Source organism: Meleagris gallopavo, chromosome 1, assembly GCF_905368555.1.
Source record: "Meleagris gallopavo chromosome 1, MGAL_WU_HG_1.1, whole genome shotgun sequence".
In the NCBI taxonomy this organism is placed as follows: Eukaryota; Metazoa; Chordata; class Aves; order Galliformes; family Phasianidae; genus Meleagris; species Meleagris gallopavo.
In genome coordinates this window covers 71,914,388-72,043,938 of record NC_139404.1, presented here as the reverse complement: position 1 = coordinate 72,043,938, position 129,551 = coordinate 71,914,388, and the positions used below count along the sequence as shown (strand labels likewise).

The 129,551-nt window shown below is 37.5% G+C and overlaps 3 protein-coding genes and 1 long non-coding RNA gene across 6 annotated transcripts; 1 reads left to right on the top strand and 3 right to left on the bottom strand.

The window, feature by feature from the left end:
• Nucleotides 1–43,126: 43,126 nt before the first annotated feature.
• Nucleotides 43,127–55,718, bottom strand: KLHL42 (kelch like family member 42). Its single transcript, XM_085233643.1, has 3 exons — nucleotides 54,752–55,718; nucleotides 47,397–47,590; nucleotides 43,127–45,537 (listed from the first exon to the last, which is right to left on the bottom strand). The coding sequence occupies exons 1-3, from the start codon at nucleotides 55,612–55,614 to the stop codon at nucleotides 45,095–45,097; spliced, it is 1,500 nt and encodes a 499-aa protein (XP_085089769.1). The 5' UTR covers nucleotides 55,615–55,718; the 3' UTR covers nucleotides 43,127–45,094.
• On the bottom strand, nucleotides 52,562–54,745 carry LOC146545406 (uncharacterized). Its single transcript, XR_014885800.1, has 2 exons — nucleotides 54,453–54,745; nucleotides 52,562–53,320 (listed from the first exon to the last, which is right to left on the bottom strand). It is a non-coding gene; the product is annotated as an uncharacterized LOC146545406 (long non-coding RNA).
• Nucleotides 55,719–55,838: 120 nt separating the features above from the next.
• On the top strand, nucleotides 55,839–77,087 carry MANSC4 (MANSC domain containing 4). 2 transcript variants are annotated; one of them, XM_085233662.1, is made up of 7 exons: nucleotides 55,839–56,234; nucleotides 56,521–56,567; nucleotides 57,645–57,750; nucleotides 63,368–63,506; nucleotides 68,534–68,872; nucleotides 74,184–74,318; nucleotides 75,165–77,087. In XM_085233662.1, the coding sequence occupies exons 5-7, from the start codon at nucleotides 68,644–68,646 to the stop codon at nucleotides 75,827–75,829; spliced, it is 1,029 nt and encodes a 342-aa protein (XP_085089788.1). In that variant the 5' UTR covers nucleotides 55,839–56,234; nucleotides 56,521–56,567; nucleotides 57,645–57,750; nucleotides 63,368–63,506; nucleotides 68,534–68,643; the 3' UTR covers nucleotides 75,830–77,087. The 2 variants fall into 2 exon arrangements, with proteins under 2 accessions (XP_085089788.1, XP_010714536.2); XM_010716234.4 differs by lacking the exons at nucleotides 55,839–56,234; nucleotides 56,521–56,567; nucleotides 57,645–57,750 and having other exon boundaries at nucleotides 63,183–63,506.
• A 4,982-nt stretch (nucleotides 77,088–82,069) lies between these two features.
• Nucleotides 82,070–99,318, bottom strand: MRPS35 (mitochondrial ribosomal protein S35). 2 transcript variants are annotated; one of them, XM_010716246.4, is made up of 8 exons: nucleotides 99,132–99,318; nucleotides 98,401–98,444; nucleotides 97,132–97,299; nucleotides 96,648–96,708; nucleotides 94,576–94,715; nucleotides 91,805–91,914; nucleotides 89,307–89,376; nucleotides 82,070–82,585 (listed from the first exon to the last, which is right to left on the bottom strand). In XM_010716246.4, exons 1-8 carry the CDS (start codon nucleotides 99,262–99,264, stop codon nucleotides 82,307–82,309), a joined length of 1,005 nt encoding a protein of 334 aa, XP_010714548.2. In that variant the 5' UTR covers nucleotides 99,265–99,318; the 3' UTR covers nucleotides 82,070–82,306. The 2 variants fall into 2 exon arrangements, with proteins under 2 accessions (XP_010714548.2, XP_085089799.1); XM_085233673.1 differs by lacking the exon at nucleotides 82,070–82,585 and adding an exon at nucleotides 85,184–88,847.
• Between the last annotated feature and the right edge of the window lie 30,233 nt (nucleotides 99,319–129,551).

Here is a 129,551-nt window from a genome sequence, read left to right as displayed (position 1 = left end):
GATCTAGCTGTAGATGCCCCTGTTCATTGAAGGGGACTTGGACAAGATGACCTTAAAGGTCCCTTTCAATTCAAATGATTCTATGATTCTATGATTCTGAAAGAAGCACAGTGCTGTGATGCAGCTGTTAGAATTAAACAGATTTGTTCATCCTTGCTGATACTGGATTGGAAAACACTTTCAGAAACTTGATGATGATGCTTACTTACAGGTAAAAAGACGTCATCACAAGGTAGATAACGAGAGAAATAAGACTGAATATTTGGGATATCGGTCTTTTTATAACAGCTGTGCCTACTTAGACAAATTCGCTTATACATGTATAGTATCTTCCACAACAAAGTGTCATCAATGCTGTGGGAAATCAGTAAAGTATCTTGAAGTAAAATAAGTGCCATGGTCTCTTACACATGCAGGTTTTTCTAAATGTTAATAAAGTTTTTATTGCATTGTGAGTAAAGAGAAATAAAAAAAACCAGTGTATTTAAAATTCTGCCTTAAAATCCAGGCAGATTCCAGCAGGAACCACAAATCTGTGTTAGCACTACAAGCGACAGGAGACAGGGGGTTGCGCTGAAAAAATTTGTTCTATCATACCATGTAATAAACAGCTCTTCAAAAAACCTCCTCTGGTTACTGGCAGTGTAGGTAGGAGAGCTAACCTCCCACCTACTGGAACTCTCTCAAGTCCATGGAAAGAATATCAGAGATTTTACTTTGGAACTGGCTTTTAAAGTGTGTACATTTTACATAAAACAAAATAAGTTGCTTTTCTATGAAACAAAATTATATGTATTGTCAAACTGTTCTGTCTTATTTTTCACTGAAATCATGCCCATGAAATATCTGAAGACATTTGTTCCCATGATGGACTTTATTATTCCTAGAATCCACTGTTAGCTCCCAATACAAATTGTTTTATTTCCTATAAATTCTCAAAAGTAAATATATTTTTTGCCTAAAACAGTGACAATGTTATCACAGTTCACTGTGCTCTGCAGTTTTCAAAGGAATCATTGGGATTCTGTATGGAAAAGTACAATGAATTATGCATGGAAACATGCTTGCAGTATGTACTGGGCTTGGAAACTTCCATAATTTGGAAACTTTGTGACACTGAAGGATTTATTCTATCATCAACAGAAATATTAGATCCTTCTGAGAATCTTTCTTCAGTCTAAGCCCTGAAATAAGCATTGATGTAGGCTTCTTGGATCTATAAAGGGAGTGAATTTTCAGCTGAAACAAGTGCCCAGCATTAAAATCTTCATCTTGAAAAGACAGTGAGTTCTAATAGGCATTTCAGTGCCAAGACATGTCAGTCAAATTATTATTGGCTCTAGCTGCACTCTCAAAAGCTGTTACATTCTTTACCTGCAGCAGAGAGACACTCAAAAAGGTGTAAAATTCTTTTTTGCTTTTGAAAACACCAATGAAAGTTAAAACATAACAAAACCAAACAAAACCTTCCAATCTAATTCATGCAACTGAAAACCTCTAAACTATATTCAAGGTCAGACATACAAACTTTAGTTGGAACTGAGTCCACAATAAGTCCACAAAGCCAAAATGTTTAATAATTAATGTGATAACCCTTAAAAATATGAGTCTTAACACAATCTGCATGAATTTTAGCTTTATTAATCCTATTACTACACATGCATGTGTGTGCATATATGTACATTAACAACACTACACAAGCCACATGAGTCTCAGCCTTGCTCTTATCCTTGTTCCCAATTTTTTAAACCACAACTGTGTCTTGTAAATAAAATTAATCTCATGAAGTATTACATAATTCATATATTCCTAAGATGCAAATTTCCTTTAAAGGAAATTAATTGCACTGGAAGTAGGGGAACAGGAGAGAGAGAGAGGAAAAGGGAAATCAGAATTGTTATTTTTAGATTACAATATTTTGAAATGTGATCCATCCCTTTGTTTAAGATTTCCCAGATGCCCTGTCATTTTTGTTTTTTCCTTTCTACTTTTTTTCTTTTGGGGGAGAAAAGGTTGAAGAGGGAGGAAAAATCATATATACACAAAATAGGTTTATCTAGAAGCCCCAAGAGTATTTTGTCTAGCAGAAAAGCAGTCCTATACAAATCTGGGGACTGAAAGCTAGGGCGTGCTTTGTAGGAATCACACTGCTATGTTTTTTCAGAACTTGTGTACCATAAACAAACTGCCTTATGATCAGCAGAGAAAAGGCTTGCTTACTTGTTTTACAGCCAAGAAAAGAGCAGGCTGTAAATAGAATGAAGAAAAAAGAGAAAAAAGTCCTGATGTTTGAGAGAAAATGTTCTTCTTTGCAAAAAGTTAGAGTTTTTCTTGTAAACTTTGTTAGGTGTGGTGTAAGCCTCTCTTTCTTTGGAATTCATAAATATGTGTCTGAGTTATTAGAGTTAACGTGATAAGATATTTTCTGTTGAGTTTTCAGACAATGCTTCGGATATGCCTCTAGCTGAATACAAAAAGAACTTAATTTCAAGATAACACTCAAATTCTATTTTAGGCAACATAAAAAGACAAAAGAAATTCCGCACATGAAGACCTGAAAAAATTCCTTGCCTATGTCTTCTTATCTAGATAAGAAAAATACAGCCTATAATAGCTACCTCATTCCCTATCTTCTAGAACTCTCACTGTGAGAGTCTCCAAGGGGTGATCTGTAACTGAGAACTCCCAGATATAACATCTGCTCACTACACTCCTGCTTCCTAACAACAAACTGGAGTCAGGCAGCAGGAACCACTTACATCCACGAGAGAAAACTCCTCAAGGCTTGCAGATTTCTCATCTGGCCCAATACAGCCAACCACCTACCCCTTCCTGTCAGGTAGCCAGAGCCTTGGCCAGGGTGCTTGGAAACAGCCACAGATCATTGGATGAAGGTATTTCCTTTCTATCATAAAACTCATCATTTATCATTATAGTCTTTCTCTCCATTGGGTATGGCTAGCAGTGGATATTCACTCCTCTCACCCTTCCTCTTCTTCCTCTCTTCTCCACCACTACCAGACATACTGAGCCCCAGCAGATTTTGCAGGAAGGAAGGAGAATGTTTTATACTGTCTAAGAATTGCTTATAAGCTGTCCTTCTTGCACAAAGCTAGAATTAGGACCTTGTTTAGCTACATGTCTGGACTAGAGGAATAGGCACAATGAAGTTAGATATCACTTGGTCGTTTATGATGAGTAAATTAGTTTATAGTACATCAAGCAGCACATCACCACAGCTGCAGTTCTCTCTCCTTCCTCTCTGAATTTTGATAATTCTAGGTTATCAATATATGTACTTTGGTTTATTCCACATTTCCAGTGTAACAAAACAGTCTCAGGAAACAGAGCTGCAGACTGAAGTACAGACAAGTCTACCCTGCATGGAATGAGGACCATCCAGGGATTCAAGTCATCTAGTAAGGATTGGAGGAGACAGAGCCAGAGGCAAGACTACCAACAGTGTATCTCAGGCTGGAGTCAGGATTGGAAACAGAACTACAACACAAGCCTGGTGATCATCCAGGAAATTCAGTCAACACCTCAGGACAGCAAGATACAGGCACATCTGCAGCATCACTCAGGTGCTCTGGAGCCAAGAATTGAGCTCAATGAAGCCTATGGGCCCACAGGCTGAGGCTGCATGGGTTGAGGCTTGGGTAAGGTTGATTAGGGCAACAAAGGGCTTTTGGTGCCCCCAAGGCTGTGACTTTTGTAACAGGACAAATAGAGCTTGAAATATGAGGGAATTACTATCCTGTAATAGTAGTCTGTCCAGTTGCTCAACTCATCTTAGCACACGGTGACTGAAAGAGAAGATCACTTGAGGGATTGGTAAAGTCTGTAGATCCATATTAAACTTTGAGGCAGTAGTTGCCATGAAGATAGTTAATGTCTGTGTCCAGCTATCTCCATTCATTAATCCAGTAGTGTACATTACAAAACCCAGCTACACGCACACTCAGCTCAATAGAAGAGATACATTTACAGCATTTCCAACAGCTTGCTCTGTTTAGAGCTGCAGATGGAGTAAGGAAATTTGCAAAAGTTTGAAAAGTTGAGAAGAATTTAAGTTGGTTCCTCAGCCCTTTATCCTGAGCTTTGAGAACAGGATATCTAACACCTCGACTGATTCCCTGAAGTCAACGGGAAGAAAAGCACTACTTTCTATTGTTAGAGTTCAGCTAGAGCTTTAGATAACACTCATGACTATATTAATCATTCAAAGCTGTCACAGCATTCTCCTTTTTTTTAAAGAACTCTATGAAGTAGCACCATCAACTGCTCCTGCAAGTCTATCTGAAGACACTAATTCTGCCTGAAGGAAGCCACTCAGTCTGTTTTTTGATGTAATGTCTTTACCGATAATATTGTCTCTCTGCTCTCCTGCAGCCTAAACACAGCTTTGAAATGTAAATGTAAATATCTGCTTAAGTACAATCAAATGCTTAAAGTTTTAGTCTTAGACTTCAAGTCTCCAAACAAACAAAAAACCTTATGTACCATTTTGAGCCAGAGCCACCCTTGCTACAATGTGTTCCATATTTAAATCCCAACCCTTGAGGGCAAACAGCTAACTATTAGAATAGTATTGTCAAATATTCTAGAGGTGAACAATCCCCTTAACACCTGCTGCTTTAGTTAATGCCTGGGCATTTACTTCTAGCCATAACACACATATGTATAATCTCTATCTGTGAAGAAACATCGTGGTTTTTTATTTGTTTGTTTTTAAAAAGCAGGAATGTCCAATCTAATTTTTTTTTTCTATATTTACCAGAAAGGTAAAAAAATAACATCGAGATAATCTCGATCTTAGAGTAAATAGTGATAGAATATTTCATTCACTTTACTATAGTCATGTGGCAGAAGACACATGCATAATCAGGGGGTTATATTTTGTATGGATAAGTGGCCATACACTGATAGAACAATAAATCACTTGTAGCCTTGACAATTTTCTGCAAAGAAGACTCAATATGAGGCAGCCCACTGGCTATGCTGTTTGCCTCCCACATGGGCTCTGGAATCCTTTAGAGCCATGGGAATGAAAATGATCTGGGCAGTGCCTGTCCAACAATAAAGTTGTTGGCCATCCGTTTCTCTATCCTCCCCCTCCAGCTTGCTTGAGTGTTTCACACCCTTTAAAAGCATCCCACAAACAGCTTGGAGCAAAAAGCAGGAGCAGAAACAAGATCTTTCACAAGCTGAGATGGCAGTTTATGCCCAGAAGCAAAAGAACTGACAAACCTCATAATACTTTAACCTCACAAGTTAACTGCGGGTATTATTCCTATTCAAGTGCTTAATTCACCTTGATTCTCAAGCTGTTTGCCTCCATGTCCCGCAGCAACAAATTCCACTGGTTGATTAGATGCCACTTTAAAGTCTATAGGCTTTCAAGAACTCTAAACACAATCTACATTTTATAATGTCCAGCATGTTAAGATAAAAATAAATTTCCTGTTAATTACAACCTAGACAGTTCTCATCCTACTGAAGGAAATCTGGCCTAATAACAAAGAACTCTACCAAGATGTTCTTCAGTTTATGACACTAGATCTGAAGCTACATAGAATAAGATTGCAGTTTCAACCATCTTAAATGGATGAGAGAAAGAACAAGAAATGTGAACTGGCCCACCCACCTCCCAGGGAAAAGGGAAAGTTAGTGGGAATACAGTGCTATACTGGAGGGCTCACCCCTTTAAACAAGATTTGACATCCAGAACTACCAGTGTATGTCAAAACCAAAACAGGATACTATCATAAATATACTTTTCTTTCAGAGGCTAACTAGCTCCCAGTACAGTCAATATAGCCAGATCTATTTGGTTGAGAAGGAGCATTTCTAGTTCTTCACTACAACTCTTGCTCCTTTTTTGCTCCTCTTGTATTTCTGCAGAAAAACAAAAACATTCATAAATCTTCTTTTTACCATACCGTTTAATGTAAAAAATACAATTTCCTTGAAAACAGAAATCTTAATGGGAACTTATTATTTTAAAATAAACTCATGCCAGGAAATCACTCCTAAATTTTGAATGGAATTTTGTGGAAAGTTTGGAAGCTAGGAGTAGTCAGAAACAGGTTAAAACTACACTGCTTGGAAGCTTCGTATAATTTTTTTTCTCTTTGTGGAAAAAAATTGAACATGGAAGTCCTTTAACTCAGTCAGTGTGTCAGATATTAGAGGGCTTGGAAAAAACAGGAAGACTAAGGACCGTGCTGATGTGAGACAGGAGAGAGACACACAAGAGGCTGACCAAATAAATTCAGTGTAGATGATAGCATAGTGATTGAGGCTGTCAGCTAGGATATTAAAAAGTACATTTAAACCTCCATTAAACCATTCTCTGACAACCCACAAGAATGCCCTAAGTAGACTTAACTGTCCCAAGTCGTCTTTGCACATGTGTGTGAAAATATTTTGCAAGGTCTTTCAGTTCTCCCTGGCCTCACCACTAAGAAAGTAAAGAATCTTTTGTGAACCTCAAGCACTTTCAATGGATGAAGCACTCATCTTTCCTCTGTTGAAAGTTGTGCCCTTTTAAAGCTCCAACTTCTAAAAATTTTGACACAAAGGAATGGCCTGCCTTAGTTCTGTAGAGGATTCTGCTATGCAAATAGAAACTGAAGTAACAAAATCATCAAAGCAGTGTTAGCTATTCAACAATGAGCTGCCATTTGTAGAAATACTATGTTGAATGAAATGCATTTAGAAAAACTTTACTGCAAAGAGAAAATATGGGTAATCAACCTAAAGCAATGAGCAATGGAAGCCTGTTTAATGCAATGTCTTCCAGACTGTCTCAAAACATTAGACATGTTGACAGAGATATCAGAGATGTTTTCTGTTATTTTTTATGTAGATGCTTTGAGTTGTAGATATATCATCACAGAATCACAGAATTGTAGGGGTTGGAAGGGACGTCTAGAGATCATTGAGACCAACCCCCCTGCCAAAGCAGGTTCCCTACACCAGGTCGCACAGGTAAGCATCCAGGCGAGACTTGAATATCTCCAGAGAAGGAGACTCCACAACCTCCCTGGGCAGCCTGTTCCAGTGCTCCGTCACCCTCACCATAAAGAAGTTCTTACGCACATTCGTGCGAAACTTCCTGTGCTGCAGCTTATGTCCGTTTCCCCTCGTCCTGTCTCCACGTACCACTGAAAAGAGACTGGCCTCACCGCTATGGTCGCCACTCCTCAGATATTTATAAAGCTGGATCAGGTCCCCTCTCAGTCATCTTTTCTCAAGGCTAAACAGACCCAGTTCACTTAGCCTTTCTTCATAGGGGAGATGCTCCAGGCCCTTCACCATCTTTGTGGCCCTCTGCTGGACTCTTTCCAAGAGATCCCTGTCTTTTTTGTACTGGGGAGCCCAGAACTGGACACAGTACTCCAGATGAGGCCTTACCAGGGCAGAGTAGAGGATCACCTCCCTCAACCTGCTGGACACGCTCTTCTTAATGCACCCCAGAATGCCATTGGCCTTTTTGGCCATGAGGGCACACTGCTGGCTCATGGCCTACCTGTCGTCCACCAGGACACCCAGGTCCCTCTCTGCAGAGCTTCTCTCCAGCAGCTCATCCCCCAGCCTGTACTGGTGCATGCAATTATTCCTCCCGAGGTGTAAGACCCTACACTTGCTTTTGTTGAACCTCATCCGGTTTCTTACTGCCCAGCTCTCCAGCCTGTCCAGGTCTCGCTGAATGGCAGCACAGCCTTCAGGCGTGTCAGCCAATCCTCCCAACTTTGTATCATCAGCAAACTTACTGAGGGTGGCCACTATCCCCTCATCAAGGTCATTGATGAAGATGTTGAACAAGACTGGACCCAGCACAGACCCCTTGGGGACACCACTGGTTACAGGTCTCCAGCCAGACTCTGCACCACCAACGACGTCTACCTGTTAAGTTAAGTTTTTGAATAGAAAAGACCAAAAGTCCAAATGTCAAAAGAGAACCTGAAGGAACATAATTCCAACCAATATATTCATGGTTATGAATTTTTTTAAATTGTTTTGTCCTTTTCTAGTTCTTCCACATGACTTACCCTTGCTTGAAGACAGAGCACCAAATCCCAATCCTTGAACAAAATAGTGTATGAAAAGAAGCTCTTATATGAAAAGAAAAAGAAAATAACACTTTAGAAGCATAAGCTGAGATCTCCAGAATGACCTCCAGTCTTGAAGTCTCATTTGATTAAATCCATAGGCTTGAAATGTAACAAAGCTTAACTGACTGATGATGAATCAAAAATTCAGTCCACATATAATCATCTTTCTGCACTGACTGCATAGAAGATTGCAGAGTAATCTTGTAATATGGGCTAGTACAAAAGTAACACTTTCTTCATCAGAATCAGTAAGACTGAACTCAAAAGGAACCTTGGTTCTTCAAAGCATACCTTTCTCCTTTAGGTTCTTCTGGAGTTAGACAACTTTGGTTCTGCTTAGGCTGAGAAAATTATCAAGAAATCAAATAAAAACACACTGTTGCCTCCTTAACCTCCTGGATGATTTTAATAACCTGAAAACAGCAAATTAGGAAAAAAATCACTTAAAAAATGAAATTAATAAATTATATATTAAGTATGGTAATACTGGCATTCCATATAAGAATACTAATGCAATTTTGGTCATCTGCATGAAATAAATAATAAGTATATTGGCAGTATATCTTCAGATAAAGATAAGCAATGGCTACAAAACCAAGAGTTTAGAAGACATGGAAGCTTGAATCTGTTGAATTTAACTTTTTTCAAGGGTATAGGATGAGCTATGAACTTAACAAAGTACACTTTCAGGTTTTTGGGGAGTCAAAGATAAATTAAAAGTGCATATTATCTTCCACCTGAGCTTGGAGCTTTCTTGATTGGCTGATATACAGAGCAGGAAGGTAGAAGAAAACAAATAAGATGTAAATCCCTTTGTATCTTATTTAGCTGTGAAAACATTAAACTGTAAAAACTGAATTACAGCAAATTGCTCTTTCCATTTGGCTTTTGTCTGTCTTGTTTCAAACCTTATTAGCTAATTTAGGTGACAATCTACTTTGTTGAAATTGTCAATTTTATGATGTTGTTACAGTGGACTGAAAGCACTCCATTCCTTTTTTCCTACGCAAAGTGAAGCCCAGCACAAAATTCATTTACGCCAAATGAAGAATTGTCTTCCAAGTGCCTCTGAATGGAGTAAAGCAGCTGAGGAAGAGAGATTATTCCATATTGTCATTACTCTCATGCATAATTAGTGCCTCATGGTCAGCCTCAGGCATTCAAGAACTATGAGTAAGCACTCTGCTGCCACACAAAGAAGGCAAGATTTAGTTTCTTTGAAAACAGAAAACAACAACACTGGCTTTTGTGCATGCTCAGTTTTTAACTCCCACTAGCTCACTTGTGACATTTAGTTTTGCCAACTCCGGCAAATTCATAGCAAGTGATCTCTGGTCCCAGGATCCCCACAGGAATTAACTACGCACTCCTTTGGCTTCATGATAATTCTCCTGCATTCAGAGAATTTTGTGTTTTGCCTCCACTACATTTCTGCTTCTTCTGTATCTGCAACAGATTTTCCCCTTCTGATAAAACCCAGGAATGACAGTTTCCAGATTTCTTTGCACCTTGCTCCCAATACCGAGGCAGAAGTAATAACTCAAGAGGTATTTTTATTCCTATTCCTATTCCTGTCCTGGGATGAAAGTTAAAGGAGGATACTGAGGAGAGAAGAGGGAACCAAAGAGCAAACTGATACTTTTTTTTTTTTTTTTTTGTACAGTAATGAAGCCAGTCCAGCTGTTCTAAAATGATGGCTAGTTTCTGTTTCACTTCCCTCCCAGGAAAACAACATCAGATGCTGTTTGTCCCTCAGGTTCTTTGGCAACCTGAGCAACATTAACAGAGGAAAGGAAGGCATAGCTTCCTACAGAAAGCCTCACTGCCTGTTCTTCCTCAAAAGAAGTCAGAAGTGGAAAACCAGCTGTAGGCTGCAGCTTGGCACAGCTACTTGTCTACTAGCAACAGGGGTCAAAAACATGATTAAGGTGAGAGGTTCACCAGCTAGCACTGCTGCTCAAATGAGCTCAGAGAGACCAGAGTGGCTTGAGATGGAAATGGTTTCTGATTGTATAATTCACTATACTCTCCAAATATCCAACTAGATTAGAAAGTAGATTTGGGCTTCTTCATACAACTCCAGCAACAGAAAATGGTAGGAGCTAACCCAGCAGTGTATTCTTAGCCTAAGGAACTTTTCTGAGTGGCCAACAGAAGGTATCATGACCCACAGCTCTCCTAACATTGGCATGACTGAGGAAGTAGCAAGTGTCTTGAGCTGAGGCAAACTAATTCAGCCTTGTGGCTGTTCCAGTTCATTCTTTGCCAAGACTGGGATCTGACTTAGCTGATAATATTAGTGTTTGGCATAAAGCCAGCTATGCCATCCCCTTCTGAAAGGTTCCAAAGCTGCAATTCAAATTTTATTTGGCCGAGTTGCTGTCCTCCTGCTTTGGTAGGCCAGACATCTTTTTTAGATATTAAATTTTACATGCATGTTTTAAATAAATAGCTTATATTTTAGGAGCACTTAGCCATAAGTATATAAACTGCTCTGAGGTTTACCCCATTGGAATTAGAATGAACCTAATTCATAATTCAGACATCAGGCTAGAAACAGTTCAGCTTCGCTCCATGGACCTATAACTTGATGTCTGAACTGCCCACGAGACGCCCTCTAATCCCAATAGCTGTAACCTAACCTCAGAGTGGTTTCTAAACTTACTAAATAAATACACTTTTTAAAGAGGAATGCACCATATTTATTAAGGTTTTTTCTCCATTCAGGCAGACTATCATTTTAGAACAGTTCTTGTGGGAGACTGTGGAGTGATGCTACACTCAAGAGAAATTAAACAGCAAGCTTTATTCTTTTTTTCTTTTTTAAGGAAAAATCCAGCCTACTTACCTAAACATAGAATATACCTGAAGATATAAATCCTTTCACTGCAGAGCATTACCTCCCATAGGCACTTATTCATTCAAAGCGTTCCTGTATGGGTAACCACAGTAAAATCAGTGTGATGTCCACTGAATAATGAGCCCAAGCTGCCTCCTCTTTATTCATTCTTCAGTTAACACTTTTTCTTATGATCACATGCAGTACTCAGGTAAGTAAAAAATTATCTTCCAAGTTAAAAAGGAATGGGTGCATTTCATTTTTCACTGAAGTGTGAATTCAACTTTCATTCCCACTTTGTATCAGAATATTGTTAATTACCAAGAACTATGTTATAAGCATCAGTGCAAGAGGACAGAAAAGCTGAATTTACAAAGTAGTGCTTTTGCAAGTGGAAGAATATAGTAATAGCATGAAAGCCTCGCTGTCTGAACAGATCACGGTTTTCAGATTTGATCTTCATTGATAATTTTTCAACTTCACTCTACACTTCATATACTGGAAAAGGGTTGTGCAGCAGAGACTTTTCTGAATGCCTTAATACCATAAACTGTATCTGGTCAGTCTGACTGCTCTCCATGTGTGCCTGGCTTCACAGCAAATAAATGCCAGAAACAGCATTTCAACAGGATTTCCAGTTCAGAAGCCACAAGAATGCTCTTTCTCATGGTATGGCACCATGCAATAAAATGGTGTCATCTGGAAAATTACAGTCTTGGAAACAAATGTTTTTCCTTCTTCACTGATTTAAACCATCTAAAAATAGATGGGTTGTCACATAGCTTATATATTTGTCAGGGGAGCCCCTCATTTCTTCCTGTGACTGTACAAGAAATATACTCCATAACAAGATAGACAGATCTTCCTAGGGAATCCCCTAAGAATATCTTTTTTTCTTCAGTTGTGCTAACTTCTCAGAGATATAACCTGAAAGCAATTCATCAAAGGTTGAGAATATGTCTATGGCCACTCCAAGCAGTAATTTCAGGGAGTATTTGTATAATACAAATTCAGTGGGAGAAGGAAGTGTCATGGACTAAAATTTTCTTTGGTTCATCTTTCTGTTTTCTTAAGACTTCCTAAAATTGAGTCTGTATAAACACAGACTGTCACATCAGTAAGACTGAGAGAAACATCCTCTAATCCATCTGCCTAATCCGCACATTTGAGATAGTCTTGACTTATATTTATCTCTTCAAAATCAGGAAAACTTCACAAGTGAGAAGTCATAGAAGTATTTCACTTAAGAAATCAAGGCTTTTCAATGTTCATCACAGCAAGAAAAAATCATTTGTTTTTTGACTAAGATAAAAGTTCAGAATTATTAGAATGGATTATTTATTCCTTATTATTTAAAGATAGTCACCAAAGCATCAAGCCTACCAGTATGTTCTTCTCTATCCATTATTTCTGACTTCTCCCCTCAATTCTCTCATAATAACAGTTTCTCAAAATTTTGCAATCATTTGAAGCCAGCATAAGCACAGATATTTTTGAAGGTCTTATCATCTGTTCTACCTAAACCAACTAGTCATAGACAAGAGGCAGTTTCCACCTACTTTGCAAATTATAGAATCTCAGAACAAAAGTATAATTCTCATTATAGTATTTTATTCCTTTTTTTTTTTTTTTTTTTTTTGCACACTCAGCAAAAGGCTTGAAACATGAACTATCCCATTACAAGTCTAGGTCATTATTGGCAGAATTCATGCTTTCACTAAACAGTTTGAGGGTTCAGGCCAAAATGATGATCAGAATATGCACAGACACAGAAGCTGTGGCAGTTACCTGAATAATACATTTGCAACTTTATATATGATCTAATTCACAATAAGCATCAGAGATTTCTGGTAAGCAAAATAAGCAATAAATTGCAGTGCCTGAATCCATCTTTGCAGATTACAGTGACTCACTTCTGAGAAACATTGTTGATGCAGAAAAGAACATGCTTACAGGTATGAAGTAGAACATCAATTATCATGACTGGCATGCTAAATTTCTTTTCATATAATGGAAGGGTATTATAACAATTAAAAATAGTGTACATGAATTAAGAACTGAATTGTTTTTCTTCTGGTGACAAACCTGCTATTATTTCTTTCTGCCCTACCTAGTAGATGTATGCACGCAAAACACCAGTACACTTTATAAAACCTCTTCTCTTAGAAAAACAAAATTTTCCTGCTGGCTTCCAGCTTTCTGATAGCAGTTTGATACAAATTTGTAATAATAAACCCCACAAATTGCCCTATACATTCTAGAACAAAAAGATATATTAAAAAGTAATTTTTCTAAGTAGAAAAACCTGCCCTTCCTCAAAGAAAAAATTCTTTGCCATGCTCCAGTAATTTGCATCTCCTGGGCTGAAAATACCCCTGTTAGGCACACATTTAAAAAAAAAAAAAAAATTGCATGCTAGCTCTCGTCTATATACTTTCGTTCACAAAATCAGCCAGGACAGCCATATGACATTCTCTCACATGAAATGCACATGTGAGCCATAAGCCTGCTAGAAATTCCCATAACCACACTTCACTTGTCATATTTCTTGGCTTCAGTCTTACACTGATGGAGTTTTATCTTTAGATCCTCACTAGGAAAAAAAGGCATCTTACATATTACATTCAGGCATTTGGTCTCTCACATTAACAGCAGCCATGTTTCAACCATATGTCTTTATTTTTCTTCATCTTTTCTTATATTTTCTGAAAGGTTATCTAGCAGTTTTGAGCAATTGATGTGTCCTTCTATTGTGGGTGACAGCATATCAACAGCTGACAACAATTACAACACAGGAAAAAGTACCTTAAATCTTGTATGGAAAGAAGAATCTGATGATCAGATTTATAAAAGTAATTAAGCACCTGAACAAGGAGGTAGAGATCTACTAGGGTTTTTAAATGACTAGATTTTTAATCTTCTAAAAACCTTTAGAAATCTAACCCCTTTCAATATATGTAAGATACAATTAAGCAAGTCTAAATGTTGTGTTACATTTTGTGAATATTCATTCTAAAATTCTTGGCAGTTTGCTTTTTAGCTGACTGTTCCTTCTCTGCAGGCCATCAGTAATTGTGCCTTGGGGGATACCCACTCATCTGGGAAAGACTGAGGACAACGATGGAATGAGTAAAAGCTGTGTTGCTATAAGCTTGTGAAGGTCAAATTTCTTTCACCATGACTTCCCACTCTCCCAAGCCAAAACTCAAGAGTGCTTGTGAGAGGATAACACTATTTGCAAAAGCAACAGACTGAGCTATTTTCATCGCAAGAAGGAAACATCTGCAGTGGAATAATTATATCAAGTTGTGTAAGTCAGAACCAAAGAAGTTGTGTGTCCAGGTGGACCTCAAAGTGAGTGGAATAACTTTGTGAGGGGTTCTTCCATGAACACTAAAACTTGGATTGAGTTGGGACTCAGAGTATGAAAATATGTCAAATGTAGATGAGTATATAGTGCCAGTCATAGAGCGATACTGTGCTAACTGGCATCTATGACTATTCCTTTGAGCAGCCACGCACACCACATTTCTCCCAGCTGTACAATGTTATGAAAGAAAGTTCATGGGGGAGGGGAGGGGTCCTGAGTTAAGGAAAGGGTATATAAGATTTGGTTTAGGATCAGGAAGGGAGTTCCTGGACACTTCTTAGATGGACACTTCTCCATCTAAGTGTCTAAGCACTAAATTATTCATATAAACCCGTGTCTCCGAAGTCCACATTAATCAGTGCAATTCCCAGAGAATGTATGAATCGTCACTTCATTTCCTAGTACAGGTTACATTAATAATCATAACCATACTGACCATGCTCAAACAGTGACCATTTCTTGAGAAAAACATATACCAAAAATGTATTTTAATTAGTTTTTGTTTTCTCCTTCCTCACAAGAATGACAATATTTTTATTTGGAATTTTATAGAAACCAAGTGTTCACAGCAAAAGTCTTGCTAACTCAAAAAATGCTGGACTCTTTGAAAGCAAGATGGAGTCTGTACAAGAAACTCAGAAACCATCAGAAATAACTATGGTTCGACATAATTTTGTTTTTAATGTAGGCATTGTTGTTCGATATGTCAGTGCTTGCTATCAAATTGAAGATTGAATATATATTCAGCCCATGTCCACACACGTCCTGCCAGTGTGGAAAACCATGTACTCTAGAAATAGCAGAAGGAAAGAGCATTAGGAAGCAGGAAGAATCCTGGACCAAAATAAATGTTTTGCTCATTAGGTTGCATTTTTGTCTCCATTACCAACAAATGGAAACAGCAAAATATACAGCTTGTTATAACAATTTTAAACTTTCTGCATAATGATATTACCTTGAAGAGAATTATGCTAGTGAAGACATGACTGATACTTTCAGAGCATTTTCAGAAATCTAGAAATATGTTTAACCAATTTATGTGAGTGACAGCAGTGAAGATTTTAATGTAATAGTTTAATATCAGTGAGAACATAAGTCCCTAAGGATCACATTCAGACAGTCTACAACCTACTTAAGTCCCTATTCTTACCTGGTGAAGAAAGCCAAGGATTTCTGAAGACCTCTAAAGTAAGTTCAAGAGGACTGAAGTAAGCTGAGGTTGGAGATATTGCAAACCAGCCAATGGAAAATGCCAGGCAGAGGCACTCATGGGATATTTAGTCTGTCTGATTGTGGCCTTAGTGTGTAAGCATACTGACCTTTAGCTTCTATGCATGTTTCTGTCATCTGTCAGTGCTAGACAGAAGTCTTATTTCAAGCAGCAGGGAGCTCTGTTTTAGAGATACAGTTCTAAAGTTCTAGCCCCATTCTTTCAGGTGTCTGGGATGTCAAGTTCTTTGTCACAGTTACTTTAATCATTTTTGAAATTTGCAAATCAATGTGCATTCACACATACAGCTTAATTAACCTCTTGTATGTTTTATGAATATTTTCAATAGGTGCTTTTAAAATTAAGCCTTCTTGTGCAAATATGACTTCAGAAGTAAAGCTTCCTATTTTATTATATTGGCCCATAGCATCCGAGGTGGATGTTGATGGACATACAGTAGAGATTGAATCTTCTCACCAATATTCTGCTACTTTTTTTGCCATGTGACAGATGGCAGCAGAGAGGCTGTTTGACAAAAAGCATGACATGGAAGTGCGTATGCAGCAAAGATAAGGAATTGAATTCCCCTAAATGGAAGAATTCATCAATGCTTGCTGAATGTTTGTGAAGACCAAGCCGTGGATGTCAGTACAGTGAGGCAGGAGTTGGTGTATTTCAGCAGTGGTGAAAGCAACAGTGGGCCAATTTCACTGATGCAGATTCTAACAAGCACATCATGCAAGCTCTTGTTCATCACTGGTAAACAACAGTTAATAGTGGAAACTATATTGAAAAAACTATATATTGAAACTATATTGAAAAGTAATGTTTTGCAGCTGGGAATTAGCTCTACCAAATAGCTTTATTGTGATCTTTGTGTTTATTGTGGTTTCCATGGAAATAAATTGGAGGCATTACTTTTGGAACAAAAGACTTCAATGCTTTCAATGCCCATCTGGATTAAGATCTTTGAGACAAAACAGACCAATCAGGAAGATTTTTAAAAGCAAAAAGCATAAAATGGAAACAAAATTTACACTGCTGGAAAACAAGACAATTCTCTTAAGAACTGCTGTGGAGACAATCATTGTTGGTCTCAGAACTCATCTGGCGAGTCTTCAAGACGCGAAAGAGATTCAAAATCTGGTAAAGTGACTCCTCATCCTGCATTCCCCAACAAAATGCCCCCCTGAATTCAGAGAACTTTTCCAAAGGAAGTAGCAAAGGAAAAGAATCTTTGCCAGAGGTTACACAGGGAATTTGCAGCAAAGCCAGGAACAGAATCTTGCTTGCTAAGGAGTTAGGCACAGGTCTTATCCATTAGACCACAGTAATCTCCGTATTTAGTTAGATCAAGAGCAAAAGTAGTCAAATAATATCCGTCTTCTAACTTTACTGAATGCCCTGAGATTTCCAGATGAAAAGTATGACATGTGCTCAAAACATTACTAGTCGTCATTTTCAGACATGAAATTATGCAGGTTTCTACCACAGCTGAAGCTTAAAAACACAGTACTCCATTGTTACTGCTACATTCTAATTTACGAAGTTTTATCCATAACTTCTCACAAAGTTTTAGTGTTAATTAGAACTCCTCTTTTCTTCAACTGCCACAGATATGTAATGGAAACCAGAAGCCATAATCTGACTACTTAAGGCCTTCCTTATTCTAATGATCTCTACTGGCTTATGTCAGTACATGTAATTTAGAGTTGACCAATAGTCAATATTAGACAGAGGGATTTAGTCGGGATTTAAGACTGTGTGAACATGATTTCAAGCAATGATCTGAAAGAAAATGTTAAAAAATATGTCTCCTGCTGTGGTGAAGATAGCTACTGAGCCCTGAAAAAATGACATCACTTTGAAACACAACTAAGACAGTGACAGCAATAAAAAGAGGTTAAAAAGAGTTAAGTTCTTCCAAACCTGTATGTAACTTTAAACCAAATATTAACAGAAAAAACCTGGCATTGAATTTGGCGCTTAGCTCTAGTTAATGAGGAGTTCAGATTTCCATTCTAACCCTCTTTTTCTATTGCTTGTAATTTTCTCAAATAAACTCCATTTTAGGCTGAAATTTTCCATGCTTGAGATTTTTTTTTTTAAAGTTTATATAAAATTGGTTAAGCAGTTTATTTATGTTAGCATTGAAAATAAAAAAAGCCACACACACACACAAAAATTCAGTGTATGTTCTCATCAGACATTTTCTGCTCAATGAATTCAAAATCAGCCACAGTAAAGAATTCCAAATTTTGTTTGTATATATCACTGATTTCAATGATTTTAGAAAAATAAACAAAACAAAATAAAAACCACAAGCCAAATATGGACATCAAAAAATTTAGTGTTATAAGTTTTAAATTTCACCTTCAGGATGCAACTTTAATACTTTATGTCTTTGAAGATGCAGTTTGAAAATTTATAAATATTTGGAATGGAATAATCAACGTTAGCATTATAGTATTCGTAGGATGCATTCATACAGCGCTAAAAAGCATTTTAAGTTGCATCTGTTGCCATAACATGCCTTATATCCTGCCTTTATGGCTATATCATGGATTGCACATTTTTTTCAACCAGTTTGCTTAAACTTATCTGAGAGTGCATCAATTAGCCTTGTTGACCTACACAACTGGATTTCCACTTGTAGGGGCTGTGCATCATTCTGTGAGCCATCTTCTAAGCCCATGAATCTACTTCCAATTATATTAAAGTCACTGATTTCAATGGAAAAAAAAGAAAAAAAGATATTGCTCATTAATGGAAATTCTCCATAGCTCTACTCACAGAAGCAGCAAGTCTTCCCATATGTCAATAATTTCTCCTTTGGTGACAAATTGTAAGCAAAGTTAATGTGCATACAGCTCAGTGTGGTCTTGCTGGGAGAAAAAAGATAAGTTATTATTTGATAACATATTCATCAAAGTACCTAAACATATGCATAATTATATATATATATGTGAGTATATATATATATGTACTTATACATAAGATATAAATATACTTGCAATATATGTAAGTAAAACGGCTAATGTAACCCATTTGAAGATGATTTTTCCTCACTGAAATGAGGAAAAGGATGCCAAAATGTAGTTTAGCAGAGATTTTTGTGCTGTAAACACAAGACAGTAGCTATGCAAAGCACTTCAAATATGTGTGACATTTCCTAATGTGAACAAACAACCAAAGCAAGATAAATCAATTTCCCCACTGGAAATGTGCAATATCCTTTGTTTTATTCACTACTAACAATTTTGTTATTAATGGCTGGGAATGTTCAGCATGCTTTTGAAGAATATATTTTAATCCCTCTGATGAACATTATACATGGACTAAATAGTTTATTTCCACCGAGAAATCTTGTTAGTTATGAAAAAAAAAAAAAAGAAAGAAACAAGAGGGGGGAAAAAAGAGGTCATTACTTACAACTTTGTGCAGTCAGGAAGAGTTCACTTCCTTTGTGTTGTACCTTTTTAATGCGAGCATTTCATTTCTGGGGAAAAAAATCACATTATTATCATAAATGAAAAAAATGTATTCAATTGTAGACTAGCCTAAATGAAGCCTTCCCTTTCATTCATTTGTGAAGTGATTAAAACCTCATTTTATCAGTGTGAATATTGAACCAAAACATAACACTGGACAGAATTGACAGAGTTACTGGGTCACAGTTGCAGAGTGAATCAATGAAAGTACTTTTGCTGTATAAAACACAACCTTGGTGCTAGTTCAGCAAAATAATTAAGCACGTATGTAGTATACACACAGACATTTTTGCTCAACTCTTCTAATCATTCTGTTGTTTTTAACTAGGAGTCTTATTACAGTACATCTTTGGGCAGTTTGGATGAAAGCTACAGGGGAATGGTACTTGCTGTCTTTTGGTAACCTGCTTTTACAGTACTAGTAAATAAGTGATGTTTGGCAAGATGTGATGTGAGGGAAATATATTAAAACATAAAAAGTTCCTGTAAAAAAAAAATCCATATCAACATATTTTGCTGCCTTTGGAGAAAAAAAAGGAAGCAAGAGCAGGCAGACAGTCTGAACCACAGACTCCCCTCAGTCTCTGAAGCCCACAGACGCACACTCAGTGCAAATATATGATCTTATATACAGACACACAGATACTCCTCTGCTTTTCCTTGCTGCCATACTTACTCAGAGAGGCTGTATGTAGGCTTTACATAGTAAATATGGGCACTATAACATTTCTTGGCACACACAATATTGAACATTGGCACAGAAAAAGATGAGGATGTGCAACATTATTCCTGAAGCAAGCAGTGAGTAATACATGAAGAAAAAGAAAGAAAGAAACAAACAAACAAAAAAAGCAACAAAACAACCATTATATTCTCTTTATGTTAATACTACTTGACACTTCCAATGGGTTCTTAAATCCAGGAAACCAAAACTTTCTCCAAACACAATGAAAACTTCAAGACACTCACATTTTCCCGATAAACACCATCCGTTCCTCTGCACAAACAGGAAATTTGAGGAGTATGGTAGAGTAATCAGTTTCCCTCTCAGTGCAAGCAAGCTAATGGCAGGGCTGGAAATAGGGTATAGGATATTTCATATTCAATCTCATGCCTAGATGGTCTCCAATGACTGCCTAAATGCAGGTTTGAATTATTGCAGTGCACAGCAGTTGCCTACTGACAGGCACAAGGTGCACCCAAGCAGCAGGTGATAAGTACACCATGGGCAGCAGCAGTAAGTGCAGTGAGTAGGAGGGTAGAGGAATTTTGCCAATAGATTGGCCAATTCCTGAACCACAAAGCTTCCTTTCCTCTCCAGTTCATCCTATCCTATGCCAGCCTCTAGCATGGGCTGAATGGTTGGAGGAAACACCTCTTAAGAGGCTGGAGGAAGCCCAAAGCAACAGGGAGAGAGATTGGGAAGGACAGCATCCCATATGCAGAGACAATTCTGTTCAACTCTGCCACACCTAAACTGCATTACTGGGTACATACTGGACAGTAAGCTGTAAAGAGCAGACTGTACTCTGTTCCCCCTCCACACACTCTAGAAACACCACCTTCTGTTCACCACTTTTCTTCTTGACCTTGGTATCAGGGAAGGTCATGGAGTAGATAATCTTGAATGTAATCATGTGGCATGTGTGGGACAGCAAGGGGATCAGACCAAGCCAGTATGGGTTCATGAAAGGCATGTTCTGCTTCATCAACCTCCTTCTATGACGAGGTAACCAAACTAGTGGATGAGGAAAAGGCTGTGGATTTAGTCTACCTAGGCTTTAGCAAAACCTTTGACTGTCTCCCACAGTATTCTCCTGGAGAAACTGGCAGCTCGTGGCTTCGACAGGTGTACTCTTCATGGATGGTTAGGTCCGGAGAGTGGTGGTAAATGGAGTTAAATCCAGCTGACAGTCCCCTAGTGGTGCTCCAGGGGTAAGTATATTAATATAAGGCTTTAACCTTCTAGTCATAGCATGGCATATAAGTATATATAGCCCTGTGCAATATCTTTATTTATGATCTGGATTAGGGGACTGAGTGCAACCTCAGTAAGTTTGCAGACGACACTAAGTTGTGAGGAAGTATCAATATGCTTGAGGATATGAAGGATCTACAGCGGGATCTGGATAGGCTAGATCAATGGGCTGAGGCCAGTTGTACGAGTTTCAACAGAACAAGAAATAGTGTAGCCAGCAGGACTAGGGAGGTGATAATTCTTTAGTTGACAGTGGTAAGACTGCACCCCAAGTACTGAGTTCAGTTTAGGTCCCCTCACTACAAGAAAGACATTAAGGCCCTGGAGCATGCCCAAAGAAGGGCAGTGATGCTGGTGAAGGGTCACTGCCACACAATTCCTGTGGTAGTTCCACAAGAACTAGGATTAATACCCACCCTTGGTCTGATATCTGTCCTACTTTAAAGGATTACGTTTATGTTTCAGGGTAAGGCAGGTCATAATTTAGGTATTGAGACAACAGTTCTCTTATACAATATATTTGATGTTATGAAGTGATTTTACACCTGTGGGCTTATATAGTACTTAAAAACTGAATAAATTAGATATCATCTAAAGATCTAAAAAAGATAAAAAAGAAGTACACGAATATCAGACTTTATAAATGGATAGTTTGTTAAAGTTAATATGTTTGTAGAGCTGTAGAGCTATAGGCTAAGTCTGCAGGGCCAGAACTAAGATACTGCATTCTGATCAAAGCTGAGGGGTCAGCATAGGCCACATCAGAGTGTTACCACCTGAGGTCCAAGAAAAATAAAGGCAAATTCTGCTATTTTGGGATCCCCACTGAAGTCAGTTCTCCAATGCAATCAGATGCAGATTAAGCTCATAGGAGCCCTGTCACTGGGATGGGACTATGACTACTCAGACTCACACACAAGAATGCCTATTTTAAGTTAATGTTGGTTTTAATTTGTTTAAGGATGGAAATCCATAGTGTCAAAGAGTGCTCCAGTGTCCCTTGGTGGAACAGGTGGTTAACTCCATATTACAAGAAGTCTGCTTGGGGACTTGAGGTCAAAAGGGCTCCTAAAAGGATTTTGAATTTTTCTCGTAAATGCTGAATGTTTAAATTATGATTAAGTCATGTTTACCCATTAATTGTGCAGTAAATAAAGCTGTGGCTTTAACCTTCTAGTCATAGCATGGCAGTGTTAATTAGGACTGAGGGACTGGCAGCCTGCCAAAGCTATGCTGTATGGGAGGTTGAGGGGTACAATTTTGTTATCAGTTAAGTTGACATGTGCTGAGCGTTATGTGGTCATACTGCATACTCAACAGATCTAGCACTAGCTCTCCCAGTTATGAAAGGGCTTCTGTTCAAAATATTTGGCTCTCAGTCAAAGTCTCCTAGTTTGAAGATCAAGAGTTTTTTGTTTTTTTTTTTCCCCCCTTCTCATTTCTATTAGTTTTTATAGATCCACTTTCCCCTTTGGGAGGAGGGAAGGGGGGTTGCACAGGGAGAAACAGAATGACTCATATAACAACAGTGCATGAACCAAGGCTGTGGGGAGAGGGAAAAGAAAGAGTACAAAGATTTGACTTGCAGTTCTGTATCTATTTGCCCTTTTCCCACTACTTCTAACCTCAGTCATTTAACAATATTTGCAGCTGAGTCCTAAGATGAGCCTTGAAACTTTCCCAGAAGTTGAACATACTTAGATTCAGAAATTTGTACATGAATCAATTACCCAAGCCATCTCCTTCTAGGGTCCCAAGATGTTCCTTGGATTTTGTTTGGAAATACATTATAGAGACACTGAAAGGGCAGATAATCAGGAAGTGTGGGGAGGACAAAGGTGAGAAAAACAAAGTTCATAGAATCATACCTGAAAAAATGCCTTCTAGACAGAAGAGAGAAATCTGAAGATTCTTGTGCAAACTCAGTTTACAGTTATATTTTAAATTTCTGTCACTCATGCTTGCAACTTTTCTTTACATCTCCTTTCACACAGCACAGCATTTTTCTTGTGAACTTACCAGCATACTAATGCATAACAATCCTGATATCTGTTAAGAGTATCAAGGCAGTTATCTTATTTTTGTTCTACAAATCAGATCACAAACTCCAAATTCAAGGAAATTCTGAAAGAAAAGGGAAAAAAAGGAATATAAATTAATATATGTATATATATATATAAATATAAATTAATATAAAATTTTTATTTATATAATAAAGTGTTTGAGGAAATATAATCTGGTGTTAAGAAGTGGCTTTATCTTGAAATAGTTAAATATTTCCTCGGTGATGCAATTTTTCTAGAAGCAGTAATACTCGAGATAGTACAGTCCTGCAAACACAGGTCTAGTCTCAGGAAATACAAATTCGGTTTTCTTTCCTGATTCATTTTGTGACTTTCTGCCTGTTGTCCTCATTCTCAATATTGTCACAGAATCACAGAATGTCAGGGATTGGAAAGGACCTGAAAAATCACCTAGTCCAAACCCCCTACCAGAGTGGGAACACCTGGATTAGGTCACACAGGAACGCCTCCAGGCAACTTTTGAGTGTCTCCAGAGAAGGAGACCCCACAACATTTCTGTGCAGTCTGTTCCAGTGTTCTGTTACCCTCACCACGAAGAAGTTTTTTCTCATATTTGTGCGGAAACCTCCTATGTTTCAGCTTGCACCCATTGCCCCTTGTCCTATCATTGGATGTCACTGAGAAAAGCCTGGCTCCATCCTCCTGACACTCACCCTTTACGTATTTATAAACATTAATGTGGCCATCTCTTAGCCTCCTCTTCTCCAAGCTAAAGACCCAGCTCCCTCAGCCTTCCCTCATAAGGGAGACGCTCCGCTCCCTTAATCATCTTTGTGGCTCTGTGCTGGAGTCTCTCAAGAAGTTCCCTGTCCTTCTTGAACTGAGGGGTCCAGAACTGGACACAATATTCCAAACATGGTCTCAACAGGGTAGAGTGGAAGGGGAGGAGAACCTCTCTCAGCCTACTAACCACCCCTCTTCCAGTACAACCTAGGATGCCATTGACCTTCTTGGTCAGGAGACTTACCTATTGGAGAGCAGCACAGGGGAAAGGGACTTGGGGGTACTGGTGGACAGCAGGATGACCGCAAACTAGCACTGTGCCCCTAACCTACTGTTACAAATATTGTAAAATATTTTTTACAATAACTATCAATATGACCTGTATTTATTGAAGCACAGATTATCTCTTCTTATCTAGTTCGTAGAATATGCAAGCTATGAAAACATTAAATCCAACTGTCTGTTTTTCCATAAATACATAATTTCTGTCAGAAAAAAAAAACAAAACAACAAAACTAATAGCTCATCTGTTCCGTACTTATGTGAAAGAGATTTTCTTTCTTGTTCCTCCAAAGGCAGATTACCACTATATCCATGCTGTTTGCAAAGTAATGAATGGGAGTCTATCTTGATGACCTTAAAGAAAGAAACAAAAAATGTGTATAACTTGTTGTAGAATAAAAACCGTCATGTTTCTTATAACAGGTTTCTATCCAAGCTGATTCTGCAAAAAAACCTACAGAATTCACATAAGAATGCTCATTGTGCCATTCAGATGAGAACATCTGCATTAGGGATGTGGTAATATCAACAGTAGAAAAACACGAACACCTTGTGAATTCATTCAAAGTTCAAATCAACAAAATGGGCATTAAACATCTTCCCTGGTCGAGCAACAAGGCTATTGACATAGGTTAAATCAGAACAGAATGTTCTCCAGTCTGTGTGTCTGTTCTTAATCCACTCAGTCCTGTTTGCCTGGAAACTGCAAACTGAATATTTTTTAATTTATTGCTTTTTTTAATCAGCCGTAATAGGGATATTTTGGTCTCTTTCAAGATAAAGCATGAAATCAGCAACAATCTGTCTTTTTATTGTTTATCTGTCAAGGATAACACTTTTGCAGGACAAATTCCATGGACTACTTCTCAAACTACCATAGGATCTATGCAAAGAATGAAAATCAATTTCTCATTCCCCAAATGCATCTCCATACATGACTTCATTAAATTAAAAGGCTTGAGGTGAAAGGCCTCTTTTACTTCATCTGAGTACAACTCTCATTACTTGAAAGAGATGTTCTGAAATATCTCATGTTTACATGCAATTACACATGAGAGCTGTAGACACTACTTTAATTGGCCCCAGGACCTTGCTTTGAAATGTTGACTCACAAAGAGTATTTTGTTGAGCCAACCGTGCCATAAAAATATTAAGTGTGGCTTAAAACAGTAAAGGTTTTATTATCCTGTTTCACTGTCATGAAACATTGCATTAAATTGTACTGTTAAGGGATTAATGCCTTATTTGCTTTATGCCATGCTGCATTTGTGGTTATGAAAATTATTAAATGCCGTGTTATCAACACCAGTTTTAATGAAGATATTGGAAAAGCAGTCAAACACAAATATATTTTAATCCATAGTATTAATCCAATTGCCTTTCCTCAGGAGGTTTTTTACTGTTCCTTGATGATCATGTAGCATCGTTATTTTGTGGGCACAGCCAAGAAAGTTAAATGTGAGAGAGTGAAAACAGGGAAGCAAAAAACTGAGCAGATCTGTTGCAAGCCTAAAACTCTCCCACTTCCCATACAGAAGAACAGAATATGTCCACATGAACATAGACAACAAATAGCATGATATGTCATTTGCACAGAAAAAAAATAAATTCTAAAACATGGAAAGCATTCCAGATTTTTGTTTTCCTTGTTTTAAACACACTACAAGATTGAAAACTATTCACAGTTCTGCAAAATAATGATGAATTCTTACTTACTTAATTCTTCTTAAAAGGATGTTGCTTTTAAGTAAAACTAAATTCAATTTCTTCGCTTTTAGGCAAACAGCTTATTCACAGAACAATGCAGTTCTGGCAAGGCTAAAACCAACTCATAAGCTTGTGTGAATTTCACTAATATTTTTGACTAAAAAAGATAAAAATCTTGGAAAGTTGAAATGACACTAAGTGAAACATTTCAAACTTTTATTTCAAAATAATGTTTTTTTATGTTTAGGCAGAATTTGGTAAAGAGAAGTTAAAAGTTAAACATCTCAGGCAGATCAGAAACTCGATTATTTTTCAGTATCACAATAAACTGAGAAATCCATTGCTTATATAGCTTATCACTTTTTATTTTTTACAATTTTTTAACACTATCTAGAATGCTTCATGCCAATGTGCAGATTCTCCACTTCTGAACAGATAGATGGATGAGACATCACTTAAAATCACTTCACGTTTAACATCATCAGAAGCTGCACAGTAGAGGAAAAGAGGACCAGGAGGATTAAAAAAAACAAAGAAAACGACGATCCCTCTGCCCCCTCCAAAAAGCAGGTTAAGTCCTGCCTTGTGATACAGGAGGATAAGTGATTTAGGCCCCGACTCCCTTTGTGTTTGTCTATTTTTTCCTCTGCACCCTGATCTTCTTTCCTGGAGAGGAGCTGTCACCAATGTGGGCTCTGAAGCTCAGTGATTTTCTTAAGCCCACATGGCTGCTCAGAGAGAGAAGGTATATGAGAAACCAGCTCAGGCACTTCCCAGTCTGGTCACTCATCAATGGACCTATTATCTACACAATGCAGTTTTTAACAACCTATATGAAAGACCCATACATATTAATACACATGGCACTCAATTTATTTACCTCAAAAAGGTGAAGAGATTCAAAAATTCTGACTAGTGAGTAATTTGTGCCAAAATAAGGAAACAAATGTGAGCTTTTCTTCCTTCTAGGTTATCTTGTTACTTTTACATACTATACAGCATGTATAGCTACTGACAATAAAATTTGAAAGCAACTTTGCAAAATATATTAAAAAAACTAGCTGAATTGTAAAAAGAGTCATCTCTAATAAAAAGTGTGTATTTAGTGGATCATTCCTTATGCATTGTAAAAGCACTGGAGTTGCAGAGCTGACAAGCTGCATCAAGTTTTCCATCACATTTCCTTTTGTCATGTGGAGAAAGCAAGCAAGGCCTGCTATGAATAACTAGGACAGGAGTGGGCAAGCACCCACAGTGGTAACCCCTGTTCTTCCCTTCAGGGCACCCAGATCATGGAGGTTCAAGGGTTTATATCTACCTCCAGGTTGGCTGATTTCATCACACAAGCAACCTGGCTATCCCAAGACCAGTGACAGCTGAGCTTGCAGAAACAGTAGGAAACGAAAGCCTCCGTTCCTCTCATATACTTCAGTCTTTTGCTGGAAGTTTCTATTACCTCTCATCAAAACTGACACCTCTAATTCAGAAGAGAATAATTATATGCAAACAGAGCTACACCCTCAATAATCTGTAATTTAGAAAGAGTGGTTCTGTCAGATGTGACATTTGCTAGCTGAATCTGTTACAGTGAGCCAGAGCTAGGCTTTTGTACTGCTGGCTGTATGTACAAGTTTGGCTGATTTTACTTCACAGGTAATGGGCATAGGCAACTTAAGGAAACCTGCAGAGGGTCAAAACTTTGTTTAATATTCCACTAGCACACACACACAAAAAAAAAAAAAGGAGTGAGGAGCATTTTCAAATCTGTTTCCAAGGTTAACAGCAGTGCAATTTAAAATCAGCTATGTGTGGCTTAAGAACTAGATTAATATCTGATGAGTATTTTAAGCAGTGGTATGTTAAGTGAATTAGCTCCTCAGGTTTGTACCTTCTTTTTATTTCTCCATTTATTTCTCTTGATTTTTTCCTTTTTTTTTCCTCTCTTTTTAAATACTTATTAGTTTGTTTCTTTTTTTGTCTTCTCTTGGTAATCATCTTTTATTCTTACCCTACTGCACAGTCATTGTGCCCTCTACCTTAGTTTATTCAGGCCAAGAAGTTCGTGATATACAAGTTCTTCATCAGGCAATCACATACTTAAGAAGCACAGACTACCAATGAAGAACAACTTCCAATAGACAGCACACTGAAAGCAGATGCTATCCCCGTTTCCAAAGCTTGGATGCAGACAATCCATCAAATGATACCAAATATTATTGATGATGTTGATACAGGTTGTCAGTAATTTGTCACAAACTCTGTATAATTTGAGTTGACTAAAAACAAATCTGAAAACTATTGGAAACAGAAACCCATATATACACTACAGATTTAAAACAAACTCAATAGTTTATGGGGGAATGTTCTGCATTGGGAAGCTTTCAGAGACGTTATTAGAGAAAGGCTTTTGTCTCAAATTTCTAGGGAGAACCTAGGGATGTATTTTTTTCATATGCTGTTTTCTATAAATTCTGTATCTTATAACCACTAAAAATCCAAAATGATAGTGAACTTCTAAAGTTTTCAGTCAACACGCAGGTTTGAAATAGAGACACAAAATACATGCCCACAGCCACAGAAGATCTTTGGGAAATGCATATAGAGCATAAGCCATAGCACTAAAAAATTCCAATGAGATCAGCTCATCTAGTGTCAATGAAACTAAAGCACATCAAGATTTATGATTTAATTACGAGCACTTAGGGAGCAAACATTTGTGTCTGATACTATATTTCTCAATTACTCTGATATGTTTAATATTTATAAAAATGAAATAATTCCACACATAGAAAGAACAGGGGTAAATACAAGCTAATGTAATACTTGACTGTTGTGAAGTAAGGCCACATACAGAGGTTGAAGTTTAAAAGGATTTTAAAATTAGAAGTAGAGTTTCTGAGTCTAGCACAGAAAAACCCTGACATTTGCAGTGCTGAGAGCAGGCTATGAGAGGGATTTCTATCCTGGTTTCCCACCCAGAAGAATATATTTACTGTTCAAACATTTTGAGGCAGGCACCCATGGAAATCAACGGGAATTCTGCCATTGGTTTTAATGGGAGCAGAATCTGTCCCTATGTGTAAATATACAGAAATACTTTTTTCCTCCGACTGTTACTAACCGCCATCACAACTGGATGGAACCCGGTTTAAACACTGACGTGGGGCGTCTTTACCTCAGGAGTCTCCAATGATGTGCAACCTTAACACCACACCAGCTGCCAGTTGAAGGCTCTGAAATGGTGATTTTAATCAAAATCTTTCCTTTCAAATCTAGCTTACAGTTTACTCACAGTGCAAAAGTGCTTCTCAGCACTGGAATTTTCAGGATGCGATGTTGAGCCAAATACTGCAGGCACAGCTTGCTCATAAGACAGCAATCTTGTGGCCCACCTTGGAGGCTGTAATAGGGCTACTGTACTCAGCCTCCCACCCTTGGTGAAGCCCACTAATAACATCTGTTTTATAGCATTCACTCCTGCAACCTGCTAGTTCCTTGGCTCTCCCGCTGTCATAGAGAGGATGTGCTTTACTATGCTGCAGGTCTGGTGGAAAGTTGTCAGACTTCAAGCCAAATGTAAAAGCAGCCAGTGCTGAATAAATGACTTGAAGTGCTTTCTCCAGGGACTCCTTCCAGGTCCCAGATAGGCAGATTTGGCCAGTGTTTGTAGACAGTCTTGCTCAGAGGCAAATTAAAAACCAAAATACAGACACTGTTTGAAAAACATCGAAAGCTAGACTCAAACATCCACCGTGTATTAAGACATTCTTATATAAAAATAACCACAAGGTTACAAATTCATATTTTCCTACTTGGTGAGACCAACTGCAACCAGGAATAAACCTGGATATGTGTGGGGCGGATTGCGGCACTGCCATAAGAGAAAGCATAAAACTGGAAGCTGAAAGCTGGAGGGATTAAAACAAGGCACAGTGAGACAGGCAATTGAAGGAGCAGTGGGTGGCATGGGGAGAGGCCCCACCTGCACCAGCCCCATGAGCTGCCCTGCTAAGGCAACAGAAGCCAAATGAATGCCTAGGCTTTAGCAGTTAAAGGCTAGTATGAGGGGATAGAGCAGCACAGAGTGAGTGCAGAAGAACTGTCAGTTGGGAAAAGTGGAAAGAAGAAAAACTTCAAGCCAGTTTTACTGTCAGATTTTATCCTGGAGAGCAGCAGCCTCAGATGAAATTGGCTAGCCACCTCCCAAATCCTCTAGTCATCTTTTTTTGTAAAAGATGTTCTGATCTTTACAGCATTGCAATGCAAGTCTGTGTCTTATCAGCACAACTGTGCAGGAAGTGTGCTGTGGCACAGAGGCTGGAATGTGCAGAAAAGTCACAAGCCAGAACATCCATCAAAATCTTGATACTGACAGACCTCAAGCTGTGACTCCGTGAATGATTTTGACAGCAACTCCATCTTCTCCAGACCACACTCTCAAGTGCTCAGTCATTCCCTAATAACATGCAGCTTGGTACTTCTCAAACCTGCACCAACTCATGCCAACATGAAAACAGTGGCAGCCAGGGATGGTTTCAAAGCAATCACACAATCCTCACCTTAAAGCATGTTTACAACTACCCCTTTCTGCAAGACAAAAATAAGTTCAGCAGATATCTTCATAAATTTCCTTTTCATCCTTCTATTCCCCTTCACTGCTCATCCTGACCTACATCAGGATCAGATAGCACAAGTCATTTCTCTTCTTGTGTACTATGTTATCACTTCAAATATTCATCAACTCAGAAATTAATAACTGTTTCTTCATGTTACCCCAGTTGCAACCTGGGACAAACATTGTACAAGAAAGCTAACTGCACTGGCGATATTCAGATGCAAACAATGTTGGCTTATAAAAAAAAGTGTCAGCAGAGCTAGACTATAACAACTGGAACAAAAATGGCAGAAACAACAAAATGAGAAACAGAAATATTGCACAAGCAGGGATATCTTTGGATAGCAGTGGACTTACTGCAAGATACTTTGGCAAAATTCACTGTCATGAGTTTTTGCTAATTTGGGAGCATGCAATTAAAATATGATTGTGATTACTACATTCACATCTGAACAAGTTTAAATACAAAACTTTCATCTGTGGAAAAAACTAAATGCTCTTTGACATGGATTTTACTTCTTCTATTCAAATCTGGCACTCAAAGCCCAGAAGCTTGTCTGCTTCTTCCAGCTACATTGAATAATAAAAGATATCCCCACTTATGAATTCTGTTTCACAGGGCTTTTTCTCTCACTTCTGTGAAATTGAACCCTTTCTTTCATTATTCTTTATAATCTTTACAGAATTAAATAGGTTCTACAGCATCCTCATGGAGAGTTTTCATTTTTACTTTCCTCTTCCATTCTCACCTTTGATACCGGTGCATTATTCACTCTTTTACCTTCAGAATTTTCAATTCATAGTAGTTAGTGCTCTTAATTACTGGCATAACAATCTGGCCCAAGAGCACTCTTCCGGAAAGGAAACACTTTAAAAGCCTGCTGAACTGGGAGTAGCATTCATGCTTGCATTGCATAATGATTACTCAAAGAAGACTGGTTTTGCCTTAAGTAGAACTGAGCACCTATACAGAGTTACCAGAGTAACAGAAGAAAATAGAATGTTGGTTCCCCAGTCTCTGAAGAAATAAATTCTCGAGTTTCCTTCACCAAATGGACAAGCAACTGCCAATACTGCCTGGAGAATAACTTGATTTTTAAAAAAGATTTAGAAAACTTAAATTCTGTGGATGTCCAACTACCTGTTGATGACATGGAGAACAGAAAACATTGTCAAAAATTCTAATTTAAAGTAATATTGAAGTACTAATGGGCTCACCTTTCTGAACATAACAAGAGACTGCAGACTTCAGACCAGTTTTCTTAAGAGATATACTATATACACAGGTTCTAGTCTTGATGCATTTCTTTGTACTTGAACTGATCTTGATTGTTGGATTATCTAGTTGAAAATGATTTGGTTGTTTCATACATACATTTCCTTACAGGATGATCAGCTGAGTACACTTCTCAGCACATATGACAGACCTGCTTACTCTCACCCTCTTGTTCTTCATTCTTGCTTCTACTTGCTTCTGGGACACATATTTTGCAAAATTTTCCATCTTCATCTAGCTTTCTTACTGCTGCTAGCATTACTTTTTGTTTATCATCTCATCTACAAGAGCCAAAATCATTCTGAAACTTAAGAGCTTCCCAAAGTTCTACTACTGCCTTGATGCTGACAGTGGTTTGCACATTAACTTCGGTTATCAGTTTATTCTTTTCTCCTATTTGATCCCAGCCATAGTGATCACATTCAGATCTAGCTGAATTACAGAAGTGCTAAGTTACAGAAGCACAAAGAGCCTCTCTAATGATATTTTGTGTCACTGCTGCCTTCTTAGCGTGGCATCTTCCAGTGTATATCCTAGAGCTATGTGTCTACTTGAGAATCTGTTATCATGGTAATGTTTGGAGTACTTTTCATTTTGTCTTCACTCTTCCTCACTATTTTCATCCATGCAGCAATCAATTTTGTATGTGTTACTGTCCCTATGACACTGAAATAGCAAAACAAAGAGGATTCCACACCTCCATGACTTAACAGAATCTCTCTAAAAGCACTTAACATCTCAAAGTTAAAATCTTAGATTTTTTTTTTAGGTTTTATAGAGTGTATTGCTTGTACAATTATAAATGCTTTCCCATTATCTGGATTTGGGAATCATTTGAAATGTGCCATAAATATTACTGGAAAAACCGGTATCCCCGAATTTGGTTTCCAAACAGATATTCAATATAATCTTCAGTCATCTTACATCTACCACCGAGACAATATTTGCCTACTCTAAAATGCTTGCTATCAAGTGGAAAGTTAAATTTTGACAAACACCATCACAGCTTCACTACAATGTTGTGCTTGCAGGAGAGGTTGTCCATGATAACAAATAATCTGTCAAAATGTGATACCTTTATCTTACTTAAAATGATTTTTTCAAATTATAAGAAAAAAAATAAATCAAAGATTCTCAAACTTTTAAAAAAGTCTGCAAGCAATTGAAGTTACAACAAGAAATTCTTCATATGCTTACTCAGGGACAAATTTCTTAAAAGGTTATAGATGAAAGTCCTTTCTTCAAGAAAGAGTCAGAGGTTATAGTCAGATCTGGGATACCTTTATTACTGAAAAGAGATGCCAAGGTTTATTATTCCATATCTAATTTGTTGTCACAAGCAGTTCAAAACTATGCAGTTCAGTTCACATTAAAGCAAGCCAATAAGGCAGTAAGAAAAAAACCAACAAGGATGTCAGAGCTCAGGGATATGCTCCTGGCTCACTGGGAGCACTTTCAAATTGCACAGCATCAGAGAGAACAAGTGCTGGAGGCAAAAGCATAAATGAGAATAAGCATAAAAGTTAAACAGAATATGATCACATATGTGTGCATTATTTTGTGTCTTAAAGGAACGCTGCTATTACAAGCCTATGATCACATCATGATAAAGTTGCAAGCAAACACATCATATTTTTGCCAGTGATCTGTGGTCTCTGGAATATTTTGACTATATGGGAAAATGAAAGTCAATCTCCCATTTTTGACAGCTAAGAAGAGCTATCCTTCTCTGAATTTTCTTTGAAGACTCTACAGTCCACAAATAAATACATTTCATGAAATTCCTGTATCTTTAGCTGAGGAAAATCAAATTCCTCATTTTAAGAGGTGCAATGGACATGTAGGACAGAGAAGATAGACCTACAGTTAAAAACAGGATACAGTTGCAAAATAGTGCCTTGAGAACATAGGATATGAAAGGCCAGGTTATACTCTGTTTAGCAAATCTGTACCTTGCAATTAGCAGCATACGTTAGTGCAGACTGCATCTCCTTGCACAGGGAATTATTACTTCTATTACAAAGCCTAAGAAAAGGTTTTTCCATCATGATCAAGAGCTGTGCAGATACGCAGTTGAAATAAGCTCACCATAGCTTTTTATTTCATAAATAACCAGAACAAAACCTTTTAACTAAGACAAACCCACATATTTATTCTAGATAACAGGCTATTTCAGCAATGATGCATCAGTACTGCAAAAGCAGTGGCAACGCCTCGCATCAACTTCCCCCCTACCCCTGGGGAAATCTACATCTGTGTTCGAATAAGTTAGATAACTAAATATTTACTGAAGGAAATGTATTATATGATAAATGTTTATAGAATGCATACTATGCTTTTTCAAAAGCAACACATTTAAACTGAGGAGTAGGTGCATAGGATTTATCCTAAGTGTATGAGTTTTATTTTTGGAAATGTTCCTAAACAACACAAAATATGACTTCTTATAACAACTGATAGATGAGAGTTTCTGTCAAAACTACATGTAGAGTTGAAAACTAATGTGGGACAGAGTATACAGACTGCTCCCAAAGTGATGTCTCCCATTTTATTATGTTGGTCCAGAGGCAGATGTTAATGGTAGGGCAGCAGATATTCCCATCGGAATTGTTACTTTTTTTTGTTATACTACACTGTGAGCACAGTGAGCTGGTGTGTGGTGTGTTTCAGCAGTGGTGACAGTGATGTGAAAGACAAGCCATGTTCCAGACAACCATGCAGGTTTTTATAAGTTTGGCACGCAGGCTCTTATTCATTGCTGGCAAAAATGCATACCTAAACATGGCGACCATGTTGAAAACAAATGTTATGTAGTTGAGAATTTGCTCTATCAAATAATGTTGTGCTCTTTGTATCTGTTGCAATTTCCATGGAAATTAAAAGGAGGTATTACTTTTGGAGTGACCTACATAAATACATCACTAAGAAATCATTAAACCCATCTTACCTAGGGTGTAGAGTCATATAAAATTTGATAATTTATCTTTTTGTTTTTCAAATGATAAGATTATTTTAGTTTCTCTGTATTTTTACATGCTGAAACCATTTACTTTGTAATTATGGAATCAAAATCAGATCAAGTCAGAGTGGCTTTTTGGAAAAGTGAGTTCCAGATCTCTTTTAGAATAAACTTCTCCTAAATTTAAAGGAAAAGCTTTGCAGAGATAACAGTGTAAGAAAGATTTTTGGAGTAACAGCCTGCTTCAATGCATGTAAAAGCTCATTTGTGTACACATATACAGATCAAATTAACCAGAAATGAACTACAACCTTCCTTCAGACCATCAGCAGCTAGACAGATGAAGATCTCAAAGATTCTGCCACAAATCGTAACTTGGCACCATGGCCAAGCAGAGCTGGCTGAAACTTGTGCAGAAAAGAGGAATTTCACTCTTAGCTTCGGTTTGCTGTTACCACTAATGAAGAATAATTCCTTTCTGAGCTTGAAGAGTAGCATTTATTTATTAAACAAACAAACAAACAAATAAATTATTCTACACTATCTATTTGACACAGCACAGATTAAGTTGTCTGCTACCCAGAACAAGCCCACTGTGACATATTCACAGGTTTGTAGGAATGGAAAACATCTCTGCCTCTGCAATCTAGCCACTTGAGGAATACCATGGCATAAAACAATAATTCACTTCTGCTGTGAAGTTCTTACTGCTTCTTTATTCATACCTCTGCACAACATGGAGAACTGTGATGGTAAAGCCTCTGAAATGACTTTTCCAAGAAAACCAAAAAACACTTCATATTATTCTTCAGCTGCCAACTCTTCTTAGCATAACATCAGCTAAATAAATTTTACAGTTGGCAATTCTGAGAATCCAAGAGTGTTATACCACGACATCAAAACTGATATTAGCTCTACAAATCTGATATACAAATGAATACATTTTTTCTTCCAACAGAAGGTTATATTTTAAATGCATGATGGTTAGAAGTGCAGTAAAGAAATTGGGTCCTAACTGTTTCTAGTTGCTGTTGTCAGAACATAATGGAGAGATGGAAGTGCAAGGCTGCCCCCTCTTCCAAAAATCATCTACAACATGCACAAAATTTCCCTGACACAGAAAACATTAGGGGACAGAAGAAGAAAGGAAAGGGTGAAAAAGGAAAAGACATCTGTTAAAATCTGATAAAGGAAATTCTAAATAAAGTAAAGAAACCAATCGAGAGAGGACCAGGCTCAGAGGACACAGCATTAAAAAAATCATTTGAATACTATAATAGCTGAAAAAGATTTAGAGAAAACCTACACACAAAAAAAGTGTGCATCTGAAAACAAAATCTTCTTTTTTTGTATTGTACAGATAATTTACAAAGAAACAGCCACTTCTGTTTCTCTGCCTGTCTCTTCAGCTGAATATGTACTCCCTTTATTGCTTAGCTGAAAGCTTAACTACATCAATACTGAGTTGTTTTCCTATGTCATACTATTCTTGTTTACTGATTGCTGCTCAGTAGCTCTTAATATGCACATACAATATATTTTACAATCTCTTATCTATATGTTTTGTTCAATACATTGAACAAAAACTATGGAGACTTGGGCTGGAAGAATTGCTCTTCCACACTGGAAGTCCCTCACTGCTTCAGTCCAGATAACGTGGGTTGAGGGAGACTACCCAACTGAATATTTTCCATTGAGCAAATAAGTGTTTTGCCACTAGGGTTTTCAGTGTTGTAGAGCATTAATGAGAGGATGGTACTGAGAAGTCCTTAGTAAAATTTACAAAACAAGCTCAGAATGCCCAGTTAGAAAAAAATCCAGGAAGGCACTAAGTGCTGAACTTACAAACATCACATTCCTTGCAGAAATGTCTGAAATGTAATGTCCTGATGCTTAGACATTGTAGGTCATACTTAAAGACCTCTACACCTTTTTCATAATTCTATGTAAATCTGTATCAGTTGAGCTGTACCTACACTGGGACACTAAAAATCACAGAATCACAGAATTGTAGGGGTTGGAAGGGACCTCTGGAGATCATCGAGACCAACCCCCCTGCCAAAGCAGGCTCCCTATACCAGGTCGCACAGGTAGGCGCCCAGGCGAGACTTGAATATCTCCAGAGAAGGAGACTCTGGCATACGCTATACTCCAGTTCACATTTTTTTGGCATCAAAACATGTCCTAGATCTCTGACTTCATTTGATGCTACAGCGTAAATGCATCTTAATTTGACAAAAAGACAGTTAAATTTTACTATTCCAGTGGGTGCACCACCCATGCTTGCTATAGAGTCTGGAAGTCAAATCCCAAACTTGCTCTCCCTGAAAAAAATCTTACAACTGCTCTTAAGACCTCCCACAGAAATCAGGAAAGAATTAACGGGCTGCTGAGTTCCTAATATGTCCCACCCTGTGGCACCTGAAGGAAGCAGTTGCTAGATCGACAGAGTACCTTAAGAGAGTGAGTATCCAGCTTTAGCTGAATGGCCTGAAGCCAAGAGAGACTGAACCCTATTAAAATCTCCCTGTGATGAAGGCCTGACAGAAAACAAGTGATTTTTCTGGCTGTCAGTGACTTAGGGTCCTTGCTCCCACAGGGGAGGAAAGTATTACTTTGTTTGTTTGTTTTTAACTTCTATTTACCATTGGAAGAGAATCAGCAGAGTGGGTGAAAGAATTAATGTTCTTCTAAGTTTACTTTAGAGATCAGAGGACATACAAGTGGAACTTCTCATGAAAAGCTGCTGGCAAACATGATTGTAGACTTGAAGGTGTTGGAGAGTAGATGGATCAGGTGAGAATCCACAAAGAAACAATTTCAGAGTTCCTACTGAATTACAAGGAGTGTCCCACAGGGTTCCATCTTGGGACCGGTACTCTTTACCATCTTTATCAGTGACAAAGATGATGGGATTGCAATTTTGTTAATTACAAACAAGTTTGTTGATTACACCAAGCTGAGTGGTGTAGCTGACACAGCAGAAGGAAGGAATACCATCCAGAGGGACCTAGATAAACTTGAAAGGTGGGCCCTTGTGAACTGTGGGGGTGGTGAAGTGCTGAAACAGCTTGCCCAGAGAGCTTGTGGATGCCCCATTCCTGAAGGTCTTTAAGGCCAAGTTCGATAGAGCCCTGGACAACCTGATCTAACACTTCACCCAGCAGCTGGAAATCCTGTCCTTGGCACGGGGTTGAGATTTGATGATCCTTGAGGTCCTATCCAACCCAAGCCATTCTATGATTATGCTACTTGGAAAAGGGACATTCTAGGGGCATTATGGGCACACTGATTAACAACAATCATTCCTTAACAGTGAAAATAGTCTCTATAACTAGTCTTGAATAGTAAGTTCCACACACTGACCCACTTTCCTTAATAAAATAACAGTGCCAGTAAAGCCCATGCCCAATTCCTCACCGATAGATACAAATACAGCAGGTTGTAGGACAGAGGGAAATACTCTTGTTTCATGAGCTGTTCGATAAACATAAAAGCATAGACCTGAAGTGGGTTGCTCTCAAACTGTTTATGCAGCTATTTCACATTGCATGGTTATCTGCCGAAGTTCCAATTCTTCTGTAAATAAATCTTTTGTATCCATACATTGACTATGTAAAACAAAAATGATAGGTCTCTGTTCCACTCAGCATCTTGTGGTGTATTGAAGTGTTGCAGCACTTGACAGATCCAACTATCTACACACAAGATTTTTTCCATTTATTTTATCAAAGAGACATTGCAGAAAGAAAAAAAAACAACAACTCATAGTATTGTAATCTAAAATAAAACATGTTCACCAGATATTCCCAGGGAAACATAATTCTCCTGAATATTTAGAACCAGTATATTTGAAAGACTTGTGTGAACAGTGATAAGACAACACACAATGCAGATGGGGCATATCAGAGATCACACTGTAAGAAAATTCTCCAAGTCTTTAGGTTATGCCTCTTCTCTTCTCAGCCAACTGTACAATTAGCATCTTTTCAGAGTCTTTCAGAGTTGATTAATTCACTAAAATACGTGCCAAATTCAAAGCTATTTCTGATTCACTATAATCAAAAGGCTTTAGATCCAGATCTATTAAAAATATTAAATAAATAAATAAATAAAGCCTTTCTTCAAGTCCATTGTGCATTCGCTCCTAGATATACAATAGGGCTTCTGTAATTCCTGCTGCATTTACCATTATTACGTGTGTTAAGAGATAGTATGTCATGAAAAGTCATAAATGCCACTCAAAGAGATATACTGAAGCTGAAAGTAGGTTCCTGGACCTGCTAAAGCAGCAGTTCTGATAAGAGATCATATTCCCATGAATAGTGTATTTTTACCTCATCACTAATATTTTCTTCCAAATGTACATATGCCTTACCAGAAATTATTGCGGTTGCAGGGGAAGAGAGGGGAAAAGGGAAAAGGGAGTTGTTATTTTAAAAGCATTTAAAACTTCTTCTACTTGCTTCCACATTTGAAAATTGCTTATGCCTGGAGGTTAGAGAATGGCTATTCCTACGCATCTGTTTTCTGACTTCATATTCATCCCCACCACCCCAAATCATGTTTTTATGGGCTTCAGAGCAGTTATGAGTTGCTAATTTATAACAGCAAAATACACATTTCAGATGACAAAGTTCTGGTCTTCACAATAAATCAAGGCCCTACCTGTTAAAGGGCAAAATTTCCCTTGCATTGCTAAAAAGACGATAGAATGCTATACCAGACATATGTTGTAAGCCCAGTAGAAAAAAGAGAACTGCAGTAAAAATTCCCAAAGATGAAAACAGAGTCCCTTTGATATCACTTCCAAATGGTTGACTGCTAATAGATTTTCTGATCTCAGTAAATAGTGTAAATAATGAAATTAGACCAAGTTCTAAAGGAGAATAAGTAACATCACTTTTTTACATTTCAAGCCACGGTGGCTGAAGTCTTCTTGTAGAACAACAGATAAGATTTTACTATCTTTACTCTGCTTAAATCGCTTGTACTATGAGCATTCACTAAGTACAATAACATATTCAGGATTCTAAATAATTGTGTTTCAAATTATGACAAATAAAAACTAACCGGAAAGTTTATAGGTTAAGTCATTTTGAAGATCTGAGAAGTTAAAGTTAGAAAGATTCCTGGAAGGAGGATATTAGGTTATACCAAAAGCTACATAGCATTTATGAGTAAAATGCAGAGGAACTTTTCATATTCACAGAAATCTTGAACAAGAAGGGCTAGAAATAATTCAGAAACAGACAGAAGCTTACAACATACAGAAAGTTGACAGTTTCATAAGAAATCTTATGTCAGCAGTGATTTGTGAACTGATAGTATCTCTTAATTCAAAATTGAGTATTCCAGTACAGCAGAAGCACTGAATTTAAGGCTTGCCCTGGTAAAGTATTTCTCCAGTCACAATGGCTGGGTAATATCTTCAGGCAAATATTGGTGGGGCAGAGTAAACTACTTAATTTTGGAAAATTATTTATAAAGATTATCTTATCATAAAGGCATACCCTTAGAAACATCTGGAAAATATCAGACAGTGGAAAATGAACAATAAATCAAATAATCACAAATTCCAAACAGAATTTGAAGTGAGGGAGTGAGGGATTAAGGATTCAGAGAGTTTGCGTTTATTGTTAAATCTTAAATAATGGTACAAGTACCATCAAACAGAGAATGCTCAAGAGCTGAACACCTTTCTCTCCTATCAAAGGTGTTGAAAATGTACAGAAGATAATTGGATACTCTAAAACTGGATGTTGTCTAATCTGCCTTCCACTAGAAAGAGGCAGTAATTGCAGTGATTCATTTTCTTTTTATAAAAAGGTGAACAGTCTGTATTTCAGTAATGAAAGGCTTCTAGTTAAAATAAAGGAACTGAAACTTACATTAAAAATACTGATATACTTAGGACATTACACGTTATTGATAATAGCAATTGGCTTCAGAAAAAAAAATCATAAAGAATACATAATTGGGATAACAAGTTAAAAATGTGGATGCATTACTCAAGTAGTTCACAAAATTCAGACTCCATCCTTCCTTTGGTGAAAAAAAGACATTATTACACTACAACAGACTCTAAGTTGATTAGAGAGAGAACATACTCTGAGAACATTAGTATTGTAGAGAAAAATGTTTAACCATTCTTCATCTCATCTTTTACTCATGTTCATAAGTAGGTATAGGGAGCCACCCTTTGGTCATTATCGTAAATGCAAAATCGATACAGCATACTATGGATGCTGACAGTTTCCGCCCTTAAAGGACTTTTGGTGACTCCTTTTAAGTTCACTGGTAACATTGACAAATATCCCAGGGATTGTCACTGGTTTAACATCGCTTACAGTATGTACCTTATCTTATAGGGGTGATTGTGATGATAAATCTCTGCTCTTGTAGGTCTTCGAGCACGTTGTACGCTGTCATCACTGCAGTCCGTGACTTTCACTCTCACATTATTGATATGGGTCAATTTCCACATATTCTGAATCTCTCTAGCATTTCTCACTAAAATGATGACTAAATGAAAAAAAAAAAAAAGAAAAAAGAAAAAAAGTAGCTTAGTAGACTTAACTTCTGAGAGCCAATAATTGAATAAATGAAAAAAAAATACCTGAGTTACAAATCACTTTTTCATCTCAGTGACTGACAGACACAGACCAGTGAAAATGAGACTAACAAAAAGAAAAGGCCAACAAAGTGTTATCACATGACTTCATCCAAACAGTCTGGACTCTGATGTAGGACAAAACTCTCAAAGAATGGAAAAAATATTCAGCAAAGTAAGTTCAGCTGACAGGGCAGAAAGAGAAGTCTATGGACATTGGCCAGGGAGATTAAACTTAAGCTCCACATAACTCTTATTTCACATTGAAAACCACAAACCATTCCTGGAAAGGAAGAAACTATTATGCTCTCTCTTATGCTTGATGTGAGCAACCTTTCTAAACACTTCTCTATTTTATGGGAAGGGACTAAAGTTCCCAGAGTTTTCCATTTACCTTTCCCTCAGGACTTAGAGGCTGTTGTTCTTCCTGTTATTCTTTCTTTCAACTTGGGATCATCCTTTACTATAGTCAGCTTTTACTGGCTAGTATCAAGCAGACTCAGTCCATGAAGATGAAAAGTGGATATGCAAGCACTGGATAACCAAGCCACGGCAGGAAAGTAGCAGTTCTAAATTTGGATACTTGAGGCAAACTGCAGGCTAGTAAGCGACAGAAACAAAAGAAACAGATAGGAAATAGCCATCAGTTCAAAATGAAGATAATTAGCAGAGACCAAAAGGAGGTTACTAGCTGTCTTCTATCTTGCCACTTTCTATCAAACAATTTTAACAACTAAGTAAATAATTACTGCAAGCAGGATATTTGTTCTTCTTCACACCTTCAAGAGATCTCACAAACACTGCCACACCACAAAAACCATGTGTCCCTGCATGATCAGCATTCTTACTCATGTGTTGTCTTAGGGAGTGAAGACACAAGCAGGTAGAACAATCTCTCCAAGGCCACATGGTAAGTTAGAATGTGGATATCAGGATAACACTGAAGAATTTTGTAGCTGGTGAGATCATCAAGACCATTGCTCTACACTTCAACTGTTGTTTTTCAGAAGAAGCTTTTCTGTCTGTAAGATAGGACTTTTTCCCCACCAAGAAAGCAAACACAGCACACAGAATCACTGAACATTTCCACTGGCTAAAAAGCAGCTTTTAAACTACTCGCTGCTAGTAACTCTAAACCATTTTTCCTTGCCCAGAAGGGCAGAAACTGTTCAGTAGTGTCTTATGTGGAATATTAAATGTTAGAAAGAAAGAAAATAAGGGCAAAGGACAGCCATTACAGGTAGGATTTTTTTCCTGATTTACGAGGAATATCCATTGCATATTTTTGTGTAATTAATTTTGTTTAAAAACTATATTTCAGCCTGTAGTTATACAGTCCACTTAGCTTAATTAGTTTCATACTACTCAATTCAACACCAGCTTTGATTTGCTACTGTAGCACAGTTAATTGTCATTATTGATAAATTTTCTCCACAGATTGATTGCACTGTCTGATTGCATTTACAGTCTGAGCTGTTTTCTATATTTGAGCAGGTTCTCCACATTTCTTCATGGTCACCTAATTATCAGAAGCTGAAACCAACACATATATAATTCCAGTTTCAGAAGGCCTCTCATGAAAAAGACCACATTAAAAGCACCATATCACAGCTTTTATAGTAATGCCTGCTCTACAGAATGGATGAGTTTGAAAGGATTAGACATACTAAACTGAAAATCTGGAAATGTGAGTTCTTCACAGATAATTTGCCAGGTGAGAGAATGCCACAACTCAAATATGATTTCCTCCACCATTATTAATCTGAATTTACTAATGGATTATAGTAGGGTAGCGTACACGGAAATGAAAAGGGAGGAAGTAAAATAATGTGGATGAAATAATTTATAACCAGACAATAGAACAGTGCTTATATTTATTCTAAAATACTTATAAAAGTTAACAACAAATCACTTAAGAGTTTCAGGAAAGTCATCCCATTTCTTCATTGTAGAAAAGCCATTGTTTGGTCTGATGCAATTTCCATAACACAGCAGCCGCTCAGTGCATGAGGTTTTCAAAGGAATGAAAACTAACAAATAGACAAAAGCTAAAACTTGTGAAATTCATGCATACAGATAAATGGCAGACACTATCTGGGGCTTAAGCATAACATGCTCTGCCAGACTGCAAAAATTCCACCCAGAAGGTTAACCCTGGATATTCAAAGTACCTTGCTTAGTGTCCACACTAGATAAACAGTTTTCTGGAATTTTCTATTTGGGTTGCTATACATGATCAGAAGTATCAATTATGCACCTAAGCACAGAATGTGCGAGAGAGAATTGTCCGATAGTTCTCCTAGCATCAATTTAATTCAAGATCATGGAAAAGATGGGAGTTAAAAGAGCCTCGAGGGAACCATTGCAGTCTATTCCTTCTCTGCACAACAGGCATCCATTTTCAAAAGTCAATTCAGATTCCTGAATTTCAAAAGGGGAAAAAAATATCTCCCCTTGATAGGAACACATTCAAGTGAATAAAATCTCATCATTTCAAGAAAGAACTGGCACAAAATCAACATAAGTGCAATCTATTCAATATACACCTAATCTGGCTCTCTCTTTCCCAAAGGCTGCAGTTGTGAAACCTTCCCATGATAATAAACAAGCCCTTCAGGAGAAAGGAACCTGTCAGCTCCAAAAAGGAAAGTGTCTCAAGCAATATGCAGAAACTAGGAAACACACAGAGAATCCATGGTGACTATCCCCTTGAGTTCTTTGGAAAAACTAACAACTTTAGGAAGCAAACTGGTTATATCTACCAGGCTACTGGTAAAACAAGAAAGTTAACATCCACATACACCTGTTAGAGCTGGTATCATAAGGAAGTTGTTTACAAAAATAAACCCTGCCACATCAAGTGATTCAGTCTCCTCTTTTGCCCTAGGTGACTGTTATCAAGCAGTAAGTGCCTGGTGCAGATTCACTGCAGTGTGTACTCATGTATATCTTCCTACAATGCAGCTTGCTGCTAACATCTGTTTCTTTGTTTCTATAATTTGATTTTTAATATTCAGCACTGCAGCAAACACGATAACTAAAACTGAAAATCTTCTGGAAGATGAGCGAACTCCTTCATTTGAATTTGAAGACTTTTTACCTCTGTCATAATGGCAACCATAAATTTTGCTAACTGCCATTAAAGCCATGTCTAAAATCCAGACAGAAACTTCAGTCTCCAGGTAATTCTTCCCAGTCTCTCATGAAGCACTTTATGACAAAAAATTCAGGGCATGTTTCTTGGTGATAGCTACTTGTTGGAACCCTTAAAACTCTCATTTGTGACTGTAGAAGAGAGAATAACATGAGAAGGTAAGCAATTTTAAACATTATGCATTCAATAGAACACAGTTTGTGTAAAAATTGTATTTAAAAAAAATAATTCCTTTTTTGATTTTTTCATAGTATTTTACATAGTATTTATTTTATTGAATTATATTCACTATCACTGTGTATACTCTCTCTTCTGAGTTGTCTATAATGATGGAGAATAAAATGAAAATAATCAGTTTTGCCTTTGGATATATCCTACTGAAATATCCTTCAGTAGTTACCAACATAAAAATTTACGTTTAAAGTTGTAAACAATATTTGGTAAAATTTAAATACAAAATAAAAGAAAATTAAACAAACCTTAGAACTGTTTCTAGAACCATTGCTCTTAATAATGATTTTGAAACTTTTTTTTTTTAATAAAAGAATCAGTATTTTATGCCTATGTTATGCAACCACGTTACATTCTGAAACTGGAATTACTTAGAGGGAGTAATATTTCTTCTGAGAATGATTAATGAGCTGCAAAGAAAAACCTGATCCCATTACACATCTCACAAATCAGGCAAGTACATAGAACAGATCAGCATGTTCTGTCCAAAGGCTGGAAAGCGTCTTAGTGACTCCCAACTGTCTGTAAATATATTGTACTTCAGAAAAACACGGTGCTCCAAGCTCGTAGATAAAGTAATATCCCTACTCAATATATAAACTCCATCGTTGTGTAGAGTGCAAGTCAAGTTAAGACCCGACTTTGATGTGTTCTCTTTGAGGTAGAGCCATTCTTTGGTAGCAGTGTTATAAGACTGCACAGTTAGCACATCTTCATTTTGGCTGGATTTTTGGTTTGGTCCAAGTTCATGAATACAACCTCCTACTAGATAGATTGTTTCTTCAACAGAGACCATCTGTTGTTTTCGAACGTGGACATCACAGAGTTCGAAGTTGGTCCAAGAATCAGAAGTAGGACAGTATTGCAAGATGTTCATATTCCTGTCTGAAACAGAGGAGATAGATTTACAAATAAATAAATGGCACTTATGGAGGAGTATTCTTTCTGTTTATGAACTGTATTAGCCATTATTATGGACAGTGCAAAAGGGTAAGTGACAGGGAAGAAATAGATTACTGAGAACTGTGAGTCTTTGCCCCCACTGATAAAGCTAGGACATGTTATTCTATCATAGCAGGAAAAATTCAGCGGCTGCTGTCCTATTAAATGATGCAAATGATCTGGGAATTTAGATTTTAGCAGCATAATTCCTAGCTATTACCTAATAATTGCAATTTTGCCTCTGGTTGATATGCAAGATATTTTTAATGAAAAGGTAAATTGAACAATACTCTGCTTGGTGATCACAGATAAATTATCATAATAATTGTATGCTTCATTAATAGCTGTCAAGTGATGATTTATCATCCAAGCTTAACTTTGCTTTTCAATCCACAAATCAAAGTTTTAGGGAATAACATGCATAAAGCCAGCTACATTCCATCAAGTGGCATGGATAACCTAAGGGTTCATTTTCAGTATCTCATAAAGAGAGAAATATACAAGGTCAAGCCCATTTAAGGACCAGGAAATCCATGCAACAGTACCAAATAGAGGTAGAGAGAGAAGCTGAAGCCCTATTTCTGCTTCAGCTACAACTCAGTGGATGTGTTTGCAACACTGTTATTCTGCGAAACTGTTACGCTACCTCCCTGATTTATGGCACAGGAGACCAGGGCAGCATCCCCATTGAAGGCTTCACTAAATTAACAAAGAACGCACTTAAGCTTTTAGATAGTAAATTCAGTTTCAACCTCTGGAGACCAGAACTTAAATACAAACCCAAGTGACAAGTGGTAACAGGCTTGCAGACTCCAGTTTGGTTTTTCAATAAAATCCGCTCTGTATTACAAGCCTATTCTGCACAATGACCTCCAGACGAACTCCCAAGTGGAACAGCAGATGGTGACACACTAACAAGTGATGTAAGAGCACAGGTATAGATAGTCATAAATATAACTGGATTGTCATAAATGAAGTTCACGAGCAGCATGGCTTAGGAGGTGCTGCTACAGCATTTTCTTGCACTGTAATGACTTATGGTCATTGCTTATTACTCATCTTCCTGTACACTTAAACCACATTAAATTAAAAAAAAATAGGAAACATATTAGCAGTGCTGTATAAAAATGCTGATCAAAACTCCACATATAAATGATCTTTGCCTATAAACAATGAATAATTCCCTGACTCACTAGGGTGGCAAAAAAAATCCCAACATTCCTGGAAACACTAAGTTTCCATGTCTTTCTACAGCAGTAGACTGTAGAAAAAAATAGGATGCTACTGTTGAAACAAGGCACAAGGAAGTCTATTGTGATGTAGCCCTCATTTACTCAGTACAAAGCCCAAGTTTTTTTTATATGCACAGGAAAACAAACAAACAAGCAACCTTGAAATGCTATATGAACTATAACAAATATGAAAAACATTATGAACAATATAGACTTTTTAATATTTTTCCACAAAGGTCTACCTGTTGAGACCTTTCTTTCTACTACACGACCAAAGTCTAAGAGGAGGAGGACTAAGCTGGATTTTGAAGTACCAATTGGTCTATTTTATCGGAAGAGCAGAGCTGCAGGTTCAAATATCAGTTAGTCATATGGGAAATTACAGACAGCTATCCAGTTTTCGAATACTTATGTTTGGCATGCAGAATTACGGCTCCTAGGTATAGCCTGTGAAAAAAACCCACAACCTGATGTCAGTATGACAGAACTAATTTTTTTATTTCATTTCATGGGTTTGTTTCATTACACCAATTGAAAATAATAATTAAAAAAAAAAAAAAAGTTTTCTACCTCGTGTGGTGTATCCTCCAATAACGTAAATCTTGCCCTTGCACTCACAAGCTGAGAATTCTGCAAGAGGATTTGGCATGGATGCTACAAAACTCCACCAGTCATTTTCTGGGTTATAGCACTCCACATTGGAAAGGGATTGACCACCAATGGCATAGAGCTTTCCATTTACAGCCAACAGCTTAAAATTTGACCTGAAAGACAAAGATTGCAGCATTGAAATAGGTTAAACAAATGTACAGAAAAACATAAGAAAGAAACGTCTTCCCAATCAGGCTCCAACACATTTATCATCACACCATACCAATTCATATATTACAGAATCTGAAGCGTCCAGTGCATGTCCAAAATTCTGTAATTATACTTTAATTATTCAGGACAGCAAACAGTAACATTTTGATATAAGTGATATTGATGCTGAGACTAATGAATATTTTATTTTGGATTTCAATCTATGTCGGTTTGAGCTGTAAATGTTTTGTTAACTAATCTGTTCGGTAGACGACTCATTTTTAATACCAAAGTACATTTTACTGAAGTACCTTTACTACAGACAAATATATTATGTATACACACAGTCAAGAGGATTATTTCAGTTAAAATTACTGAAACTTCAAACAAGACTATCAAGTGTAGGAATGCGTACACATGCTAGTCTGTTACAGTCTCTTTAATAACCTTAATAAATAGAAATGTAATGTGGTAAACAGTGAATTACACTCTGCAATAGAGAAAAAAAGAGAAATTCCCGCATCTCATCTAGCATTAAGAGTGCTAAAGACACTCTCCATCCTAATGAACAAGATGTATCTGTAAAATAATGTTCCATTCATAGCTGAACAAAATACACTGCACTTCATAGACAATGATCTGTTTTTATTTCTTATTCTACTCAATTATGTTGTTGTATTTTATCCATAACTAAGGGTAACTACCCAGTTACTGAAGTGTAAGAAGCCTTACATCTCACAGTTTTAAGACAATATAGAAATAAGTAGTCTGTGGATAGCAGAATGCAAGCGTGGAGAATCTGAAGTTCAATCTGTTCCTTCTGGCTATGGAAGATGGTCTACCAAAGTCCTTCTCTCTTCAGAAAAAGTCCTGCTTACAAGTCTATACCATCATCTAAGCAAGATTATTCCTTCTGTACTGCCCATTTCAAGTCAAATCCATGAGATTTTACCACACAGTATCCTGATTAACTAAGTGCGTGAAAATCATTGGCATGCAACAGATTAACACAAAAACAAATGGGGAACTGCATTATATCTGTAAATCTGTGGTGCATAAGCACTGCACTGGCCTGCTGAGCTGTAAAGTAAATTTCATTCCCCATGAACCCAAGATTAAAAACTTACCACCAAGCAGTTTTGCAGGGTTTTATCTGGACAAAACAAACCTCTAGCTGCAGACTGCTCTGCAACTTCTTTTCATTAAATATATTCAGGAAAAAAAAAAATTGTTTCCAGATGGAATCATTCTGTTCCTGTCATCCTGATAAAGCTTTGAAAACTAAAATGCTTCTTTGAAGGAATTCATTGCTTTTTATTCTTTTTTTTTTTTTTTTAAACTGATATTTATGATTAGGTCACACTGTTCATTTCCTCTGTACAAGAATTGTTTTCCATATTACAGAATTCAGAAAAATATGGTTATCAATAGTGGGCACGAAATGAGGATAATCACTTCAAAAACATAATTATTTTTAAAGTAATCTATCTCTTGTAAGACTTATGGTGGAGAAAAATAGTTCATAAGTTAGCAGAGACAAAAAAGAACAAACAAACCAACAACAACAAAAACAACCCAAACCATAATAAAACTTCATTTTCCAAACATCCTTTAAAATCAACATTAGAAAGTCTGCAACTTTGTGGAGATAGTAAAGGTTTTTGGCTTTCAAAATGAGTTCATACATACAGAGACGGTGTTTCATTATTGTAAATTTTTCTAGTCACATTTAACATGCTAGTTGCTCCAAAAGTAATGCCTCCTGTTTATTTCTGTGGAACTACAATAAATGCAAAGAGCACAAAAACACTATCTGATAGAGCAAATTCTCAGCTATTGAACACTGCTTTTCAACATGATCACCACCAACAACTACGCACTCTCACCTGTGACGAACAGGAGCATGCATGCTGCACGTATATGGATTTTTATCCACACCAACAGAAGTGACACACTGTTGCTGTCACCACTGCTGAAACACACCACTCACCACCTCACTGTGCTAACATCCATTGTTTGGTCTCCATATGTTCAGCAACCATCAATGGATGTCAATTAGGTGCCATTTTTTCCTGTGTGGAGGAATTCAGTTCCACACCTCTGTTTCATAGGCACTTCCATGTCAGATGCCATTTTATCAGACTGCTTCCCTGCTGCTATCTGTCACGCAGCAATGAAATTTAATGGCTTATGAACAGGAAGGTTCAACCTGTACTGCCATACCACCAACATCCACCTCAGATGTTGTGGACTAACGTAACAAAATATGAGACATTACTTTCAGAATAGCACTTGTACATGCTATAACTTCTAGAAGATAAGACATGAAAAACAAGTGTCCAAATACAAAAGAATTCAGGTTTCCTAATTGTACTTGCTTCTCTAGTAAGCCAATAATTTTAACTGCTGGTTGAATGATTTAACCACTTCCAACATTCATTAAAATGGATGACAATCAGTGCAAGTATCTCAGATTTATGGGATATGTTACTCAAAAGCAGCAACAAGTATCCACTAGCATGCTTTACATGAATGTTTGGACAATGGCCCAATACATTATGAAAAACTTCTCCCATTCACCTTTCCATGCCAGTAACATTATGGAGAGAGAATATTAAGAAATATTTAGTGTATTTTTACACTCAGTGTGATTGAGAAGCTGGAAACAACAACAACAAACATGGAGCCAGCTCTCCACAACAAGCTCTCCATAACAAGTGTTCCATGGACTACAGCTTGGAAACAACCAAGCTCAAGAGTTTGTCAGATTCAGCTGTGGTAACTCCACTCACTTATGCAAGTTACCTACACTTGGGAATGTGAAATACTCTCTAGTGATTATTCCTTCTTGTTGGGATATGGCTATGTCTTCTGAAGATGTTCATTTCCTCTAGAAAGTAGCCCCAGGAACACAATCAAGAGCAGGTTTTACAGCAGTTCAAATTGCAACTTTTTTCATTCATTGAAATAAGTGCAGAGTGCTTCACGCAGGAAGGAAAAAGAATCTAATGTACAAGGACCAAACAGTCAGAATGCATAACTTTCCAAACATTTTGTGAAAAGTGTAGGTTGTTCAGGATTGCATTAACAACCATATAACATGTCTGTAAGAGACCACTGGCTATGAAGAAGAGAGCAAGTTCTCTTTTTCTTCCACTGACAGACCTTATTCATTTAGTATATAGGAAGTTAGCTTAGATATTAAAGCGGATTTTCTGATCAGGGAGGTAGCTAAGCATGGAAACAAGTTACTTCCAAAGTTGCATGAACTGTTCTTTATACATTTCTTATATGACTGCAGAACACACTGCTTCATACTTGAGCTTTGGAAGCACAGATGATATATTTGTGATAGATGTGACATACATATTTTTTATCTGAAAATTTTTGAAAAAAATTTCACTCCAGCAAAGTGCAATTTTAAAGGGGAAAAAATGATTAAAAAAAATCAAACAAACAAAGAAAGAGGAAGTTTCCTAACCCATTACCAATCCCTAGGAACATTCTCTCTTGCATTCCTGTAAGAGTCCCCAGAGTGACAGCAGTTCAGGCAGAGATGGCTCACAAAAACCATATTCAAAGTGCATGTATATAATCTCAGCCAGGGGCTTAAAAGGGTCTTCCAAGAGTAGAAGATTTATCTGCCATGAGTGTGCTGAAAGAAAGTAAACATGAAATACACAGCTGTGACTGGAACATGTAATAGAAATCCTACATTATTTTTATATGGTCAATTTAAGCAGCCATCATCAAAAAAAAAGAAAAAAGAAAAAAGAAAAAAGAAAAAAAAAAGAGTATGGAAAGGTACTGAAATACATGACTTGAACCTCAAATTTCCTTATTACCTTCCTATCCCCAAAGACCCCAAGTAGTCTTGGGCAACCTTTACATGAAGTTTCTTCCTCAAAGAAGTCCATGTAGTTCTCTGAAGACACTATTCCAAGCACAGCAACACCTCTAGAATGAAAAAAAAATTAGAGATCTAGAAACTATGATCTGTTAGGGATTATTTATGGCTGGTATCAGATTTAGCCTCAGATGATGAGAAATTCCTGGCTCAGACACCAGCTCCCTATGAACCTGGGCAAATTATTTTATCTAATTTGTGTACGTATAAACAGGAAATAATATTTTCTCAAATTTATGTGGGCACTGCAGGAATAATATATGGGAGCTACCTATTATGAACAAATTTAAAATGATTGTAGTAAGATCTCTATGCCTAGAAAGAACTAAAAGTTATAACACAAACCAGAGTATTCAGCATACATCTGGCAGTTTTCTCCTATTTAGAGGTAAGTTGGGAATATTTCATCTATACACACATAATGGATCCCAACATCCTCGGTTTCTACATTATAATAAAGCAAATAATTAAAGATAAAGACATTGTAGGATTCACAAGTTTTTTGAGGGCAAAATACTTGCTATATGCAAATGAAATAAACACAGTTACATCCATAACTACATTCATAACTCCTAATCCTTCTCTTAAAGCCAGCACATGGCTCCAGTCATAAAGGCCAAATCTAAATACTGCTAAAATGCTATCTGAAGTCAAACCCAATTCAATGAGAACTAGAACTTTCTGTCAAGGTATGTAAAAGATGCACCCACAATATGTAATTGTATCAGCTGACATTAACTAGCTTGGTAGACAGCCAAACAAGCCAATTACCTAAGCAGCATACTAGGCAACTGCCCTGCTTGTTTTATTGCAGCACAACAAACTAAAAATGCAATGCCAAGCAAACTGCATCTCATCTAATCAGCAGATTGGAATCAGTGCTGCTCCTGTTGAATGTAAACACTGAGTACAAAAATTCCCTTCCCCTGCTCTTAGCTCCCACAGCACAAGCCATCCTTTTTGAATTCTGGCCCCAAGCTGCTCAGCTGGTCAATCTGGTATCAGAGAGTTGAAATGTTAGGTTAGAAAAGTTAAAAAAAAAAAAAAAAAAAAAAAAAAAAAAAAAAAAAACCACAAAACAAAAAACTTCAGGGTTGAGACTCCACAAAGATGTTAGAGTCAACAAGTTTTATGATGGGATTAGTAGAGTTCCCATGAAAAAGATTTCCCCTACTCATTATTCATGAAGCTACATACTCATCAGCTGCCATCCAGCCTAGAAGGCAGCTTTTAGCCTGCAACTCCTACACTGAAATGTAAGACTGGTGACTATTTCAAAAATATCTATTTGTATGCTCCTTTTCCGACATAAATTGCCAACATGGAATCCCATGCTGAGTAACACCTATCAGGTGTTGTGGGCTTAAAGATTGTTGGCAAAGTAGTACAAATGAAAATATTAATAAAAGGAGAAAATAACCATTTATTTCTTACACATAATGACTATATATCCTAGAAAAAAATGGGAAAGTGTGGAATTTGAACAGTCAGGTAATAAGCTGAAAAAAAAAAAAAGCCTTAATGCATTTTTAAAACCCTTCTCATTTCCCATGTTGCAGAGTTATTTCACATAGTAACACCTACCTTGCTATGGACACCATGCAAACCAATACCAAACTTCATAATTTGATCAAACAGGGCTTCTACAGGAGAATGATTGGTTTGATCTGTCATTCTTTTCTACCAAGTCTAACGTGCTTTCAGCAATTTTGGCAGGCAATACTGCATAGACCAGGCCTACCAAAAAGCTCAGTCCTCAAAGGTGCCTTCAGAGATTACCAACAGACTGCAAGAAATACACACACAGAAAAAGGTGTTCACAGTGTTTAAAAGCTAAACACTTTATAGCAATTATTTTGTACGGTGTCTTTCCAACAAACCAGATACACCCTATGTTTCCAATCAATTCTAATGACTAACCAGGTACGCAAACATTTCACTGAATTTCTCACAGTGATAAACACAGGTAGTGAAAGAAGGTTGAAGTAGGAAATCAGTCATTTTAGGTCAAACCTCTGTTCTGAGACATTTTAGCATGCAAGCTCAACTGGAAGAGATTACAGATTTACTATACTAATTCAAAGCATTCATGCTAATGGCTGGGGTCTCTGGCTACTACTTGAATTTGTTGGATGGAAAAGAGAATTTTCATTCTAAAGCAAATTCTGGACTCCCTACTTATTTCAGCTCTGATTCCGATAGAGAAGAAAAAAAAATTAATCACTTTTTTCTAAAATGGAAATAACTAGAAAATTCATCTTTGATATTTTGGTTCATTTGATGACTCCTCAAAATGACTAAGGCAGAGCAGCCACCGCCTTTCCTGGGGAGAAGGACTCTTCTTGGGTCTCCATCAACACTGGCTCCCTAAACATATAAATGCTTCTGAATAGCAACCTCTTTAGAAATATTAAAAGAAAAATAAATAAATAAATAAATAAATACATTTGCTGAATGTTTACTAGGTCCAAATATTCTCATAAATTGAGAAATTTCTGACAATCTTCCTGCCATTTTTTTCTGGTAAAGACTTCACCAAAATGCAGACCTATAAAACATTGGGATTTTTATAAAAGTACAAACCAACAACAAACTTTTTCAGCAATCCCTAGCTCTGATAGTCTGAACACTTCTATCATGAGTAATAAAACTTCCTACCACAAAGAGTACTGAAGCTAAAATTTACAAAAAAAACCAGCAGAATTGTTGTTTTTTTGTTGTTTTGTTATTTTAAATAGAATTTCATAACCAGTACCGATAGCTGTTCTGAGAGACCAGAGCTCCTAGATTTAAACGAAAAATGGGAATCCACCATTACTTAACACCGAAGTGAAAATGACCACATATGGCAGATGGCCACAGCTCAGTCCTCAGCTGATGCCTAACTCCCATTTTCCCACAGCTGTGGTCTTAATCACCTGCATTTGCTCAGAATCCCATTCTCCTCACCCTTCCCATAGCAGCTCCCTGTGCCACACTCTGGAGTCACCAAGAAGTAGAGAGGCTGCCAGGCTGTGCCACAACTGGGGGGCTGCTGCCAGCAAAGCCAAAGCCTTTAGGTTGCTATGCTACTGCCAAACCCTTCAGTCCTTCCCATCACATGGTGCAAGAGACAGCTCTGAATCACTACTTGTAAGGTTGCGTCTGTCCAACTCCAGGTGACTCAGCAGTCTCTGTTTCGAAAACAGACAGGGACACACCAGAGTGCAGAGGTTACCTCTTCTGGTTCATTGAAGCCAGCTGACTCCACTCATTTAGGCAAGGGTTGTAACAATGGGCAGCTGAGATCTCCTGACTGGTGGTGATCCGGTACCCCCCAATGATGAAGAGATAGTTGTCCAGTATGGCCGACCCGTAGCCTCGCACGTTCACCAGATCTGGAGGTAGGTTGTTGGCCAGGGGTAGCCACTGCTCTGCTTCCTCGTCGTACCTCAGCATGGACCACGGGGCCTCTGCCTGTGGGTGACAGCCCAGGGATGAGGTACCCATGAAGTCCCCAATGGCCACCAGAGTAGCAGTGCCTCTCATCCGCCTCTCCTTCAGGTGTTGTTGGAGAGCGTGAGGCAGATGGAGGTGCAGCTGGGTATCAGGCCTGCGCAGCACCTGGTGGTAATGGGAAGCCATAAAGTCCAAACAGGCATCGTGCAGGTCCTGCAGGCCATAGACCTGGGCCAAGTGGTGTAGCTCCAGACAGTTGCCCAGTCGCACCTGGGAGAGCAGCAAGCGCAGCAGGGGAGTGACCTGCAGGTAGGAGGCGGCCTCCACCAGCTCCTCTAGCAGAGGGGGCTCCTCCTCACCCTCCTGCTCCAGCCAGGCCAGGCAGGAGGTGTTGATGAAGTCCAGCACCAGCTCTAGTCCCAGCGCACTCAGCCCTCCGCGCAACAGCTGCTCTTCCTGGCCCTGCCCTGCCTCCCGCATGCCCGAACGGTACAGGGCTCGGAAATAGTCGCTCTGTTCGATCAGCTTCCTCTTGCACACCGGGTAGCACTTGTCCCCCAACCGGATCTGAACCACTTCCTCCCCGCCGCCGGCCCCTTCCCCCTCCTCTTCCTCCATCCGCTGTCGCTCCGCAAGAGACATCGCGACCCCCTACAACCCAACCCGGCCGCTGCCGGCCCCAGCCGGCTCCACCTCTGCCCCAGGGATCGCTGCCGGGGAGGAGGAGCTGAGCCGGCAAAAAAAAAAAAAAAAAAAAAAAAAAAAAAAAGCCCTAAAAAGGGAACGCCGCTGTGCTCAGCCGTCTTGCTCCGCCCTAGTGGGCCTGCTGCTGGCGGTCTGAGAGCCTACTGTAGGGTGGGGAGCAGCTGCTCACCTCCTCCTCGCACTGCCTGAATTGGGCTGGTCGCACTGCCCCAACCCGCTGCCATAAATGTCCCTGTGAAGCCCCGCAGTGGGGAATGTTCTGGAACGTGGGAAGAAATGCGTGTGACCCTGAACAGCTCGGGGGAGGTGACAGCGCGATTCCCTGCTGTTCTGCATAACAAGCACAACAAAAAGGAACATCTTTCACGTCCAGTTCCAGGATTTAGTAACTCTTACTATGTTCCTTTTGCACATGTAACAGCTCCTCCTTTAGCGTATAGAGATACTATAACCTTTTCTGCTATTCTGTCTTTTCTATTTAAGCTAAGTTCCAGGAATAGGAAATACATGTTATTCACCAGAGTCATCTACGTAGCAGAGCCCTGATCTTGTTTTATGTAAGTAATCAAGGAGTTAATAGCTGAGCATCCAGCTTCACGTTTAAAGTGGCTGCTCTGGTGCTGGCCTTGTTGCATGCATGAAGCACAACAGAAGTGGTTGTTTTTCTTTTTTTAAACTTCTGAAACACGTAATACTGTAATAAGTACTCTTACATAATGACAATTAATATAAAATGCACAACATAAAGACTTCAAAAATCTATTCTCTCTTTTAAAAAAATTAAATACATTTCATTCTGTGTATTTCTAGACTTTAGAGTTGTTGGTTTTTTTTTCTTTTCAGCATTAATGTGACTTACCTCCAGTTACTGCAGATTGTGTAGCTCTCAGGTAAATCCCTTCTTGCCCTGCTCAGTTCCCCCAGTTAATAGAACTTTTCAGAATGTCTGGGTTTGGTTTGGTTGATTATTTGCTTGTTGTTGTTTTTTCATTTGTTTTAGAAAAACAGTTTTGGTTCAACACTTTGTAGAATTTCCTCTGAGAAATGATCCTCTCTCTTTTTTTTTTTTTTTTTTGATCTTCAGTTACTTTATTCTAGTCCATACAGATGATATCAATGCCAAGCTCAAGGTTAAAGGTGTTATTTTATGCCAACTTTCACAAAAGCATGTATGCATTGAAGTAGGGCAGATTTCTCTTCATTTTTATTTTCCATCTCACTTCAAAAGCAAGATGATACAAGTGCTTTAAATGGCCTGTTTTGTGATATGAAATCCTTTCAGTTCCAAAGCAGTTTCAGCAGCTTCAGTGATATCATTCACAACAAGCTGAGGTTCCTACCTCTTCAGAAGTTCAAGCTATACATCGTATTGCATTTTCCCAGAGCCAGACATTTCAAGTCATTGTAATGGTTAACATCCTACATGTAAACAGAGAGCTCATGCTTGTTAAGGCCATTAAGATTCCCTCTGGAATACAGTGTGATTGCCAACATGGTGGTATGATTGCCATCTTTAGACATCTGGTTTTGGAATCTCATATGTTTGATGTACTGGCAAGTTAGCTACTAATTGGTGAGTGATTTTTTCCATGTAGTGAGTTATGATAAGTTCTGTTCCCTCCAAGTAAGAACACTAGCACCTAGATAGAATATTTCTACTGCTGCCTTAGTGTCTTCCTGTGCTTTCACCTGTCACTCTGCCAGAGATTTCAAGCTCACCTTTCACAAGGTTTTTATTAGACAGCATCAGTTCTGTAATGTACATTTAATAGATATGAGTACTTTCTTCCCACCACTTCTAAGAGTGCTGACTTCTGTAGCTCTCATCACAGGAGTTGCTGTATGCACAATGAGACAGTAGCACTCCTTACTAAGTAGCCATTTTGCAGAAGGCCTAAATCTGTTTCTTCAATCTATGGTTTTTCCTGGACTGATTCTCAGCTACTTATGTTTTTATCCATGCCTAGGACTGGGCAACTGTCAGAGCACACTGACAGGGTAGATCTTCTGCTCTCTTACTATATTGATCTGCGTGCTGTGTTTACGTGGTGCTAATTCTGCAGTTGCATGAAGGTAAGGACTGCCTTTTTGTTCCACATTTGTACACATAATTCAATCTGTCTCCCAGTCCACAGATATACTGTAGTATACGATTGGTAATATATATCCTGCTATACTGGAGTCAAAGAAAAGGACTTGCTGTTTCACTAGCAGTCATCTTAGTTGATCTTAGGAGAGTAAGCAATGTATTTTTCTCAGTTGAAAATGGAAATCTCTAGTGCTAGAGCTACAAAGTCAAAATCTGTAGGCAATTATAAAAACATGCGTGATCTTTGAAACAAATATGGAAGACCATCTGTAACTCTAACAAGTTGAAGCATGGAACAACATGAAAACAAGTTTGGTGGATATTAAACAAGTGTGTGTAAGAAGAACATGACCCAAAGAACAAGACATTTACACAGAGAGGAAGACAAGTGTAATTATGCTTAGCTTTTCAATACCAAATATTTGGATTTGGGCTTCTGGAGTGAAATTTTCAAGCTTGTTTTAGATGCTTCAGGTCTCCACCTACAGTGTCTGAGAGACAAATTAATTTCTAGAAAAAAAATAATGCTTGTGTGCCAGTAAATGAAAAAGGAAGTAACCAGTAAAGGACTCTCATTCTTGAGATGGCCGCTTCTGCTTGGCATTTACAAACTAGACACTTTTGCTTGTGTGCAGTGCCTAAGCTGTTCTCTTTACTTAATGCCTAAATTGTTTCCAGGACTGAAAAAAGATCACTCTTTTCTATTGGAAAGACTCAGAAATGGAAGAAGCTCTTTTACACAGCAGCCATTGTAACAGACCATTCAACCATGATACGGGATAAATAAGCTTCTGATCCTGTCTGTGCCAGAGCATACATTCTTATAGTCCTCTGACTTTTCTACCATAGCAAAAATAAGGAAAGAGAGAGTCAAGAGGAACTGCCAGTGCTATAAATCAAAACAAAGCAAAGACAGAGATAACAGAGAAGCGGTACTTGTGCATGGCTCCCTGCTTTAATCCCTCACAGAGAGCATGGAGGCACAGAACAGCTATAAGGCCGGTGCACGCCTTCTCTGTGTGCTAAGACTGAAGCCTGATTAAACTTTAGGGTCACTTCAGGTATTTAACACCGCTTCAGTTTACTTAGTAAGCTATGGCCAATTATTTTATCTCAGCAAACTACTTGATGATTTTCTGTGGCAAGCTAGATAGGTCTCCAGTCTATTTTCCTATGATATCTCTACAAAGTACCAGCAACCAAAGTATCAGTCATAGAATCAGAATGACAAATGCTTTTCTTCACAGAAAACTTGGTTTACATATACATGAAATACAGCCTGAATTGATGGAGGTGGTGAGAGTCCCTCTCTATTCTGCACTTGTGAGGCACCATCCGGTGAATTGCATCCAGGTTTGGGGCCCCCAACACAAGGAAAGATGTGGAGCTTTTGGGGAGGCTCCAGTAGAAGACCATGAAGATAATCAGAGCGCTGGAATACCTCTCCTATGAAGACAGGCTGAGGGAGCTAGGCTTGTTCAAGAAGGCTATAGGGAGACCTTATTACGGCTTTCCAATATTTAAAAGGGAGATTATAAACAGAAAGGAAATCAACTTTTTGCATGGGTAGATAGTGATTGGACAAGGAAGAATGGTTTTAAACTAAAGAAAGGATTAGATGTCATGGGGAAATTTTTTTTACAGAGTGGTGCTTACACAGGCTGCCTAGAGAGACTGTGGTTGCCCTATCTATGGAGGTGTTCAGGGCCGGTCTGGAGGCGGCCCTCGTCAATCTGAATTAGTATTTGATCTAGTGGTTGGCAACCTTGCTTGTGGCAGGGGGCAGTTGGAACCTGATGATCTTTGAGGTTCCTTCTAACCCAAACCATTCTATGATTCTGTGATCCTATGATTTCTTTGTGAGTCTAGTCCAAGACTGCATAAAAAGTCCGCAGCTGTGGAGAACTGCACTGTTTTGTCTATGTTTTAAGCAAACGTTATCTTGATTTAACACAGAGACACTAGGTGATACATGGGAATTAATAAGAAACATCAAACTGATTGTTTTAAGGACCAGACCATGAAAAGGACAAAAAAAAAAAAAACCCAAAATGACAAGGTAAACTCTAAATTCCTTTCACCGTGTCAGTCTGAAACGTGAGCTGGAATCAGGGATTGTTTAAAATATTAATGCTATAATATAAAGTGCCACATTCTTCCCTCTAAATGCCAGGGAATTGTACTGTACTGCCAGGGAACTGTATATTGAGAAATACTAAATTACTCAAGAAAGGAATTAGTCTTTGGAAACAACTCACTAACTGTTGCCATTATTTAGTATTTTCCTTGTTACGAGATACAAAGTAAGTAATATCTGTGGAACATAGGAAATATCCTGCACTAATTTCAGCATTAAAAATGTCAATGTTTTAAATTATATTTGCATTTCTGAGAAAACCTGACTGGAGCATAATTTTGTTTTAACTGAAATCTTTATCATTTGTGAAGAATGAGCTGTTAACCAAAGGCTTTTTTTTTCCCCCTCCAGATTTGTAGCCAAACAAAGCGCTTCTTATACAATTCCATTAACAATATTATTAAGGGGAGAAAAAAAAAAAAAAAAAAAGAAAAAAAAAACACTCATTTTTAATAGCACATTTTGATTTTATTCCCTATTCTTTTCTGTTTAATTTTTTTCCGCACTGAATGTACAACTTAATATTTATTGATTGTAACACAAATGTTTTATAACGACATTGAAAAAAATACATGCATGATATTTTTCCAATCAAATTTAATGAATGATTAAGACTAAACTGTATGTCACAGGCAACAGAGAGGCTGTTCTAATTGTTTGTGTACTGTTGTTTTATGTGGATCATGATAAGTTTCAGCCACCAGACAGCAGAATCAAGGTAGGAGTGTGTAAATAGTTAAATGCTGGTTAGTTGTTTTGAACAAAGTCATTGGTCATGCCCGGGCCAGAATTTTCTTGCATAGCTTTGTCTAGAGGAGAGTAAACTGGTAGCTTTTAAAACATCACACACATTTAAATCCTCACATAAACAGATGGAACCACGTTTTAGTACAAAACAACTGAGTTAGATAAACGGTATTCTGCATGGAAAGTTTTCACTATGCATCCAGCAGTATGAATTTTTTCACAATATTGAAACTCCATCCGTTTTGCTTAGTTCTCTGTTCTGTCATAAATAAATGTTCATTATACATTGGAAAGTTTGCTAAACATTGTGCCCTTTTGTTATAAACCTGGCTCAAGTTTATATGTAAGCTAGTAGATTTATATTTGTATAACCTAATCTGGCTAAGCCTTATGTTACTCTTTGTTTGAACACAAGGACTCCAGCTTTCATATTGATGCTTTCCCAGAATTATTTTGAGGCTAGGTTCTGAGAGAATCTTAGGTTCTGGCAGCCCCTTGGAAACAATGTTTAAAATATGTTGTTTTTTTTTTTTTATCACAGTATCTCAAGGATAGAATGTAAAGGTTTACCTCTTTTTACCAGAGAAGAAATATAGAGAAATATGTTTGTGATCAGAGTCTTGGATCCAACTATCCCAAAATTTGGAGAAAATTTAATTTATTAAGAAGTCAGCATATAGTTCCAAACCAAAATCTGACTGCTAATAGTTGTTTTTAACAAAAGTTATCTCAAGAAATCTAGGGTTTGCTTGTTTGTTTACTTAAAACACTTCATAGGTATATTTTGATTTCAAGGAAATTTGAAAGAAGAAAGTGAACACAGTTTTTTCCAGTAGTGTCAGAGATACTTTGCATTTACATTTGTTTCAAAGTATTATATTTCATTATTTCACAATACATCTACAACTTTTAGACTGTAAGAGTCACAGTGATATATTCTGACATTATCAAAACACTCTGGCTTAGGTAAAATTTTTATTTTATCACTGTAGTAAAATAAAAAACACACGTATGTACTTAAGTCAAATGAGGTGAAGATTTCAGTCTTGCTTCTCAGCTGCAATTGTCCACTTTCAGCTGCTCTATCAGTCTATAACACAAATGGATTAAGTCAGGCATGTCCAATCTGCAGGCTGTATGCAGCATCACACAACTCACTATGCATCCCACGCTCTGTCCTGCACCATAATGGCTGTGTCTCTGCAACACTGAGCGACCTAGCCAGCCCCTAAGCACCAACCAAACATTAGATTTTATTGCTGTGCAACAGATGGCAGCCGAGGGGCAGTCTGACCAAATGGCATCTGACATGGGTATGAGGCAAAGCTGTAGAACTGAATTCCTCTATGCCAAAAAAATTGCACCCACTGATGTTTATCAACACTTGCTGAATATATGTAGACACCAAATAGTGGATAGTAGCACAGTGAGGCAGTGGGTGGTGCATTTCAGCAGTGGAGATAGCAATAATACATCACCTCTGCTGGTAGATTTTTACAAGCAGAGTATGCCAGCTTTTGTTTATCACTGGTCAAAATACATAGTTAATGGTGGTGGCTATGTTGAAAAATAGCATTTTGTAGATGTGATTTTTTTTTTATCAAACAATGTTATTGTGCTCTTTGTATCTGTTGTCACTTCTGTGGAAATAAATAGCAGACATGACTTTTTAAGCGACCTATGTAAATGCAGCCCAAGACAATTTCTCTTCACTTAATGCAGCCCAGGCAAGACTAAAAATTGGACACACATGGTTTAAGCTAATGTGTATGACTTCAGCTGCAGTAGAGAATATATTATTATACTGGTTTTTATATTTAGCAGTGGTCAGTTCCTAAGCCTGAAACAGGCTGGGTCTATGTTTGCAAGAGTAATTTTCTACGTACTTGTGTATCAACATGGCAGCATCAAGGAGTGATTCTTGGCTGCATATGGGCATTAAGAGCATCTCTCGCTTCTCTCCCATAACCTCCTACAGAGAAGGGCCAGACACGAGGCCCACCTGTTCTCTGTTGTCTAGTCTGCATCTACACGATGGATGCATCCATCTGTCATCCACCTCTGGTTTAACCAGCACTGACAGAGTAGAAGATGGGAAACTTTCCAAGAAAGGACCTCATGTTGGTTGGGAAAGAGCAAGGCGCAACACTTTCTATCGTAGCACTTCAAACAGAAAAAAAGTGTAATGCCACAAAGCCACAAGGAGACATCTACTGTCCTCCTGCTCCCTCTAAGCAGCCAGAGGGCAATTGTGAACAAAGCCAAACTATTTGCGCACTATAATTTAAGATTGGCTGACCTGACTACAGAATCAAAGCCTTGGCATTTTTGGTCACTTTCAGGAATGCTTCCCTGTACCATAGAGATCTTATTTTTGATCTTTACATATTCCAAGTACTAGAAACATATATTCCATATAAGCTAAATAAAAAAAGTACACAGATATTTGAAACTACAGATGAAAAAGTTGTCTACTTTTATTTAAATCTGGCAAAAAAAGAGTTAATGTCTGATGAATTCTTTGTACTAGTAAGCTTTTGGATTGTGCCTTTATTCCTGCCAGCTCAGGTGGAACACTTCAGGTGCTGTTTCTGTTTATAACAAGAAATATCATTCTTTTCCTTTGTGCCACGTACACTTGTATCTTTTTTACTGAAAGATCTGCAAATGAATCTGTGTTCTTACAGAAAACAGGTAAATGCCAGTTTGTTTTCCAGGAAGAAATTTGAGAAGAACGGTGAAAAGAATTACAAATAGCATGATATCTGGTTTGATACCAGAGACTCCTTACTAACAGCAAAAGTCTCTTGATCCCTCCTTTCAGAGCACATGGAACAGTCGGTTACTAGTTTGCAGGTAAGGTTCAGATATCTACTTCTTACGAAAAGTTTTAACTAAATTTCAGTATTAAATATGCATTTTCCATCGAAAAGTCAACGTGAAATTTTGGGTAAGGTGGCAGAAGACTATGAGCTTTAACAGAAAAAACTTTTCAGTTTTGAAAGAAAGTTGTCTATGTAATTTATCTTTTTTTTTCAATATCTTCATAATTCTTTAAACAAGTGTTTTTGTGCAGCTGTTCCTGCTCTTGTAATTTAGTCAGAAACAGAGAAAGGAGAAAGAATTACGAGTAATGAAGTAGAAAATAGGCTGCTTGGTTGAAGCAGGCAATATAACAGAATAAAAATGGGTAGGTACTGAGAAAGTCTATTGCCAAGCAATACAAATATAAAATATATTGCAGACACACAAATCTATACAGAAGTTGACTGGTTACCAAATCTCAATCTTGAAAACAACATTGTTAAACACAAGGAGTACTCTCACTTAACTGTGTTTGCTGACTGCATCAAAGGCAACAGCAGATATTTGAGTATTTGTTCCTTTAATCAAAATGTGATGCCAGATAGAGACTTATTGAACAGTCTGAAATATGATTAGATGTTCAGGCATGTTTCACATCCAGTGTAACACTTTATCCTAATGTCTAGAGACAACAATATTAAACTGAAGAAATTGTATGATATTTCAAGTCCTTCTGACTGAAATAGGGCACAAGGCTAGTCTTTAATTAATTATCTTTTCCTAAAAAGGAAAAAGTATATCTGTGATCTACATCACGCTTATATAAAAACAGATGATCTGAGTCATTACAGTCTTTAGTAACCACAAATATATATACCACTACTGTTAAAGCTACCTATTATACAAATTTTTGTCATGCAAGTAGTCTAATTCAGTTAAGTGAACTAAAGATATATTCAGCTTTACCCAATAAAAATGCTTGTTTACTATGAGTTTAATGTTTATGTTCTACATTTCCCCATATTATTCAGAAATATATTATTCAGAAACTCTTCTCTTCTTGGAGAAGAGTTGGAGCAAGGAAAGCAGTCAAGAATGAACATTTCTGTATATCAGTCTTACAGACAAAATTCATACTAAATGCTGGAGGTAAAGCATATTTTTCAAAACCATATGTCTCATTTCAAGTGGTGCCCTGGAATATTTGGAAAGCTTAAACCAAAATGTATTTCAGAAAAATACAGTCAGTGATGCTTGTGACAATGGCAGATGCTTACAATCACCTCTTTGCATTTCACTGAATGCAAAAAAGTGTATTGAAATATGTTCATGGTTTTAAATAATGATGTTCAGACAGAGATAAAAACAAAAATAATGCACAGCAGACTACAAATACATAAATCACAACAACAAGTGAAATAACAGAAATGCCAAAAGCTCATTTTCAAGACAGATGCCTAAGTAATTACTTAGGCTCCTTTTAACAATTTAATTAATGCTCTCACAATAGACATAGGGTCTGTATGAAAACATTATAATATGAAGGCTTCTCAGAAAGTAATGTCTTCTATTTTACTGTGTTAATCCACAACATCGGAGGTGGATGTTGGTGCATGACAGTAGAGGCTAAACCTTCCCACCAATATTCAGTTACACATTGTTGCCATGTGACAGATGGCAGCAAAGCAGCAGTCGGACAAAATGATGTCTGATATGGAAGTGCCTATGAAACAAAGGTGTGGAATGGAATTCCTCCATGTGGAAAAATGGCACCCACTGGTATTCACTGATGATTGCTGAATGTTTATGGAGACCAAACACTGGATGTGAACACAGTGAGGTGGTTTGTGGTGCATTTCAGCAGTAGTGACAGTGACAGTGGGTCACCTTTGCTGGTGCAGATTGTTACAAGCACAGTTTGCTGGCTCTTGTTCATTGCTGGTGAAAATGCATAGTTAATGACTACACTGGAAGACAGTGTTCTGTAGCTGAAAATTTGCTGAACCAAACAGTGTTACTGTGCTCTCTGTGTTTGTCATAGTTTCCATAGAAATAAATAGGTGGCATTAAATGGCATTACTTTTGGGGTGATCTACATATATATTATAATCATAGCCAGTATTTTAGCTGAAGAAATAAATGCTTTGATCTTGCTATTGGGTCAACCTGTGCTGAGCTCCATTACCTTTCAAGGAGCTCTATAAAGAATAAAACTATGTACATGCTGTCTCATTTCCAAAATGGGGGATCTGTTTTGCAAAACAAATGCTAGCAGTAATGCCCAGAGAATTGAAATGACTTTGAAGCTCATCTCACAGTACAATCCTAATCTTGAAGAAAAAAGTGTCTAAAACACTCTAGTCTGTTCCACACATGATCTTTATGGTAGACAACTGTATTTCTGCCTAATTCCCTCAGCATCTCTACATGGCCCATTGAGTGTATATGAACACGTCTATTGTAGCATTTTAAATCCTTTCTGCATGTTATGTTATGTTGCACACAGCAATGGGAGCCAAAGATCAGATTGCATCCTTCTAAGAAACAATATGCATAGGAGTTTCAGGTTTCAGATCAGGTGCTTGAAAAGTTGCCTTCCTATATGCTGTCTGTACTCTCTTTCTTACACTCTCACAGTCTTCTTCCAAGCTTTAACATAAGCAGAAAAACTACAGAATCATACTGACTCACAGAATTGTAGAAGCTGGAAGATTCTATCTGGAGATCATCTATTCCAACTCCCCTGCTAAAGCAGGTTCCCTACAGCAGGTTACACAGGAAAACATCCAGGTGGGCTTTGAAGATCTTCAGTGAAGGAGTCTCCACAACATCTTTAGACAGCTTGTTGCAGTGCTCAGTCACCCTCAAAGTAAGAAAGTTTTTCCTTATGTTCATATGGAACTTCCTGTGTTCTAGTTTGTACCTGCTGCTCCTTGTCCTGTTGCTGGGCACCTCTGAAAAGATCTTGGGTCCATCCACTTGACACCTGTCCTTTTGATATCAATAAGCATTGATAAGATTCTCATCTCAGTCTTCTCTTAATCAGTAAGCTGGAGTTTTAACCTGCGTTTTTAGTTACTATAAACGTTATATGTTACATGTTATTTTGACAGTGCAAACCATTCAGTATTCTTAAATGTGTGAAAGACAGGACTGCAATTACTTCTTTAGTCTGGAGACAAATGTAGAGGATGATTTGGGAAACTACAGGCTAGTCAGCCTCACCTCTGTCCCTAGAAAGATGATGGAACTTGCTCCCCAAACAATTGGAAGAGAAGAAGGTTTTCAGGAGTATGGATTCAACAAGGGAAAATCGTGCGTGAGCAACCTGGTAGCCTTCTATGATGTCATGGCTGCCTGAATAGATGGGGAGAGAGCAGTGGATGTTGTGTACTTTGACTTCAGCAAGGCATTTGACACTGTCTCCTGCAGTATCCTTGTAATGAAGCTTTGAAAGTACAGGATAGATGAGTGAACAGTGAGGTAGGTTGAGGATTAGATGACTGGAAGAGTTCATAGAGTTGTGATCAGTGGCATAGAGTCTAGCTGGAGTCCTGTAAATAGCGGTGTTCCCTAGGGGTCAGTGCTGGGTCCGGTTTTGTTTGTCAGGGATCAGGATGATGGGATAGAGCCCACCCTCAGCAAGTTTGCCAGTTATATGAAGCTGGGAGGAATGGCTGTCATTCAGCAGGACCTGGACAGATTGAAGAGTTGGGTGGAGAGGAACCTCATGAGGTTCAACAAAAGCAAGAGTAGAGTCCTGCACCTGAGGAGAAATAATTACAGGTTAATGAATTGCCTGCTGGTGAGGAGCTCTGCAGAGAAGGACCTGGTGGATAACAGGTTAGCCACAAGCCAATCATGGCCTTGCAGCCAAGAAGGTCAATTTTATCCTGCGTTGCGTTAAAAAGAGTAAGTTGAACAAGTCGAAGGAGGTGATCCTCCCCCTCTACTCTGCCATGATGAAGCCAGATCTGGAATACTATGTCAGGTTCTGGGCTCCCCAATTCCAAAAATACAGGTATCTCTTAGAAAGAGTCCAGTGGATGGTGACAAAGATGATAAGTGGCTTGCAGTATCTCCCATTTGAGGAAAGGCTGAGAAACCTGCGTCTGTTCAATTTAAAGAAGACTGAGAAGGAATATGACCAATGCTTATAAATATCTAAAGTGCAGGAGTCAATTGCTCAAGTCCAGACTCTATTCAGTGGTGTACAGTAATAGGACAAGAAGCAGTACCCAAAAGCTGGAACACAGAAAGTTCCACACAGATATATAGAAGAACTTATTTACAGTGAGGGTGACAGAGCACTGGAACAGGCCACCCGGAGAAGATGTGGAGTCTCCTTCTTTGGAGATATTCAAGACCTGTCTGGGCACCTACCGTGCCCAGTGTGGTCTACTATAGGAAGCCTCCTTTAGCAGAGTGTAGGACTTGATGATCTTCTAACCCCTGCAATTCTGTGATTCTGTACATTGCAGCCTTCTCTAGACATAGTTATCTATTGCTAGATCCTTGCAAATAAAATCATACCACTTTTATAACCAAAGCAGAGTGGAGAAGAACAAATTTTCATCTCTGGCTGGCAGACATTATTAGATGCTTCAGTTTGTTACTCAAGAAGGAAACTAAATTTGCAAGAACCAGATAATTCAAAATGCATTAAGAAACTAAATGGAGCTGTTCTTTCTGTATTGAGAGTAGCAGTGAGGATGAACTAAGTGGCAGACTCACCTGCTCTCAAATGACAGGGCTGCATACTTTCAAAGCTCAGGTGAAACTGAATGCTCTGCTTACCATTATTTGTCACACACTAAGGCTGTCTGTGTCGCTTGGTCTCAGAAGGATATATGACACAAACTTGAGATTACAGAAGCAAGATCTCTGAATGACTACAAGCAGCACATGCACAAGCCTGTCGTCTCTCAAAAACTTTCTCCAAATAATGCAGAGAACAACAATAATAATTATTATAATCATATGTAGCTCATAAAATGGCTGCTTCCCTTGACAGCTGGCCAAACAATATCATCAGAATTGTTTGGCAAAAAATTTGTCTTGACTTCTTTCCCTGGCAGAATTGGTAGCGTCCTTATGACTCAAGATAATGTCTCTTAAAATGCTGGTCCAAACTTCAGCACATCCATGAAGAAGAAAGCACACTCACTAAGCAAATTACACAGAAGAGATGGTTCTGCTGGTGGCAATATCAGAGGTGCTGTTGCTTCTGGGATTGGCAGTGGAGTCAGATTCTCTCTGCACACCCACCATATTTTACAAGAACTGCTGGATCCGACGCTTTCCTGGTCTTCTGATCGACCTGCAGGAATCACAGAAGAGAGGAGCCCAGGTGCTGAAGATTTATGCAGAAGTCTCCTCCCAGCAGTGCAGCAGAACCTGCTGCCTTCAGAGGAATGGTGAGTGTTTATTATAAAGACTGTGGCATACATAAAAACAAGAACATAAGTACAGAAAAATTCTACTTCACTGTAAATGGACACAAATTACAACAGGGTTCTTCTTTGGTAGATGAGGACATGGTTTGTGGAAAGGAGGGAACACACTATTTAGCCATCTCTGAGATACAAGAATATTCATTTCTTTGAGAGGAAAGAACACTCTCCTGCTCTGTGTTCACACCATATTTCATCTAATTAATCTTCCCTTTTATGATCCCAGCACATGAATGTTATGGAAGCTAGTGAGAATGGCTGCGAGGGGCGGGGAGGAGAATCTTCACACAAATCTGTTATATTTGGGTCTTCTTTCAATTCCTACTATATTCTATAGTAGAAATATACTCTGGATACCTCTGTTTATTTTTACTTTTGCTTGCATTATGAGTCATTTTGATAATTAGGTGGCACCTTTTTTCTTTCTTGTGAAGAATCTGAAGTCAGGAAATAGGGGAATCTCATTCTGTGTGCTGGTGACAAGCTGGTATTCTTGGCTTTTCAGCAATTCATGAAGTGCTATGTGGCAACTTAAAAATGCAATGAGTGCTATTAGCAATTAAAATGTCTGGAAGAATGAAGCGAGCAGTTTAATTGTCTAAATTAGCTTGTTTAAGGTACCAGGGTTATAGCTACACTTGCAAAATGTTCCATGAAATACATAATATTTATTAGCTGGATGTGGCTCTGGGCAGCCTGGTCTAGTGGTGGCGACCCTGCACACACCAGGGGGATTGAAGCTAGATAATCACTATGGTTCTTTTCAATCCAGGCCATTCTATGATTTTATGGTTCTGGTCCAGCCGTAGTATAACATTAGTATGAGCAATAAAGCTGAGACAGCGGTTATTCAGCTAGCAATCCTTTTTTTCCTAGTCTTATAAGGTGAAACTCAGAATAAAAATTAGAAAATGTCATTCCTTCTCTTAAGCCCAAGGCCCGTACCACACTCCTTTTGTACACAGTAGATGTATATTTTAAGAGTGTACTTGGTGCCTGTAGTGCAAATTTGACTGCAAAACGCACAATGCTCAAAAGATTTTTTGATATGGGAGATCAAAGTGAGCTACCAGTTACTAAATACAAAAAAAAAACATCTTGATGAAATTCAATGAAAGGTTTTGTCCTTGAAAATCTGGCACCAAGTCAACTAACCTAATGGCCATCAGCAAGGAGTCAACTTCTGTTTTAAATAAGGTGAATAAAGAATAATTATAAAAATTTTAGTAACATTTTTTCTTTTTTGGACAATAACCTTTTTGGTCATAAAACGTGAGACTAAGTATGTAATGAAGGCAAGTAATGGTAATTGGAGTTTTGTTTTTATAATCTTTCACAGTCAAGTGCAGATTTATTATAACCTTAACTGAAGTACAGAGATATCAGATGGCATTTCATTAATATGCTTTAAATCAGATTGTGATTTCCATACAGTCCCAAAGAGACAGATGTAGTCTACCACAGATGTTGTCAATAAATGTCCTAATTAAGCCTTCAAGAAATATTGACAATTGATAAGACAGTCTTATTTGCTGGATTCTCAGTAATAGTATAGTTACTGAAAGGTAATCATACAAGATAAATACAAATTTGGAAATAATTAAAAAACAAACAATGGCATAGTTGGCTCGTACCTCCTCAGAGTGACGCAAAATATCTTATAGCATGCTTTTTACGTATATTTCCTGACCGAAGAACTATTTTTTCTCACCCCAAAAATAGGTTTGTGACTTACTTTTCTTACTCAATTTTATGCAATAAAATCTAACACATATACCAAAGAGAATACTTCCTCAAAAGCCAATTTCTTCAGAAGCTATATGTTGTTTTTTTTTTTTTTTTAATATTAATGATATTTTCAGGAAGCATGTATAATAATTGTTACATTGAAAAACTTTTAGAATTACGTTGTGCCAAAAATATGAGTTTCTAACAACAATAGAACTTTGAACAAACTTTGAAGATAGAAAAGGATTTGAAATCTCACTCTTACCTTAAAACAAATTCATGTATTTTCATTTATCTTCTTTTTTTTTTTTGACTAAGAATTTATATCCTTGCAATATATCACCAAACCTACATAATGTTCATGTATCATACTGAAAAACAAGCATTAAACATATAGTACAAAATGTCAATTCTTCAACAAAATCCAGAACACTGAGTACTTGGGTTTCGAGGCGAAGTTATATGTTGCTACAACACACAAGGAAAGTGAAGAACAGTTTTCTGCTGGAAAAAAAATAATCACTGTGAGCAAACATCAGAAAATTGTGATTTAAAAAAAAAGATAATATAATATTCTATTGTTAATGTTTCCAGAGTTTTTAACATTCTTTCAGCAAAACATATCACAGAAAAGCAACTACTACATAGATACTTCATAGAAATATTTGAAGGCTTTTGTTATTTTTATTGTGAACTGATACTAAAAATGATACAAAATGTTTACTGATGACTAGAACTGTTTTTATATTCTTTTTTTTTTCTATATGTCTATATTTTTATATTCTTTTTTGTCTATTTGTCTAAATGTCTATAGTTCTCAGGAAGTACATCAAGGTGTACTGGCTACAGGTGTTTTCAGAACACTACAATATGCTTGTAATCTTTTAAAGAAAAATGTAAACTAATTGGTACATAATAGAGCCAGAGTTTGTGTAATTCTTGTAAATTATCATTCTGTTTCTGACAAGCACTGTTCTTCTATTGCTTTAAATAGCCATAACTTTTTTGTACCAATTCTACTTTTGTAAAAGCCTTCTCTAAACTCAGCTACTATTTTCATAACTGGAAACTGATGAAGCCTAGTTAGAGATAGAACATGGTCTCAGTGAAAGAAAAACTGTTGTTTAACCTCTTTGAATTACATTCAATATCAAGTGATGACTTTACTCGCTACTCATTACAGCTTAGGATTCTAGTTGTTCTTGCAAGTATTACTATTTTCGTTTCAGCTATACAGACAACTTTGAATACTTAATGCAAATACGTAAAAAACATAGTACAATATACATTCAGTACCAGCCGTTCTAAAGTGTTTATTTTTATTCCAGAAAGCTGCTGAATTTGTACTTTTAAGACAGTGCATTTTGATTTCAAATTTTAAATCGCATGGTATACATCTTTTGAAAACAGTGTTCATCTCTGACATCTGATATGTTCATTATGATGGAAAAATATTTTCTAGCTGTATTTACAGTGTTATTCAATGCAGTATTTAGATTACTAACTGAAAAAACACAGTGAATACAGAAAAGATAGCAAGGGTGGGTAGAGAGCATGTTCTTTCCTTTTCTCATATGTTGATAAGATAGGGTTAGTTTTCTAGTTACACATACAGTGGAAAGAGGAAAGAGTTGCATTACTTTTTCACTGCATAAATATTACAAGTTGGTATCATTACTTACAAATACAATATTTATAATAAATACCAAAGTAAATGGAAAATATTTTAAAGCTAGGTAGTTTCTTAACAATTCATGTAAAATAAAGCTTTTCCATTATTGTCTTGACATCATTATCCTGGAACTAGAATGATTTTCTAATATTAAAAACAAACAAAAAAAACTTCATAAACTAAACAAAAATTAACACTGGTCCTGCTCCAAGCGCAGTGATATAAAATAAATTCAACTTTTGACTTGATATTTTGACTTTGAGTATAACATTTACCTTGAGTATTGAAGCATACGTATGAGCACATAATATAACATTTTCAAAAGCGTTTAATTAAATTGACTTCTAAATCTCCATTTTCATGCTTTCAGCTGTCTTACACCACTAGCATTCAGGTATTTACATAGTTTTGAAAATTAATTCTCAGTGACGCTTTCCTCAGGTGGTAAGAGAGAAGCCAGTTTCCAAATACAGATGATGAATTGTTTTAAATATTATATTCACAGAAATAAATAGCCCAAAGCCAAACAAGATAAAGCAAGACAGGAAGCCATTTACATATTGTAATTCAGGATACGCCATCTGATGGTTGTTTAATAGTCTGAGTGAACGAAATGTTTGTTCTCCAGTTTCAAGTAGACAGGTACCAACTGCACAAGAGCAAACATCTCAAACTTGTACTGACAGCTTTACTTTCAGAAATAGTCCAATCACTGCAATAAAGGAAAGATAAGAGAGGACTGCAGGCTACAGCATATGGTTTTATTTATTCTGAGAATTCATTTAGAATTTATTTGGCTATCCTTTTCATCTTCTCTAGGTATAAAATATGAATATAGTTAAAGTTGTTCTACTTTTACAACTGGGCGCTTAAGAAGTTTGCATGATAATGAGAAAATCACAGATTTTATGGACTGTGCAACTACTCAGTATTAATGTTTCTTTTAATGCTAAATAATGCATGTAGGTCACTCTGAAAGTAATGCCTCTTATTTATTTCCACAGAGATTACAACAGATACAAAGAGTACAATAACACTATTTCCTAGAACAAATGCTCAACTACAAAACACTATTTTTCAGCTTAGTCTCCACCAGTAGCTATGCATTTTTGCCAGCAAGAGCCTATGTAAAAATCTGCACTAGTGGAGTTGACCCACTGTTTCACAACTACTATGACAGTGTGATTGCTAGGAAAATGCTTCCCATACAGTCCATCTTCCATCAGCAGATATAATTCAGAACAAGCCAAATCTGGACTGTACATTGGGTATGGAAAGACAGTCCAGCTAAGACTCTTTCTATTTCTTGTGTAAGCATTTCTGGGACCCACTTGGTGCAAACTGTGATACTCTAACATTACCACCACTGGTTCCAATGCATTGAAGCCAATATTTAGTTCCATAAATGATTCCATGGTTGTAATCTGCCAGCTGATGTGGATCAGCTGGCCAAGAAACTCCTCATTTCATGGTAGGACAGCTGTGCCTGGCTGTCTGGAATGTGGCTTGTCTTTTGCATTGCTGTCACCACTACCGAGACAAACCACTACTGCCTCACCAAGCTAATATCCATTGTTTGGTCTCCATAAACATACAGTGTTTGTTAATGTGATGAATGTGTGCCATTTTTTCCATGTGGAGGAATTCAATTCTACACCTTTGCTTCATACCCACTTCCATGTCAGACACCATGTTGTCAGACTGCCCTTCTGCTGCCATCAGTCACGTAGCAACTGCCACATCACTAACATCCTCCTCTGATGTTATGAGCCAATAAATTAGGAGGCATTATTTTCAGAGAAGCCCTCGTAATAACATGGAAAATACAACGGTTACGGTGCTGGTAAATTCAGCTTTGTTCTTTTTGTATTATAGTTTCCTGTAATCTAGCAGTGTTCTACCATGGAGCTACTAATGAAAATATGAATTGCTTGCACATGTCTTGCCCAGCACTGGAAAGTTGCATATTAAAGGCTAGAATCAACGTTGTTTTGTACAACATCACGACAGGTAATCAAACATTGTGTGCATAAAGACTGAAAACACAGCAATATGTATGTATATAGTAAGTTGCTAAAAGACCTGTTGTAGCAACACACAATGATAAAAATGTGTAATACTATTTTTTCTTTAATGTTCATACTTCTTGGAATACTTCCCCACTCTTTCATTCAGCATTTGAGAAAGAACCTTGAAGGTGCACCCTGCTGCCAAGATTTGTTCTTTGAATGTTTAACAAATACTCTTGTTAAAGAAAGGTACCATGTAAGATCTGAGAGAGAGAGGAGAGGCTGTTGCTGCTCTGTGCCCCCTAGATTCACACACTAGCATGGTTAAAAATGTGTTCCCATTCAGCACATGCATATCGACCACGCATACAAGTATATCACATATGTACATATACATATATATACAGCTATCCACATAGGTAACACAGTGAGATGCACAAAGCAGACACATAAAGCAGCACCAAGAGCCTTGTCCTCCATGCCGTGTCGTCACACAGAGATCTGCTAGTGAAAATATACATATGTATATATAGTGAGAATATACAGTTTAATATGTGAGTATATATATTCATATATATATGTGTATATACAAATATATATGATGTGTATAATGTGTATATATAAATATATATTTAATTCATATACAAAGTGTCTTATAGCTCCAGTAGCTCAGCTCAGACACCCCAGTATCTGCCCCTGGATCCCAGTCTCCCCCACTGCTAGCACCTGGATGCATGAGCCCCCAGGAGCACAATCACCCTAGAGCTGCTGGTCAAATGGACTCTCTTCTCTCTTGTATGCAGATGAGCTTTTATCACATAAACTAATATTGTTTATGATTTAATAGGGATTGATCCAGACCTTCTTATTTTTGAAAGACTGAAATACAAGGGGCCAAGTACTTATATCTCACAAAATAACTATGAAAGGCAAAACAGCACAAAGACCTCTGAGTGGGAAAGATGCCAGAATGGTAATGTTACGTCAAGTTCTCTTCTACTCCAAGCCCCATCTTCTACCATCAGCTACAGCATAACAGCAAACGCTTTCACCTCCAGTGCAAGTCTGACGGCTGTAAAAACAAAAGGCAGCACATATTCCAGGGAATCAACTTCTCTGCTGGATAACCATTTGGCTAAGAGGACAAGCACAACTTCAGGAAGTACTAGACTATTCACTAGCTCAACTTTGATACCTAAATCTGCAGAGGTGTTATCCCGCATGCCCACTCCTCCTCGTCTGAACAGCAGCAAACAACACTTAAATGAAACCAAAGGTTACAGTGGCAGGAATTATACTTCAGATAATGAAGCTCCTGCTTGGGAAGCTGCAGCTCTGGGTGTCTGGCTGATTCCTGTTGTTCTCTGCTCTTATCTCATCTTCCTTTGCTTTTGTACTATGGCTCCTGGAGCAGGGTGCTGCAGAAGTAGGAAAGGTCATTACCAACCCATACAGAGAGGAAGAACAATGTCTAGGCAAATAAAATACACTACCGTCCAAGGTAGCTTGTAAAATACAGTCACCACCCTTGTTGTGGAACAAACAGCCTTTTTTAATGAATAATGTTTCCTAGCCTAATTCTTTTACAGAACAAAGAGTAAGTTTCAGAATCATTCAGCTATAATTTCATTCTCAGCAATTAAACATATTTCCACATATTCCTCTTTGGGTAAGAATTGCACACTCACAGGTCTCACTACATGTTCAAATCTCTTTGAGAATATTTTGGTACAAAATCTGACTCAGAATAATGCCTAACAAAAACAATATGCTTGCCCTGATTTAAGAGAGCAGATTCACTGCAGCTTACATGACCTCTGACCTGACTTTGACCCGCCTTAGTAAAACTGATTTAAATTTTATAATATCATAAAAAGATTTAATTGTAGCAATTATTTAATTGCCCCAGATCTAGTTGTTTTCATAAAAACTGTATTCATTTTTTCCTGCTAAATTCTAGATTGTTTTTTACTAAATACTCCTAATACTGGAATAAAACAATTTAACCAGTACTGTTTACTTCCTCAAAGAAAAATGCCCATTAAAAAGTAAGACCCCAAAACTACTGAATTCCATTAACTCAAACATCTGATCATCCAATTATTTATGCTTTGCCTTCACCTCAATCTTCTGACAACAACTTCAGATGTTTTTGAAGCCCTCTTAGACTAATACCACTACCTCCTAGTAATATTAGACTTTTTTTTAAACTTAATTGCTGTGTGATGCACTGACAGATCCACTCTACTACTTGCTAAGGAAAGCACAAATGCAACCACAAACTGTTCGTGAATTGCAGTTATAGTCAATTTGTACTGTCCACCTTGACTTGCTTTATTGTGCCCACACATATTTATCATTTACATCATTTGCTTTTTTTAATACGGACATTTAATGTACGTTGCACAGAGATATACAAAAGATTTTTAAAGCTTTAGAAGTTAATTAAGGTTTAAATGTTTAAGTTAAAGTTTAGAAGCTAATTAAAACACACTTTTTGTTTCTTCATCCTGTGTATTCTCTTCATAAAACTGCTACTCCTGAACATAAATCAAATGACTACATCAACAAGATGTTTCCTTGACTTACCTTGCTCAGGAAGATTGCTTAGGAAAGCAAACATTTTCAGCAGTAATCAGGATTGTTCTTTCTCTTTTATATTTGTTGATGTCTCAGAGTTTCTCACTTTCTTCACTAGCTATAAGAAGAAATATCTATATTCTAGATGAGTTTACGCTCATGTTATTAAAGGAAACAAACAACAATAAAATTGATTGTCGTATGTCTATAGAAAATTATGTTAAAAATAGCAAGATTTATGTAAAGCAGCTTAATAATTATAGTGATGAAGTTAGAAAGTCCCATGTATATCTAATTACAGTTGAGCAGCTTGGTTTCAGAGGAAAAGACCACCCTAAAATTATATTTTAGGGGACACTGAGTATCACTGCAATTTAAGGAGCTGAAGTTTATAAAAAATTTTACTTCTTGATAGAACATATTTACTAATTTACCTGTCACAAAAGAGAGACTGACACAGGATAAGAAGCTTGTCTGGTGACTTGTCTTTCATGTAACTCTCACCACTTCCGAAATGCACACCCACCACACCACTGTGCTGAGATCCACTGTTTGGTCTCCATACGTTCAACAAGCACTGATGAATGATAATGGGTGCCATTTTTTCCACATGGAGGAATTCAATTCCACACCTTTGCTTCATATCCACTTCCATGTCAGATGCCATGTTGTCAGACTGCCCCTCTCCGCTGCCATCTGTCACACAGCAACAAAATGTAACAGAATATTGACAGGAACGTTCAACTTCTACTACCATACCACCAATATCCACCTCTGAAGTTATGGGCCCACATAGTAAAATGGGAGGCATTACTTTCAGAGCAGCCTTTGTATAAAACACAGTTGTAGCAGGACTACTTTACTATGGACTAGTGGAGTAACAAGAAAGTTAACACACACATTTTAGGTATCAGGGACTAGGTAGAAAGATTCTTTGTTCAGATAGCACGTCCCTTTTATAGTCCTTTTATTTCTTAGCTGTGTTTGTAGCAATGCTATGCACAAAAACACAATCGAAGTGTCAGCTCCTGCCAGGAGTATCAATGACTTCTCACAAGTCCAGCAGACTGTCTATAACTGACTTTTCAGACAGTCAGTCACATTTGAGTGAAACCCCAACCAGTTCTAACATCTATCCTCTCTTCCAAAGACCTAATCTTTTGGTCTCTCTTACAGCCTTTTTGTCAAATCTAAGAATCAAATTATGTTTAGTGTCACTTTTAAATGGCAAAAGCATGACACAACGCAGACAATAAACCTCAAGAAAACATAGTGACAACGAATATCTTACTTCACAATTCCTAACAGTTTACTAAAGACATCTTAGCCAGTGCTTACAGCAGTTTCTAAGGTGCAAAAAATTAGTCAGAATCCTGACAAAGCAAGTTCTTTTCCTGTTTGACCTAACATTAGATTTCAACTTTTCTTTGGAATGTTCATGTGGGAGATAAAAGAACGGTTAGGCTCCTCAACAGCACCAGTGAAACTATGCATCAGAACTATTTCAGAGGGCCAAGAACTTAACTTCTGTGATTTTTTCCCATTGGAGGCAGCTTATTTTTCCCTTGCAGCAAGGAACTTACTTTTCCAGTTTGCGGAGGCAAGTGTTTGGATTTGAAATAAGACATCTGCTACTTGGAGGTTAGAGAAGCAATGACCGCAGAGAAGGACATCTTGTAGCCTTCCTGTTCAGGTTTCAATAGGTGATGGAAGGAGTTGCCTGAAGTTGGGGCTGTCAAGGAACCAGCCTTTTGGCCAGTAATCACCAGTATAATAATTGCCCAAGGAGAGAGACAATGTCTCCAGATACTGTATATCGTTTTCTGCTCCTCCTTACTTCCCTGCCTATGTACTGGGGGGTTGCCCTGATTCCTAATTTATATGTTAACTATCTTCATTGCCATTTAAAAGTATCATAAACCCTGAGCACTTCCCTGTACCAGAATGTGTACATACACTCACATGCACATAGATGTATTGAGGGATACAAACCTTAGAGTCATGCATTTATATTATAATGTATGATACAGATCCCTGATAAGGATGTATTTATTACTATAACCTGCAAATCTATTAACTCTTCACAGCTTTTAAACTACAATAAAAGTTTCCAATGAGATGGTCTGCAAGTGTTATACAGGAAAATAAAGATGTGTAATTTAGTTCATGAAAACACGCTCTAAATTATAAATCAAAGTCGGAAGGATTCACACTGGAGTTAAGATCCCAGAGTTTTACGTATTCTACAAAATCACAGCAAAATACTGTCACCCCTAAACACGTAAACAATTTTGAGGGAGAAGTAAGAAATAAGAAATACCTAAGATGAGAGCTCAAAATATCATACAGTCTACCTGTGATCCAGTCTACTGCATTACACAAATTCTGCACTGTAACACAGATCATTAGCTAAAACCACAAATGCAGCTGAATTTGATATTTCCTTTCTAGCAGTTAGACTGAGCACTTGAAGGATTATAAAGATCTTATTCTTGCTCATATGTTTCTTAGCAAGGAGAGGAAGTGACAAAGACATTGAAAGGCAAATTGGAGGTCAATCTCATAGATTTTTAAAGCCATTTGGCCAAGCATTCTGTAACCAAAGAGTCAGTAAGCCAGAAATGACTGGAAAATTGGTATCTTTGACTTAATGGTAAGTGTTGGATGTGTTCATGGAACATAGTGAATTAGTCCCAATATTGTTCTAAGCAATTCCAAATTAAATAGCCAAAATGAGAAAAAAAACAAACATCACTCGTGGTGGTGTCACAATCCACCACTTGGACACCCTGGCACAAAGGAGATAAGTCAGCTTTTATCTTGTCTGCATTTCCTGAAGCATTTATAGAACATATATAAGCTTGGCTCAAAACTTCAGAGAGAACTCTAGAGGCCTGGTTATTTTTAGGTTTTTCATGAATTAGTTGCCAAGTTAATGAAATGCTAACATAATAAAATGAAAAATCAATTTCCCTTGCTCTGCTATTTCTATTGCTATTAGTAAGTCAAACTTTCACAGGCATCTACTTAAATCCATTTAAAGTCTACGATGAACAAAGGAAAAAGTTAATTGCTATCTGTTACAAAAAGGATTTTATTAGGTGCACCTATGTCTTGAGTACATAAAGACATTTTTTATGAAAAAAAGCAAGCTCTATAAGATGTCCTAAAACATCTAAAGGGAGTTATTCATGAGCAGCTGGTACAACTCATGCCACTGAAAACACAAGTTAATAACATATGCTTGCTTGTACACAAGTCTTTATGCAAACACTGACAAAAATAATTAAGGAAACAATTCTTTTACACATAGATTAGAACCAAATCTCCTCTGGAATAAAGCCAAGTGCTCCTCCACCAACCATACAATTCTCTGAGTGAAACTGCTGTTACACTCGGTGACTCTGGTTTCATGGCCATTCAAAAAAAGGTTAGTAATTACACTAAATAATACTTGAAATGAGAATTTTAAACAGCATTCTCATTATCCTTGAATCAAGGAACAACCCAATAAATTTCAAACTTTTCCAAGTTTCTGATAAAACTTTACATTAATCAAACATAAAAAGAGGGATCCCCTGATGTGGAACGTTCCTTTAGAATTTCTTTAGAATTGTTTCAGAACAGCATTTGCTTAATTATGAACTAGGCAAGGGGGTATAGAGTGAACAAAGGCAAAACAGACGCTACAGGGAAGGATGTTGAGGAGTGGGCGAGCTGAGGAATGCAGCCTTATCTCTCTTGCACCAGGTACTCATGCTCACGTTCTGGTTCAGGCTGTGACTTAGGAATTCCACTGCAACCTGCAAGTCACAGTAAGTCAGCAATTGAGGTGGAGAATATAATAACTTCTTAGAATCAATTGTAATCTCCCCTCTTATTCTAATTGTAATATCAGAATAATTTATGCCTAGTTTCTTAGAATCAATTGTAATATCCTGTCCTATTCTTGCATATGTGTAACTTGTCTCTATAAATATCCTTGAACTTTCACTTTGCAAACTAGAAGGGGCTACCCCCTTTGTACTCAGCGTGTGTGCACATCGCTGTAATAAAAATAAAAATATGTATCTGCTTTATAACTACTTTGTGGTTATAAAGTTTGTTTTCTGCTAGTCACCCTAAATCTGTAAGCCTGATGAACAAAAGCTCCTCTATTCCTTCCAGAAAAAGGCTTTCTCTCTAAGCTCAAATCTTAGTAAGCCAGGGAGGTACAGTAACAGTTATCCTTTCAAGCTAGTACTTTTAAAGAATTCTCATTTAATTGTAAGAAGGCAAGTTTCTTGTAATTTCAGAGTTTCAAATCAATTCCTTTCAACCAAAAATTATTAAGAATAAGATAAACGTCAATATGGACTACTTCCTCTGTGCTTCACAGCATTAAGTGGGAAGCTACACACATTTTTTCCTTGCCAAATCTGAATCCTACACCCAAGAAAGAACACAGAAGGCCTCAATGTACTAAGACTCAATCCATTCCTATTTAGGCAGTGTACTCACCTCACCACTCTGCCAGCCCTCAATTTCAGCAACCCTCATTCTTTCTTCCCAAGGTACTTTTGTATGCTGTAAATAACTGTCAGTTCATCTTGCAATCGTCATCCCATTTTGTACCCTATTTTGTTGTGGGACAATGAAAGTCATCACCTTGCTAATGAGTAAACAAGCTGAGTAGCTACTTGGGCCAGACATAAACACACACAAGGTGCCTGGCTCCTACGTATGACCAAGTTGTCGCGTGGGTATAAAAGGTTGTAAGCACCTACAGTAAAGGTGGTTCTTAGGTCTCCTGCCAAATTTTGTTCCATTATTATATTTTAATTTAGAGTATGTTAGCCCTTGTAATGACAACCAAGAACCTCACATCACTCAGTATACTTCAACGTCTCTCCAACAGTTAAACTTAGGTAACACAGTCTTTACTTTCCAGAAAGGAAGCTGAGGTAGAAAAAATCTGAGATGCTTGGAAAGCATTGAAAAACTGTAGAACTCTTAATTAAGAACCTCAAAGTTAATGGAACTTGGAACCCAAGTCATTTCATAACTTGAAAGTTCTCAAAAATAAAACATCAAAAGAAGTTATGTGAGAAGTCAGAATATGATTAAACACAGAACTAAGACAGGATTTCCCAGGCTAAGAAAGTACAGAACAGAATGATCAAGTCACCAATATATGACTCAAGGCATACTTTATTCAAAAACAAGATTCCTAGACAGCAAAGTTATGTTTACAAGAAAATCTAAAAAAAAAAAAAAAAAGACAAAAAAAATAAAATCTAACTACTTTCAAGACTAACTCATCAACAAGTTTCATAGTTTTGGTTAAAGTTCTGAATCCATATCATACAGTAATATCAACATATTATAATTTAGTAGTTCTGTAATAACTAAATGTGCCTGCAGAATCATTCATGGTAATGCTTGTATATTTAATAATTTTTTCACAGATTCCTTATACTGAGATATGTTACTTTCTGTTTCACCTTCATTTTTAAGTGCAATTACAGAGTTTCTGTAATTTCTAACTACTTCAGATGCAAGAAGATCTTCCTTAGTTACATTACTGACATTCTCCGTGGCTTTTATTTGAAGTAGAGTATCCAGGGCATTTCTCTGAGAGGAGCTGTTTTCCCAAATATACTCTTCCATGTCTTCCTCAGTCTTCTCACTCTCCCATGCCTCAGTTTTCTGGAAGAAAATATACCTGATTTTAAAACTAAAAACTGAAACAAAGCCAAAATAATTTGTAGGCTATTTTTTCCTCATTCCAATTCAGTTAAAAAACAAAACAAATCCCAATCCATATTATTATAGTCATTTTCATTCCCTGAGAATTTAATATGTAAGTAAACAATGTAGTAAGAGCCTTACAAGCAAGAGAATAAAACAATGAAAACTGTAATGTAAGAGTGGAGTTGTGTAACATAATTCTAGAATACTACATTAAATGTGAAAGTTAAAGATCATAAACGTGTTCTTCAATGGACTAACTAAAAATGATTTCTTTATCCTATCTCAGGTAATTCAGAATTTCAGTTAATATTAACCAGTTTGGCTGATAATATGCTCAGTAGGTAATTTCAACTGTTTTTTTCACAAAAATTCCAATAAGAACTGGGGGGAATAACCCAAAGAAAAAACACCTCTTCTTCTAAAAAACAAAGTAACCAAACCTAGTACTAAACAACAGGCACAGATGACTGTGATTTGTTTTTAATATACTTGCTAATACAAATAAACAGATTTTTTTTTTAACATCACAAACAGCAAAAGGATTTATTTTAAAGCAAAACTTGCACTTTAAACACTGTAAAGACTTGCAAACTTTCCAAAACAAATGATTAATCTGACACACTGAAAAAGTAATATATAGAGTGAGTGAAGGGTCCTACACCTCAGGAAGAACAACCACACATATCAGTACAGTTTAATTGCTAACTTGCAACAAAGGAGCTCTGCAGGGAAGGATCTACGTGTCCAGGAGGACAACGGGTTAATCACAAACCACCACTGTGCCAATGAAGGCCAATGGTATTCTGGGGTGCACTAAAAAGAGCATGGCCAATAAGTTAAGGGAGGTACTCCTCTCTCTCTACGCTGCCTTGCTGAGATCACAGCTGGAGTACTGCACCTGGACTCCTCAGCTCAAAAAAGACAAGAAACTACTGGGGAAATGTCCAGCAGAAAGCCACAAAGCTGGCAGGGTCCAGGAACATCTCCTATGAGGAAAGTCTGAGACTCCCAGCCTGGAGAAAACTAAAACAGGAATCTTATCAATGTTTATTGATATCAAAAGGGCAGGTGTCAAGAGGATGTATCCAAGATCTTTTCAGAGGTGCCCAGCAACAGGACAAGGGGCAACAGGCACAAACTGGAACACAGTAAGTTCCATGCGAACACGAGGAAAAATTTCCTTACTTTGAGGGTGACTGAGCACTGCAACAAGCTATCCAGAGAGGCTGTGAATCTTCATGCCTCTGGAAGGTCAGTTGAAAGGTATTTATTTCACTCAATTGTTTCCTATTATCCGAATCAGAAAAGATTCTGATCTCACCAAAAACAGTGGCGATATTAATGGTCCCATTCTTTATTTTCTGTTGAATTTGCTAATGCCTATCCCCTGTAAGACTTTCTCTCAAATATTTAGAATATGACACAACTGTAAAAATATCTATGCATTAAAAAGGAGACTTGTTTCTCCAATAACTAGAAAAAATAAGGTTAAACAAAAGGTATGTAAAAAACTACTACAGTCTGAAATAGCACATTGCCAAAATTTAACTGAAACACTGCAAGCCACAATTTTGTTTCAATTCCAGCTTTGTAATGTTTGCTTAAATATTCATCCCTTGTGGGACGAAGTTATTTTTCTTTCTTTCACTGAAGTGAGCATTTCCTATCAGTAAAATTCCTTCTTTTGATTTTAAATTTCTGAATTCAGATCTTCAAAGAAAGTGTATTAAATTATCTATCATGCCACTTAGCTTTCCTGACTGACATTAATGATAAAGACTCTTCAGAAGTTGTTACATTTTGATTATGAGTGAGTTCATAAGGAAATGTAACAAAATATCAGAGCATTTAGAAATCACCCCTACCTCAGCCTCAGTTTATGTTATTGGTAAGGACATACTGAGAAAGAACACTCAGGAATGGTACAATTATATCACACTTTATTATTCTGCAATCTCAAAGTCATGAAATTTAAACAAAGAAGTCTTGAAATACACTAAACAGTGCTCAGAGCTAGATATCTGTCTTTCACTAATCACTGGGTCACAGCACTCCTTTTATTTTCTGTGTGTCTTGAGTCTTTTTCCCACTCAGGGAGAGAGTTCCAGCAAGATGTGAATGCCATTCTTCTACCTGCCATTTTAATCCTACAACCCACAGGTCACAGCATTGTGAGTGTTCATAACAAGGCCTGCTTAGGTTTCAGAACTTTATCTTATAATCCAAATAAAAATATTAAAGTCCTACTGTGAAAATTGCAATGTTCCATTGCTGCCAAGTTCTCCTGATATAACCTGAAGTGATGAAAATATCTTTACTTGTGATGTAAATGACCAAAGAGAAAAAAGGCAATACAATGTAAATGTGAATTCGAGTCTAGAGGAAAACTACCATGGATATTGGGATAACTAATGGTTATGTGAAACATTCATTCTGCTGCAAGCAAGCATATACTCCTCATCTCACTTGTGTCTCGTAGTTTAATGCTCTACTGTAAAAGGAACATAAAAGCAAGGTGGGATGTCTTCCTCAAATTCATTTAATACATACAGCTTTGGGAGTTCACAGACAAATTTAATTAAGTCTTTAGTATCACAATGTCCTGTACATTTCACTGTTTTCTTCTTCCCCCATCCACCCTCCTGCTTCAACTTTCCTGTTCCTTCAGTTCAAGTATTAACTGCAATGCAAACATATGACAAAGGGAAGCACCCAGAAGACCTTTGGCTATTATTGTACATGCTCTATCAGAAACCACTATCTAATTATGTCTAATCCTACATGCCTCCTTCCTTACTGTTCAAGCCTCAAATCTTTTCTAATCATTCTTCTATACTTACAATTTTAGAAAAAGCAAGAGATAAGAAGTGTGCACAATGTTATTACTGTTTTTAGTATGTGAGATTACAGTTTTTACTTTAAGAGATGCCCTTTCACTTTCTGTTCCTGTGTAACTTTTCACTAATAATCTTTTAAGATCTTATCTGCGTAACGTAGAATTATATCCTCCACTCCACATCATCTTGTTTTGCACATGTTGAAAATCATGTCTATCTGGACCATGAAATACTGTTGCAACTTTTTAAAATCTTGTTTAAAAGGACTGTGAATTCTTTCCTTCTCACTATCTTTTCCATATCCACCACCTTTATAGCTACTAGTAATATTTTTTCTTATTCAAAACTTAAGACTGCATGCTCCGTTTTGTTCTCCCTTCCACTATAAATTCATACAGGACTTCACTTTATAGTGGCAAACTACCAATCTCAATTATGTGCTCTTTTTAACCACGTGGGGGCAGGAAACCATTACTTTTTAAAAACCACTTAATACCTTAAAAGCTAAGGTTACAGCATTCAAGAAGTACTATCACATAAAGCAGCAGAAATACAACTATTTTATCTGCTGTTTAATAATGTACTTAATGTATCTCACTCTTTCATTTGGTGAATTCACTCCAGGCACAATTCTGGGAAATAATTTGAAAGGAATCACAGAAAGTCCAATGAAAAAAGGTTGATTCTTGCTACAGATGGTGCAAGTCATATCTACTGCATACAACGTGGACAACTATTATAAATGAAGGAGACCTCACTGCATGTTAAAATAAGTATGTTTTTAAATAATTAACATTCTTAAATTCTCAAATCTAAGTATTTTGAACATAACTCGACTCATGTTTTGAACGCCTTCCCATAGCTGTCTGTGTTACGTACACTTTATTTGAAACAGCAATAATAGAAGGCAGATTAAGAACCAAACAATAAATTCACTTCTTTCTTCCTCTCTTCCTTCATTTTCCCTACTAAAACAAATAAACATGCAAATTTATCCACTAAAAAGTAACAAGGACTATCAGAAAAATACCAAGACACCTGCTTCCAAAAGGAAGGGCTATTCATTACTGGAACAAAAATAAACATCACAATTATTGCTTCCAAAAAAAGGGTTTTCATTAGTGTGAAGTCAGGTAACACTTCTTTATGTTTTTAAGAAAACTCTTAACAGCTTTTCAAAATAAAAAGCCTTCAGCTTTAGCAAGATTTTGATAAAGTTAACTGCTTACATTTGTGTAAAATCTGTAAGATATGCTAGTTTCAAGTGCAATGTTACTTTTAACTACAAATCCCCAGGGCTTACATTACCCCAAAGGCTATCCAGTAGTATTCTAGTTCTCCTAAAAATAATCATAGAATTGTAAAGGTTGGAAAAGATCTCTAAGATTATCTGGTCCAACAATCAACTCATCATCACCCATGCCCACTAAACCATGTCCCTAAGTGTCCCATCTTCACATTTCTAGAAAACCTACAGACACTGACTCCACCTCCTCTCCGGGCAGCCTGTTCCAGTGCTCGACTACTGCTCCTGAGAAGGTTTTCATAATACGCAGCCCAAAGCCCACTCCCTCTAACCCAGCTGGAGTGTGTGGCTGTCACTAGTTAGAGGTCAACTCCCACCTCACTACAACTTCCTTTTAGTGGTTGTGCAGAGTGACGTGGTCTCTCTTGAGCCTTTTCCAGACAAAACAATGCCAGTTCCCTCAGCAGCTCCTTACAAGACTCGTGTTCAAGATCCTTCACAAGCTTTGTTATCCTTCTTGGCGCATGCTCCAGAGCCTCAATGCCTCTCTTGTAGTGAGGGGCCCAAAACTGAACACACTGCTTGAGGCGCAGCCTTATCAGTGCCAAATACAGAGGGATAATCATCTCCCTAGTCCTCCTGGTTATACTATTTCTCATACAAGTCAGATGCCACTGACCTTGGCCACCTAGGCACACTGCTGTTCAGCCACCATTGACTAACACCACCAGATCTCATTCTACCACACAGCTTTTCAGTCACACTGCCCAAAGCTTATAGTGATGCATGGGGTTGTTACAGTCCAAGTGGAGGACCCTGCACTTGGTCTTGTGCTTCAGCCCATGAGTCCAGCCTATCCAGATGTCCTTCCTATCCTCAAGCATATTAACATTTCCTCCCAACTTGGCAGATCACCCATAGATTGCTCCAAATGTCCCTTTTCTGAGCTCAGAATAGGATTTTCAGTCCTCACTCCTTTCAGCTTGAGGAAAAATTTGTGAGAGTACTTCAAAAGCTGAATATTTCCAAGTTACAGCCGTGGTTTAAAAGAAATCATGAAAAGATCAGGAAATGACAGATCCTAATTAGTAAGTACGAGGAGCTTGGAATTGGGCTATATTTTAGTTTTTATAACTTTTTATAATTTCATATTTTATAACTTCAAATACATGTTTAAATATGTTTTATTTAAGGTGATCCACTTTATTTTTCAACCACATAAATCATCACGTAAATCACTGCAGATAACACCAAGCTGAGCAGTGCAGTTGATGCACTGGAGGAAAGGGAAGCCATCCAGAGGGTTCTGGACAGACTGGAAAAAGTGGGCCTGTGAGAACTTAATGAGGTTCCACAAGGCCAAGTGCAAGGTGCTGCACTTGGACCAGGGAAACCACAGGTATTTATAAAGACTGGGGGAAGAACTCCTTGAGAGCAGCCGTGTGGAGAAGGACTTGGGGGTCCTGGTGGATGAGAAGCTGGACATGAGCCAACAGTGTGTTTGCAAGCTGGAAGGCCAACTACATCCCAAGATGCATTAAAAAAAAAAAAAAAAAAAAAAAGGGGTGGCCAGCAGGGATAGGGAGGTGATTGTTCTCTACTCAGCTCTTGTGTGGCCCCATCTGGAGTACTGCATCCAGGCCTGGGGTCCCAGCACAAGAAAGATGCAGAACTCTTAGAATGAGTCAAGAGAAGGGCCACTAAGATGATCAGAGGGCTGGAGCACCTCTCCTATGAAGAAAGGTTGAGGGAACTGAGCTTGTTTAACTTGGAAAGGAGAAGGTTACGGGGAGACCTTACTGTGGCCTTCCAGTACTTGAAGGGAGCTTATAAACAGGAGGAGGAATGACTGTTTACATGGGTGGATAGTGACAGGACAAGAGGGAATGGTTTTCAACTGAGACAGGGGAGGTTTAAGTTAGATATTAGCAGGGAGTTTTTCACCCAGAGGGTGGTGACACACTGGAACAGGTTGCCCAAGGAGGTTGTGAATGCCCCATCCCTGGAGACATTCGAGGCCAGGCTGGATGTGGCTCTGGGCAGCCTGGTCTAGTGGTTGGTGACCCCACCACAGCACAGGGGTTGAAAGTAGTTGATCTTTGAGGTCCTTTTCAACCCAGGCCATTCTTTGATTCTACGATAAAACAAACTTATTCACCTAGGGAGACTTTCAAGCAAACAAACATCATTATGACACGTGACACTCAGTTATGTGTGAAACTTAGACTAATTGGAATCAGTAAATTAGCCAAATCAGATAAATTCAAACAAAATCTGTCTTAAAAGGGAATTTTAGAGAAGTTTTAAACCCTCTGATGTAACATTTCAGGTACAGATATAAAATACACACAAAATAAAAACAGCATAGGCCTTATAAAAGTAATGAAATGAAGTCTTAGTTAACTGTGGAAGTATGATCCAAGCATAATCATCTTTGTTGATTTTGAAGAAACAATGGGGAAAAGAACCTAAGGTAATATACCTTAAGCAGTCAAAAACTTCTATTTAAAAGATTCAGGTAAGTTCAGTTTATGTAGATGGGAGAGAAAGGAGAAAGAGAGAGCATGAGAGATTTTCTTCCCCAGCTGCTTACCCAAGATTCATGGTACAGAACTGTGAGGAGATGTATTCCATAATCATAGTTCTGTCTTCTTAGTGGACATCTGAAAAATTCATAAACAAAGCTAGTCTTTCTGAAATTGAACTACAGTAAATATGTAAATATACTTGAAGAAAATAATAAACTTACCAAAATTTCTAATCTGTAACTATGGAATTCTATAGCAATTCCATGGAAATGTGTCTGTGTCTGATTCAAACATTTCTGAATTACACATTATCAAGAATAACATGATCATAAAAACATCATAGAACATCTTGAAGTCTAAAGGAAAATGTACAAAAACAATTTACAGATCTTCAGAACCTATTAAAAACCAGACTAACATATGCTGCATTCCTCTGCTAGAATTAATCAAAATTGAATCCAACATGCATTAGTCCAGACTGCCTTAAGACCCTATTTTTTTTTTTACCCTAGATCTAAAAGGAAGAAAAAAGTGAGAAAAATCAATTCAGTGTAGTTCAAAACAGAAGACCTAGTCAATAATCTAGACAGAAGAAGTCTCTATGTCAATCTAGCTTTAAATCAAAATAGAATCACCGTCAACATTTGTCCGGATAAGGCACAGCACTGCAAAAGCACTTCCTAAAAGTAGTAATACAAAATGCCCGCTGAGATTTTGGTGACATTAATCGTTTTCTCATGCTGATCACAACTAATCTCCTCTTCCTCACACCTTTTCCCAGAGGCTGTTTTGTCTCCCACTTCTTTGATAAGCAAGAGTTCAATTCTCTCTCTTCTACAATAACATATAGCAGATACACTCAAACTTAGGAAACTATTTGTCCTATACACAATATAGTATCTCAGTTCCAGCAGCTCTGCAGTGAACCAGATCAAGGACTGATACCAGTCAAAGCTGGTTCTTTTTTTCACCTTTCCTTCTGAGGGACGAACTCTTTCAGCAGCTGAATTACAGTAGATTACAGTGACTATGGAACTGTATTCTCTAACAATATAAGTTACAAAAATACCATAAATCATGAATTTTTTAGTTCTTCTAAGGATCAATGGAAACCTTAAATAGTAAGAATTACAATTGTCACAATGTATGAATTTTTTTTTTTTTTGCATTTTATGAGAATTTATGCTGAAATCAAAACAGTAAAAAGGGTGTTCAGTTTTACAGTTGAAATTAGTAAGTGATCCTAGTTAACTTTGAATTAATTATGATTGTTTCACATTTCCAGAGAATAAATATTTAAAAAATATTTTATATTTCTACTTCCAGACTTTACTGACAGATACTACTCATGGTATTACTTTTCCATTTAAAAAGCCGTAACACCTCCAGATGGGATTGCCTACTATTTTTGAAGTTAACAAGTTAATTAAAACAGGTATTTCTCACAGTGGTAGTTCTGAAAACTCAAGCACTGGTTGTCTGTTATAAAAGCTGTCATCAGAAATATGCCTGGAAGCAGTTAGCATATATATATTTTTTTGATCCCTGATTTGTCTTACTGATGAATACAGAACAGATTGAATCATACAAGACTACATCTGAGATGCTTTGAAAACATTCATCTGAATGGCTAGGGACCGACTATTCTAGCAAATAACCTCTTAAAAGGGCTCAAGCTTCCTCCTCATACTTCCTTCACAAAGAAGAAAGTTTAGTTTAAAAGTATTTCAAATACTAGCCTAGAACAAAATGGATACTGCACAGAGATTAAGCCTCAGAGTTTACTAGAAATCAAGTGAAATATTAGTAAGCACATTAAAAAATTCTCCAGGAATGATTCATGACACCACTCACAAATACTACAGAGGTAAAACACCTTTCAGCTATCCTAATAGCCACATGGTAAGTTTCTCCATAGATAAGAAACGGTAGCTCACGTGGTCCCAATAAGCCACCCAGACTTTCAAGACAAAAGGAATACATAACTATCCTTTTAGTAATAGAAATGAAACTGACTGAATGCCAGAAAATTAATAATGGGAAAACAAATCATAATAATTTTAAAAAGCTAACAGATAGGACTACCAATATTTTTTTTCCTAAGTGAACGCAGATATGAAATAAAGCACATCAGCAATACATATGGATTTTCTTAAGCACTTCAGAATTCAAACACAGAAAACAAACTTATTCAGTGCAGTTTTCTGAAAATGTGAATAATTACAATGATTTTTTTATATCTAGAACATCCGAACACCAAATCACCAAATCAAAAAACCAAATCTAGAACATCAAAATGTCTGAGCACTCATGTCCTCATTTTTCTTGCCCACACCTCTTTTGAAAATTGTTGTTGAACAACTGCTACTACTCATACTAAAGATTTTTCAAATACAATATCTAATAATACTAAACAAAGATTATGCTTGATATTATGTGATTTGTCCATAACATTTTTAACACTTACGAACAGAAGTACTGGTACTGATTAAATTGGAAAAGATTTGGCCCCTTTTTATTGTGCAACTGCTGAAACTGACATTTTTTCATCCTGTAATCATACCTGTCTATTATAATAGTGAGTACATCTGTATCCTTGCAGTACCGCGCTCCTACAAGTTTAATGAGCTTCTTCTTTGCATGGTCATCCAAATTCAGGTTAGAAAGTTTAACCTTGAAGTAGAAGAGAAAACACGCTTGATTATTTGGAGAAATTCAATCTCTGCACCCCAAAAAATATTTTCAGATATGATTAGACTTATCTTTCATATCTGGACATATCTGAAATTAAAAGCATAGTTATTAAATATTCATTTTTAGAGTTTCTTCCAGTTTTATCACTTACCAAAACCTTTTAAACACATGGCAAATACAATGTGAATATTCAAATAATAGATTTCTTCTCATTCAAATACCAGAGAGGTTGAGAGAATATTTCTACTTAAAGTTCTTTCAGATGGGAAAAAAAGCTGTCAGTTTCATCTGTACCTTCACTTCATACTCATATGAACTTAATGTGGAAAATAAATATTTTTAGCAAGTTTGTTTTCTAGATACAGATTGGTAAGGGTAGTATTAGGATATTTAGAAAATATTTGTTACAAGCACCCAGAAGAGAAGGAAAGACATCAAGAGTCATCAACTCAGAATTCTCACAATCATTATTAGAAGATCATTAGTACAAGTATACTAAAATGCATACAAACCTAAGGGACTACAACCATCCCACATAATTCATCAAACCACTGTGTTAATAGCTTCCTTTCTCTTACAGTATCAAAAGCAAAACAAAAAAAAAACAAACAGAAAAACCACAAACAAACATAAGGAAATAACTGTTACTTTTCTAAAAAGAAAAAACCCACAACACTGAAAACCCATAATTAAGTAGTTACTCTGAAGCTAATTTCTGAATATAGTTACAAGTATGATAAGTAAAGCAAGGTGTTTTTAGCTATTAAATGTTTGTACAACAGCAAATAGCTGTTCTGAAGTCTGAAGATATAGGGGGTTAGAAATGTAAGCTGATGATCAATACTAAAAATTTTAAGACATTAAATGCCTTTCATGAATTAGACCATTGCTTTTTTTTCCTACCCCATCTCTTTATCCTTCCTAACACATCACTGCAGTACAAAGGAACTGATCAAATTCAGGAATCTTGTATAAGAAAACAATTTGGTCTGTTACCTATGCTACAGGAACGCAAAAAAAAAAAATCCCAAGTCATATTAAAGTGACAAATGTTTGCATGGCTTCTCGCTTCAAAAACAAGATATGGATTAGAGAGCATATAATTATGAGCTGGAATGTTGCATGCTATTTTATGTTGAATTTTAGACAAGCTAGAGCTCCACAAAGAATAACAATTGCTTAAAAAATAGTTTTGTTTTAAATCCTGTTGTTTGGCACAATTCTGACAACTGCACCTGGGACCAGACTATGATAAACTTGGTTCCAAGAAATACAGGCTCTAGGGTACAACAGATGAAAAATGAGCATCTACAGTAAGATTTCAACTTAAAACAAATAAAAGATCTCTTTAAGAATTTTTGCTTTTAATTCTGCAATTTTACATGATTTAGAAGGCAAGAAACTTGCATGCTCTCACAATCTACTCTTTTTACTGGCAAGAGACTGAAGAATGCTTGACCAAGCAACTGAGCTCTTTGCCCTACCTGAAATACTGTGCCCACCACTGTCCTGGGAATGCTTTGAACACAGGAATGATGAGGGGGGTGGGAGGGCGAGGTCGAATGAGTGTCTCCTTCTGTACATTCACAGTCCAGCATAAAGCCAGAGGCTTATATTCTCACTGAATTTTCTTATATTTACAACACATACAAATCTGCAAAAATCTGGCCTTGACTAGGAATGTGAATTAAGAGACAAACAGTTAAAATCTATGTCATGTAATGACAAAAAAGGGAAACTACTGCTAATAGTTGGCTGAAATGTAGATTTAAGTCAATGACAAATCAAATTAAATCCCAAACAATAACGTTTCACAATCTAAAGGGAAGATGTAGCCTCCTACAGATAAAACTGCTGTTTGGTTGCCCTAATTAGATGCTATGAAGCTGCTATAATGTGGCATTTTAGCTTCTGCACCAAAAGAACACAGCCATCACTTTCTCCACTGATGCTGCTTTTAGAATAGGCTCAAATCTAGTCTCAAAAGGCATATTCAAAAGCCACAGTCCTAACATTTATACCACAAGGACAGGAAAACACATCAACTGATTGCTCAAAGCGAGACTGCGTATCAAATACATCCTATTATTTCCCAGAGTGCATCATATTACATTGATTTCTACACATATTTTAGCATCTTTATTAAAAAAAAGTTAAAACATGACAAATCAAAAAAACAGAATGAGCTTAGGGTGCCAGATACATATTCTCAATACATGCTTGAAAACAGAATCTAGAGATGCTCTATTTATGTCACAATTCAGCACAGAAGACTAAGATTTCTCAACCAAAGAAAAGAGATCTCTGGAAAAAAAAACCCTTTTTGATAAAGGACAACATGTAGCCTCACACTGTTCAAGTGATAACATAGCACCTACAGTGTCTATGTATGGAAAAGTTGATTTTTAAGAATGTATGTTATTTTGTCTGTATCAGAGCTCAGAATTTACTTATAAATACATATCCATATCATTATAAGCTGAGTTCCAACATGCTGCAATATATAAGGAAATCCTCTGCTTTTTTTGGTCATTCAATGAACCATTTCCCACATTCCCATATTTCTAAAATGTTTTAAAAGAAAGTCAAGTGTTCAGGCGTTAAAAACAAAGGTGATTGCTTTCCAAGAGTACTACTTACTCTTAAAGTCACTATTCTTGCTTTGGGATTACGAATAGATGTACCTGCAGAAACATAATCCACTGTCTCAATTTCAATAGGAAAATGTTGTTCGCATTTCTCATCACTGTCCAAAGCACTTGGCCATTCAGTGCAGAAATCTGTATAATAAAAGAAAACAACCCAAGTAATTTCTGTCTTTTCTCAACTTTAGTGTAATTTATGTCTTTAGAAGTAGTTCTAGAGAAACTATACTCTCACAGGCAATGGGAGCATCTCTCCTAGACTCACTCTAGTATTTCAATGTCTTTTTTGTACTGGGATCCTATTCCATCCCAGACACACAACTATTTACATTTAGTTAACTTCATGGAAGTCGTAGCAGCAGATTTTTTTCCTGCCTGTTGACATCCCTCTGAATGACAGCCTGTTTTATTCCCTCCCCTATTTGTTACTATCTGAGAACATGAGGAAGTGGTGCTCTCTGTCATCACCCAGCTTGTTACAATGCACACTTCCCACATACCTGGAAATGGTTTACAGGTTTGCTTCATCATCTTCTAAAGACTGCAGTGAGGGTAGTGAGGCTGACTGACCTGCTGTTTTTTTGACATTTTCTCTTACCCTTCATGAAATTTTCACACAAAAATATCCTATTCATCCTGGGTAATCTTAGGTAATCTTTGTTTTTGTATCTTGGGTCACTCAGGAGTTCCCTGCTCACCCATGCTGTCCTTCTACCATACTTGCTCAAATTTTTGCTGACAGGAATGAACTATTCTTGAGCTTTTAGGAGGCAGTTCTAAAAGCTCCTTTTCTCTCACCCCTGCTATCACCAATAATATCTGCCAAGCAGTCTTCTGAATAAATCAATATCATTCTCCTGAAGTTCTGGCTGCAGTTTTCTCACAATTTTAAACTCCACAGTTTCATGATCATTGTTATCAAGGCTGCCTCTAATCTTCTCAAGTGCAGCCAGTCCTTCCTAGTTTGTGAATGACAAATCCAGCAGAGCATCTCTTGTAGTCAACTGGTAGATCATGTGCATCAAAAAACTGCTGGTAATATGCTAAACGTCCTCCTTACTTCTCTCAAGATCTTGAACTCCAACATCTTTTTTTCACAATCAAGAGCTGCCATCAGCGTTTAATCCACAGCCAGTTCTTCCATACTTGTGACTAGCACACGTAAAACAGAATTTTCTCATGGACAGTTTGCCAGGATCTGAACGCAATAACATTGACAGCACTCTACAAGTCTCCAAGATTGTTTCTATCCCATTCTGCTACTTTTCCAGAGAATGTTTAGATGGCTGCAGCTTCCCATCAGTACCAAAGATGGTAACTGTGAGGGTTTTTGATCTATTTCAAGAACAGTTCATCTACTTTTGCTTCTTCAGGCAGCCTGGCCCACTAGACTCTCAAGAGGCTTGTAGCCCATCTCACAGCAAACCTCCATATCCAAGCTGTTTCGGCATCCATCCTGCATGATTGTGAATCAGACAGGAACAAGATTTCTCCTTGCATTTCCATGACTCTTCAGACTGATAATTCCTCCTGTAAATGCTGCATGTGTTTGTAAACAGGTAGTTCAAGCCAGGTCTCTTAGCACTTCCTCCTTCCACTTCTCTCTGGGCTAACCTCATTAGGAACTCCTAATTCGCTCTCTGGCTGGTAGGTGCTCTTGCTCTTCACTGAAACTCATACAATCTCTTATATATGGCTTCTTTTTTTTAAATATATACCAGAATGACCATTAGCTGTTATTAAACCAGGCTTTAATCTTCTGAGAAAAGAGTCATATCTATCATCCATTTACCTTACAAGTCTAAACTACGAATTCTTCAGTACAAGCAGGGTCTAATAGAACGGTAAAATTCAAGTCTCACAGGTGTACTGGAAACCTCACAAGATCTATCTGCTTATCACCTGTATAATACAATGAAGCAAAACCAAAGCATACTATACTAGCCAAAGCCTGACAAAAAAACAGCTTCAGAGCTGCCCACACTAACACACACACACACACACACACACCCCCAACAAAAAAAAGCCTAAGGAAGTAACAACAAAGTAAACGAATAAAAATCCTACCTCTGAGAGCTGCACAGTGTTTCTTAATTGCAGGAGGAGTAAGATGTAAAAAATTGGGAATCTAGAATAGACATACCAAGAATTACCAAAATAATATCATTTTGTCTCTTAATAATTAAAGGGGCATTACTGAAATTTGGTTACATATTCTGAATTTGTTAATGTAATTTAATACATTCAACAGAAGATAAAGTAAGAAAATTCCTCAAGCTTCATTCAGGAAAATATTTTAAGCTCAATAATAAGTGATGATAAAGATAGGCATGATAACCCAATCAAAGCCTGCTAATTTGATTCACTTGTATTTCTTTTTAAGCTTTGTCTTCGTTACTTTTTAATTTAGAAGTTACTAATTTTTCTAAAGTTACTAAAATTTTTCTATTTATAGAAAACTGTATCTAATAAAACTATTTCAATTAAAATAGCTCAATCCTAATGAATAATAATTTTCAGTGTTATCGCACACCAGTAGAATGTGACTTACCTTTATAAGCTCTAAGTTGCCTTCTTTTGGTGGAGGTACTCCTCCCTTCACTGGGTAGCCCATTCGAATTGGGAGAGGCACAGATGCAGGTTTAAATGCAGCTGCTGTTGGATAAACACTGCTCCAGTCCTGGTCAACAGCCATCCTCTCAGTTCTGGGAGGTATATGCTAACAAATTGAAGATTGTACAAGTTAGATGGGAGACGTACTGATTTGTGATATCAAGCAGGAACATACATGAAAATTTATTCAGGGATAAATTCTCCTAACTAAAAATTATTTATGACACACCTTAATATAAAAAAAAAAAAATTAGTGCTCACTTCCCAAGGAATTTTTAAAAGAGAAGTGATCAAAAGTTAGGATGCATGCCCTTCCCAGCCTAAGTAATAAAAATCCATTATTTCAGAAATATTTCAAAAGAAGCCTTGGCAAGTTGGGGAAGAAGTGGGGAAGGAAAGAGTTCAAAAATCAAACTCAATTGCCTGAAGTGCCCAAGCAGGAGTTCACTGCAGGAAGTGAAGTGCCCAAGCTGAAGTTCACTGCAGGAGGCAAGAACGTGAATTTTAAGTTTTTTGAATTCCGAAAGCCTGAATAGTTTCATACTAAAAGAAAGGGATATACATGCAAAAAAGTAAAGCCACTATTTCCTTTTCAAAAGTCTTAGTTTGTTGATTTATTTTTTTTTTTTTATCATTTAGAAGGATAAAAGATAAACATACATATGACATCAGTTGCTTTTTATCATTAAATCTGTACTTAGGAACAAAAATTTACACCTGGTCTATTTTTAAGTATTTGCTTTTAAAACCACGTCACACAGTATTATATTGCTTTTAAAATTTGAGTGACAAAACTCCTAGCGATTACTTTCTTGGATATCAGACCAATTCTACTGTGCAAGAACAATTTCACTTATACATGTAAACAGATGTTTTTTAATTATGCCAGAAAGCAAACACTACAAATCCTGCCAATCTGTACGTAACATTAAGGTACTTGTTTTTCTTTTAAATGCAACCTTAAGTTACTTTTAAGACCTGCAGTACATGGTCTCTGCACAAGCCTTTTTTTGCTTTTTTTGAGATTACAGATTGAAAAGAGGCGATTAAAGAAGGTAAGTGTACATTCAGGAATTGATTCACATTAAATAAGTTCACCTTGTTTTAAGGGGTTCCTATGGAAACTATTAAGGCTATTGAGACTATTTGAGCATGGAAAACATTCTCAGCCATCTCTGAGTTAGCTGCAAACATACTCAATTCTTACCGATCTTATGAACTGTGATGTCCTGCTTCTTCTCCTTGTTGAGTCTGAAGGAAAAAAAAATAAGAAATATTTTTCTCAATACAAACTATTATGTGGTTTTGTTGAAAAAAATACAGCACACTCTGCACTTTTTTTTTCTTTTGCAAAACCAACATATATTTATATCATGAAGTAATTCCATTCTACCTCTTCCTGCTATAAAGAAATTTGAAATAAAGAACACATACAGAGCTCTGCAACAACTACTATTACCTCCATGGAGCATTCATACACAGACACATACAGTTCATAGTAGTCTTATTCCTTCAGTCACAAATGTCTACAGTCTACCATTAGGAGTGCCTCAATGAGCACCACCACCTGACATTGCTCAAGGGCCCTTTTACAAACCTGGCAATCTGCAAATGACAAACGTCCACATTACCTCAGAAAAAAAGGCTGGTAACAGCCCTGACTAATGGGGCTCTGAACACTTTGGACTTACCTGGACTCTGAGGAGGCAAAACTGTTCAGCTTGGGACCAGACACAAAGCCAAACATACAATGCAAGTTCATATTCCTTGGCAACTGTTAGATTGTAATTTAAAATACTTTAATTCAGGCAGTGGCCTGCTGGGACAAGCACAATCCTGACCCGAAGGGAGGAAGGCGGCGGGCCGAGCTCCCCACCCGCCCTCCATGCCCTACCGCCCGTAACCAGGCACGGCCCGGATTCAGCCTCATGCCCTCACCTTCCCTCTGCTGGGCTTCCCTGTTGCTCGCAGCTGGTGCAGAGAAGTAAGCAACCATCTCTGCCCGCCAGCAGCAGCGGGCCAACGCAGGCCAGCGGCCCGAGCCGGACACTGCCCAGCCCGCCGCCGCCATCTTCGGTAGAGGAGCTGCGTGCGATATTTCCCGCCTACAAAGGGGAGGGGCAAGCTTAGCAGAACACCCAAAGTGATTCGTCTCCTTCTGGAAGAGAAGCAGGACGGGTAAAGAGAGGGAGAAATAGTCGGAAATTGACTTGAGCTTTTTTATGTTCTTTGCTATGTTATGGTGCTTTGCGCAGCAGCGTTAGGGCTCCGCGGGTGCAGCCGATCCTTAGGTAAGGAGTGTCGGGTGAGACTGAAGCTCCCTAGGGAATTTTTTTCGTCTCATCAATAAAAAAACATGTAACTTCTCAGTACCTTTGTACGAATTCTTTTGCTCTTTGCCTCCCTGAAGCAGGGGAGGATCGCTGATAGAGGTGATAAGGACACAGGCAGGTTCAAGCAATTGAAAGCATATGTGAAAGAGGAACTAAGTGAAAGAGCGGAGGTCCGCAACGTGGGATGAGGTAGGTTAGTGTAAGTGTGCCACCAACCCGTAGTGGTAAGTCTATGCAGGACAGGGGCAGTTTTCTGTGGGGAAGCTTCAACTGCCCCTGTGATGGAGGCTCACTGGATTGCTGCACAGGAACAGCATTTTAAATCTCTTTTAGAGAAAATGAGTTTCTTGCCAGTGGTGCAGTCAGGAAGTTGCACGCTCAACTTCTGAGTGTATGGTACTGCAGAGATAGAGGAAGGCTGTGTGCAGGTCAGTGTTTTTTTCATAGCACTTCTTCAGAAATTGTTTCTTCTTAGCTAAAACCTGAACGGGTTCTGACCTGCTGGAGTACGAACTGGAAACCAAGGATCACACTGTCATATATGTAAATCAACCTGTAAGTGACTAGATAGCTTCAATTGCACTTCATTTATTTATTTATTTATGTTTCTCAGAAACAGTTGAATACAGCTCTGATAGGGTGAGGGTTTTTGTTTTTGTTTTGGTAGCAGTAAACTTGTATTGCTGGCCACTGTCATACCAATAATGTAGTTTGCCTTGTTGTTATTAATACAGCATCTGCAATGGCTCCACAATGATTTCATCCACATTAACGTAGTCGTTTAGAATTATTGGATAATTTTTAATGGCTAAAAATAACTACAGGATAAACTTTTCAATAGAAAGCTTTCTGCAAAATTTCTATTTTGGATCGTTCACCTCATTTCTAACAGCACTTGTAAAAGGACAAAACAAGATACCTTTAAATTCTTAGGAAGGTAATTTTAATGCTAAGTGCCCAAGAATCAGTGAGAGCTAGGCATCTCGATGAGGATTTTGGATGGAGTGCTTCAAGAGATTATATGTACTCTGGGCTATAAAATTGATATTGTTAGTAGTAAGAATCCAGTATATGCTTCAAGAGACACAAGGTATGTATACTTAATCTAGTTACGTGAGCTATACAAAATTACACTGAATACCATGGAATAAGTTCAGAAATATATCTTACATATAGTACCTGTCTTTCCAATTTAAAGCATTACTGCATTTTTACTTTTAGATTATCTGTGATGCACACTCCATTGCCTTCATAATGATACATCATTATCTAGATTCAGAGAAGCACTTTCTGTGTTTACACACACCTATTCTCCTGCTGTTTTCATCATGATAGAAACTTTGGAAGTTAGCTTATTCATGTGAAGATGAAATGGAGAATAAAGTTTGTATTTAAAAAGTCTAATAATTTTTTGTTATATTAGTAGTATATTTATTGAATTTTACAAATACAAAGCAAAATTTAGGCAGCTTTACTGAAAGTCTGCTATATATTCTTACTAGAGTGTTCTTATTATTCTTAATAGAAGATGCTCTGCATTTTAGCCTATTATATTTTCCATATTATGGTAACATAAGGAGAGATCTTTTGTTATTCAAAGCATGTAGTGCAGCAGTAGATCAAGTTAACTGCAGGTTTTATATGTTAACTAGGAGTTCTTGTTTCCTGACTTAAGAAAAAATCATTTGCATTTGTTGGACTGCAGTATCTAAGGTTATTAATTTATTTTAATACCCTTTTCAAATTTTTTAATGCGCTTCCTAAAGTTAGCCAGTTAATCACAGTTTAAACATAAAATGTTCCATGTTCAACACACCACTTGCTGCTAAGTTAAATTTTCTTCAAGCCAAGTGAACATTCTACTGTTTACTTCAGAAGAATGTTTTAAGAAAGCATTTATGGGATCTTCTAATTGCTATAACAAACAGTTCTAAAGAATCCCAGCTTCTTCAAGAATACTTATTTATGAGGCTTTTTTTTTCCATAGCTACTCTTAAGCCCATCAAGTGGTGTCTTGTTACCGATTTCTTTGCTTATTGACTACATTGACTAAGCCAAGCTAAATACAGTCTCAGATTTCTCAAAGGTGATTAGAAGTAGTCTGAAGTGCCTCATATGCAGATGTTTCCTGCTGAACTCATCATGTTCATCTGATTCTTCCCCCTCTTTTCACCTGTTTTATTAGTGATACTTCGAAAATTTCTAATGCAATGGTAATGAAGGATAATATGAATAGACTAGAAAATACACTAAAATTAAAAGAATCTCTGCAGCCTTTCAAGTTTGCTTAAAATCTTCCTTCAGGACATTTTCTCGATTTCATATTGCCTGGCTTCTCCAACATATGTATACCTGAAAAGAAATAACAGTCTACAGAATCAGAGCTGATTTCTTATGAAAGAAAAGGGGGAAAAAAAAAACAAACACCTACCAGCAAGTAAGTGTGAATAAAAAAAACAAGCAAACAACAAAAATAACAACAGCAAAACTATTTAAAATAATGTTTTGTATTCTTTCCTGGTTTTGAATTATTTAGTTCTTAAGCATTTCCTTTGCTCTTTTTGCTTGTTTCCCTGTGATGACATGTCTTAGTTTCAACTGGGACAGGAACTGATTTCTTCTGAGTGTCTGTTATGATACAGAGTTGTTTACAGTTGCTGCTATAAGCAGTGTTATGTAGAGTGAAGGCTGTTCTCAGCAAAGAGCCTGAGGAGCTGAGAGAGAACAGAATTAGGACAGATGACTCAAGAGGCCAAAGGGATATTCCATACCATATGACATCCTAGGGAAGGAGTTTTGAAGGAGATGGAATTCGTCTCACTCTCTCTGCTCCTTGGGAAGCTGGTTGGTCATCAGTCACCCCCCAGTGAACAATTGTCTGTGCATCACTTGTTATATGGATTTATATATGTATACATGAGTATTAATATGTGTATATCATAATTATTATCCTTTCCCACTTCTCTATCTTAGTAGTTGTTTTATTGCAACCTATCAGTTCTACTTTTTTTTTTTTTTTTTTTTTTTTTTTTTAATTCTATCCCCCATCTGGCAGGAGGGAGGAGTGAGCAAACGACCGTGTGGTGCTTAGCCACCTCCTAGGTTAAAACATAACAGGGCACAAGTCCAAATTTGTCTTGTTAGCTCAGAAACAATTGAGAAAATAATGTTATTTTTGTATTGAAGAGTGAAAGAAAAAATAGATTCAGATAATGAAGATTTTCCTGTAAGTGACTGTAAGACAATACAATTGCAAAACAAATAAAATATTATTCTCCATGCATCACCACTAATTAATAAAAATTGCTACCCAGAGAAAATACGTTTCTATTTATAATAAATGTTACTTTTCACTGCATTTTTCTTCATTGCTACTATTTAATTAAGATGCATCTGCTGGCATTTTTTCTATATTGTCTTTTTCCAGCCTAGCAGGCTTTTCCAGAAATATATATTTTTAAAAAGTGATATAATCCATAAATTTATAATTAAGAACTTCATCTGAATGGCTTTAGTTAAGATTGAACAGATATTCCTAACACTGCTGTTCTAGTGATCAATTTATGAGTACATTAAGTTTAGATGAACAGATCTATGGATTGGCCTTCTGAACTTACCTCAGGATACATTATTTGTGCACCTATTATCTATTCAAGTGTTACTCCTTTCCTTTGAGATATAAATTTTGCAAAGCATTTCCAGTTTCAGTATGGGAAAAAGAATCTTTATTCAAAACCATGACTTTACATAAAAATGAGATGTGGAGAACACGTATTATTTACATAATACATGTTATTTAGAAACTGGGTAATCATAAAGGTATCAGAGATGTTAGATAATCTAATATAATGCGAACATGCATTTAAGTTACTACTATTTTTGTTCCTCCTTCCGTTTTTGTGTTTTTTCATCTAGCATGACTCCAGTGAAGAAGCCTGCTCTGTCATGTCAGTCATTTTTTAGCTAAAAGAGTGTCATACAATAACTTCTATGATTTAAAATATTGATCAGGGTTAGTAATACCTACACATTGTTGCAGAATGTTCTGTGATAACAGAGAAACTATTGGGCACCCAGTGTATAACCTCTGTCTACAGGTTCAAGGCTCCATTTCCCAGCTTTTTAGTCTGAATGGAAACAGTAAATCTGCATCTTTGCTGAAAGTCAAGAGGAACTCAAGCAACATGCACTACTGTTTGGTGGCACTGGCTCCAGATGCCCTCATAAATAATGGATCTGCAATTCCCTCTAATCCCCAGGAAGGCATGAAGGGCTCAGCCTTGACACATAAAGTCCACAGGGCCCGTACAACAAATTGTTTCCATAACTGTTAGTTAACTAAAACCATACACAGGTAGATGTCTTCCTGGAGAGACCCAGTGGTTGAAAGTGTTTCGTTTATCATTTTACTATATAACTATGTTTTTTACATAATCTTTGATTTAAGAAAAATTTGAAGCTATCCCTTTTATCAATCAGAAATCACGTTACTTTAACTCCAAGGCTGAAAACTTCAATTAATGAATTATGCCATTCTAAATAAAGGAAAAGCTGGTTTCACAAAGTATCAGTCATCATATTCATTAACATTTACAGAGAAGCAATGTTTATTCTTGATAGTTATCTTTAAAGATATGCTATATATACATGATATTTGTGAGCTGAAGTCCTAGATGCTCATGACATATCATATTTCTGCCTTAGCTGCTCTACACTGTTCTGGCTTCAGATACTGCAGTTTTTAACTTGAGGTGGAAAGTTTAGTTGTGATCAGACTTCTGGCACTTTTATAAAAACATTTTGCTCATGCTGAAGTAATTTGTTGGAAAAACATTTAGTCATAACATTACTCATCTGAATTAATTTATAGGTGTGAACATGAGTACAAATTTAGCAAAAAGTTTTCATTATGTCATGTTTATAGTACAAACAAAAAGAATATAAAGCTTATATTTACCTTTGTGAAGCAGTGCTTAATAAATTAATACAGCTGCTACCATTTTCTCTGAGCTGCTTATAGCATCTGTCAAATTTAGCTGGACTTCAAGTACTATTTCAAATGCTGCTAAACAGTTTAATGATATGTCATCTTAGTTGTAGAAAGGGCCCACTTGTGCCCACCGAGATAGGAGGAAGTTTCACTGGCTAAAGCGGTTGCAAACTGTGCCAAAAGTCCTTGCCTTTGTTAATGCTCATATGTCCTGAAGAAATGCAACTCATTGGAATTACTCTGTTCATCTCAGATGCAGATCAGTTATTGCAATCAGGAACTACTCAGAGAAGGATATAGTTATTTTAAGAATGAATCATAATGCTTCTACCTGGCACAAAATAGATGGTCCTACCAATATTTATTTCCATTTACCTCTGAAGATCGTCTTTGACTTTTTTAAAGGGGTGTTTTGATTCCTGAAACCTCATTCATGGAATAGGTTTATATTATACAATGATTCCTAGGTCTTACATGGATGTAATTTGTGTAGATTTAAATATGTGAATGATCAGGATTTAAGCCTATTTCAGTTTAGGATTTATTAAACTTACAAAAATGCATTTGTTTCATTATTCATGTTATTTAGTTATCTCAGACTAAAGTTACCCTTTAATACAGATCAGTCCAGCCTGCAGCCTACCTCCTCCTGATGCTATAAAGCTTCCCTGCCACGTGCCCGTGGCTCAGCAGCAATCAAACCGTCACTGTGCTATTAACACTGTCAACTGAAAGCAGGGCATGGGGAGGGCAGTGCTGTGCAGTGCTGACTCAAGTGATGGCACTTAACTGTATGCATTTTGACTGACAGATCTCTGAACAGTGAAGAATATGCAGCCATGCTTTCTATTTTGATAGTGAAATTTGATAATAGAATCACAGAATCATAGAATCCTTAGAGTTTGAAGGGACCTTTAAAAGTCATCTAGTCCTACTCTCCTGCAATTTGCTCAAAGCCCCATCCAGGCTGAATTTGAATGTCTCCATCCCTTGGATCATTTCTGTGGCCCTCCTCTGAATGCATTTCAACAGGTCTATGAGGTGCTGAGGACTCCAGTTCTGAACTCAGTATTCCATGTGGAGTCTCAGGAGCTCAGAGTAGAGGGGCAGGATCACCTCCCTTAACCTGATGGCTACACTGCTTTGGATGAAGCCCAGGATACAGTTGGTTTTCTGGGATGCGATGGCACATTGCTTACTCATATCCAGCTTGCCATCCAGCATTACCCCCAGGTCCTTTTCGGCAGGGGTAAGCTCAATCCTTTCATCCCTCAGTTTGTATTAGTAGTGGGACTTGCTTCAACCCAGGTGCAAGACCTTGCACTTTGTTGAACCTTTGGCTTTGTTGAACCTCATGAGGTTCAATGTGCTGAAGCCTGTCTAGGTCTCTGGATGGCATCCTGTCCCTCTTGGTTGATCAGCTGCACCCGACAGCTTGGGTTTTCAAGACTACCAAAAAATCTCCATCAATTTGCATTTACAAGACCATTTTCAGTTGATATAAATACATAACCTGCAGTGGAATTCAAGTGGAATGTATAAAATTGCAATCAGATATTCAATTCAACAATCTGATCGTTTCTCTTTATGAGACTTTCATAATCCCTATCTTAGCAGAGAAAAATATCCTTTGCTTTACAATCACACATTTTTTGTGTCATCACTTTTTGGCAGTGCATACGTTTGTGAACAATTGTTGTCAAGAATGAATTAGAGGTACGTTTCACAAAACCAGGGTCATATATCCCACTAGTTTTATGCTTTTGTTCCTCCATTTTTTATTTTTTTAGTGTTTTAAGGATTTTTTTTCTTTTTTTTTTATGTATATATTAAAGATATTGTATATTTTGTGAGAACTGCACCAAAAGTAATGCCCCTTATTTTATTATGTTGGCCAGCAGTGTCGGAGGTGGATGTTGATAGTATGGCTGTAGAGGTCAAACCTTCCCACCAATATCTGTTACATTTTGTTGCAATGCGACAGAGGGACAGTCTGACAAAATGATTTCTGACATGGAAGTATGTATGAAGCAAAGATTTGTAATTGAATTCCTCCATGTGGAAAAAATGGCACCCATTGACGTTCACCAATGCTTGTTGAATGTTTATGGAGTCCAAACAGCTGATGTGATCACAGTGAGGTGGTGGGTGGCGCATTTCATAATTGGTGACAGTGGGTAGCTGGTTTAGATTTTGATGAGTGTGCCATGTAGGCTCTTGTTCATTGCTGGCAAAAAATGGATATCTAGTGAGGGTGGCTATGTTGAAAAATAGTGTTTTGTAGCTAAGAATTTGCTCTATCAAATAGTGTTATTGTGCTTTTTGTATCTGTTGTCATTTCCATGGAAATAAACAGGAGATGTTACTTTTGGAGTGATGTATGTATATGCCAGTCAAGGCAATTTCTGTTCACTAAATATGGCCCAGGCAAGACAAAAGGTTGGACACTCAAGCTTTAATATGTTCTTATATTTTGCTAGGAATATTTAAATCAAGAATAAATAAGTAAATAAATACTGCGCACACACACACATGCATGTACCCTACTCCATCATACACCACCCCATCCCATTCACAGTAGAGAACTGGAGAAAATATAGGTATTAAGGCAGATATATATATATATGTATTTAATAAAAATGTGTAAGGGTTTCTAATAAAACCCTTAAATGAAAGAATGTCTTAATTGTTCTGAAAGCTTTTCCTTTAGGATTGCTTAGAAGGTCTTAGACAGCATTTTGTCATAAGTGTATTTGTCCTCATAATTATCACAATAGTTATGTCCATTTTTGAGGGCGAGTTTTTGTTTTGGAAAGAATATGCTATACAACATTAAATATCTTTTTTTTTTTTTTTTTTTTTTTTAAAGCAGCAGAGAAATGGTCTAAAATACAATTTATTTTATAATGAGGATAAACTATAATTTATTTTTTAAAAGTTTCCCTTGTTATTAATTTATGCAATTTATTTAAAGTTGTTCTGTTGATATTTTGATAACAAATCCAGTCTTCCAAGTACGTAGCTGAATACTGTATAGCCTGGGGGAGCAACAGAGTACTTTAATCATCATTTTGCCCTTCATATGCCATAAGGACCGCATAAGTCACTTACAAACTTATGGGAATTTTCTGACTAGGAAGGACTGGAGTCTCTTCTGATCTGGAACCAGTTTTGCTACAAAAAGCCTAAGTTTTCTGTAAACAGGTGAAGTGAGAAAACACTAGAAAATGACACTGCTTTTGTATTCTGAAATTAGCAAAATAATCTCTTGTCTCATGTAATATTTATAGCTTTCCTGATACTTAAAGTTTCTTTGTAAGGAGGTAAACTCATGCTCCTAAGCAACCTTGAGATATTTGTTAGAAATAGGAATTATTTTTGTTTAATTTAATTTGTATTTACTGCTGATTTTTTGTAGTTTTTCCAGGCTAAAACAATTGTTTCAGAACAAAATTTTTCAAGAGGTGAAGAAAGTTTGCTTGAGAATTCCCCCTCTCAATCCCCAAGATCACGTCACTTAGGTAATTTTCAGCTTCACAGAAAATACTGTGGGATACTTAACTCCTTAAAGCCTCAGGAACAAGGTAGAGGACCACACTGACAAATTAGAAAGAAGGTTTCATAGATGAGATCTTCAGGAACAGCTGTGACATGCAGTAGCAATATATTGATCCTAACTAGGCAGTTTTTGCTGCCGTGTGAGAGCCTTAATGTACCGGATATCAATATATGTTAGGGTCCAACTGTTAGACATATAGTCATCAGTCCAGAAAAAGAAGTGAGTGACTGGCTTGGATTTGATTTGTAAGTTTAACTACACATTGTTTGCATCACAGCCACATGTGAGGGTATTGGAATGGAAACCTCACATTTTATCTTCTGAATATGCAAGTTCTTATTTATTGGTATGAGTCTTCTATGTATTCTTATATATTGGTGATGAGTAATGTATGGTAATGAAACTACTTGACAAATCCACACATTTAAATAATTTAATTGTAAGCAGAGCCTTTTTCATGTGATGAGTTTACATTTCTGAAATATTTATAATTATTGTAATTATAATTTATAATTACAGCCAGAATGGCAGATGGCTTGATGGTAGTCTAGAATATGGTGTTCATTTGGCTAAAATATTTTATATTTTGTACACATACCTGTGTAGAGTAGAAAGTGATGACACCAGACAGTTTTCCTGGTAGCGAGATTATTGACCACAGTTTAGATATCAAGTATTATAAACCAAAAGCAGGATCCAATGTATATGATTGAAATGCTCATACATAATTCTGAGTGGGGAATGTTGCCTAGCCTTTGCAGGCCACCTTGGCCATAAACAAGGGGTGGAGATGGTCTGGCTTCTCTGCCATGCTTACAGAGGCATCAAACCAGAAGCAGGAGGATGTAAAGGATGTAACTCAAGCCTTTTGAAACTAAAGGTTCACTTCATGTGTCCTGCCACACACTTATACTTAAGTGGCAACTGATAATTAGAGATTGAATCATAGAATCATAAAATCATAGAATCATGTAATCATAGAATGGCGTGGGTTGGAAGGGACCTTTAAGATCATCGAGCTCCAACTCCCTGCCATGTGCAGAGTTACCATTCACTAGATGAGGCTGCTAAGGGCCCCATTCAGCCTGGCCTTGATCAGCTCCAGGAATGGAGCATCCACACCTTCTCTGGGCAGCCTGTTCACAGGATCACAGAATCACAGAATTGTAGGGGCTGAAAGAGACCTCTAGAGATTGTCGAGTCCAACCCCCCTTGCCAAAGCAGGATCCCTACAGCAGGCTGCACAGATAGGCATCCAAGCAGGTCTTGAATATGTCCATAGAAGGAGACTCCACAATCTCCCTGGGTAGCCTGTTCCAGTGCTCTGTCACGCTTACTGTGAAGAAGTTCTTACGCACATTTGTGTGGAAATTCCTATGCTTCAGTTTGTGGCCATTTCCCCTTGTCCTATCTCTACAAACCACTGAAAAGCCTCCTGCACCTGAGATATTTATAGACATTGATCAGGTCCCCTCTCAGTCTTCTTTATTCAAGGCTGAACAGACCCAGGTAGCTCAGCCTTTCCTCATTAAAGAGGTGCTCCAGGCCCTTTATCATCTTCGTGGCCCTCTGTTGAACTCTTTCCAGGAGATCCCTGTCATTTTTGCACTGGGGAGCCCAGGTGTTCTAGCACCTCACCATCCTCTGAGTGAAAAAATTCCCCCTGACATCTAAATCTCCCCTCTTTTAGTTTTAAACCATTCTCTAATGTCCTATCATATCTGTCCATGTAAAAAGTCAGTCTCCCTCCTGTTCATAAACTCCATCTAAGTATTGGAGGACCGCAATGAATTCCCCCCAGAGCCTTCCCCAGACTGAACAAGCCCAGCTCTCTCAGCCTTTTTTGTTTGTTTGTTTGTTTGTTTGTTTGTTTGTTTTGTAGGAGAGGTGCTGCAGTCATCTCACATGGGCAGAGAAGAAGGAGACAATCACCTCCCTCATCCTGTTAGCCACCCCTCTTTTAAAAGTAGTCCAGGATACTGTGGGCCTTCTGGGTCGCAAGCATACACTACTAGCTCATGTCAAGCTTATGGAACCATACGGTTTCAATTGTTCTCAGAGAGAAGAGGTAACTGCTTCCTTTCATTTATTAATTTGTTCTGAATGTGAGTGACTGAGGATGCTCTGCCAACCCAAGGATGTCTGCATCATGGTGTAGCACTGTGCTGCACAGCTGTGCCTCCTTGGGCCCAGGAAAGAAACAGAGAAGCTTTCATAGAAGGCTAGGCTTATTTGTCATAGGAACTGCAAGAAGGACAAAACTAACAAGACTTATCTCTTGGATATCAGAAGACTGACTAGACATAGGAAGCTGGAACTGTGGGACAACTGAAATAGGTCAAGAAGCTCAAAGAGAGCCACTAGGAAAAAGAAAGTTTAGGACATGATGGCAGGAAGCTAGGGGAAGGAGGGAGCATGGAATTCATGGTGGGAGAAGGAACCTTTCTCCCATAGGCAACTGGGTTGAATCTCATCTAAGTCAATACCAAAGAAATAAGGTTTGCAGGGAGATAGAAAAAGAGCCATTGGTCTCATTCCAGTTGTTACTGGACGGATGTCAGCATCACTACTGGAGTTTGCACAGCTGAAAGACTTGCAGGCTGGCAGTGGAGAAACTGCAGGCTGGTTGAAAAGGGAGGTAAGTCTGAGGCAAGAAGGAGACCTATGAGATGAATTGCTGGGTTTTATTCTCACGCCTGCGACTTGCTTGTCGTGTAACATGGCAAAAGTCTAAGTAAAAACTTGTAGTTGTTCAAGGTTATTTTGTGGTGGTTTCACCACTTGTTAAATGTATCTTGCTCCCATTCAAAAGTCAGACCATTCTAAATATCCCACAGATTCCCATGAGACAAGGTGAACTGATGTAACAGTCTGTTGCTAATGGGTTACCTCCAGTTCTGCTTCCCACATCTGCCTTAGTCATTCAGCTTGCTTCTGACAGCTCTGGTTGTCCTTGACTATTCTTGGAGCACTAAGACAACTAGTTTACTAAATATGATAAAGGAATGCAAGATAACACAATATAATACGATGTAACTGGAATTGAAGCTGAGAGAGTGTCCAAAACCAAAAGCCTTACTCTAATGCTGAAGGCAAGACAGCTAGGGAGCAGGTATTACAGAGACGAGCAGCAAAGAGAAAAAAGGGAGTGTCTTGTGACTTGGGAACAGTTTATTCTTTCCCTCTGAGCAGAAAATGGAAACAGAACAGTGAAAAGTCCACTGGGGTGTGTAGTTCTTCTCTTCTGAGACAGGCACACCTGGAACTATCAACAATCCACAGAAATGGAGCATAACTCTTTAACTTCTATGCCATTACCCTCTCTGAGACACCTATGCTCTATGTGATGTTATGATGTGGAATACTGATAACAAAAAATCATAAAACACAACAAGTCATTTGGCAAGTACTGCAGACCACCTGGTTTGACTGCAAAACACAAATGCAAACTTGACTTAGCAAGCGTGCTCTCCAGGTTTGTTTACAACTTATGGGGAAAAAGTTCCTCAGAGAGGAACTGAGGTGTCTCAGAGAGGGTAATGACTATTACTCTGAATTACTCAAAGGGATGTCATCATTCTTTCTCTTGACTGCATGGAAAAGACAAGGACTACGTTCTTCCCAGAGTATAGTTTCACAACTAGAATAATAGTTTACCACTACCAACAGTGCAAAATTTCCTCTCACCTTCCCTTCTCTCACATGCCTCTGTCATAAAGCATGCTGCTTCTGGCCCTCACTGTAGCCCTCCGAAGATAAAAAATCATATCCAGTGAAAGAGTAAGTATCTTCTGAAACAGTAAGAAGTTAGAGCATCTCATCAATTGGTCTGACTTGAGCTGGAGCCAATTCTAACCGGTTGGCCAAGAGCGCAATAGGATGAATGAGAGCTCTCCTTTTTGCCACCAGAATATGATGCTGGCTCTGTTATATATGAAAACATGCCCTGAGTTTACTTTCTTACACCTCTCTTCCTTTGCACTGGCATCCACAGCTTCTTCATGCAGAGGCACATAATTGCACACTCCTGGCCATTTGCTGAAAATAACTAAGTTGAATAATTTCAAAATGGATGATTCTTACAAATACATGAAAAATGCTGCATTATTTGTAACTGATTTATAAGTTTGGGAGGAGAGACCAGGACATGTTTTAAAAATTTTGCCTGGCTAGCTAGGATTTTTCCTGCAGAAGAGGCACTATGTAAGGAAGTCTGTGTTAGCATGCATAATGAATAAAGAAGATAATTTAATCAGTGAGACAAATTAAAAACTGAAAAGTTCTCATACTATTGTTTATCTTCAAAGTTTGCTTTGTCGTTTTTTTTTACTTTCCTCAGCTTTGTGTAGGAAATTCTGCAGTCACGTTCTGTCAATGCTAATGAAATTGAGATCCACTGTTCTGATACTCCATTTTTGTCTGGCATACAACTGCTAGTGTAAAAAACACTAAGAGAGAAAAATATTAGTTTACTTTTAGTAAGTTTACTTACTTTCTTTTGGTTCTTTGGGTGTAGTAGCTCTCAATGAAACTGAATATATTTTGCAAGTAAGTTTACACAGTGCTTATGTTTTATCAGTAAATGGAACCTATAGCCCATTATTTTCATATGCTTATCTCAAAGGGACTGTCAAATTCCCAACGCTGTCCTTTCTGCAGTTATCTCTATAATGCATGTTGATATTTTGCTTTTTCCAATGATGTGATTGTAATACCAGCAACAACTAAAGTTCAGAGTAATTATAAGCATATGACTGCTTTCAAGATTCTGGTTTTGACCTTGATATCAAAGCTTAAGTCTGGACATGATGTGCTTTGATGTGCTTTTGTAAGGGTAAGTTAGGGGTTTTTATTATTGCTGGATTCAGGGTGTTTTTTTTTGTTTGTTTTGTTTTGTTTTGTTTTGTTTTTTTTTTGTTTGTTGTTTTTTGTTTTTGTTTTGTTTTTTGCCATAATTGCAGTCACTTTTTGGATGTTTTACTCAGAAATTGAACTGACAAGTTTTTCAATTTGGAGCTACTCCAACTACATTTTGTCTATATACCAGCTGTGTAGTGGCATTAAGCTGATGTCTCGTCTATGAGGATAACTTCAGGTACCAACAGTTGAGCAGTATTTAAGGGAAGAAATTGAAGAACTATTAATTTTATTGAAGTGGTGCATTCCTTTTACTGCTTCAGATTACCTGTTCAACTGATTGATAAAATTGAGTTAACCAAGTTGCTATTGGAGATGCACTAATATTAAAGAGAATTATATTTAGGATTCTCTTAAGTCCAAGATTAGGTTGTTCTAAAAATATATGGGGACAGTCATTAATGTTTAGCCTCTTTTCCTAAGGAAATTAGGTTTATGCAACCGCACTGAGTGCATCTGTCTGAAAGTGCCTTACCAAAAACTTCTGAGCCAGTTGGCAAGTTTCAGCAAATATTGACAGAGGATGAGACATGTCAGAGATAATAAATTTCTTCAAGTTTTGTTAAAATAAGCAGTTGGACAGAGGAAAAAAATAATAATCCCAAAGATGAAAACGCTTCGCTTTGAGCTCAGTTAAATTGTTTGGCATTGGCACCAAAGAGTTTTCAAAAGAGAGATGTTATGAAAGTTCGAAGGAAGAACTTTGATCTGAGCTTTCTTCTTTTTAGGCACAGAAAAACCTAACCACAGGGCACAAAGCCACAAGCTGTCTAAGTTTTATTTTCATTTTTTGAAATAATTGATGAGTTTTTCCACCATTTATGTAAGAAATTTAATCCATCTTATTTTAGAATCTCAATTTTGTAACAGACCATGCAATAGATCATTGCATGGTCTACTGTCCTCACAGGCTAATGTTTTTTCTATAGTGAAGCCATTTGTTTCTATAGTGAAAACAAATACTGTGCTGTGGCATTGACATGGTGCTGATGATGGAATTTTGTTATGATATTGTGGAAAAATTTTCTGCTGTTACATATGGCAGTAAAACAAAAATGTGTTTCTTGATGCTAATGTTACAGTTGCTCATTAAATTGTGGACACTACATGGTAGCTAGTTCAAGAAGAGGAGTGCTTTAGACTTCTTTATGATAATCAACAAGCTGGGATTAACCTAATACTGGATAAAGTTGCACTGCATCATTATAAGCTTTTATATTAATTAATTTAATATAGTAATTAGTGTGAGCATTCAGAGAGGTCAGTGTTACTCTATGGTAATTTTCTGTCTCTGTGAAATAGCATTATGAGAAGATACGGCATGAAGACACATGCCAAAACTTACTGATCTGTTTCAAAGCCAAGGCCAGTGAAAATATGTCAGAACCACAAAAACTGATCATAAAGTCCTGTTGTTGTATGATGAACTATTTCTGTTGTTTGAAGAATGTTTGAAGAAGTGACTGGGTCCTTTCTTATACAGACTAAGTGTGGCAAGCCTGACAAATAATCAGAACAGAAGTTGATTTCTGTGCGAAAGGACAGAAAGGACATCCAAGCATACAGGTAACAGGACATATGGAGATATAAGCTAAAAGACAAAGAAAGCGTTAATGGAAGATACTCAGTTGAACAGAGGAGCTTAAACCCTAGGAATGGCAAGGCATTGAAAAAGAGGTTTTTCTAATACCACTGCATTTTTTTGTCATGCATAAATGTGCTCTGCCAGTTTTGGACTAGTGCAAGTTAAATTCAGAGAAAAGGCAAAATCCAAGTAGTAATATTCGCTAAAGAACAGCAGATAGGTTAGACTGTTAGATACTTCAAAAATGTGAAGTGTTTGCTACTAATATGAGAAAGATGTTTTAAGGATAATGAGTCTTTGGTCAGTTGACTCAGAAAGCTGGTTACAAGTGAGTGATTTTTTTCTGTGATATGTGGCTCACACTATGACTAGAACAGCATTGCTAACTAGTGATTCAAGCTGGTGATAGTTCACACATATGCAGCTCAAAGGTCACAAGAAAGATACAGAATAGTAACATAAGTTTGTAAATCCCTTTGTTGATTTTCTAGGTGTTTTAGAAATATTAGGTAGTTACTTCTAAGACATTTAGGACAAGATTATCCCCCACTGAAGGAGATTGAAGTATTGGCAGTAATTAACTAAAGTGACTGTAAAAAAATAGCTTGGACAATTTAGTTTTTGAATAGCAATGAGTAAAATCTGAAAAATAATTTTTTGTTTGTTTCATTCACTTAAAGATAATTGAATTTGCACTGTATCAATTTTTGTGTGCTCTAAAAATAAAATGACTGAAAGTTTCCATTTTAATTTAACCAAAAGAATGGTTTTTTTCTTTTCGTTTTTTTTTTCTTCTCTTTCATCATCTTATGATACTAATAAATCAATTTTTACATGATACATGCAATAATTCCAGTAATTTTGGGAAAAATAAAAGTACCATTTAGAAAACATCTTTTTTTTTAAAAAAAAAAGGTAAATGAACTATTGACATGTCTGATGCATCATGAGGCATTTTAAAACTCTGACAAAACCTTGAGAATTATTTAGTTTTGATTCTCAAAGCAGTAATAGTCAACACCAAAGTAGCGAAAGTTTCAAAAAGTGTATCAAATGTAGATAGTTCTAAAGTAGCTTTGTATGTTAGATCATGAGACCTGGTGATTATATCTGAGAGGAGGTTTATGGCAGAGAAATAAAAATATAGAAACAATATGTCAAGACTTTGCGTGGACTGTCATCTCTTTGCCAAATTGGTATTTCTGACAGTTCTAAAGAAAGATATGCAAGTTTCATCATCTAAATATATTTGCTGGTGTTGTATTGTAGTGAAGAAGGTAAAAGCTGGTGTCCTAGGTCTAGTCCTCATAGTTATTCCATGGTCAGAACACTGGCATGCCCTGAGGCAAGGTCAGGAGTACACCTGAGGCTTTCTTAGCTGAGGCTGACTTAGCCCTTAGAAAAAAAAATGTAGTACTGCAATGTAGACAGCTGTAAGTCTGAGGCAGAAAGAACAGCCTGTGAAAGAGTTTGTACAAGGAAAGCAAGCTGTATTGCAGGTTGTGAGCATTCAAAAACAGCTTTTATGTCCATTGAAAGCAAACAGTAATGTTCCTCCCCACCAAAAATCAAGACTTGTAAGATTTCAAACTGAACAGACACACACTGGATCCTTTTCTTCTGATTGGAGCCAGATGGGCAACTTTGTGTTACGTGCTACTGGGCTAGTATCAGTCTTTTCTGGCTTCAACCTAGAATAAGCTGAAGAAAAATCCGAAAACAGACATCCTCGGTATACTCATGTTATGGCTGGAATTTTCCTTTGGTTTAAGGCTTAAAATCCCTGAATATATTTTATTCTGAGGCAAAAAATAAAGTCAGATATGTCTAAACTCCTTGCCAGACAGGCTGCCAGTTAGCAGAGTCCAAGCCTAGGCAAACTTCTATTAAACCTGTCTGGTCTTCTTCTCCAGTTCTGCTGAAACCAACACATTCCCAGACTCCTTTCTAATTTTAACATCTTGGTATTTTCAACAGAAAAAAATTCTTCCTTTACCAATATTTCCGACCAAGTCTAATTTGTGTCTGATTATAAATATAAAGCACAAAATCTTTCAACAAAACATCAAGCCTCAGAAGACTGGAAATAGAGCTATAAGTGAACTGATAGACATCAAAACCTGCCTACAAAGGCACACAGGCAACCTCTTCTCTTTATTCTTTATATTCTTTATACAAATTTCTTTGTATAACAAAAACACACAAGCAATAGGAATAAGCTTAGACTAGAAAGAATGTTTCCCAAAATCATATGGCTGTTGAACATTAAATGGTATAGTAGCATGCAGAAGAAAATGATGTACTTCATGCACTCAGAAATGAGAATAGAATACACTTTTGTAACATCAAAAGAATGGACATGCCCACCTCAATATGCCTGCCCTAAAATAGCCACCTAAAATAAAAAACAACCTATACCTCCGGACCCCGTCATATTACTTTATGATGGCTAAATTCATTTGCTCTCTCTAACAGTTGTCTTAAATGCAGTCTCAAAGTTCTCAGCATTTGGGCTGGTAAACTTAGTTGCCTAATACCAAGAAAAAAGCCGAAGCTCAGATGGGTGAACATCAATGGAACATGCTATTATCAGTCTGATCTCTTTCTCTCATAATTTGACTCTAGCTCCAGCAACTGGATTTCTTCTCTCCCAGCATTTTGTTAGAACAAAACATTTTGCTGGAGCAAACAATAGAAAGAACAAAAATTTTATCTCAGAGAGGAAAAAAAAAGCCCTTTTTGGTTATAATTTAAACTGAGGACACAAATAAGCCGTGTATATACAAATATGGACAATGCATGGAAGATGAAGCCAGCCTCTTTTTAGAGGTGCCTAATGCTAGGACAAGAGGCAGTGGGCACAAACTGCAGCACAGAAGGCTTCCTCTGCAAACTAGGAAGCACTTCTGTGATGTGCATGTAGTGGAACGCTGGCACAGGTTGCGCAGTTAGGTTGTGGAGTCTCCTCCTTGGAGATCTTCAGAAGCTGCCTGAGCCTTGGCACCCTGCTCTGGGTACCCCTGCTTGAGAAGGGGGTTGGACCAGATCAACCCAGAGGTCCCTGCCAACCATAGCCATGCTGTGGTTCTGTGGTTTGCAGTTGTCCAGGTAAAGGTTTTTATATAGGAAAGTAAGTCACAGAAGCTCTGTTTTGAGAAAGGAGGACATAAGGGGAAAAACAGGTGTGGTTGTGTAAAAACATCAATGACTCATGATCAAGGTATCTAAATCCTAGCATAGATTTCTGCAGTTTTTCTATATAACAGTTTGTATTGATTATTGTACAGTATAGAGCTCACATTTTCTAAGAATGTTTTCCTCTCTCAAAACACACTTTGGCAGTCAATTAAGTTTGGCAAGCCCAAAAGGCCATAAAGCAACTCTCTTGTTCTTAGTTGCCAAGGAACATATCTCATCTTCCAGCTGATGTTTGTTCCTTCCTCCTCCATCCTTTTCTTGTTGTTCAAGAGATAAAATTCCCACAAACGTCTTGTATATCAACACTTCAAGTATACTTGTTTTTAGCAGATAAACAAACAAAAAAAAAAAACCCAGAATCCTGTGCACAGATTCTTTGCTAGAAATAGTATTATTTGATACAAGATTCAAAAGTGTGTTACTACTTCTGGTTATGATTACTACTTTTCCTTTAAGAGTTTTCATTAGGCTTGTCTTCCATGGAAAATATTACAGCACGACCTTGAAAGAATTCCCTTTTGATAAAACACTTGACATCAGTTTGCTCTCAGTGTTTTAGCTAGCATACTAGTTCCATGTGTTTGTACGTTTAAATGAAGAATGCTCATACCCAGTTAGTCTGTTAAGCAGAATTTTTGTCTCCGGCTACAGGTACAACAGAAATATGCTTACAGTTGCACTGTCTACTCTCCAAAATGGTCCTGTGCTTAAGGGAGACCAGGGCAGAGAGGGGCACTCACTTTGAATCTCTAACACTGGTTCATCATCTGTCCAATACACTAGCACAGCTAATTTAAATTTGTTAAGGCATGGAATAAATAGGATGATAGTTTGAAAACATTGAAGATTTTTTTTTCCTGTTATATGCATAAAGATTAAGAAACTTAGGAGAAATCAAGAATCTCTAAAATACAGTATATATTAGCAATATATCTTTTGTGAAATCACCTCCGTCTTTTATTTGTGTGCACTATATTAAGTGAAATTCCATAATCAAATAAGAAACTCTCAGATTAGAGAGAGAAAGAGAGGGAGGAGAAAATGTGCAAACAAGTGATGAGGCAACTTTCTGTCACAAGAAAAGTGAAAAAATACAAGGGAAAGAAAGGCAGGTATTTTGAGAGGTAAGACTTATCTCCTCATTTTTAGCAACTGTATGGTAGATAAGGAAAACAGAATTTATGGAAGTAATAGATCAAAATATGGCTTGTTGTTTGTGGAAGTCACAGAAAAATGCAAAGATTACAAGGCACCAGAAAAAAAACACCTCATTTCTTTTGTGGTAGGGAAGAGTAGGCCATCTCCACTGTAGTACTGAAAAGCTGCCAGTGAGACTAGCCTAGAACTAGAACTACTAGTTCTCTGTAAATAACAATTTCTAAGCAAGTGAACAATCCCAACCTGTTTTGACCCCCTTATAATACAAACAACGCCTGCTGCAAAATAGAATGTGGTTAGTGGCGACTGAGTAAAAGCAGATGGTGAAGAAAGAGAAATTGCCATATGGCAGGCTTGACAGCCTTTCTTGCCGAGCCAACATCATTAAACTCATATCCATCACTTCCCCTACCTGTAAGTATCCCAGAAATTTAATCAGAAGTATTTAGGTAGCCTCAGGAGCTAGTAACCACTTGCTGATAATAGATTTTTGCATCAATTTTAGGCAACAGATTGTTTCCCAAACTTATACATGAAATGAGGCTTAAGCTTATGGTGTTTAGTGATGAGAGATACTAAAGTTTTGTTTGTGGTATCACATTTCCGTTGTACTCTTTATAGGGAATTCGGTATTTACTTTTATTTTATTTTTCATTTTCTCCATCATATTTTAAAAAGTCACTGATTAGAACTGTGTTTAGAAGACCAAAGGCTGTCAGGAGCAGGGACATTCCCTAACTGCCTCAGGGGCAACATAGTTATGGCTTCTTGGATTCAGCAAATCAGTTGGCAATTAAACAGTTTAAGAATAGATGTCTCAAAACTAACTTGCATTCTGGTGCATGTTTCAATGACAGGGATAATAATGTGAGAAAAAAATAATGAAGGCAATGTGTGCTGGCTCCTGGAAGTATCAGAGGGAGAAGCAAACACACTGTATGAGAAGAAAAGGTGCTAATGGACAGTTGTTTCTAAGTGCATGGATTTATGAGGAGAGGGGAGGATGGTCCTTTGTTTCCACTGCTCATCCCCAGCATTTCTGTCATAACAGAGGTATGGCCTACAAAATCAAAAGGCTTCCTTTCATCTGCTTGCTGCATGCTGAGAACATGCACAGCACCACTGCTGTGGATAAAACTTGTCTCTAGAACTGAAGAAAGAAAAAAAAATGCAATAGTATTATCACATGACAAGCATATGTTTGAGCAGTAGTACTGAGACCTTTCACTTGATAGGTAGTACTGAAAAGACAGACTGTTTTATTTGGATTATATGAACTATATATTTTTTTCTAGATTTTGGATCTTCCATATAATAACCAATGTTGTATATGCCTGCTGAATATTTGTTTTTCTGCTCATACACAGAATAAAACATGATCTTGTACAGTCTTTTCCTGTGATTCCTGAAATGTAATGGATGGTAAAATACACTTTCTTAAATCTGGCTTTTGAAGTTATTTTGCTGTTACGCCCTCTATTTGCCACTGCCAAAGTATATTGGTGTTCTGATATTTGTGTATATATTGCCAAAATGTGACTCCCAGCTCACTATTTTATACAATTTCGTATTTCAACAAAAACCCTGGATTTGATGGTAATATTAATTTGCTGTGATTCAACACAATTTCAGACCTTGCACGCCTGCATACACGTGCACACATGCACTGGAACACAGATGCAAAAATAACACTGCTGCTGAAATTATTCATTTTCACATAGAGATTATTCCTCTGAGCTGTATCCTGTTTTTCTCCTTTACTCTCACTGGTACCACTTAGCTCATGAAAGACATCCTACTGGTGTCTGAGTGTTGGCTCGAATCTCTATCTCACACAAAATGGGGAAGAAGCTTGTACTCTTCTGCATCAGTACGTGATCTAGTGGAGTCTACATAGCCCTGCCATTTGATGAGGTGCTGAAGCTTCTCACGAAGTAGTTAAAAAATAAAAATCTACTTCACCTGATCTTCTGGCTGCCCTTGTAAAGAACATGGAGAATGGTGACCTGTAGCAGGTAATACTTAGTTTTTTCAATCATGAAGTTACGTAAAAGAGCTGAAGATAGGAGAAAATTCAGCTGTCATAGAATAAAAATGTTTTACATCTTCTAAAATAGTTACTGCAATGTACAGTCAAAACACTTTTTTTTTTTTTTAAATTTCTGTATACATCAGGCAGTCAATTCTTACTGTCATCCTTTATGGTGTGTAAAAGTATTCAACATTTGAGTATAAGCTCTCACCTGCATGAAAACTGAACCTGTTAGCAGAAAATAATTACCATCTGCTTCTCAAGCTTCTTTTGCCTTCACTAGAAAAAAGTTTAACTTTATTTTGGTGTTTTTGAGTGTGTCTGTGTTCCAAGTTATCCAAGTTATTTAAAAGTAATAACATCTTAAATGCTCCTGTTTGAGGATTTTACTTTTATTATATCTTGAGCACCAAGCTAAAAGTCTGAATTTGTTTTATGTTTTCTGTAATGCACTGATTCCTATTATGAATAATTCCTAGTATGAAAATTATATTAACAGGAGAGATATCTTAAGTTAATTCTGTATATTTTTAGCCTTCACTATATTAACTCTAAATACTAAAAACTTGTGAACTTGTCTACCATTGTGAGCAGACTGAGAGGGGACCTGATCCAGGTTTATAAATATCTGAGGAGTGACGGCCATAGTTGTGAGGCCAGTCTCTTTTCAGTGGTACGTGGAGACAGGACGAGGGGAAACGGACATAAGCTGCAGCACAGGAAGTTTCGCACGAATGTGCTTAAGAACTTCTTCACGGTGAGGGTGACGGAGCACTGGAACAGGCTGCCCAGGGAGTTTGTGGAGTCTCCTTCTCTGGAGATATCCCACAACATCCTTATAACAAGGCTGAGGAAGTGTGGGATAGACGAGTGGACAGTAAGGTGGGTTGAGAACTGGCTGACTGGCAGAGCGCAGAGGGTCGTCGTTGGTGGTGCAGAGTCTGGCTGGAGACCTGTAACCAGTGGTATCCCCCAGGGGTCTGTGCTGGGTCCAGTCTTGTTCTTCATCAATGACCTTGATGAGAGGATAGTGGCACCCTCAGCAAGTTTGCTGATGATACGAAGTTGGGAGGATTGGCTGACACGCCTGAAGGCTGTGCTGCCATTCAGCGAGACCTGGACAGGCCGGAGAGCTGGGCAGTAAGAAACCGGATGAGGTTCAACAAAAGCAAGTGTAGGGTCTTACACCTTGGGAGGAATAATTGCATGCACCAATACAGGCTGGGGGATGAGCTGCTGGAGAGGAGCTCTGCAGAGAGGGACCTGGGTGTCCTGGTGGACGACAGGTTGGCCATGAGCCAGCATTGTGCCCTTGTGGCCAAAAAGGCCAATGGCATTCTGGGGTGCATTAAGAAGAGCGTGTCCAGCAGGTCGAGGGAGGTGATCCTCCCCCTCTACTCTGCCCTGGTAAGGCCTCATCTTGAGTACTGTGTCCAGTTCTGGGCTCCCCTGTACAAAAAAGACAGGGATCTCTTGAAAAGAGTCCAGCGGAGGGCCACAAAGATGGTGAAGGGCCTGGATCATCTCCCCTATGAAGAAAGGCTAAGTGAACTGGGTCTGTTTAGCCTTGAGAAAAGACGACTGAGTGGAGACTTGATCCAGGTTTATAAATATCTGAGGTGTGGCAGCCATAGTGGTGAGGCCAGTCTCTTTTCAGTGGTACGTGGAGACAGGACGAGGGGAAACGGACATAAGCTACAGCATAGGAAGTTTTGCATGAATGTGCATAAGAACTTCTTCACGGTGAGGGTGATGGAGCATTGGAACAGGCTGCCCAGGGAGGTTGTGGAGTCTCCTTCTCTGGAGATATTCAAGTCTCACCTGGACACCTAGCTGTGCGACCTGGTGTAGGGAACCTGCTTTGGCAGGGGGGTTGGTCTTGATGATCTCTAGACGTCCCTTCCAACCCCTACAATTCTATGATTCTGTGATTAACCATTCTATTATAGAATGGTTTTCATTAAGATATTGAGTACCCACTTATAACCTCTGTCTGAGAGCAGGATGGACAGTCATGGTGGCCAACGGGGCATTTCCAGGCCATTCAACAAAAAACTTTCTGCCCCAGAATCCCACAGTCTTAATAACCAAGCTGGCGCACTTTCTCTAGCTTCTGCTGAAATCACTGTACTAAATCCATCAATTCTATTGCTGTGTATGGCTGGGCTGTTACATGCAAATGAGTCTGGGCAGGGGGCAACTGATCAGGCAGCACCCCTGCCAGTCTGCTCTGTACTTTTTTTTTGAGTTATGACAGGATGGACTTCTAGTGGATCTGTTTGAAATCAGAAGTTGGAGATCTAATTTAGATTTTTTATTTTCCTGATCAACAAAGCCTGTTGATTCAGGAATCTGGTCATTGTTTATTGAAATGTTACAAACTTGACCTATTGCAAGATGCAGAATTGGTTTCTTCCCTGTTAATATACTAAGTTCTTGCTCCAACTTTTTGATACAGTCTTTCAAAAGTTGGTTTTCATTCTCTGAGGTATTATTCCTCATTTCAGCATGATTTAAAGCATTTAATAGTAGCTATGTCACTGTGGAGGCAGTCAATTGTCTTTCTTTTGTTAAGTCCCTGAAAGTAATCTGCTATGCAATATGGAGAGATATTTCCCATAACACATAGGGGTCCCCACTTCTCAATGATAACTGCTAGTTCATAAGAGGGAGACCCCACAAATCCTGGGGTCTGCCCAGGAATCACTTTATCTAGGGGGGCAGCATTCTCCCCCTTGACCCACTTATAAAAATTTCGAAGAAAAGACATAATATAAGTTTTATTGGCCTGCCTAGCTTGCCAAGTGTATAATCAATGAATATTAAGATGCTATAATTACAAAACAAACAATGAAGTCAGGCAAAGCAGATTATAAAAACAACAAGAGAGTAGATAGAAAGCTTACCCATATCCTGGGCTTACTTAACAAACTACAACAGAGTGGATCTCCAGAGAGACCCTTCCCCACAGGCAGTCAGCTCTTAAATGGGTCTAGGAGAGGTGGAGCCAGGCTCCACCCCTTCCTGCAGCACAGGTGAATTGCCTTCGCCTGTGCTCCCAGGGCTGACTTATTGCTCACCTCAGGTGATCAATCAGAGGTTCAGGCCGTGATTCAGCAGCTCCCATACATAGATAAATATAAAAATATCAAGCTATGAAAATATGTTAGTAAGAGCAATATTAAATTTAATCATATATCCTGTAATCTTTAGGATTCATGACCATCTATGATTAGAACAGAAATTAAACTGAGCTGCAGGTATTACCTGCAGGAGAAGTTCCTCTTGTTTCCTATTTGGCATCTAACGTGGTGTCCAGATTTTATTACCTTTGTAAAGAATCTTTAGCATTCAAAAAAGACAACAGAAACAAAACAAATGATCAAATAGCAAAACTCAAATTGATAGCTTGAGTCATCAAATAACAGATACTCTTTTCCCATAGCCATTTTACACACACATTTCCCTGTGGAATCCTTCATAAGATTTCTTTGCCAGAGTCTGTGGAATTAATCTTCCTTCCTACAGAAGAAACTGGAGAATTCCACATATGTATGCCTTGAATGCTGTAAAAAGCATCAAATAATAGTTCTGAATGAACATCCACAGTGGTGAGAACTCTTCTGATATTTATAAGAAGACCAAAGGTCAAGAAGAATAAAATAGACCATCTCTTCCTTTATATGTATATTTTTCTCAGTATAATGAATCAAGGGAGTTCTGAATGGCTCCAGCAGCTTTCATCAATCCAGACCCCATTCTTAATTTCTTAGGACAAGATAATAATGTAATAATATAATGTATTTGTCTGGCTAATGTTTCACACTCCACCAAATAATCTGGTTTTGAATGAAGAATCATGCTAACAGTCATTCAGTAACAGAGAAAGTGGATCAGGTCATGGGATTTGTTCTTTCCCTTGCTATACATCAGGTAGCAAAATGATCTTTAGCAGTCTGGGTGATCTGCTTGTAACGTCTTCTCTAACTCAGCCTGGGACTCAGATGTGCTGCAGTCACTCAGATTTTGCCTATAAATGGAAACATATCTCTGCTGTGGGCTACAGCCTTCATGGAAATGTCTTAATTCAGCATTAACCAAATAGCATATAAAGACTTCTGTAAGATTCCCGTGTAATGTTTTCATTTGGTGGGGTTTTGCATTCTGAATGTACTCAGTAGTTTTGTATTAGAAAGGATGTCAGCGGTTTACAAGCTGGTTCAGCCTGGTTCTATGACTAGTGGGGTGGAGGGACCCATGAACCCATGTCCTGGAAAAGGGAAAAAAAGGAAAAAGGGGAAAAGGGTAGAGAGATGGGCCTAAAACCAAAACAGCAGCAATGATTGGAGGAGAAACACATTAATTTAATAAATAAGATATCGGAATGCAAGATAACACACTGTAATATAACATAATACAATTGTATGGGAACTGCTGAATCACGGCCTGAACCTCTGATTGATCACCTGAGGCAAGCAATGAGTCAGTCCTGGGAACACAGGTGAAGGCAATTCACCTGTGCTGCTGGAAGGGGTGGAAGCTTGGCTCCACCTCTCCTAGACCCATTTAAGAGCTGACTACCAGGGGGAAGGGTCTCTTTCTGGAGATCCATCTTTTTGGAGTTTTCTGGTGAGCCCAGGACAAGCGTAAGCCCTTTAGTTATTCTTTTTGTAGTAATGGTTTGCTTAGCTAATCTCTCTTGTATGTATCTTAATTTTAACTCCTGTGTATTCATTGGTTATACAACAATATAATTAGAAATGAAGCTAGTAAGTCAAATAAAATGAGAGATTGTCTAAAAACCAAAGGCCTTACTTTAATGCTGTGACAAGATGGTACCCTCAACAGAGACAAACCAGATGATGAAGAAAAGGGTAGGTCAAGTGATCTGAATGGTTTTACGTTTTTCTTTTAGTGGAAATGGTAACAGTACAGCAGACAGTCATCTGGGGAATGTAGTTCTTCTTTTCTGGGACAGGTACCCAGAACTGGAGCATGAACTCTTTAACTCTTAGTGCATTACATAATGTTATGATGTGGAATACCAATAACCAAAGATTGTAAAACCATGACAAAGAGTTTGTTAATGCTCTTCAGATGATTTTTTTTAAATACTATATCCTTTGATTACCAACATAGCTGATATAGTCAATAGTTACAACAGCTGATCAGCAAAGAAAACCCTAGACTAACCTACATTATGGTGAAATTAAAGCTGCAAGAAATAATTTCTAGGTTCTGGAATCTAATAGCACAAGTTCTATGAGGCAATGTAGGTAGGAACTTCTCAGTAGCCCATGAGATATGTTGTTAGAGGGAGGACATCATCGACTCCAGATCTTGACTTCTGCAGTCTCTGGCTTTCTTTAACTTTGTCCTCACCACAACTTATTCTGTACCCACCCTATGTGAGCTCCCCTCATGCTTATAGATCAGTTGCTCTTGCTGCTGCTGAGTCTAGTTTTTTTATCACTTGGTCAAAGACAATACTGACTTCCCCATTATGATGTTAATTGCTCAGATTTGTCCTTTCTGGCATCCAGACAGAATATCAAGATTTCTGACTGTTTCTATTCTTCTAGGTTTCATATTCCAATAAGCAGGCTGCAATAATTCCTAATTTTATGGAATCAAGGTGAAGAGTCTCATATCCATCTGTCATCACTTTGATATTTCTTAGAATAATCTGCTGCGATGATGCATACTGCTACCATCTTAGCCTGCATTGCTTGGATGTTGTCTTTGCTCACAGCCTTGCATTTCTGTTGCTTTGTAGGTATTGTTCTATTGTATCATGCAGGTGCCAGAAGTGACAAACATGATCTCTAGATACAGGCATTTGAGCACAAGTTCTTATAAATGTAGTGTGCAAATGAAAAGGCTTTCTGTTAGTGTTACTGGGAGAGTTATACGTTAGCATTTGGATTAGGAATTTATTGAAACTGGAATATATCCAGATTCTCTGAAGCTAGTCTTCTCTCTCTTGCAAAAAGCAAGTCTTGATCTTTTATGGCCAAAAAGTGATCACTTATGATCCTACATTTCAAATAAATGCAGTTTATGAGAAGATATGATGCTTTATCTGTGGAATATCTTGTCTATCCTATGCTAGAAAATAAATTGATCTTTGTCATTTACTGGGAAGGAGTGACACTTACTGGACAGAAATATATAGTGCCACAAATGGAGTGAATTCTAGGAATCTATTGAATGGTTATAGTTAAATGAAAAAGGAGTTTAAGCAAATAAATGCAGGAAGAAAACAATTAACAGGAACTTAAAAAAACTTCTAGGCTGATTTAGCAGCCTTTGGGCAGTTCTAGGTCCCATAAAAATAAAAAGCATCAGTTGTCCTCCCTTGTGTATCCTTATCCACATGCATCTTCAGTTCTTGTATATCTGTAGCTAAACAATTTTCCTGAAGACCTGGTATGATTTGTAATGAAAAGAAATCATACTTTTCTCATCTGTTTCAGACTGTTGGCTTCTTAATGGTTCTAACATAGCAAACAAGTAATGTTAACTCTGACCAGACAAGGACACTTACTACCATTATGAAATTATGCGCTATCAGATTGCTGATTAAAAAAAAAAAAAATTCCATTTCTCTCTTACAGTATTTCTGAGCTTTAGTTGGGCTCATGACTGTCTCTAGTCACAGCCAGCATTAAATTAGACATGTGAGATACTGAAAGTAGTGTAACCACGAGAAGGAGTTTGCAGTGAATGAAGACCTCACTGAAATCCTCCTTAAATTCCTGAAAAGGCTGAGTTCCACAGCAATGGTACCAGCACCTGACCCAAGCACATCAAAAAAAAAACAGCTCTTCTGAAAACAAATAGCAGATGAATTTCTTCTGCTGCCATGTGCATTGCACCGCATGTGCCTTCCTGTGCTGTCATTGGAGAAAAAGGAACTTATTTTTTATTCTGTCCATGGGAAAAGGGGATTAAGAAGTTCTAGTTATGTTTTTTTTAGCAACATACCCTTTCTTCTCTCTTCTGGTCTTATGTTGGGAGTTTTCCTCCCTGCTCTACTGAACAATTTGCTGTTTCATTTTTGAGTCTTTGACTTACTTGTCAATCTGTGTCGAGTAAAAGTTCTTTGCAATATCTAGTGCTAAAAAGAAAGCAGTGCATATCTGAGCAGTGCTTATTTAAAATCTGTTAAAAGCAATTGTGATAGGATGTGTATATTAATGTTTGTCTTAATATAACAAATCTGGTTTGTATTGTTTACAGTATAAAACATAGAACTATCAACTTTTTTAATAGTATTCCTGCTGATAGCTTAAAAAGCCCAAGAGAATTTCAATGAAGTTCTCTTTGTTTTTTGCTTATTACTAGTGAGGGCAGTAAGATAAGACAAAGGGATTTCAAAAAGGTGTTACTGAAATAGCAGGAATCTGGAAAAAATCAGCAGCGCTCCATACTCAGACAAAATTTTCCATGCTTTACATATGCTTAGGAATGAGATATGTAACAGTGATAGAGTTGGAAAAGCAATCTTATAAGAAAGATGAGAACAAACAGGCTGGATGGTTCTGAGGAGTATGCGATAAATGTTCTTGAATTGGTTGATGCATCTATCTGTTCTTCAGTGGTTAGCCATATCCCTTTACTCCCACATCTATTGAATGGGTGAAGGTCTGTGCTTCAAGAGATGAAAGATCTATATACCTTTGATGCTGTTCAGACTTGTGTAGACATGTCTGTTAACCTCTTTGTCTTTCTCTGGGATTGCTTATTGAAGTATAAGCTGTCTGGATAAAGGAATTGCTTGGTGGAGCACAGCTTTTAATGAAGTTTGGTATCCAGTGTTTGTGAGGGTTTCTGAGTGCCAGTGTAATCATTTTGTATCCAATGTAAAAAGGAAAATCTTAGGATCTATGTTATCTTACTTCTGTTTCTTCATTTTCTTTACATGAAAAGCAGTCCTATTATGTTAAGGAAAGACTAAAGATTTGTACATGCCCATGCCTTCACTCTTACAGTGTTGGTTGCTTCTGCTGCTGACTTATTGTCATCTTGCTCTTTAACTTCTGACAAAGGCTGATTTGTGCTTCGTTACCTCTTGGTTTGTGCTCAGGGCTATGCTCTGTTTTTTTTTTTTCTTTCTCCCCCATCCCCACCCTTTTTCTATTTATTTATTTTTCAGTACCCCTGTCCATAATAGTGTCTGTGAGAAGACTGTGTGACTTTTGCCCCCTCTGCTGGCTGGCTCGTCGGAGCCATGAACAAAGAAAAATTTCATTTTTTTTATCAGTGCTGCGACTCATTAAAGCAGTATGACAATTTTATTATGACTTGGACAGATCACTCTACCTTCTATAACATACCACTGTTTTCAAGAAGAGAAACGTTTTGCATGAGAGTAAAACTGCTAGATTAGCGCTTTGCAGCCTGTGTGAAGTTAAACAACCAACTGGATGGGATGATAGTCTGTATAGTTAGTAATTCATGAGAATATGGCTAAAATCTGCCCCGTGGTGGCGTTAATAACACTGACTATGGTGTGCTATCTGGATCTCTTTTCCCTTTCACCCTTGTTTTTTTTCTTCTAAAATCATTCTTGTCCCAGCTATT

Bases quoted from the DNA above. Each gene is read 5' to 3' on its own strand.
- KLHL42 (XM_085233643.1), bottom strand. From the start codon at position 55,614: ATGTCTCTTGCGGAGCGACAGCGGATGGAGGAAGAGGAGGGGGAAGGG. The intron at 47,591-54,751 runs GTAACCTCTGCA...TTTGTCTTTCAG, and splicing joins GCTTCAATGAACCAGAAGAG to GTCAAATTTTAAGCTGTTGG. The intron at 45,538-47,396 runs GTAGAAAACTTT...CCTCTGTTTCAG, and splicing joins TGGAGGATACACCACACGAG to ACAGGAATATGAACATCTTG.
- MRPS35 (XM_010716246.4), bottom strand. From the start codon at position 99,264: ATGGCGGCGGCGGGCTGGGCAGTGTCCGGCTCGGGCCGCTGGCCTGCG. The intron at 96,709-97,131 runs GTAAGTCACATT...TGTCTATTCTAG, and splicing joins GCAACTTAGAGCTTATAAAG to ATTCCCAATTTTTTACATCT. The intron at 91,915-94,575 runs GTAAGTAGTACT...TTCTACTTCAAG, and splicing joins CAAGAATAGTGACTTTAAGA to GTTAAACTTTCTAACCTGAA.
- MANSC4 (XM_085233662.1), top strand. From the start codon at position 68,644: ATGGTTCTGCTGGTGGCAATATCAGAGGTGCTGTTGCTTCTGGGATTG. The intron at 68,873-74,183 runs GTGAGTGTTTAT...TTTGTATTATAG, and splicing joins CTGCTGCCTTCAGAGGAATG to TTTCCTGTAATCTAGCAGTG. The intron at 74,319-75,164 runs GTAATCAAACAT...ATGATTTAATAG, and splicing joins TTTGTACAACATCACGACAG to GGATTGATCCAGACCTTCTT.